Raw genomic sequence first — 144,179 nt, forward strand, 5'->3', positions numbered from 1 at the left:
TCAGAGTAAAAGGGGGAAACTACAAGGAAGAAAAAAATAACAAAACAAAGCAAACGGTTGAAAATTGTATGCTTCAATATGAATTCAATATGAATAATTCTTTCTCTGGATAAGGATAGTATTTTCCATACCAAGATACTTTGGAATTGTCTTTGATCATTGTATCATTGAGAGGAACTAAATTTATTATGGCTGATCATTACACAATATTGCTGTTCTTGTGTACAATATTCTCTTGGTTCTGCTCACTTCATTTAGCAACAGTTTATATAAATATTCCCAAGTTTTTCTGAAATCAGCCCACTCATTGTTTGTTATAGGATAATTATTTTCCACTACATTCATAGACATAATCTATTTGTCCATTCCCTAGATGATGAATGTCTACTCAATTTTCAATTCCTTGCCACCACAAATAGAGCTGCCATGAACATTTTCCCACATGTAGGTCTTTTTCTCTCTTTTATTATTTCTTTGGGATAGAGATTTAATAGTGACAATGCTGGATCAGAAGTTATGAAAAATTTTATAGCCCTTTGGGCACAGTTCCAAATTATCCTTCAAAATAGTTGGATCATTTCACAATTCCATCAACAATGAATTAGTGTCCCAGTTTTCCTACATCCTGTCCAACATTTACCATTATCTTTTCCTATCATCTTAGCCAAGCTGATAGGTGTGAGGTCATACCTCAGAGTTGTTTTAATTTGTATTCTTATGATCAATCATGATTTAGAACTTTTTTTTGTATTACTACAGATGATTCTAGTTTCTTCATCTCCAAGTTGTCTGTTCATATCCATTAATTATTTAGCAATTGGGAAATGACTTAAGTTCTTATAAATTTGACTCAGTTCTAGGAATGATTCTTTAATCAGAAACATTGGCTGTAAAAATATTTCCCAGATTCCTGCTTCCTTTCTAATCTTGGCTACATTGGTTTTGTTTGTTTAAAAAAATAATAATTCATTGTATTCAAAATTATCTACTTTTTTACATTCCATTATGTTCTTCATTTCTTGTTTGGTCTTTAATTTGTCCCTTATCCACAGATCTGATAGATAAAATATCCTTTGCTCATCTCATTTGCTTATAGTATTACCTTTTATGTCTAATTATGAACCCATTTCTACCTTATCTTGATGTAGATTATATAAGTAATATTTTTTGTTTGACCTGTGTGCAAAACATCCTCCATGTCACTGGGTGTGTGTGTGTGTGTGTGTGTGTGTGTTGAATTGTTGGAATCCTTACTAACTGCTAACTAATTAGAGTTGATCTAATCTTACAAGAAGATTTTGGCCAGAACCTGAAACAAGGTACTAAGTAGAACTAATTAATACAAGGCTTGTGTTCACACCTTTACTCATTGGAGTTCACAAGTATGCCAGCTTCACAAAGTAAACTTTCTAACTTCAAGGGAGTTCACACCTCCCTTAAAGCATTTTGGGCCAGAGAGCACTATGGGAGAAAACCCATAATCCCCTTCTCTCAGAAGATTCACATATAAGGCGAGACAGCCATTCCAGAATACATTTTTTCCTCTTGGCTGGCTGGTTGCAGAAGAGAGTTCAGCTGGACTCGAGAGGAGCGACTCTGGTGGCAGACGAAGGGTTTTCAGAGGATAAAGCTACGAGTGGAGAGTTCAGTGGACAACCAGATTCATCTGCATCTCACACCACTGTAGTTGGTGGCTGGGCTCCCCAGAAGGAGACAAGAGAGACATTCCATCTCTGTGTTGGTTGGAGGCTGAAGAAAGCAGAGGCAGAGGCTGAAGGACAGAACCTTTGGATTTGGAGATATTCGGAGGGCTCTAAGCCTCTAAACCGGCTGTGCTTTGAGAAGAACAAGAACTCCAACATCTGAACTCATAACATTTGGTGCCCAGCGGGAACAGGGACCCTACTTTCACTGAAGAAGTCTCCAGTGACCAGGAACTGAGTGAGTACAACCTTTTTTGGCTGAAATGGGACAGATCCTAGGTAAAGATTCTCCAACCCCCACCCCAACCCCCCCAACCCCAGCCCCACCCAGGAGTGGTGCTATAGAAAGCCTGCTTAAGCTGATAGAAGATCAAGGGCTACTTGTAACTTGGGGAAAGGCAGCTAGACTTCTGGCTACATTAAAACGCACCTCCCCTTGGTTCTTAGAGGAAGAGCAAATCTCTCTAAAAAACTGGGTATTGGTTGGTCAACAGATCTCCGCATTTAACAATGAAAACGGTCCTCGTTCAGTTTCCATTGAAGTATTCTATTTATACAATATGATACAGATGGCCTTAAAATACCGTACTAGTTCTAGGAGAAAAGGAAAAAACTCTAGGGATAGCCAAAGGGGGAAGCCTGAGATAAAGGAGGAAGACAAAGAACAGATTAATGGCCATATCCCCACAGGGCAGGGAGACTTAAGTGAGGCTCAAGGACGGGGTGAATCTGAGGCAGCTTCAGCCCCACCTGAGGAGCAGGTAATTGACTCTCCTCCATCAACTCCACCCTCCGGGATGGAGGGAGGAGGGGTAGTGGGGGGGGGGGCAGTGACAGCACCAGCACCTCCCCCCCAGCATCCAACACCTCCCCCCCAGCATCCAGCTGCTCCTATGAGTAGATTGCAAAAGGGACTAATTAAGGCCAGAGAAGAAGGGAAAAATGTATCAGAATTTCAACACCACATTTTTTCTGTAATTCAACAGTTTAATTCTTCGGGTCAAGAAAGTAGAAAATACTCACCTTTTGATATAGAAATCCTCAAAGACCTGAAAAAAGCTTGCACTATTTATGGGGCTACATCAGCTTATGTTAAGATGCTATTACAAAATTTGTCTTTTGAAATCTTGACCCCTAATGACTGGAAATCTATAGCAAGAATATGCCTAGAACCTGGACAGAACTACTTGTGGCTTTCTGAATATAGTGAGCTCTGTAGGATACAAGCCCAACAAAATAGTCAAAGTGGAGTTCATACTGCAATCACCTGTGACCTACTAACAGGTACAGGTCCTTATGCAGATGTCGCAGCACAAATTGGTTATTCTGTAGCAGCATATCAGCAACGTGCTGATAATTCTATCAAAGCTTCGGCTTCTCTTCACAATAAAGATGACAAGGGGTGGGGGCTTCGCAAAAATAACACAAGGGCCAAATGAACCCTTTGCTGACTTTGTGGGATGCTTGCAGACAGCTATCACAAGAACAAATGGAGAAAATGTAATAACAGACATTTTGATAAGGCAACTTGCTAAGGAAAATGCTAATGAGGTTTGCAGAAGAATTATACTAGGACTGCGCAAGGATGCTCCTTTAGAGGAGCTCATAAGATGCTGTGCCACAGTGGGCACAGGTGCCTTTTATAGCCAGGCTATGATGCAGACTTCCCAAAATCCAAACACGAGAAGACAGAGTCCCTCCTGGCAAGGGACTTCCAGAGAGACTCGTAGATGCTTTCAGTGTGGAAAAGTAGGACATCTGAAAGCTCAATAGAGATAGAATGGGAAAACAAGGTGGGAGAACAAGACCCCAAGCCCCATGTCCAAAATGCAACAGAGGCTTCCATTGGGCCTCAGAATGCAGACAGATTCAGGGAAACGGGATGAGGGGCCCAGCTCCAGGGCCCAAGGCAAAAAACACTTGGGGCATGATGGCAGCCAATGGTGCACCCAGAGAGTGTCTAGAAGTCCAGTACCCAGACATGACCAATCATCCAGAAAGCCATATATGATGGGAGAAGGGGATTACACAGTCAACCAGCCAGAAAGCAACCTGATGGCAGAAGGGAATTACAATTGGGGAGAATAGAGCTGTATGCAGCTGGGACAACTGAGATACCCCCTGGAGAGGTGAAATCTGTTCCTCTCCAGCCTATGGATCCCCTACCTCCAGGCACAGTAGATTTGACCATTTCACCTCCTTGTATGTACAAAACAGTGTCCATCCACATGCTGATGTGGGAAACTGGGGAATGTGTAGATAATATCCCAGTCACTAATACAGGTAGACAATGTGTGACTTATCACCCAGGAGAAGTAGTAGCATCAGGTTTACTCATACAGAATCCTAATAAGCAGCCTGGTGATAGTCACCCAGGTTGTGACTCCAGACCACAAAATCCAGGAATATACTGGACAGCAGCAGTAACGGCTGACCGACCTATGCTCACTATCTATATAAATGGCCTACCATTGGAAGGATTGGTAGACACAGGTGCGGATCGTACAGTTATTAGAGGTGCCAGTTGGCCCAGTCACTGGCCAAAGATTAAAGCAGATACCTATATGTCTGGAGTAGGAGGATCAATAGCAGCTGAAGTTAGTGCTGCCCCTATGAGATGGACTTTTGAAGGCAAAACAGGAGTTTTTACTCCTTTTATAGTTGAAAAAATCCCCATCAATCTGTGGGGAAGAGATGTTTTACAACAATTGGGGTTAAAAATGAGTACTTCGGTTTTTTAAGCAGGGCTGCTGTTGAAGGCCTGCCAACACTTTCACCTGTTCCTATCCAATGGAAAACTGATACACCAGTGTGGATAGAACAGTGACCCTTAGGTAGCGATAAAATTCAGGCCTTATTAGATATAGTACAGGAGCAGCTTGAATAAGGACATTTACAACCTTCTCTAAGTCCTTGGAATTCACCAGTGTTCGTTGTAAAAAAGAAATCGGGAAAATGGAGGATGCTCACTGATTTAAGAAAAGTGAACGAACAGATGGAAACTATGGGAACTCTTCAGCCTGGACTTCCATTTCCTACTCAGCTTCCTAGAGAATGGCCTCTTTGGGTTATAGACATCAAGGATTGTTTCTATTCCATTCCTCTGGATAAGGAGGATATGAAGAGATTTGCCTTTTCAGTGCCCAGCGTTAACTTAGCTGAGCCTTATAAAAGATATAAGTAGGACGGTTTTGCCACAGGGAATGAAGAACAGCCCCACTATGTGTCAAATGTATGTTGCTGCTGCTCTTGCTCCAATAAGAAAAGCATTTCCAAAAGTTATGCTATTACATTATATGGATGATATATTGGGATGTGCACCTGAGGAACAAATGCTAGAAGCATGTCTACAAAAGACCATAGAAACACTAAGATACTACAGACTTCATATTGCTACAGAAAAAATTCAAAGGCATGCTCCTTTTCAATATTTAGGATATGAAATATATTCTAAGGCACTTACACTACAAAAACTGTCTTTAAGAACAGAGAGGTTGAATACCTTAAATGATTTCCAAAAATTAATAGGAGATATCCAATGGATGTGTCCAGTATTAGGTTTAACTACCAATCAATTGCAACCCCTATATGACATGTTAAGGGGAGACACTGCTTTAAATTCACCACGCCGGCTTACAAAAGAAGCTCAAGAGACCTTGAGAGAAGTTGAACTGGCTTTATCCAATATAGTTGAAAGAGTAACTCAAAAACCCTTGGAAATATCAGTTTTTGCTATGAAAGAAGCACCCACAGCAGTCCTTCATCAAGGAGACAGTGTGATAGAGTGGGTGAATCTCCCAGCACAACCAGAACAAAGCCTTACGCGTTACCCAGTGCTTGTGGCTAGGATTCTCTTAAAGGCCATTAAGCGAGCAGTACTATTATCTGGGACAAGACCTGACAAGATATACACCTTTTATACAAATGCACAAATTAATGTATGCTGTGAAACCATCCCAGAGTGGCAAATTTTATTGGCCATGGCTCCAAATTTTGCACATGGATCTCCATTAAAGATAACCAGACTACTGCATAATTGGCAATGGATTTTTGAGGAAAAGATTTCTAAGGTTCCTCTTGAAGGACCAACTATTTTTACAGACACAGCCAAACAAAATATTTGTGCTGTATACTCTCATGATTTAACCATAAAAAGAGTAGTCAGAACTCCTTTTCAGTCCACTCAGCAGAACAAATTATATGCGATCATGCTAGCTCTCACTTATTACCCAGGCAACATAAATATAATATCTGATTCAGCCTATTCAGTAGGTGTGGTACAAAGAATTGCTACAGCCCAAATAAAATTTGCAGCTTCTAATATATATCAGCTCTTTAAGGAACTTCAAGAGCAAGTGAGAAAGCATCCAGAAAAGATTTATATCCTGCATGTCCACTCACATAGTGGACTTCCAGGTCCTATTTTTTATGGAAATTCAAAGGCAGATAGCCTTTTAACTATGTTGGCCAGTACGCCTTTATTTCAGGAGGCCCAGGAATCCCATTCTAAATACCATCAGGCTGCTCGAGCTTTGCGTTTACAGTTTGGGATTACAAAAGAAGAAGCTAGGAGCATAGTAAAAAACTATACAGCTTGCCTTCCCTTCCACGCTCCTACACTGCCTCCAGGGAAGAATCCTCGTGGTTTGAGACCCAATGAAATCTGGCAAATGGATGTGACTCATTATAAGTCTTTTGGTCGTCTGTCTTTTATCCACATTGTGGTAGACACCTTTTCAGGATTCACTTTTGCCATACCAGCAGCAAAAGAGACAGCCCAAGTGGTCACTGAATTCCTCATTCAAGCATTCGCAATTATGGGTGTGCCACAAGAAATAAAAACGGATAATGGACCGGCATATACCTCCAAACATTTTGAACACTTTTGTGCACAGTATAAAATTTTACACACTACTGGCATACCCTTCAATCCTCAAGGTCAAGCAATAGTAGAAAGAAGAAACAGGGACATTAAGACACTCCTCCAAAAACAAAAGAAAGGGGGAGCCACGGGTAACCCTAGAGAACTTCTAAATTTAGTTCTCTATACCATTAATTTTTTAATCTTTGATAAAGATGCACTGGCTCCAGCAGACAGGTTTTATAACCCACCAGAAGAGCAGTGTCCAGTGCGAGCAGCTCCACTATCTTTAAATAATCGCCAGGTGATGTGGAGAGATCCAGAAAGTGGTGAATGGAAGGGACCAGATAGGCTAACTGCTTGGAGGAGAGGATTTGCTTGCATCTCTACATGTGGAGAAGGAATCAGATGGGTGCCTATGAGCTGCATTCGCCTTGTCCATCGCAGAGAGATGGAGCAGACCCTTGAAACAAAGGAGAAGACCCAAGAATTATCGGGTGGTTCTGTTGCTGATTGTGCTCACCATTGAAAGAGCATAGCTGACAAGGAGACTGTTAGAAAGACTTTTAAAATCTTCAGGAATCTTTGGATTTCCTAACACAAGATGAAACTGTTTTAGTTCTTGAAAAACCAGCGAGAATCATTGGATTCCTTAAGATGAAAAATTGTTGATGAGACTTTTGCAGTACTTCAGGGCTTACAGGAACTATTGGATTCCTGGCACATGAACTAATGGACAATGGATTCCTTATGGACTATTTCTAGGACTTATGGACATGTGTAAATTTTCAGGTTGATTCATGTTGTTACATTACTACTAGCCTGTGTTATATTGCTATGTGCTTTTGTAAATTATGTATAATGCCTCCCATATTGATGGATTTATGTATACCATGTATATCTGTTACAAAGTTCTGGCCCATATTGATGGATTTATGTGTACCCCTTCAGAAACCCACTAATCTGATTAGATTTCCTATTTCCTTTGGTGTTTTCATCTAACAAAAGAAAGGGGGAGATGTTGGAATCCTTACTAACTGCTAACTAATTAGAGTTGATCTAATCTTACAAGAAGATTTTGGCCAGAACCTGAAACAAGGTACTAAGTAGAACTAATTAATACAAGGCTTGTGTTCACACCTTTACTCATTGGAGTTCACAAGTATGCCAGCTTCACAAAGTAAACTTTCTAACTTCAAGGGAGTTCACACCTCTCTTAAAGCTCTTTGGGCCAGAGAGCACTATGGGAGAAAACCCATAATCCCCTTCTCTCAGAAGATTCACATATAAGGCGAGACAGCCATTCCAGAATACATTTTTTCCTCTTGGCTGGCTGGTCGCAGAAGAGAGTTCAGCTGGACTCGAGAGGAGCGACTCTGATGGCAGACGAAGGGTTTTCAGAGGATAAAGCTACGAGTGGAGAGTTCAGTGGACAACCAGATTCATCTGCATCTCACACCACTGTAGTTGGTGGCTGGGCTCCCCAGAAGGAGACAACAGAGACATTCCATCTCTGTGTTGGTTGGAGGCTGAAGAAAGCAGAGGCAGAGGCTGAAGGACAGAACCTTTGGATTTGGAGATATTCGGAGGGCTCTAAGCCTCTAAACCGGCTGTGCTTTGAGAAGAACAAGAACTCCAACACTTGAACTCATAACACTGAATGTTTCACAAATTCTAGCCTATGGCTGAAATCATTCTCCTAAGGTCTTTGTATGATTTCTTATAGACCAACTGAGATATCATTCATCCATTTGTGTTGACCCAAGGCATTCTGATCATCATTATCCACTATTTTGCGTAGAAAAGTAAGGGAAAGAATAAGAGATACAAGGATAGTACAAGCATGGAAACTTTACTGAAACTTAAAGTCTTGTCAACCTTTACTCATCTTCCCCTGACACCTTTCCTCCATGCTTCAGGGAAATTTTCCCGAAATCTTTGGCTTACTTCACATCTTGATGAGAATTTCTTAGGGCACTGAATCTGTGATTTAAACATACTGCTGTCAGACTAATTTAGGACTATTCTGTTCATGAAGTATATTTTTTCCTTGAGGTATCAAGTCTTTCAAGGTCATCCATAGAGTAATTGTGACATTTTAACTTGACTTTGCACAAGTAAAAATGAATAATTTGAATAAAAATATTTATATATTTCAATGTTAACATTTCAATAAGTCATAGAGATCATCCCATTTCAGTATTGAAATTGTTTCTTTATTCTAGTATTGTTCTACTTCATTAGATTTAGAAAGTAAATAGATTCAATTCTCATTCAAGCTGATACATTTTTTTTTTATCTTTCAGTTTTATAATTTAGGCAATGTATATCTAGATTTAGTTTTTGCTTAATAATAAAATTAGGTTTCTACTAAAAACAAACCTACTCAAATGCAACAGTAATAAAATAGTAAATATTGGAAAGGAAGACATTGAATGAAAAATGAATTTTTGACCATTTTTATAAATTCTTTCCCTGATTCAGTCATATATATTCAATAGCTTCAGTCATACATATTCAATATGTAATGATTCCTATTAATAAGTGGCTTTGTCTTCCAATGTAATTAAATAATAAAACTCTTCCAGAGAATAGTGGTGATAAGTGAGTGGATAAGGCATCTTTCAATATTTTAGCTTAGTGTCCCAAAGTTGATACTTTTTTTTTTTTTGAAATCAGTATTTTTGTCATCAAGAGCAAATTAAGGGGCAGAACATTATAAAAAAAATTCCTTGATTCTCTTTTATTTTGATTTTCCCTTATATATGATAATTTCTGTTGGTCTTGGTGTTGATGGTGGTAGTGGTGATGGTTATGAGCTGTGTATGTGCTTGTATGTTTGTATAAGAAAAGTAGAAGACACTTCCATTACCAGTGATTTCCATAATAAAACACACATGTACATATATACACATAAATACATATATTATATACATGCATGTATGTGTGTTTTACACACACAGAGTCATTTTATTTTTTTTTAAATAATGCTTAAAAGCTTTGTTTTGTTTTATTACTTAAAAGATGTAGGAAGAATAGCCCTAGAAGAAAATCCTACTTTAATTGACAAGATGGCTGTTTAGGTTTTCAAGTAGTTTCAGTCTCATGAATTCTAAATTATATATAAAACAATCTAACAAACAGTCAGTCAGCATTCATTCAGTACCTTTCTTATGGCCTCAGTTTTGATTGGGGGTGCAGAGGTAACCAATGCAAAGAAAAAAATTCTCTCTGTGTCTTTTTCTCTGTATCTCTCTGTCTCTCTCTGTCTCTGTCTCTGTCTCTCTTCCCCTCCCCCTCCCTCCCTCTCTCTCTCTCTCTCTCTCTCTCTCTCTCTCTCTCTCACACACACACACACACACACACACACACACACACAAACAAACAAGCAGATGCACAAAGACATCTACCAAAATCTTTTTTTTCCATTGGGGAAGATAACAAATACACACCCAATATATATACATCACAAATATAAAATAAGTAAATATAAATATACATTGTAACACAATAGAAAGTAATTTGGAAAGGAGAAACTAGCACTTAGTGAATTAAGGAAAACCCACAAGTTAAAAATAATGGTTAAGAAGGATTTTTTTTTTTTTTACTGTATCTATTGCCTTTATTTCCAAATATAGTGGTTGCCTATCCATCCAGAATCACCTCTTGGTATAAAGGAGGGGAGGGGAATACAAAGTCTTAATTGAATTTTATTTTCTATGTTTTTTTCCCTAGAAAATGTATTTGTTGTTAGTACATATTATTTTATGAATCATTGGGAGAGAAAAATCAAAGAAAAAGTGAAAAATCATGGGAGAGATGAAAATAAAAAAAGATGTGAACCTAGCATTTATTGATTTACATTCAGTCTCTTTAGCTCTTTTTTCTGGATGCAGAAGACATTTCCTGTCAAAAGTCTATTGGGTTTGCTTTGGATCACTGAACCACTGAGTAGAACCAAGACTTTTATAGTTGATCATCACCCATTTTTGTTGTTATTGTGTACAATGTATTACTGATTCTGCTTTTTCACTCAGCATCAGTTCATGTAAATCTTTCCAAACCTTTCTAAAAGCAGCTTTTTCATCATTTTTATATAACAATAATATCCTATTACCTTCATATACCACAATTTGTTCAGCCATTCTCCAATTGATGGGCATCTATTCATTTTCCAATTCTTTGCTTCCAGAAAAAGAGCTGCCACAAATATCTTTGCACATGTGGATCATTTTCCCTCTTTAAGATTAGCTGCTCTACAAAATAGTTGAATCAATTCACAACTACACTAACAATGCATTGGTATCCCAGTTTTCCCACAGTCCCTTGCACATTTATCATTATTTTTCCTATCATCTTAGCCAGTGCAAGAGATGTGAGATGGTACCTCAAAGTTGTTTTAATTTGCATTTCTCTAATCAACAGTGATTTAGAACATTATTTCATATAACTATAGATGGCTTTAATTTTGTCACTGAAAATTGTGCATATCATTTGACTATTTATCAGTGGGGAATGACTTATATTCTTATACATTTGAAACAATTCTTTACATATTTTAGAAATGAAACCTTTATCAGAAACACTGGCTACTTTTTCCCCAAAATTTGTATTTCCCTTTTAATCTTGTTTCTGTTGGGTTTTTTGCACCAAAAATTTTAATTTAATGTGATTAACTTGTCCATTTTACTTCTCATAATGTTCTCTAATTCTTATTGGCCACAAATTTTTCCCTTCTCTAAAGATCTGATAGGTAAATTATTCCTTATTTGCTTATGGTATCATTCTTTCTGCTCAAATCATGTAGCCATTTTGACCTTATTTTGGTATGGAGTGTGAGATGTAGCTAAGTCTATGCCAAATATCTGATATATTATTTTCCAGTTTCCCAGAAATTTTTATTGAATAGTGATTTATCATTCCTTAAGTAGGAGTTTGGGAGTTTATCAAATATTTAATTACTATATGATTTAATTATTTTGTCATGTGTATCTAATCTATTCCACTAATCCACACTATTTTTTAGCCAATGGTTTTGATAACTGCTGTTTTATAATACAGTTTTAGGTTTGCTACTGCCAGCCACAATTCAAATTAAGATGCATCTTAAATGAAGAGAGGGAATCTTTCAAGCAAATATATTTCAGGCATATGGAACAGTCATTGCAAACACAGCAATTTATTGAAATGATCTTTCATTTGTGAGAAAGAAGGAGTTTAGTTTATTTGGTATGGAATGGTTCAGTTTTATTACAATTCAATTCAATAGAATTATATTACATTTGAAACTGGAAAAGCAGGTTAATGGTTTTAAAAACTAAATAGATGGCTTTATATGCTATCTCTGAGACAAAAGGAAGACATGAAATTTATTGAGTGAGATGATATTGTGATCAGATGTACACTTAAACAAAATTTACTTTATCAGACTATATATATATTGTACTACAGTAGTGAGAGACCTGAGGCAAGGAGACTAAATGGGAGTTTGTTGCAATAACATATATGAAGAGTAAAGAAGGTCTGAATTAAGGTGAGTAGTGAAAACATGGTGGATGGAAAATATGAAGGCAGAACAGGCAGGATTTGAAAGATGATTTGAAATATGGGGAAAATACAGTGTGGAATCCATGATGAGCCTGAGTTTATGAACCCGAGACAGTGGAGGGGTCCCAAACGCTTCTTTAGAATCAGGTGAATTTGGAAGAGGCAAGGTTTTTGGGGTGAAATAATACCAATTTTAGACATGTTTTGTTGAAAATAACTCTGAACCATCTAGTTTAAAATACACAATGAGAAATTAGTGATGAGATACTAAGGGTATCTATTACCTATCCATCCATCTATATGTATGTATGTGCCTCACTCTCCATCATATAAATTTCTTGATCTATCTGTGAATTATCCATATAAAGATGGTAGTTAAAAAATGGAAATGAAAAAGTTATTGAAAAGAAAAAGAAGAGAAAAGGTCCAAAGGAAGCATTTTGGATATAGATTCAATAAATTTAAACTTAGAGATATATTATGGATATTGATCTAGTAAAGAAGACGTAGAAGGCATGTAGGAGAAAACCCCAGAGTCATTTAAAAAAACACAGAAAAAAAGGATATACAAGAGGAGTGGGTGATTAACTTCATGATACTTGCTGGCTCACATTTTGCCTGCAGCAATATTTTTATTTTTACTCCTAATAAAAATGATATTCTATTATGATTTAATTAAATGGTTATAAATTACAAACCACATTTCTCTTGATTGGGGTCATAGAAATGTATAATTTAATTCAGCTACATGATCCTAATTGATTTTGTGACAGCTTATAAACTTATAAGACTTATAAACAAGTAGTCTCAAAAAGAAATCCAAAGATAATTTAGTGACATGATATATTGCACTTTCATGTCTAGTTGCCTTATTTGGATTTGTATTGGAAGAACTGATGCCTGTGTGAGTATATACACATATACACATATAAATACACACACACACACACACACACACACACATATATGTATCCACAATGCAATATACATAAATACAATACAATATTGTCTACATACATATTTATGTGTGTGTTTAAATGGTTTGTTTTAAGGACTTAGCACCATTTCCATGGTAATCTTAATGTGGCAACTTTGACAACATGGAAAGAGAATAAGCCCAAGAAATCTGGCCCCTAGGTCTGCTTCAAATTGGTTTTAATCTTACTCAAAACACATATTCTCTATAATACTAATCTGTAAAGTAAGAAGCTTTAGGCTTCCTTCTATATCTAGCTTTTATGATTGTATAGTTCTGTTGCTATAGGCTATGTTTAGGGACCACAGTTTAAAAAGAAACAGCATGGAATAGTAGAAATAATTGTAGATTTGAGACTAGAAAAAAAAAAAAGAGATTGTAAGGGGTTCTGACATCTGGTCCAAAAAGGATTACAGGTGATCCCTGTGTTTGGAATATAAACAAGATAAAATGATGTTTGATAACTCTATTGCCTTTATACACTTCAGGACATAGTTCAAGGGTAAAAGAAAAGTTCAATCAAGAGGAAGTAGGAACCCCAAGGGACAAATATTTGGCAATTTTGCCTATATTCACTTCTGGTTGATAGTTCAAGGACAGAGAGAATTAAGTTAAGACAAGAGGAAGCAGAAATTCTGAGAGGCATTATTTCTTTTGGACACAAGGATCAGAAACCCTGAAAAACAATATCACTTCTAGGCCTAAATGACCAGAATCTCTGAGGAGTAGTATTAATTACAACTTCAAGGAATCAGGGACCCTTCCTTTGTAAGGAATATAGTGCAGACCAAGTGACAGTGACCATAATCTCCAGTTGATACCACCTTAAAAGAAGAAAAACATTTCCAAATTCCTCAAAGAAGCTCTGGAACAGCAGTGCTAAAAAGCCTGAAGCCTGAGACAGTACTTTCCCCCTAGCTCTAAATATAACAGTGCAAAGGGACCAGAAATTTGAGAGAGAGCTCCTTCCCCAGCCATGAGAGCAACAGAGTCCAATTTTAATAAAAAATTCAAAGTTAAGAAATGGACTGAAAAAATGAGCAAATGGCAAAAGAAAAAAAGAACCTGATGATAAAAATCTGCTATGATGACAAGAAAGATTAAGACATACATTCAGAAGAAAACAATGGAGTAAAAAGAACTACAAGAAAAGTTTCAAGGAAGAAAAAGTGAATTGGATTGCAAGCTCAAACAGAAATTCTTCTTGAAGACATGAAACTTATTTTCAACATCAAATTATTTTCTTTTAAAAAATAACTATTTGTTGACCAGCAGGATGATTTCAGAGGGGCCTGGAGAGACTTACATGAACTGATGCTGAGTGAAGTGAGCAGAAGATCGTTGTATACTTCAACAACAGTGCTATATGATGATCAATTCTGATGATCATCTTCATCATCATCTTCATGCCATCTTCAGCAATGAGATGAACCAAATAAGTTCCAATGAAGCAGTAATGAACTGAACCAGCTACATCCAGCAAAAGAACTCTGGGAAATGACTAAGAACCATTACATTGAATTCCCAATTCCTATATTTTTGCCTGCCTGCATTTTTTATTTCCTTCACAGGCTAATAGTACAATATTTCAGAGTCCGATTCTTTTTGTACAGGAAAATAACGGTTTGGTCATGTATATTTATTTTGTATTTAATTTATACTTTAACATATTTAACATGTATTGGTCATCCTGCTATTTAGGGGATGAGGTGGGAGGAAGGAGGGGAAAAATCAGGACAAAAGGTTTGGCAATTGTTAATGCTGTAAAGTTACCCATGCATATAACTTGTAAATAAAGTTATTAAAAATTTAAAAATAATTAATAATAATAATTATTTGTTTAATACAAGTACAAAATAGAAAAAGAAAAAAATTCATGTGCACAGAACACAATAAAGGATTAAAAATACAAAATAATACATTTCCATTTCAAAGAATCTAAATAAATAAAACATCTTGTGCTCTAAGTTGTCCATCTTTCTTTTGCTTCCTTATTGATTTTCTGTGTTGCACACTTTTTACTTTAACCTATTCTCCCTTTTCCTCTTCCTACCTTCCCCATGAAGTCTATAATTAAACATAGATACATGTATATGTATATAAATATTTATATAACATATATAATACATATAGTATGCATAAATTTACTCATACATAGATATATACATATAAATATATACACATATATGTTCACAGACATCTATGTAAAGCTGTATTAGGCTTATTTGTCTTCTGTTTCTCTGAAGGTGGATAGCATGATCCTTTATAAGTCCAGATCTTTCCATAAGTATATTTTTTCTAATTCACCAATTCATCATTTCCTATACCATAGCAATATTCAAACCTTATTCAGAAATAACCTACTTATTTTAAGTAGTCTAAATCAATATTTATTAATATGACTGATGCATAGTTCAGTTTTTCTATTTTTTTTTTTGCTTTTGATTATATTTATTTTAGTTATAACTTGTCTGAGATCATGATTACCACCCTGATTTTTTCTTATAAATTGTACTCATTATTTTTATCATGTTTATATGTATCTCTTATTTTCTATTGTTATTGATTCCTCTACTTTATTTATAATGTTACCTTGCCTTGCTGTTACTTAACCTGCCCTTTCTCCTTAAATTCCTCTCTCATCCTCTCCCCCTACTATTTCTCTTCTTTATCCCATTCAGATTCATCTATATACCCTTCTATATGCCTTCATCCTATTCATCCCCCCTCTAATCCTTTATATAGAAGATTTTAATATAAATATATATACATATGTGATCATATGTAAATATATATATATATATACATATATATATATGTGTGTGTGTGTGTGTGTATGTATATGTTGTTCCCTCTTTAACCCATTCCTGATGTGAATGGGATTCCAGAATTAACAGCTCTCTTCCCCCATCTAATTCCTTTGTGTGAGTTCTTGCTGCCACATCTCATTCATACAGCATAATTATTATTTTTACCTATTCCTACAGTTTTGCTTTGTCCAAACACATCTTACTCAGTTTTACCCCAATCTTTTTTTTTAACTACCTACTTATGAAAGTCATATGTAGTTTACATTTCCACATATAAAACACAAACATTTTATCCTTATTGAGCCCCTTGTAATTAGCCTTTGATGTTAACTTTATATTTCTCTTGGACCTTGTATGTCAAATTTTCTATTAAGTTCAGCTCTTTTTGCCATGGAATCCTGAATGTCTGGCAATTAATTGAATATCCTTTTTGTTGTTGTTCAGAATTATGCAATACTTTGCTGGGTATGATATTTTTGGATAAAAATCTAGTTCTTTTGCTCTTTGATATATAATATTCCAAGACCAGTAGATACTATTTTATGGTAGTCACTGCTAGATCTTGTACAATTCTAATTATGCAATTCTGCATTGTATTTGTATTGGGGTTTTTTTCCCTTAATCCTCATAATATTTTTTCCTTAAACTGTGGGTTTTGGCTAAGATATTCCTGTATATTTTCCTTGAAGAATCTCTTTAAGTATATATATTTTTTTCTATTTCTACTTTCCTCTCCTGTTTTAAGACTCCAGGACAATTTATCTTGTGTTATTGTATAGACATTAAAAAAAAAAAACTTAGCTATCAAAGACTTTGTTCTTCTTGGTGGTTTAATGATCCAAGGCAATCCCAATAAATTTTGCATAGAAAATGCCATCTGCATCCAGAAAAAGAACTATGGAGATTGGAGATAAACATATGCTATGTTCACTTTTCTTTTTTATTGTTTTTTTTTCCTTTCTCCCATGGTTTTTTTTCCTTTTCTTCTGATTTTTATCCCCCAACATGATTCATAAAGATATATGTACTAAAAAGTTAGTATACATGTAAAATTTTTAAAAAAATAAAAAATATAATTTTCAAGTATTTCAATTTTGCTTGTTTTCTTTTCTTGATCTGTTTTCCAAATCAGTTATTTTTTTATTATGAGATCTCTTACATTTACATCCTTTATATTTTGTTTTGTTATTTCTTGGTCTCTTTTTTGTTATTTTGCTGGCTTCAATTCAACCAGCATCCAAATCCTTAAAAGAAATGTATTACTGTAGTTATGAAGGACTTCAACTTTTCCCTGTGAAACCTAGAGAAGTCTAATCATAAGACAAATTAAAATATAAATTAAAACAGATGAATAGTATCTCAGAAATATTAGACATGATACACCTCTGGAGAAAACTGAATAGTAATAGAAAAAGGAAGATTTTCTTCTTTTTTATTAAAACTTTAATTTAAAAATATACATGGATAATTTTTGAACATTAACCCTTGCAAAATCTTGTATTCCAATTCCCCCTTTTCCCCTAGATAGCAAGTAATCTAATATATGTTAAACATGGTAAATATATGTTTAATTCAATATATGCATACATATTTATACAATTATCTTGCTGCACAAGAAAAATAAATCAATAAGGAAAAACAAATGAGAAAGAAAATAAAAAGCAAACAAACAACAACAAAAAGAGTGAAAATACTCTTGTATTGTATTGTAAGAATTGTAAGGCACACCTAGTTCTCACAGTCCTCTCTCTGGGTATAGATGGCTCTCTTCATCACAAGATCATTGGAATTAGTTTGTATCATCTCATTGTTGAGAACAACCATGTCTATCAGAATTAATCGTCATATAATTTTGCTGTTGCCATGTACAATGATCTCCTGGTTTTGCATATTTCAATTAGTATCAGTTCATGTAAGTCTCTTCAGGCCTGTCTGAAATCATTCTGCTGATCATTTCTTTCTTTCTTTCTTTTTTTTTTTTAATAACTTTTTATTGACAAAACCCATGCCAGGGTAATTTTTTACAGCATTATCTCTTGCACTCACTTCTGTTCCGATTTTTCCCCTTCCTCCTTCCACCCCCCTCCCCTAGATGGCAAGCAGTCCTATATGTTAGATATGTTGCAGTATATCCTAGATACAATATATGTTTGCAGAACCGAACAGTTCTCTTGTTGCACAGGGAGAATTGGATTCAGAAGGTAAAAATAACCTGGGAAGAAAAACAAAAATGCAAATAGTTCACATTCGTTCCCCAGTGTTCTTTCTTTGAGTGTAGCTGCTTCTGTCCATCATTTATCAATTGAAACTGAGTTAGGTCTCTTTGTCAAAGAAATCCACTTCCATCAGAATACATCCTCATACAATATCGTTGTCGAAGTGTATAATGATCTCCTGGTTCTGCTCATTTCACTTAGCATCAGTTCATGTAAGTCTCTCCAAGCCTCTCTGTATTCATCCTGCTGGTCATTCCTTACTGAGCAATAATATTCCATAACATTCATATACCACAATTTACTCAACCATTCTCCAATTGATGGGCATCCATTCATTTTCCAGCTTCTAGCCACTACAAACAGGGCTGCCCCAAACATTTTGGCACATACAGGTCCCTTTCCCTTCTTTAGTATCTCTTTGGGATATAAGCCCAGTAGAAACACTGCTGGATCAAAGGGTATGCACAGTTTGATAACTTTTTGAGCATAGTTCCAAATTTCTCTCCAGAATGGTTGGATGTGTTCCCAATTCCACCAACAATGTATCAGTGTCCCTGTTTTCCCACATCCCCTCCAACATTCCGCCTTATCTTTCCCTGTCATCTTAGCCAATCTGACAGGTGTGTAATGGTATCTCAGAGTTGTCTTAATTTGCATTTATCTAATTAATAATGATTTGGAGCATATTTTCATATGGCTATAAATAGTTTTAATTTCTTTATCTGAGAATTGTCTGTTCATATCCTTTGACCATTTATGCTGATCATTTCTTATAGAACAATAATATTTTTAATATTCATATACTATAACTTATTCAACCACTCTCCAAATGATAGGCACCCACTCAGTTTTCAGTTTCTTGCTACCACAAAAAAGGGCTGTCACAAACATTTTTGCATGTGTGGATTCCTTTCCCTCCTTTAAGATCTCTTTGGGATTATAAGCCCAGTAGAAACATTGCTGGATCAAAAGGTATATATATTTTGATAGCCCTTCAAGCATAGTTCTGAATTACTCTCCAGAATGGTTGGATCACTTCACAACTCCACCAACAATGTATTAGTATCCCAGTTTTCCCACATCCCCTCCATTTGTCATCTTTTCCTTTTATCTTAGCCTATCGGAGAGGTATGTAGTCATATCTTAGAGTTGTCTTAATTTGCATTTCTCTGATCAATGCTGATTTAGACCTGAAAAAGAAATACTTTTTTTCTCAGCAATGCAATAGTAACTTCCCAAAAATTGACTACAAATCAAGGCACACAAACCTCACACTCCTTTTCCTTCTTGGCCCCTATGTTTTCTTTCCTACTTTTTATCCCCATTCTCTGTTGCTGCTGCCACTGCTTCTTTCTCTTGGTACTACCTCAGCAAAGGTTGTCCATCTCAGTGATAGGTTCTCAGACTTCAAAGTTATTATTCAACAAAGATCTCAAGTTGATGAGAAAGAGAGAGAGAGAGAGAGAGAGAGAGAGAGAGAGAGAGAGAGAGAGAGAGAAGGAAGGAGAGAGAGCAAACAGCTTTTCCCACAGTAAAATCTCATATATGTATACCCTGTTTCCTAGTCTGGACAAAGAAGAAAATGGTACTTTCATCCAGAAAGACTTCTAGAAGATTCCAGAATTTGCCATCAAACCCTTAAGAGATCAGATCATCAGTGTCTTCTTTTCTAAGGTAGAGGATCAGGTAAACATCTTTGGATTAATTAAAGCTCTAGTTCACTTCAGACCAATCAAAAATAATGAGAAAAGCAAAGATGTGAATTTACCACAACTATTGAACAGTCAGAACAATAAAATGTATTCTGCTTTTCTATTATATGACTTGGATAAAGATGACAGGATTTCCAGAGATGAATTGTTACACATACTATGCATGATGGTTGGAGTGAATATTTCAGAGGAGCAGTTGGGAAGTATCAGATAGAATGGTACTAAAAGCTGACTAGGATGAGGACAGTGCCGCATGCTTTAAGAATTTGTCAAGCTTTCAGAGAGGTGAAAAAGATGAGCACCCAGTTTCTTCATTAATAGATTGAGATTAAATTGTTCCTCATTGTCTTTTTTTTTTTAAGAGGCAGAACTTTGCTTTTGCTCCCTCTCCCTTCAAAGCCTCCTTTCTCCCCAAGGACTGCTATTGTTGCATGACAAACCCTGCCCTACTAGTGCCAACACAAACCTGCCAGCCTTGGTTTTACAAGCCAGGCACTAAGGTATGAATGGCATATCTGAATTCTCCTGCTTTATTTGATTTCTCATTCTCCCCAGAATATCACAGACTTGGCCACATCCACCTAGCATCAGAAGTTAGTCTGCATTGACAGAGCATAGCTACTGTTGCCTTTAGATGAAGTTTGGACAATCTCCCATTTGCCCTAAAAGCATACCTCAACATTTAAAAAATAATAAGCAAAAAAGCAATAAGAACTCTGACAATAGATAATTTTTTTTACGGAGAAATAGAAGAGATTTCAAAACATGAGGATACTAAAAGCAAATTGTCACCAGATGAAGCCCTAAAAGGTAACATGAATTGGTCCTCATAAGTCTCTCTCTCTCTCTCTCTCTCTGTCTCTCTCTCTTTTGCTGAGGCAATTGAGGTTAGGTCACTTGCCCAGGGTCACACAGTTAGAAAGTGTTAAGTGTCTGAGACCATATTTGAACTCAGATCCTCCTGACTTCAGGGCTGGTGCTTCATAAGACTCTTTTGGAAGAATTCAAAAAGACTCTTAAAAGTATTAGAAGAAAGATAGGGGAAAGGAAATCAGAACTTTGCAAGAAGGTTTCAAAAAGAAAACAGAAATTATCTGAAGAAAATTCATTACAAAAATGATTTAGTGAAAAGTAACTGAAGAAAATAATTCACTAAAAATTAGAACTGAAGAAATGGAAATAAATGACTCAATGAGACATCAAAAATCAATCCAACAAAACCAAAAAAAATTTTTTTTTAATAGAAGAAAATGTAAAATACCTCACTGTAAAAACAACTGAACTGGAAAATAAATCTAGGAGAGACAAGCTAAAGATTATTGGACTGGGGCAGAGCCAAGATGGTGGAGTGGATACATTCTTCTTTCTGAACTCCCTTACTACCCTCAAACTATTTATGAAATTCAGCCTCAAAATTAGTGCTGGACTGTCAGAACCCATGAATATTGGGAGTACAGCACATTACCCACAGAAGATAATCTCAAAGATAGCCAAAAAACGTCTGATTTGATTGTGCACGGGCACAGGAGGAGGCCAGACCAGGCACAGGCACAGGTAGACAGGCAGGCAGAACATGGAAGTCAGCATATGCTGAGCAGACCAGGAATCGGGTGTGGTTGCTGCAGGGTGGAGAATCTGTGGGAAAGACTCTACAGCAGTGTTGGCTACTCTGCTCTGGTTACAAGCCAATAGATCAGCAGAGTAGTTATAAAATTTCCAACATAAACACAGATGGTAAAGAGTGTACCCCAAAGTGCCAGAGTCTCACGGGGCCTGGCCATACCCATTCAGCACCAGGAGTGACTCAGCATGATCACAGCACAGCAGCTTATCCCAGTGCAGTTGCTGCCATTCTGCTGCTGCTTAGCTATCACTTCCTGTTGCCTGTTCAAGAATCTTGGAAACCTCTCATTGCCCCAAAAGCAGAACCTAGAATTTTTTTTTTTTTTTTTGTGTGTGTGTGTGTGTGTGTGTTTTGGTTTGTTTTGTTTTTAATGAGTAAAAAGGTAAAGTAGGCTCTAACTATAGATAGTTTCTATAGTGAAAGAGAGCAGATTTCAAACCCTGAGGAGACTAAAAGCAGATTGTCTCCAAATGAAGCTCCAAAGAGAAATATGACATGATCCCCACCACATAAGGCTCTCATAGAAGATATTAAAAAGAATCTTAAAAGAGAGCTAGAAGAAGAATGTGGAAAGGAAAGAAAAACCTTGCTAGAGAGTCTGGATAAGGCATTTAATTCAATAAAAGATAGAATATACAAAGAAAACAACTCCCTGAAAAACAGAATTTGTGAATTAGAAAAGGTAAATAATTCCCAGGAAAACAGAATTTGTGAACTGGAAAACGAAAATAACTCCTTAAAAAAAATTGGTGAAATGGAAAAAAAAATGCCATAGAACAAAAGAACACATTTCAAAACTCAATTGGACAAATACAAAAAGAAATAAAAATGTAAATGAAGAAAATAATTCATTAAAAATCAGAACTGAACAAATGGAAATGAATGACTCGAGGAGACATCAAGAATCAATTAAGCAAAACCAAAAAAAGAAAAGAAAAGAAAAAACAGGAAAAATGTTAAGTATCTACTTGGGAAAACAACAGACCTGGAAAATAGATCTAGGAGAGAGAGTATAAGGATTAGTGCAAGAAGAAATAGATAGCAAAACTATTCTAGTGGGGGATCTCAAACTTGCTCTCTCAGAGCTAGATAAATTAAATCATGAAATAAGAAAGAAGTTAAGAAAATAAATAGAATTTTAGAAAAGTTAGATATGATAGCTCTTTGGAGAAAATTGAATGGAGACAGAAAGGAGTATATGAATAAATGTTTAAATGCTGTTTTCCTTAAAATGATCAATAACACTTAAATAAAATCATCAGCAAGCATCATATGTAATAGGGACAAACTAGAATCATTCCCAATAAGATCAGAAGTGAAATAACATTGTCCACTATCACCATTACTATTCAATACTGTATTAGAAATGTTAGCTTTGGTGATAAGAAAAAAAAGAGATTAAGGATTTAGAGCAAGTAATGAGGAAACCAAATTATCACTCCTTGCAGATAATATGATGGTATGGTTAAGAGAATCCTAGAGAATCAACTAAAAAACTACTAGAAACAATTCTCAATTGTAGTAAAGTTGCAGGATGCAAAATAAATACAAATAAATTATCAACATTTTTATATATTACCAACAAAGTCTAGCAGCAAGAGATACAAAGAGAAATTCTATTTCAAATCACTATTGATAATATAAAATATTTGGGACTGTTCCTGCCAAGACGAAGTTAGAAACTTTATGAACACAACTACAAAACACTTTTCACACAAATAAAGTCAGATCTAATCAATTAGAAAAAAATATCAAGTGCTCAGATAGATCAAGCTAATATAATAAAAATCACAGTATTATCTAAATTAATCTACTTATTTAATGCCATAGCAATCAAACTCCAAGAAATTAATTTACAAATCGAGAAAAAAAATAATAACAAGATTCATATGGGAGAACAAAAGGTCAAGAATTTAAAGGGATTTAATGAAAAAAAACAAAAAAAAACAATGGTGGTGGCCTACCTGTGCCAGACTTAAAGCTATTTTATAAAGCAGCAGTCATCAAAATTATTTGGTACTGGCAAAGAAATAGAGTAGCAAACCAGTGGAACAGGTTAAGTTCACAGAACAAAATATTCAATGACTATAATAATCTAGTGTTTGACAAACCCAAATATCCCAGTTTGGTGGATAAAAACTCACTATTTCACAAAAACTGCTAGGAAAATTGTTAACTAATATGGCAGAAACTAGGCATTGACCCACACCTTACACCATATACCAAGATAAGGTCAAAATAGGTGCATGATTTAGACATAGAGTGATATAATCAAATTAGAAAAATACAGGAGAGCTTACCTCAGATCTGTGGAGAAGAAATGAATTTGTGATCAAAGAAGAACTGGAGCTCATTATTGAAAACAAAATAGATAATTTTGATTATATTAAGTTAAAAAGTTTTTGTACAAACAAAACTAATGCAGACAATTTTAGAAGGGAAGCAGTTAATTGGGAAAATATTTTTACATTCAAGGGTTCAGATAAAAGTCTCTTTTTTAAACTATATAGAGAATTGACTCAACTTTATAAGAATTCAAGCCATTCTCCAATTGATAAATGGTCAAAGGATATGAGCAATTTTTAAATGAAGAAATTAAAACCATTTCTAGTCATATTAAAAGTTGCTCTAAATCATCATTAATCAGAGAAATGAAAATTAAGACAACTCTGAGGTACCACTACACATCTCTCAGACTGGCTAAAATGATAGGAAAAGATAATGATGAATGTTGGAGGGGATGTGAAAAAACTGAGAGCAATTTGGAACTATGCTCAAAGAGTTATCAAACTGTGCGTATCCTTTGAACCATCAGTATTTCTACAGGGCTTATATCCAAAAGAGATCTTAAAGGAAGGAAAGGGACCCACATGTGCAAAAAGTATTTTTGGCAGCCCTTTTTGTAGTGTCAAGAAACTGGAAACTGAGTGGGTGCCCATCAGTTGCAGAATGGCTGAATTAGTCATGGTATATGAATGTTCTGGAATATTATTTTTCTATAAGAAATGATCAGCATGATGATTTCAGAGAAGCCTAGAGAAACTTTCATGAACTGATGCTAAGTGACATGAGCAGAACCAGGAGATCTTTGTACATGGCAACAGCAAGATTATACAATGATCAATTCTGATGGCCATGATTCTTCTCAACAATAAGATGATTCAGCGTATTTCCAATGATCTTGTAATGAAGAGAGACATCTTCACCCAGAGAGAGTATTATGGAAACTGAGCATTTTCACTTGTTTTGTTGTTGTTTGCTTGAATTTTTTCTTTCTCATTTTTTTCCCTTTTTGAACTGATTTCTCTTGTGCAGCAAAATAATTGTATAAATATATATCCTTACATCAGATTTACATATATTTTTGCCATGATTAACATGTATTGAATTACTTACCATCTAGGGTAGAGGTAGAGGGAAGGAAGGCAAAAATTGGAACAAAGGTTTTGCAAGGGCATTGTTGAAAAATTATCCATGCATATGTTTTGAAAATAAAATCTTCAATAAAAATAATAATAAATACAAAGACAAAAACAAACAAAAATACCTCACAACTAAATGCAGTCAAACAGAAGTGTTAAATTCATCCTTTTCAGACCATAACAAAATGAAAATTAAATTTCATAAAGGGCAAGGTAAATATCAATTAAAATTTTAATTGGAAAATAAATAATCTAATCCTAAAATGAATAAAAATAGTAAAAATAGAAAAAAAGGTCATAAGGAACATGAACAAGACGGGAAAAGTTTTTTTTTTTTTAAATTCACTACATAGAGCTTATATTGTACTTATGAAGGAAATAATACCTATAAATGCTTCCATCAATAAAACAGAGAAAGTATATATTAACTAGTTGGCTCAATAACTTAAAAAAATAAAATAAGGACAAATAAAATATCTCCAATTAAAGGCCAAAATGGAAATCCTGACAATCAAAGGAGAGAATAAAAAAAAAAAAATAAAAGTATAAAAAACTTCAACTACCAAATCATTTTAGATTTTTTTTTTAAATAAGGGACAAAACCAATTTAGCAGTATTAAAGGCAAACAGGTAAATTCACCAAAATGATGATAAAATTAAGGCAATTATTAGGGATTATTTGTCTAATTGTTTGTCAAAAAAACTAACAATTTAAGTGAATAGATGAATATTTCCAAAAATTCAAACTGCCTAGAATAACATAAGAGGAAATAGCATAGAATCTTAAAATAATCTGATTTTAGGAAAAAAAAAACAATTGAATAAACTACCAATGAGCTCCCTACAGGAAAAAAAATGGATCAGATGGATTTACCAGTTATTTAAATAGTAATTAATCTCAATATTACAAAAAGTAGTAGAAAAAATAAGTAAAGGAGTCTTACCAAATTAATTTTGTGATGCAAATTTGGTTCTTATACCTTAAATCAGAGGAATTAAAACATACAAGGAAAATTTAGCTTCATTGCCTTATTGTATATCAATGCAGAATTTTCATTCTAGCAAGTAAATTATATCAATATATCACACAAATTATCTAATATGACCAGATGGAATTTATGCTAGAAATGCAGGGCTAGTTTAATAATATTAGAAAAACTATCAGTATAATTGAACATATCAACAATGAAAAACATCAAATATATAACAATAGATTTATAAAAGAAGGCCTTTAGTAAAACAAAACATACATTTTTTTTTATTTTAAAACAGAAGCATAGAAATCAATACTTTTCATAACAAGATAAGCAGCATCTATTTAAAACTCTAAAGAGTAAACAACACACATATACATGTATATGTGTATATACACACATGTATACACACATAACAAGATTAACGTCTTCCCAATAACATGTTTAGTGAAGAAAAATGCATATCACCACTATTATAAAATATCTTACTAGTAATGTCAGTTATAGCAATGACTAGACAAAATAAATTGAAAGAATGAAAATGGTCAACAAGGAAACAAACTAGCATATTTTGCAGATAATATGATGGTATACTTAGAGCACTGTTGAGAATCAACTAAAAAACTAAGTGCAGCAATTAACAATCTCAGCAAAATTTCTGGATGTAAAATAAACCCACAGAAATACTCATCAATTCTTCATACTGTCAATGAAACACAAGAGCAAGGGATAGAAAGAGAAATTTCATTTAAAATAACTGCAAATAACAAAAAATATTTGGAAATGTACCCACCAAGTTAAATCTAGAGATTATATCAACATAAGTACATTTTTTTTGCAATATAAAACAGATTTAAACAATTAGCAAATATTAATTACTTATGTGTGAACTGAGCCAATAGGACAAAAATGGCAATTTTACTTAAGTAAATTTACTTATTTTGCCATGTTAATCAAACTACTGAATAACTATTTTGTAGAACTAGTAAAATATTGGAAAATTCATCTGGAAAAAAAAGATCAAAGAATTAATGAAAAATGTAAAAGAAGCCCTAGATATTCCAGATTTTAAACTATTTTATAATACAAACTTGTACTGGCTAAGGAAAATAATGTTTGGTGAGTGGAATACATTATGTATGAAATACACAATAGTAAATGACCATAACAATCTAGTTTTTGATAAAGCCAAAGATCCAAGTTTTGGGGATAGAAATTCTCCATTTGACAAAAAAAAATGACAAATTGAAAAGCAATTTGGCCAAGGAAGAATGAAAGAAAGAAAAGAAGGAAAATACATAGGCATAGACCATTGTCTCATACTGTATATCAATATGAGGTCAAAATGACTAAATGATTTAGACATAAAGAGTAATCATAAGTAAAATGGAGGAGTATGGGAAAATGTAGCTATCAGAGGCATGACTGAAGAAAGATTTTATGACCAAACAAGACTTAAAGAGAGAATTATGGAAAGTAAAATACATAATTTTAATTATATGAAATATGATAAAAAGTAGATTTTGCACAAACAAAATAAATCCAACCAACATTAGAAAAAAAAAAAACCTAAAAACTGGCAGAAAGCAGGAGTGTAGCAGGAAGCAAGTTTCTGTGATAAAGGCTTCATTTCATAAATATAGAGGAAACTAAGTAAAATGTATTACAAAAAATCAAAGGAGTTATTCTTTATTTACGAAATGACTAAGGGATGCAAACATGCAATTTTAAAAAGAGAAAGTCAAACCTGCCATATTCGCATGAAAAAGTGTTCAAAATCTCTACTGATTAGAGAAATTTAAATTAAAATGCTTCTTAGATACAACTTGATAATATCAAATTTTTCTAACAAGGCAAAAATGTTGACAAATGCTTGAGAGAATATGGAAAAACTGAAACATCATTGTATTATAGATGGAGTTAAAAACGAATTTAAACATTTGAATAATAATGTGGAACTACTCCCAAAGTTCTATAAAACTCTGATTACCATTTCACTGAGCAAAAGTGAATAATAAGTATTTATTAAATTAATAGTAAGAATTTCCTAGAAACAATGTGAAACCTCATGATTTAAGTAAAACATTTTGGGGCTGAAGGAGATACTAAAATTTCTCTTCTCTGGTAGTTAAAAGAAAGTTGGGAAACCTGTTTTTTTTTTTTTTTCCTTCCTTACTTCTTCAGAGATTACTTGTTTGATCTTGAGAAGACATTTAACCACTCTTAGTCTCAGTTTTATAATTTGTGAATTAAGGAAAATACATTTCTTTAGTTCTAAAATATCTTATTTTTAACAATGTGATTCTTTGTGTAAAGCTTTAACATTTTTAAAATACAACAATGTAGATTCATTCATTCGGTATATGTTGAATATAACATTTTAAAAGTTATACAATTTGACCTTCAAATTTGGCTTATCTCACCATTTTGAAAAATTAGTGCTCATTAAAAATAATAAAACTATATATATTATTATGGTAGATAACATTTTCACAGACCTGAACATCACAGACATTTCCTTTGATTTGGAAAAGTAAATAGTGTCTTTCAAAGCATCAACTTATTATTATTATTCTGCCTTACTATGAATAAATCCATATTTTTCTATCCTTACTTCTGGTGATTTGTGTGACATCTGTGAAAATAAAAGTCTTTGAAAGAAAATGGGCAAATCTGGGTTACACGTGAGTGGCTGATGAGCTAAAATCTCAGCTACAGAGGAAAAGTGGATAGTGCCCTACTTACACAACTGTTAAATAAAGAGAGTTCTGCTCCTGAATTTTACTTTCTCACTACCAATGGACATCAGATTATTTTTGAGGGTATGAAAATAATAAAAAAAAAGTCATTGTAATATTTCTCCTGGAAAGTATAAGGCCAGTGGAAGCTGTGCATGAGTGTTTATGTTGAAAGAAGGGAAGAAGTGTGTGACAGTTGACAATTTCTTGGTTTATAACTTTTTTATCTATTTTACAATCTAGTGAATGTATAGAATCTTTACCTTGTATACTTTGAGTAAGAAATATATTCTTTCCTTGCAAGAATCTGTGGACAGGTTCATAAGTATATGAATCAGGAGACCTGAGATCAATTCTCAACTTGCTATATTATCTTGGATAAATCACATATTCATTCTATACCACAGCTTATTTTTATGAGAAATAAGGAAAACATTTGATCTAGATACTTCATAGGTTTGTTCTGAGGATTAAATCATGAAGTATATGAGAAGTATATTCAGAAAACCAAGAATCATTAAACAAATGCAAAATCCTCTTATCACTATCATCTCAAATTTTTGGATTCAGTTCCACTCAAGTGTCATCCTATAAGAGAGAGATACTGATGAGTCCAAGGACATAAATATGCAGAATGCAGTTTTAACAGATTTTCTTAAACTAGAAAGCTTTCAAGTACAGGTCAAATGACAGCCTAATGTCTTAGATACCCAAGTGGCAAACCAAGTTGAGAACTTGGATAAACAGATCAGCCTCCAAAAGCTATTTTTTTTTGACCAGATAAACTGACAAAATTAGCTACCAAGACAAAATTTATTTTCTACAATTATTGATGAAAGGAATACTCACTAATGAATGTACATGTTTTTAAAATATATTTTAATATAGTTACCATTATCCTTATATTAATTACTTGTGGATTATTTCAAGATGGACTAACAGATTTTATTTTTGCCAGTTTAGGGAGGGGATTTGTTCTTATGACTTTATTTATAATAGATATCTAGTAGCTGCAATAGCTATTTTAGGCCCTTAGCCACATCTTTTTTTTTCTCTTAAAAATAATCTTCATTTCTGTTCCAAACAAAGGAGAAAAGACAATTGTTAATGCCCCAAAATGTGAAAAGATACAGTATAATTATGAAGTAACTTCCACTACTTTTGCTCATTTCCCTCATAAAAATGACAAAGAAGCTAGAAATCTCTTCTTTAATAAACTCAATACCATATTTTTAAATGTCAAGAAAAAAACTGATAAAGTAAAATAATCTGTTTTCTACTTTATAATATACTACTCTTGGTTTAGCAGGCATTTCACAAATACTAGTTTTATTGTCATATCAAAATATTGCATTAAAAATCCAACTCATTTCTTTATATTATCCTTAGTCCCTGTGAAGTACGAAGTTATTCCTTACTGTTCCTTATCACTATGTGTTCTACCTACCATACTTCTTAGAATGTATAGGATAATTCCTGTTTCTTAGATATCAAGGAAATCTTGATGCACTAATGAATTGAAGTGGATAATTCTAACATATAATGAGAAAATATTGTAGCTCATTTATACATAAAAAATTAGATAGTATAGTTGATACTCATAGACTGTGAATAAAGACTGAATGAGCCTGTCCTTGAACAAGATGAATAATATATCTATTATAAATGCTTCTGTGACTTCATACAAGAAACTTTAGCTCTTGGTGTCTCAAGACACCATAGCAGAGTAATATGTTCTCAAAATCATTTAGTCTACTTAGATAAAAGGGTAGCATTAGTACACAATCACAAGTTTATCACTAACTGTATTAAAGATGTAAGTAAATTAAATGAATTTCAGTGATAATTTTACTTAGAACTTATAATTTCATTCATGAATATTATGAAATGACACTAGATGAATAAGAAAAATAGGCAAAATGTTAAATTATAATATTTTTCTCATGTAGGTTAAAAATCTTGTAGGTTTTAAAATATAGATTTTTCAATATTCAGTTTAAGAGACAGAAAACACAAAACACATAGAAATATGCATCTATTATTATATATAATTGTGAGAAAAGGTAAACAGTTATAATGGAAACCATGAGTCTCACTTTGAAGACAGAGTAACAATATAAATTCCATGACATGTATATTGAAAACTCCTTACAGTTTCAAATTGAATAGTAAAACATTTTTGAAGTGACCTAAATTTAAATATTTCTAGGTGCTCTATAACTATAAAATGTACAGTTCTATTGCACATCATAATTATGAATTGTATCATTGTCTTGCTTTTCATAGTCCAATGTTCAAGTATAAAAATTCTGGCCAGTAATTTGCAAGAGCATAGTCTTTGAATGACCAATTTTAGTAGTGTATTTGTCATGAGACAAATGAACAAAATGAAAGACATTTCATTTAGCAGATTAAAATAATTGGAATAATTTAACCTAAAAGAATAACAAAGGATGAAGTTCTGATTGTTTTCAAATATAAGCAAAAACTGAAAAGAAATTGTTGAAATTGTTAGCCATCAACCAGCAAAGCAGGAAAATTCAAGCATTATTTTAATAATATGATTCCTTAGAGATAAATGTTTTCTATTCAATGTTACCCAGAGCAGAATGACTTTCTATAAACACTGGAAATCTTTTGTATTAAAATGAGGAACCATCTAGTTTGAATTAGAATAACATAATCATGCTGGGGGAATTGGGTAAAGATGAATTTCTACTTAATTTATAAATGTAAATTAAATTTTATTCCAAAAATCGCAAAAGATAATCAAATAACATCCTTAATGAATTTTTATATATGATGAATAATTACATATATATATATATATATATATAGAGAGAGAGAGAGAGAGAGAGAGATACACAGACACACACACACACACACACACACACACACACACACACACACACTCCTTCTCCTAACATTCTCCTATAAACATACAAGAAGTTAGTTAAAGCTTTAGTCTTTTTAATTTTTTTCCAGTGGGGTCTGTCCTAAATATACTACCCCTACTATTCAGCACCACCTAGAGCTCCGGGGTGGTGGTGCTGAAAGGACAGCTCCCAGTAATGTGGGCCGTCTCAGTCAAAGCTCCAGCAAAGCTTTTTGAAAGCATCACCCATACATCCTTTTTAACACTCAGTCATTCACAAAATCTGAGAAAAGAGCCACCATCATCTCTGTTTACATGGGAAGTACTTATACTGACTCTCGTGAACACCCACGACCTACCCTACCAATATTGAGTATGTAATCTGACAAGGAGTAAGAGGGAGGGAAGAGAAGTCGAGGTAAGGATTGTGGGCCAGGGTAGGGGAGGGGAGGAGAGAAAAAGGATAGTGAAAGGGACCTTCTCCCAAGATCTTTTTTTTTTCTTGTTTTTTTCATCTATCATTCCTCACCATCACCAAACCACCACTGTTCTCACCATCACTACCACCCCGCACGGACAAACGGAGTTTGGGACAAGAGAGGGAAACACGGAAATGGGGGCACTTGTTGTTTTCTTGAGCCTATAAATCATTAGCTCTATTTATTCAATTTAAACACGCAAAATTTTCAAAATACAGACTCAAATATGCGTGTGAGATTTCTATAGTCACACAGTTGCTTTGCACAGATTAAACCGCCCTAAAGCGCGCTCGCTTGCGTCCTTGAAAGCAGTAAAAAAACAGTTGGAAGAGAGGAGTTTTCTCAGTCCTGTCCCTGTCCCGTTCCATAAGTGTACTGGTGCGGACATTTCTATTGCTGCTGAACTCCAGGCTCATCGCTCCATGTCATATAATACACAGAGACCTGCACATATAGAGAGGTGAAAGGGAAAGATAAGGGGAGTATGTTTCATTCATTTATAACATTACATTTCCGCATTTCAAAACTCTTGATCATTCATATTTATGCAACTGTTAAATAATTCATCAAAGGTAGAATACTAATGCAGAACAGTTTTATTTTTAATAGGAAAGTCTTAAAATAATCTGTTAGTAAATTGCAAGTGTCAAATGATTTCAAATGTAATCTCTCAACTTCCCCCATCCCCTCCCCCTCAAAAAAAAAAAAAAAAAAAAAAGAAAAGAAGAGCCTGCTGCAGATTGTAGAAGGATTTGAGTCTGCAGCTAGAGCGAGGGGGATTAGGACGAGAGCAGAGCAAGTTAAATTGTGCTGCATATAAAAAAATGGGCGGATTGGTTTCTAGATGGAGAGACTGGTACCACCTTCCTTTCTAAAATAAAATCTCTCTGGCATGAAGTCACTGCCTATTTCACATCCGGTTTACCCTGGGACGTATTACTACTGTCTTGGTAAAGAGAAATCTTTTGTTGTATATCTGCAGACCGAATATTGAGAAGAAATTTGGGTGTGAAATCTTCAACATTGAAGTACGGAAGAGTCCATGATGCCTCAGACTGTATGAGTGAGAGGCAGAACCAGAGACAACACTCAGCTCCAGTTCCTCAGCCATCCCTTACTCTCACCAGCTCCGATTTCTTGGCGATTTTCTCTGGCAGACTTTCCACCCTTCCTTCCCAACCCGCCCCCCCTCCGCCCCCCGCCCGCAGCTTCAGAGAACCAGTGCCTGGAGGGGGCCGGAGGTAAGTGCTGCTTCAGGACAGCGAGCAGACCTTTGAACGTGGGTTTTTCAAGCCTGAGAGATCAGGAAGCTACAGGGGGAAGAGAGAGGGAGAGGGAGAATGCGAAGAGCCCGTTTCCACAGCAGGTAGAAAAAATTGGGGGGGGATGAAAACCTCAGTAATCGCTTGGTCACCCCCTACTTTCCCCCCACCTTCTTCACTGGCTTTGGGTGGATTTGAATTCGGAATTTATTCTTGGAAGAGGATGAGGAAAATAAGAATTTTTTGAGCTATTCTGCAAAGGTGGGGATGAGAGGGATGTCGTCCAAAGTTGAAATAATGAGAAGCAAAACATGTTTCAATGTAAGCTTTGGGTAAAGGCACTCTTTTAATCTAGCACCAAAATGCACTAAATGCTTCTTTTTCCTTCTTTCAGTGGATGCTGTCGAAATGCTTTTGCGTGTGGAAGTCTTTCTCATTTTGCATTTGATAAACTCAAGAATATATATTTTTAAAGCCCTTACATTGATGTGGTGTGGTATGGTGTTGTGTGTGTGTGTGTGTGTGTGTGTGTGTGTGTGTGTGTGTGTATGTGTGTGTGTATGTGCGTGCGTGCGCGCGTGTGTGTTTTGGAAAAGGGGAAGGCACGTAGAGAAGAAAGTAGCCTGGGGTTCTTTTGGAAATTGGCATGTTTGCATTTCTCTTTTCATGTTGCAAGAAACTTTACTTCTTCAGCAACTGTAGCACCTTATTGGAATTGTTTTTCTCTTTTAAAAATATTAAATAAAAGCAATGACTTGGAGCTCAATGCCTAGGTAATCTTTTGGAAGACTTAAACAAAAACCAAAACAAAATGTATTTTTAAAAGTTAGTTGAGCTCAGTAAGAGAAGCTATTTTATTTTATTCAGAAGCTTCTGCTTTATTGAAAGGTGCCTTATGTTTGTGCAACTTGAATGAAATTTCTTGTTACATAGATTTTAATTGTTTCTTTCATGTTATATTTAACTCATCTTTGTCAAAGCCAAAAATAAAATCAATCCGGATCTATTGATGGCTTAGCGTTTCTTATCTCTAGATCATTTTACTCAAAATACATTATATTTTGTTGCTTATATATCTGATTATAACTGTTTTTTTTTTTAATTGATTTAAATAGACCTGGGAGTATGGAATAAATCAGTGTGGATTTATTTTAAAGGCACATCATATTAAACTGTAGAGTACTTAATTTATTAAGTGCTTTAATGTATTGTAATTCATTAATCTTCTCAGCTACTGAGATTCAAATTTCCATTTATATTTCTGGATGTTTTAATTAAAGTAAATTCAAAAATATAGAAATCTATTCAATACCCAGATATTAAACTGTATTTAAAAACTAGTCATGAATATATTTTAAGTTTACATTCCTGAAACCTCCCTACCATTTCTTCTCCTTAAAATCCACAATATCAAAATGCAACAATTAGTAACAGTTGCATTTTATCTTAAGTTAAATATGCTACAGAAAATGATGGCAAAACAATTTCTGTTAGCTTCCATATGAAAATACTCCATTTAGAAGGAAACACTTCTGAGCAGGTAGCATGGCAAAAATAAAAATAAAAATGGGGATATGAAATGTCAGTATTTGTATGTATGTGTAACCAGCACATGGCTGGATTATAAAGCATGTCCTTTAGCCTCTTGGAAGTATTAGTGTGCATACTGAATGGGAAATCATAAGGAGAAGAATTCCAGCCTAATTCTTGTATACAAACAAATAAGTTTCAAAAGATAAAGAAAGAAAAGCATGATCAGGTCTGAGATAAAGGTAGATGAAGAATACAAACGTGAAATACAGCCATCAAAAATAAACAAACAAAAAATCCCTTCTATTAGCTTCTAAACTAATACACGCTCCAGGATATGAGAAATAGTTTTTAAAAGTTACTACACAATAAATTCTTGGAAACTTAAGATGACCAAGTTTTAAGATTAAAAAAATAAAACTAGGAATAGGAAGATTTTATTCATACTGAGAAAGTTGAAAAGTCTAGTCCCTAAAGACAGTTCTTAAGTTAAGAAAGTGACATCAGAAAGTATTTAAATATTTGTGCTTTTCCAAAGAGGATGAAAATACAGATTCATTTCTCAATGGAGAATTGAAAAGAGAGAGTAGAAAATGGATGAGGCCATGTTTGTATTGTTCCAATGAGGTGTCATATTACTGTGAGGTCATTTCCTGACTTGAAAGCATTCATCTAAATGGCCTCAGCCTTAGTGGCTATAACCCGACTTTTCCTGAAGGGGATGTTGATACTTACTTATTATACTTTTATGCTAGGAAAAACCAACATGAAGAGGAAACTTGGTCTTTTTGAATATCTTTGGGCCTGGACGCTCCTGAATGCACTTGCTGGAAAAAGGTGGGGAGACTTTATTTTAAAACTGCATGAATATTTCTATAACCTTTCATTTATTCAGACAGAGAGAAGTAAATTTTGTCTGAATGGAAGCACTTCTAAGGGAATTCAGGAAAGTTAATTGGAGTCAAATCCCAGCTAAGTATAAAGAAGAGTAGCCTGAAAGAATAATGCCACTTCTTAGCATGGCATGCTAATTAGATTATACTTAACAGGTTTTGACAAAGAATATGGGAATATAGCATTATATTTTAAGATTGAACCTTTCATTTCCAAATAGAATCTGCTTATAACATGCTATTTCCTAATGCATAGAAAAAAATTCCCAAATTCAGATACATATACTATGTCCTGTCAAATAATATATCTCTATATTGAAATTAGGTGGACATGTGTGCAGACTCACCTTTATCTTCTAAAGTAATAGCTCAGGCTTGAGCTCTAGATTTTATTTTTAAAATGGTGAAATAGTATATAATTAAAACTATATTTTTCCTGGTTAAATATATGTAGAATGATTTAGTTTTTAAATTCATTTTAAAATAAATCTTTAAACATGTTAAGCAAAATATGATCTTTGTATTAATGAGTAAGCAATATGGGATATAAAATTGGTTGGGAGAGAAACATTAACACATAAAATTATTATCATATCAAAAACAAAACTCCATCACTAACCTAATCTGAATAACATAGACAATATATTTTTTTCTAACACTTCATGGACCAATTATTTTCAAAATAACTTTTTATTTAAAAAACATCAATACTTGATTCACCTATTCATAAAGATAAATTAGTCATAATGCAAAATCCAAAATATTTCTCAAAAATAATGAAATAAAACATGTTTATTCAAATTATGATATGAGACAAACAAATTTAATGTTCCAAATTCATGTACTTCACAGGAGTTTATATTAATTTTTTGTTCGTTTGTTTTACCTTTCTGTCTTGCTACCATTTATGGCAAAAGATGTTTAAATGATGAGTAAAGAATATAGCTTACAATAAGATAAAACTAATTGAAAGATTTAAATGTAATTCATTGCTTTTTGAAAAATTATATGGTGTCACTATTGTAATGACCTGTAGATGGAGTTAGTGTACAGTGTTTTATTATATGGTGGTTTAGTATGAAACCAGTCACATACAGTAACTGACATTTCCTTTCAAAAATATATTCAGTTAATACCAAATAAATGGTCTTGCTCTTTATCATCATTCCATGTTCTGGATAGTTGTTTCAGTGTTGTAGTAAAATAGAAATGCTATGGATAGAAGATCAAATTAACAAATTGCATTATTAAAAAAAAAAAAAAAGCTCTCAATTTCCACTACTTTAACAGAATTGGTTCTCTTTAATAAAAAGCATTCAAGAAAGCATGATAAAAATTCATTTAATACTCATATCCTACTCTGCTGGACAAAGTGTATTAGAATGAAAATAGTATGTTTTCTTAATCCATGCAAGTTACATCAATATAGCTTATATTTGGAAACATTTGTAAAACTAATTTAATAAGTACAGTATAGGCAAATAGATGATATTAATTACATAAATTTGGCTTGCCTTACTCTATAACTTCATGGTCTTTCCCTCTTCCTTTCTACCCACTATTTTTTTTTTTTAAATGCACACTCACATATTTCTTATGGTTTAAGGTATACTGTATTTTACTTTGTGTTTTCTCCATGTGACCTTCGAATAACCTTGGAATGATACATACACAGCATTTGGTTTAGTGACATTGAATATTACAAGAAATTTCATCAGGGGACTGTTTCTGCATTCCTGCTGTCATCTGCCAAGTAGAGGTCATGGAAATGCAGGACTCCTTGAAAAACTAGGTTAGAAAGTTTAAAATAAATATTTAGGGTAGAAAAATACCAAATTTAACAAGGTGTTTCTTTTAATTGGGGGAAATTTGGATTGGAAACAATTTAGTTATAATAATTTTTAACACTTAAAATGTTAAAATTGTTTTATTTTTAACATGAACTAAGATGATATTGATAACTTGGACCTTCCTCTAATAAACAGTGAATTCCTATTTATTCATGTTTTCCTCTTAAGTGACATTCTGATAGCATCATTTTGATCCATCCAAAAAACTTTGAATATCTAGTTTTATTTATTCATTCATTTGTGTCTTTAAACCCAACAAAATCCATAGAAGCTGAGGAAAAGAAAGCCCAACACATTCTTTTAAAGATCATATCAATTATTAATTAATAACATTTTGATCAAAACTTTGCATTTATCATTATTTAAGCTTTGATAATTAAAAAAAATATGCTTCTACTATTTAGTAACATTACTTCAAATTTACTAGAAGGGGGACCTCACTCCTAAAAAAATAATTTTGAATAACATTTCTCATTATAGAAAATACAATTAAATAATGTTTTAGTTGATTATTTCAAAGACATGGATGAAATTGACTTCATAGAAAGCAAGGAAGTTGAACTTCAAAATGCTTATATTATTAACCTGAGATTCAATATGTATTTTATCAATAGATTCCAGAAATACTATACAAGTCAAATGCTGTAGGAGAATTGGATGGACTAAAGGGGAGACTTATTTCTAGTCTTCTCTGGGGTACTAATTAGATAGACTCCCTCAAGGAATTTATTTCCATGTGATTCAGTTTTCCTTATCCATTAATTCTTACTTAAATGATCTCTAAGGTACATTCTTAATCAGTCATATCAATGATCCAAAAAACCCAAAACAACAACAACAAAACAAAATAAAAACAAACAAATAAAAAAAAGTAATAACAATAATAGCAAAAAACTTCAAATTGGAAAATGGCTCAAATGCCTGGGATGTTACTGAAATGACTAAAGAATCTTTAAATGACATTCCTTCCCTTTACATAAAGATAAACAATTACTTTAGCTTTCATGGAAGTAGAATTTTTAAAAGTAGTAAATAAAGTAAAAATGAAAATTTGTTTATCTTAGGATTTTACAGGAGATTCATTAAAAAAAAAACAAACAAACAGATGGTTGATTTGAGCATTGCTTGATTTTGAAGAATGCATGAATATTTCATTGGAAGGAATTTGTATTTGCCATTATTTTTTTTCCAGCTTTGGACAAACTTCATTACAAGATGAAATTAAAGACAATACCACTGTATTTACAAGAATTTTGGATCGACTCCTGGATGGTTATGATAACCGCCTGAGACCAGGATTGGGAGGTTTGTGATATTATTTTATTATTTTCCCACAAATTATTATTAACCCTTTAATTTAGGTAATGATCACTCTGTAAACTTTAAAATTATAAAAAAGTACCATCTGGTGAAAAACTGTCAAAAACTGCTCCATGCTAATTAAATATTTTGTCAGAAACTAAGTAATGTGAAATGTGCTTGATAGAACTACAAATAAGAATATTTCATGATGATGTGAGAAAACATAAAATATTTAAGAACTTTACTATTATCATACATAGAAAACATTTTCCCCAAGATTTGTCTTTCTTTGTTCAAGGAATAATGTCAAATTTTAATATCATGCTGCATAAGGATTTAATGAAAAGCATCAGTACTTCATCAGGCATTATTATGGCAACACTGAATTCAAGCAACACTTACATAGGTACATTTATTTACAGGTATGATTTGCAATAGTATACATTGATCTGTCATTTAGTATTTCAAAGAATGTTTTCTAGGAGAGAATAGAACAGTGGGATCATTTTCTTTGAAAAATGCCCTGAATTTTATCCTTTTATTTTCTTTGAAATGTTAGAATAACATTAGATTTTAATGATAGATGTAGGGAGGGAGAAATTAATTAGTTATGTTTATTATGGTAAAGGTGCTGCATTTTGAGTCAGAGCAACTGGGTTCAAATTCTAACCCTGCCTCTTTTCACTTGTTTGACCTTGGGCAAGCTAATTATTTTCTCTTAGTATAAATTTCCTCATTTTAAAATAAACAGATTGGGCTAGGTGTTTTCTGAAATGTCTTCTAGTTCTAAATCTATGAGGCTAGTAGGAAGATAATGAACAAATCATGAAGCACTTCATATTAATATTTATAATCTTTTCATATTTAAACCAAAACAAGACACCAAAAGCATAATAGGTTGGCTTAAATAAATGTTTAATAAATGTTTAAAAACAGCAACATATAGCTCTAGTAGTGGCTGTGAAGTTAAAAAGGTCTTGAGTATACGTATGATGACAATATTTTTGTTATCTTAAGAGAAGTATCACTAAAACTGATGAAGCTAATCATTAATATATAGTCAACCAACTAAGACCTTGATCTGGCTAACTAAATTCATGCAGATAATTTAGTAAAGCATAGAAAGTTTAGCTTCTGGGTAAATGGAGTTTTTAATTAAAGATGTGGAATCAGGAATTTTTGAAATATTGATGTGTGTTCAAACAAAAAGAAATCATAATTACATCAGAATTAGAAGATATGATTCAAATTCTTAGGCCATTCTATGAAAATAACAAGTACCATTATTAAATACTTATGGAAAAATGGCAAATCTCATATGACCCAGTGCTGCTTAGTTTCAGATACTTAAGATCTGATTCTGATTTAATCCCCTGAAATTTCCTTATTCTTTGGAGAAGGTGAGTCATTTGAGAGTATTATGGGACTATTGTGATGGCTGCCAAGTGCCATTATGATTTCAGAAGGCCTGAGGGGACTACCTTGTTAAAGTCACAAGTCAAGCATATGTGAGAAATCGCATTAGTTGTCTTTTCTTGTCAAATTCAAATATTCCTTCTCTGAAAAGGACTTTCCATATTTTGATTAAATTACACTTCTTTTAGATTTCATTTAAGCATCTTTCTTCAGTTTGTAGTAGAAATAATTACCAATTGAAATGTGAATCCACATGTAAAAGAATGACAAAAAATAGAAAGAGTATATACCGTATGTCAAAGTTTTATCTGCTTTCACGTAAACATTTGGATCAGCTCTAAAATAAATATTCATTAAGTCTTTATTAGTACATCTTTCAATAAAATTTATTATGAAATGGGATATTATACTGAATGTCAAGGATTGCAGAGTCAAAGAGTAGGTACAAGAAAAAGTATGAGTATGCTACCTTAATTTACAAAGTACTTATCTTTAAACATGATTATATGGAAGCCAATGAAACTCCTTACGCTCCATCTTTAATATGTGGCTCAGGCTCAACTCAACTACAGCATTGTTTTATCAAAACCTGGAATGTGTGATGAATTGAAAACAATGGAAGCCATTTTGGCCCCTGACATAATTAAAGAAATCCTTTCCAGGATTTTTACATGTCATTCTATTTATATCATTTATGAAATTCATATGCAATTCCCACTGAATACTAAGTTTTAAAAAATACAGAGTAAATTTTAAAAATAGAGGGAAGTTTTTGTTTTCTAAAACCTTGAAAAATGATAGATTTTGGTAATCTCAACTTGTTTATAACATTATTATATAAACATTATTTTTTGGTAAAAATAGGGTATTGCCATAATGTGTTGAAAATAACAAAATATAATTTACAAATATTATGATTTTATTTAAATATAATGTCTTCTTAAATTCCTTATTGATTCGTTAAATGCATGATTCTATGCAAGAGATCTGATTTAGGTTTCGTAAAAATATACAAATTACTTAAGTAATTGATTTACAAGAACATAGGGTATGAGGAGACCCTTCCAAAAAATAACTTCATCATGTCAACCCAAGAGGGACAATATGCTTTTAGCTAAATGGTTTAAATACTATAAATAAAATTGAGACAGACTTTTATAGAACAGCAGGAATAGTTTATAAAACAGACAAAACATCTAGGCTGGTATTCTTTTTTCATGGGTAGAATGGGAAATTAAAAATGGTGAAAAGCAGGAACTTGATGAAAAAAGAATAAATTCTGCCTTCTTTATTAAGCATGACTTCAAAAGCCTCATTTTGGGGAAAGCATTACATTTGGATATTTGTGAGAAAACTAATTAGAAAAAAAGACCAGGTTCTTACCCAATTTTCCATCTAAAAAATGTCACATGAGGGATTGTTATTAAAATTGACAAATTTGAGTCAAAAAGAAAACTTTAGTAGTGACTAACCTTGTACTTTTTACATCCCTCTGATAATATATATTTCAGACAATGTTTACCATAAGTGTCATTTAGGTTTGGGACATATCAGGGCATCTAATGTATGCATAGTCAATAGTTTCTAAAAGCTGAGATTTGTGCAAATTTCCAACATCAATAATCTTACACCTTGCAACAACAAACATAAATGTTTCATTTTTTTTCTTTAAATCTGCACCATCATTTTAATATATATTAACACTTCTAATGTCCTTCACTAAGACATTTTGCTTCACTGGAAAATTACCACCTTATTGTGCCTTAATAATGGTCATAGAAAGATGGAACTAGACTTGATAAGGACTTCAATGACAATCTACTCTGAACCCTTCATTTTGTAAGAGTCAACTTAAAGTCCAAGAGTTTAAGTGAAGACCCAGGGAGTAAATGTCAGATAAAAGTTTGTAGATTAGTCTTACCAATTCCAGAGGCATTATAAAATATTATTTTCCTTCCAATAACCAAAAACCATATAAATCCTTGGCTATATTCTGGGGGTAACCTTTTTCATGAAAAGCTAATAGATTAATCTTCATATAGGAGACAATAAAAGTTATAATGTCTATAGCCAAAGCCTTCCTACTTTGATAGAACTTGCCTAGAACATATCCTATATTTCTATAGCTGTTGGGAAGCTAGTCAGCTGCATACATGGTGAAACTTCATAATAAGAGTCAATGGAAATAGATAATTATTATAGTATTTTTAATTACTAATTTTCTTCTATAGTGCATTCTATCACATGTTTATATCTATTTCTAGTGACATAGGTAGGGCAAGTCATTCAATATCATTCATCATGAAATTAATTTCAAGCTACTCCAAGACAAAGAATGCTCATAAAATGTAAAAATGACATGGAGTAAAGTTGAAGATAACATGAATAGTAATTAAGACAAATAGAAATTTAGCCTCATGATTGTGGTAGGTATTATTATAGCTAAAATCAGATAGATGGATAGATAAATACATACATACATGCATAGATATGGATACATATAGATAAATTATAGATTTCATTTTTTAAATACCATAATGCTTCTTTATTTGATCTTCATAATCTGTGAAGTGCACAGTGCTATTTTATTTTGTTTCTCTGGTGAGAAAACTAAGACCAAAAGGATAAGGGCCTCTCCCAGGGTCATATATCTAGTCAGCTTAAATCAACAACAAACATTAATAAATAACATTGTTCCAGTGAAAGTGATTGCAGAGAGAAAGTATCAAGATTAAAGGAGAGAGGGAAAAGCTTTTTGCAGAAGGTGAGGCTTCAGCTGAGATTTGAAAGAAGTCATGGAATCCAGGAGGCAGACATAAATAAAGAATTATAGACTTGGTGGACAGCCATTAAAAATGACTGGAAACTGGGAAATGAAGTTCCATGTGAAAAAAGGAGTAAGAATAACAATGTCTTTGGATCATAGAGCAAGAGGAAAAATGTGTAAGAATGAAAAAAAAATGATTCAAATTCATATTTTCTTCAGTCCACGTCTAATATTATATTCCTTAGGTTACTAGTTTCTCACCAAAATTATACCAACTCTCTCTTCTGTGCCTTATAGTGTCTTAGTTAAAGCAAGAGTCACTACCTTCTCTCACCACTAATAGTGTTCTCTTCATAGTTAGCTATTCCTAAAAAAAATTGGGTCTTGACTTTGCAACCATCATTCTGTACATTATATTGTATTTATCTATATGTATGCTATATTCTTTGCAATAGATTGTAAATTCCTTGAAGGTAGGTATTGTTTTGTTTTTTGATTTGAAAATCCAGTATCAAGCAATCATTATGAACACAGTAGTTAAAAGATTATAGTTTAATTGAATTTGATAATGTATTCAAACTACTTTTATAGACAGTAGAATCCAGGTTTTCAAAAAGACTTGCTTTTTCAAGATAACATAAGTTATATCATAGGCAGGATATGAACCCACATCTCTCCCACCTAAATCTACATATAGCAATGTCACATTCCTAATACTTGAAAACCTTAAGAGACAGATAGATATCAATTATCAGTATTTTGAGCAGGATATTCTAGTGAGACTTCAAGAAATTCTAAAAAAATGGAATTTGAGTTATTTCTGAACACATCTATCAATACCTATCTTTAGAAACTTTAGAGACTTCCCAAGTCCTGAGGGTGGACATCTTCCCTCAATTTTATACCTTAGTTCCATTAAACATTCCATTATGACATATCAACTATTTTGACAGAACTAATGAAATAAGTTTTGCAAAGGTTACAATTTGTAAAGGCTGGACTTAGAACAATATTGAGAAATATTTTTATGTGTTATTTTATTCTGACGTCATCAGTATTATTCTTAAGGTAGTCTCTGGAAAAATTGTTAATTCTCTTTTATCTCATATCAAATTTTAAACACAAGAATTGACTAGAGAGATTATAAAAAATAATCTCTTATTCAAAGAGAAAAAAATAAGAACAAAATATTGACTACTTATGACAAGTGACACCATTTGATTTGGAAATAAATTTGAAAATCCAAATTTAAGACCTATTAGTGTGTTAATTTTTCATCTATATTTACCTGTTATGCTTTACATTGAGAGCTGGGAGTTATTAATAAACTTTTAGCCTATGCATAAGATCAAACTGAATAACCATTCCTGAGACTTGTTGAATTTATAGTTTAAAGTACAGTCAGTGTAGAAGGAATATATAGAAGGAAGAAGATAATAACAGAAGGGAAAGAATTTAAGCAATAAAAAGAAAAAAGAGAAGGTGGAAAAAGGAAATGAAAGAAGAGAAAAAAAGAATGAAAAGCAAATGAGAAAAAAAATAGAGCAAAGAAGATGGGGGAGAGATAAAAATATAAAAGAAAACTAGAAGACATAAAAGAATTAGGAGAAGAGGAGAGCTCACCGAGATTTCACAAAATCACAGAAAGTGTCTATTGCAAGAGTTCTTAAAAGATATTGAATACAAATTATGTCTGATCAAGATGACACACCCAACAAACTATTATATACTCTTTGCCTGACACTTCTAGCTGGCAGGAAATCCACAACTTTCTAGAGCAACATGATCAAGTATTTGCATTTGGTAGATTTTTCTGTCTGTGAAATATCTATGCTATACATTACCTATTACTGGTTTGTAACTTAAATCAGCTATCTTTTCCCCTCTCTTTATTTATAATAGTACCATAACATTTAGTCCAACAATTTAGAAACCTGACTTTCTATTACAAGGAGGACTGAGTAGGGATGGAATAGGAAGCTTAATTGCAATTGTTTTATTCAGTTGATTTTTTTTTTTTTAAATTTGGCCAATTGTATTTTTTAAGAGTTGTTTTCTTCAGATTTTTTTTTTCCTTTCCTTTTATAAGCTGTTGACTCTTTCAGGCATACCTCTCATTTCCTTTTTCATTTTTCCTTCTACCTCTCTTATTTGGCTTTAAAGTCTTTTATGAGTACTTCCAAGAAGCCTATGTGGGCTTGAGACCAGTTCATATCACTCTTTGAGATTTCTTCTTTCACATTTTATCCTTGTATCTGTTGTGGTTTAGTCTTTCCTGTCATCATAGTAGCTTTCTATGGCTACTTTTTCCCTTTTCTTTCGGCATTTCCTTTTAAAAAATTTTTATGATTGATATCTGCTCCTGGAATAGAGGGGACAGTCTCGAGCTTCCTGTACTAGTTCTGAGCCTTGATTTTGAGCACAGGGCCCTTTATGTTTGCAAGGGGTAATATTGCCTAATTTTTTCATGAAACAGCCTCGTTTCCCATAATTTGCTTTCTGAGCTGGGATTGGAAGCTGCCCCACTGATTTGTTTCTTTGCTGGGTTGGAACAGAGTGACATAGTTGCTGATTTGCTGTGATTAAAATCTGGCTTTCCCAGTCTGTTTAAACAGGGCTGAACATGCTTTTCACCTCAGTGAGAGTGACCTTCTTTGAAGTTTTTCCAGTCTATCTTGAGCTGGAGAATGGTTTCATTCTATCAGATTGTTCAGAAGCTTGATTTCATGTGGTTTTTGAGGGAAACTGGGAGAGCTCAAGCAGCTTCCTGACTTTACTCTGCCATCTTGGCTCTACCTTCAAAAGTGGAATTGCAATTGATGAGTGTAAATCTAAAAATTAATAAATAACAAAAGGTGGAAGGCAGAATTTCATTTATGTGAGTCAAAATCAAAATCAAAATCAAGATAAACAGATGGATAAAGCTGAGACAAAATTATTGAGAAGTAAAGTATAAGTGAAATGAAGTGAAATTCTCTATAATTTTTCACACTAATGATTATTAACAATGTATCTCATTCTATCTTATTTCTCCCATTTATCCTATTTTCTGTCTCTGTCTATCTGAATCTTTCTCTCTCAAAACTCACTCAAAAGTATTTTGCTTTTCATTTTTCCCTTCCCCCAAATACCTTCCATTCGCTCCCTCTTTTCCTCATTTCTCTTATCTTCTTCACTTCCTACTTCCATGGTAAGATAGATTTCTACAATTTAAATTGTATGCATTTTATTCCCTCTTTGAGTCAATTTTGATTAAACTAAGGTTCATATGGTCCCCTCACCATATCTCCTTTTTCCTCTGCACTGTAAAAATCTCTTTCAGACCTCTTTTTTGTGAGACAATTTCTATTTTTTCCTTCTCCCAGCGTATTTTTCTCATTCATTCATTTTATTTTTTTAAGATAATTATATTATTACATTCAGCTCACACCTTTCTTTTTGATATATGCTCCTTGTAACTGCCCTAACAATGGAAAGCTTTTGGGAGTTAATATATGTCATTTTCTCACAAAGAAATGCAAACTGTTTAGTGTTATTAAATTTTTTATCATTTTTTCTTTCTTGTTCACTTTTTTTTTTGTGTGCTTCTGCATATTGTATTTGAAGGTCAAAATTTCTATTTAGGTATGGTATTTTTATCTTCTATTTTATTAAATATCTATTTCCTTCTGGAAGGATTATATCCAGTTTTGCTGAGTAAATGATTGTTTGTTGTAATTTTAAGTCATTTACTCTCTGAAATATCATATTCTAAGCCCTCAAGTATTTTAACATAGAAGCCGCTAAAATTTGTGTTATCCTCATTATGGCTCCATGGTATTGTTTCTTTTTGGCTACTTTCAGTATTTTCTCCTTGATCTAGGAGGTCTGGAATTTGACTATAATATTTCTGGGAATGTTAATTTTGGGATTAATTTCAGAAGGTGATCTTTGAATTCTTTTCATTTTTGTTTTATCCTCTGGTTCTAGTGTATCAGGATAGTTTTCTTTGATTATTCCTTGAAAGATGGTGTCTAGGTCCTTTTTAATATCATGATTTTCAGATAATGCAATAATTCTTAAATTATCTTTCTTGGATTTATTTCCCAGATCAGCTTTTTTAAGGAGATATTTCACATTTTCTTATATGTCTTCATTCTTTTAATTGTGTTTGATTGTTTCTTGCTGTTTCATAAAGTCATTAGCTTACACTTGCCCAGTTCTAACTTTCAAGGCATTATTTTCTCCAATGAATTTTTGTACCTTATTTTCTTTTTGTACTTGTTTTTATTTGGTCAATTCTTTGTTTTCTTACAATCTTCTTTCTAGTGAATTTTAGAACATGTGTGTTTTTTTTTCCATTTGGCCGAGTCTATTTTTGAGATATTATTTTCTTCAGTATTTTTTGTAACCCCTCTTACAAGTTTTTAACATCCCCCCATGATTTTATTGTATCACAATTATTTCTCCTCCCTTTACCTCTCTTAAATATTTTTTAAAAATCATTTTTGAGCTCTTCTATGACCCAAAACCAATTCATATTTTTCTTGAAGGATTTAGATACTGAAATTTTGACTTTGTTGCCTTTCTCTGAGTATGTGTTTAGATCTTTCTTGTCACCCTAGTAACTTTCTGTGGTAAGGATTTCTTTCAGTTGTTTGCTCATTTTCCCAGCTTCTTTTTTGACTTCTAGCTAAGAATAATTTGGAAGGTTCATATATGTGTGAGAGTGGAGTATAGCCCAGCACAGGCCATGCTAGCACAGCCACAGTCCCAGCAATACAGGAGCAGTCCTAGGGAGCCACTACATTAGCAAGTGCAGGTGGTTTCCAGAACTTTCAACTCAAAGATAATAAAGGAATAAAACAATTGGGAAGAAGTAGATTATAGGAGTCTCTTGGCTATCATTGAGGTAGGACTCTATTGCTTTCTTCATATTTAGATCTATAACACATCCTGATTGGCCCTTCCAAGGTGAGAAGGAGCACTAGCATATCAGAGATTTCAGTGACAGTGGAGTGTGGACCCTCCTTACAGCTTCAGGGCACAAAATAGTGCTTGTGATTGCCCACAAACCAGGGGACACATTAGAAGACTTGAAATTATTCCATTTTAGCACCAAACTATTGAAACTTGCAAGAGTGTATCCTCCAACCTGGAAGCAGAAGCCTGTATTAAAAAGAGTTAAATGTCAGGCTGGGAAAATAATCAAATAACAGAAAAAAAAAATGATTTTGAGCACAGAAAGTTATAGTGGTGAGAAGGAAGATAAAAAACACACACACACACACTCAGAAGACAATATCAAAGTCAAAGTTCCCACATTCAAAATCTTTAAGAAAAAAGTCTTATTCCATGGAAGAGCTCAAAAATCATTTTGAAAATCAAGTAAGAGGGGTAGTGGAAAAATTGGGAAGATAAATGAGTGACACAAGAAAATCATGAAAAACAAGAAAAGCAAGCAATGTGAAACCCATTATGTATAAAATATATATTCTTTGAGACATCCCTTGCCTAGAAACATGCAACCAATGTGTATATCAAAAGCAGGACTTTGAAACTAAGTTTTCCTGATTTTGATTTCTCAATCCACTAGGTTGTACTACCTAGAAACACACATGCACTCACATACAAAAACATATGCTTAGAAACTAGATCAATGGGAATATATGCAACAGTGCATCAAAATTCAATTTGACAATGGAACATTGAACAAAAATTCATGTTTCCAGTTAAATACTGATGATTACTCTTCTATCCATTCAATTAATACTTTTTCAATCATACTGTTATTTACCCCATTCACAACAACTTGCCTATGAGTAAGATTTGAATTTGAATACAGATTAAATAAACTACAATTCCAGGATTCCTTTGACCTGCTATCTAAGAACCCCATCAGTAAATGGGATGAATTTAATTTGGCATGAACTATTTCTGATAAAGTTGTCTAGGCTCTTTGTGTTTGATACTTTCATGTACCTATATTATTTGAAACAATGGCCTCTTCTTTTGAACATTAAATCATTGTGGATGCTAATAAATAATAAAACCTCTGGGATAAATTATTAATGGAACTAATTATTTCCCATATAAACCTTTGGTTACCACAAAGTCCAGATAATATATTCACTCTGATTAATGTAATTAAAGGCAAAGTACAGATCAAATACACCTATCTCAAGTTGGTTGGTATGTACAGCTGTGTAGACAGAGATCAATAAGCCAGCTATGTTCATAAAATGCATAAGTCAATCTTTCTTTTGAAGTTTTGAAGTTAATGCTGCAAAAATAAAAGCTAACATAGATCATCATCAATTCCAGGCCATATATGCTCCATCCTAACTGCTATTTCTACTGTTGATAATAGTGCTGACTTTCATAGTTAGACATAAAGCTATAATTATTAGTCAAATACTAAGGTGGAGGTTGCAGCCATTGCAAGATATAATGAATATTGGATAACTTTCTTCTTCAATGTAAATGAAATAACAGAACAAAACATTTAAATTATAATAAAAGATTAGTCTGCATATACATGGTGTTTTAATGTTTGATTATTCAAGTAGATAATGAAGATATCAATTAATCATTTCTGGTTCTTTTGAATGAAGAATTCTATTATATGACCACTTAAGAATTTTTTTAAAAGGCCAATATTTTAATGTTTGTTATGGACCATTAGAAAATGGTTCTTTCAGGACAACTATAAATGTCTAAACATTATGTGAAAAACATGATGGATGATGCTTTCCCTACACAAACCATAATTCTTATATAATAGAATAAAAAATTCTCTTCAAGGTGGCTTTCAATACTGAATCTCTTTTGAAATTATTCTAGTACAGCAGTTTTTAAAAATTAAGTCTATTGTGATTTCTATAATGTAGCTCAACTACATTCTAGTATGAGACTGAATAGTAAGACCAGGATGATATCTAAGATTGATGCTCTTAGGAGTATTGGATAAGAACACAATTCTGCCAAATCCAATCTGATTGGAAATGGTAAGTAAAAGTCTAGCATGACTAAGTAACAATCTCATTTTCTTTCAATTTAGGGGTTTTGTACATAGTATTAAATATTTCTGGAAGTTCATCATATTGAATTGAGTTACACAATTTCAGTGAAGAATTTTCTCCAGAAATTTGTGAGATATGATCTAGTAAGAAAAAAAATCCACAATTTAAAAATAGCAATTATGCATATTATATTAGGTATTAATATATTCACATTTCTGTATTAGTATCATAAATAGTACATATAAAATACAATATTATTTTAATCTTAGCATGTGGTTTTCATATTCTATATCAAATGTATAGTTATTTTACTAAACAAATTGACCTACCAAATTGTGATCACTGATAATCAATGCATGGATATTTTGTAATCTAATACATACATACATAGGCAGATCATTTTCAAGTACTTCAATAGCTTTTTTTTTCTTTCATGTAAACAACACCAATCTATTTTGTCTACTGCTACTGCATTTCTTAGGGAATGTCACTATTTATGTAAAGAACTGTCACAACACTAAAATAAAGCTCAGCTTATTGGATGATATATATGTCACCAAAGGCTAATAAAATAAAACCAAGTTGGACTTGAAATGTTTTCTATTAAGCAAACAGTTTGAATGCCATAATGTGTTTTTTAACCAATTCTGAAGACATCAGTAAAAGTTAAGGCAGATTTTTCTAAAGGAACAATATGAATTATTTGAACAAAACTGAGAACATAAAAACAGACAATAATAAACTGCAACATGGTATTAAAAAGTTTCCAGACATCTAAAATGTGCCTCTAGAGTATTTGTTAAACAGCATAAGAATGTGAATCAATGTGTTAGAAGTCTAATATTTCACTATACACATTTTCACCAAAATGAATCTGAAAAATGGAACAGAATACAGTGTAATTGTGATGATTAAGAATAGTATAGGTATGGAACCCTGAGTATGACATCAGGGTCAATTTATGGCTTAGTTCATTTTGCAGAAAATTTCCCCCTCTTTTTAAATTCTTTGTTAGAAGGGATAATTTGTCTAGTACAGTGAGGAGATATATTCAGAAATAAATATGATAAACAGATGGTAGCAATAAAAATTGACAAAATAAAAAATGCATATAGTTAGCATTTATTTTGAATATAACATAAAGAAATTTTTTTATAATTAGTAAATTATTTTGTCCATTAACAAATAATTGACTAGACAATAATGGAAATCAATGGAGTTATTATCAAGAATCCGTATGCATTTAGCAAAAGATATTACTATCTCTCAAAGTGGAATATTCTAACTTTCTTTTGTGCTGAAAATATTAACTGTGAAATTTTATGTGTAAGCAGTAAATTATTAACACTACACTGCAGAACAATTTTAGAAATAACTAATCAAAGGCAATAAATTTCCCATTTGGGTGTGAGCTTGTGGTGGGGAGATCTAATGAGAATTGTTGATAAACACTCACTATCCCAATTTCCTGCTTCATCAGAGCGTGTAACTGAAGTGAAGACTGATATCTTCGTCACCAGCTTCGGACCTGTCTCAGATCATGATATGGTGAGTGACACTAATTCTGCATTTATTGATGTAGTTTATTTTTGAAATTTTCTTTACATATGGGGGGAGAGTACTTAAAATATTTGGATGAATTTTCAGTACCTTGATGAATTCATCTATTTTAAAACTTTTTGTCTCCCCAAAATTGCCAAGCTGTATAATTAGTGATTGTTCTTCACAATGACTACATTCAAGAATATTTAAATTCAATAATATATTACAGAATATATATGTATATTGTATATGTGTATGACATACTAAAGAATGTCAGCTACTTTATTCTTGAGACTATTATAAGGCTTATTTTCAAATTATAGTGTCGTTCTTGTTGATGGATTGCCAGAAAAGAATGTTATTAACTTTAGTTCTGGTAAAGAAGATGATGTTGATTAAAGGATGATGAGTTCTGATATTCCTAGATTACAGCCTGATATCTGATAATAATCAAAAGTGAAATTCTGAAACTTCCCTGGATATAAAGAAAAATAATGTAAGTAGTGAATATTTGATAAAAGAGAGGCAGAAAGAAATACAAGCATTTATACCAAGGAGAAACCAATGCTTAATCTATGATAGAGATCATCCAGAGTAAATTCATGAATGAGAAGAAAATTAAGACATGTATGTGCATTTTCATAACTCTATGTGTGCTAGTTTTATTGTTCTTCATTCCAGTAGAAGCTGAAATTATTTATTAAGCAAAGTGCATATTATCAAAGCATGCCCAAAGGGAATTTGAGACCTCATTTGTGGGATTCTGTTGAAGAGTAAAATTGCTTTTGTATCTATGAGCATAGAACAGGTGTCTTCTCATGGGGCAAGATTTTCTTCTTCAGTCAATGATGAATCTTTGGAATCAAAGTAGATGTAGTATTGAGGGAAAGAAAGGAAAACTCATATATTGGCAAACTAGCTTAGTTAAATCAGGCCTAGTATTTAATTGGCAATACATTGCCTTCACATCTTGAATTAGAATGTAATTTCAAATTTTTGATTTGGCACCAAAATTCTTACAATAATGAAGACACAGATAAATCAGTTTCCCATAAAGTCCCTAGAAGCATACAATGAGATTAATTCTTAATCAGATAATCTATATCTGTGATCTAGTTTCTAAAATGCCTATTTATTGTTACTATTTTAACACACATTGCATACAGTTTTAGCATTGGGGGACAGATAGAAATGCAACAAAATGTTATTGTATTTATCTAATAATAACAAGAATAAATCAAATTAAAATTTTAAAACGTTACCTATTTAAAGAAGCAAAACAAGTAATGTATACAGAATGATTCCTAAATGATGCTAAACATCAGAAATAGTTAAGTGCATGTGCTAAGTCAAGGAAGTTTGCTCTGTTTTGTACTTGAAGGACCAGAACATGACCAAGATTCCTCCTATGACAACTGAATAATTAGCAAGGTCTGTGATCTCTTTGCCATATGTGGTGAATATATAGTAAAACACTGTCTGAACAGCTAAATTATTTGATTATCTTGAGGTGATATCATGAAGAATCTAGCAAAGACACTAATTTAGTGGTAATCAACAAATCTTAGAGTAATGGAACTGTTCTAGAAATACAATCAAGACAATGTCACAACCCAAATGAAACTATATTTAACTAAGAAAAAAAAAAACACCTCTCCTATATCTTTTCATGAGAAGCTGATTTTTAAAAAAATATCATAAAACCAAAGTAGCCTGCTTTCATTTGGGACCAAAAAAATTAGGACAGCTCCTTGAAATTATTTTAAAAGCCACTAAATGATAATCAGGCAGCCAATTCCCAGAGCCCTGGCCTCACACAGAATTGTTCAGAGAACTCAATCAAATGGAGTCAGGTATTCCTTGGTGTTTAAAAGATATTATATAGAAGACCCAGATGAGAATAAAAGTTGCATATTGGAATGCTAAAATAATTATAACATTTATTTTGGAACATAAAGGATTTTACTCTATGTCTATGAAGTAAGGTTCTCTTCTTCTAGGATACATTACATAGAACAGGATTTCTTGGTGAGAAATTTCATCCAGGTTACGTGGGCTGAAACTGTGAAACTTAATGTGGGTTTCTTGGCATTCCTTAATTGTCTGCAGTTCTCTTGCCTCCCCTTCCTGTTATCACTGCCTCTCCTCCTCAACACCCCTTTTACTGCCAGAAACCTTCTTTTACTCTTCTAAACACAATACTCACCATTTTTTAAAAACCTACTCTGTATTCTCAAATAAAGGTACTTTATACATATGCACATACATACATATATGAAGATATGGGGGTTAAAATGTGAAAAAATCTGTGAAGTTGTTGTCATATAAATCTGAAAAGTTGTTTACATAAAGATTGAACAGAAGCCTATAATTACTTCTTTAAGTGCTGCCAAACTACATAACTTGGAACTTCAAATTTCTGAGCCATGAATTTCCTTATCTCTAAAATGATGACATTGAAATCCATAATTCTGATATTCTTCTTGTTACTGCATCAAGAGTTCTTGGATAAACAGTGACCAATACTACATCGGTACCATATTTAAAACTTCTGATGGAGTTTCAAAAGTCAATTTAAGGAGTGTTGTTTATTCATAGATAATGTGAGAGACATTATCTAGAATGTCTAATTGCCACTACTATTACTAAATATTTATTTAAATGTATATGTGTGAAGCAGGATGATATAATGTATAGACAATTAGACTTCTAATAAATTCAGAGTTTAACTTCTACTTTTTATACATACTCTCTGTAGAAAACTGAGAAAGTTATTTAACCTCCCAGTGTCCCGAACAACATTTTATTTTTTCAATTTTTCTTAAACTTCACTCTCCTATATATACTTTATAATGAGGTGACACTAGACTCCTTACTGTTCTCACAGAGGGCTCTCTATATCTTAACTTTGATCATTTTCACTAGCGACTACACCTAGATGTTTTCCCTCACTATCATTCTTTCCCTGGCTTCCTTCAGTTCTCAGCTGAAGTTTCACCATCTTCAAGAAGCCTGCCTCAGTTCTTATTAACCTTTGTTCCTTCTCTCTAAGATTCATCTTGCATATCTAGTTCTATACCTTAAATATATATAAATACATACATATTTACATATGTACACATATCTTGTTTTTCCATAGTAAATGTTGTTCCCTAAATTGGATTATGAACTCCCTAAGGGGAAGGGCTGTTTTCCCTTTCTTTGTATATCCACTCCTTTGACCAAGAGAGTAGAACACAGAGTAGACTAAGTTACAGAGATGTTTTTAAACTATATTGGTAAATAAAGTTTCTAGAGATCCCCACACTATTAAAATTACAAACAGTTTTTAAAATATAGCAGGGGAATTCAATCTATTATATATCCTGGGAGTGTTTATTTTCTCAAGTCTTATTTGTCTGCACATACATACATACATTGGTTTACACTGAGTTATATTTACTCTTTCTCTTTGACATCTTTCAAATGTGATTGGAAACTGTTTTATTTCTAGCTTTCATAATTTAGGTGATTTGTCCACAGTAATTTATTTCAGTATCTGAAGCAGTATTCATACCTATGTCTCTTCTGACTCTGAAGTCCAAGACTCTTACCTTTACATAATTGTTTTTATGTCACAGTGATGGGATACCCATTTCTTTGCCCTCTCTGGATAATATAGGCTGAAGAATCTATAAGGAAGCACCTTAAAAATAGTCAAAGTCAGGTATTGCTTTGTTTTGTATCTAGAAAAAAAAAAGGAAAACTAATTTGTAGATTTCTTTATGTTTGACTTTCTAATGAGGAAAAAGGCAATTTACTGATAGTAGCATGGCATTTTTTTTTTTTGGGTTGTCTACATCTCACACTGGGAAATGCTAATATTTTGTTCATGAAGAACATTTAATGGCAAGAACTTTAGTTATGAATTCTGTATCACAGTAGCACATACTGTAAGGAGATATTAACCTTTTCAATTTCAAGAGCTGGTAAGTCTTCTTGATTGTTTGAAGATGAATGGATGTTTGGTTCTAGCTACTGTCAAGTAAAATGCCATGTTTGTTCAAATAAGTATATTCCAAAGTAGCCTCATATGGTTGAGAATAATAATGAGCTTCTCACATTCCTTTTATTACATATACTCTCACATATTTCACATATCTTTTGTTTACTAAAAAATAAACTAGTAGATAGAAGTTTTCCTTTCCTTTCTCAAACCCTCCATATTCCCCCCCCCCCAAATATAGGTACTGTTTAGATGGAGAATAGTATGTATTTTCTGACTGAGAATGAGAAGTAATAAAAGTAAAGCTGTAGCAAAGATATTTAGGCTTGGTATTATAGTGCAATGGCATTCCATATGTCTGCAATGATTTAACTGTTGGTCTATCAAAGGAATGGGCACAATAAAAATCTGAAGTTTCCTTCTAAATTTATAATTCCACATTTAGCCCTTATCCTTGTTTTAACATCTATTTCTTCAAAAGAATGACTGAGAGTCAATGCCACTAAATGTCTAGTGTGTTAGATTTTGATTCAGGCTTAAATTCTGCAACTTTAGTTGTGACTTTGAATAGCCTACTCAATCTCTTAAATCTCAGTTTCTTCTTCTGAAAAATGGGTAAATCAAAGAATAAAAGACATAATTCACATATATTTTCTAAAGGTCAAATGAAATTACTTATCAATTGTTTTAATATAACTTAAAATACTATATGTGAGTAATTTTTATTATTATATCTCTAATTTACATTTTCCTCTTTTTTCATTGTTTCTCTTACATATCATTCAAGCTTTCCTCTTTCTCTTATAGAGAAATGAACATCATCTCTAAATTAATATATAAAAAATAGAAATATTGCAATCCGAAGATATTAGTTACTCTATTTTTGTTTTAACTAACAATTTCTCACTTTTCCCCCAAAATAAATTACTTCTGATACCAGTATGCACAACCAAATCTGCCACTTAGAATCATAATGATGATATCAATTATGTTTAACTAGCAAAACAGCAAAATTAAAATGAATTTCTTTGAAAGACTATAATGAAAACTGTTAATTTTTCAGTTTTGATGCTATTTCTAAAAATCTTTAGTTATTTTGCAGTATGAAACATAATCCATCAAACTTAAAAATTATTTTTCAAATTTGTTTAGGAATATACAATAGATGTCTTTTTCCGTCAAAGCTGGAAGGATGAGAGACTCAAATTTAAAGGGCCTATGACTGTTCTTAGGTTAAATAACTTAATGGCAAGTAAAATTTGGACTCCTGATACCTTCTTTCACAATGGAAAGAAATCTGTAGCCCACAACATGACCATGCCAAATAAGTTGCTTCGCATTACCGAGGATGGCACCCTGTTGTATACCATGAGGTAAGAGCCAACATTGTGCATTAACCATTGATTATATTTCTCCCCATCTCTATTTACTATTGAAACCAACATGCTACAATTAAAAATGTTTTCTATTTCCTTTGGGTTTTCTCTTTGCTTCAGTATATCTTAGATTTTTGTAATTTCATAAACGTATGGATTCAGAATTGATTTATAAGTAAACCTGAATAAAAGTGTTACCTCTAAAAAAGGGGGACCAAAGCAAAAGTAAAAAGGAAATCTAAAAAATAACTTAAATAAAATAGAAAACAACAAGAAATGTAGGACAGTTCAAAGACTTATTCATTGGTTGTTAAAAATGAAGTCTACTTTAACATTTAAAATCCCTTTCAGGTATCTCTGAAGACTGTAAATGGATGGAATATATGAGCAGAAAATTAATTACCTCCCTTAATAGGAAACAAATAATTCATATAATATGTGTAGGTTTTTTAAGGGAAAATAAGCAGTTGGACATTTTAAGTCATAGAGAACTATATTACTTTTGAGAAAGCAATTGTTTCCATTTGCTGATAGTTTGAAAAATGATTTCCTATTTGTGAATTAGTCCCAAACATGGCAAGTAGAGTCGTGTAATTTCTCCCTTGATATAAAAAGGTAATGAAAGCAAATTCTGCACTCATTTGGCATGCTTTTTCATGGAGGTAGAATTATATTTTGCCTTTAGAGTACTGCCAATCCCGGATTTTCATTCACTGACATTCAAAAAATTTGAAAAGCTGCTTTTGATATTGGTCCCAGCTGGCTTGAATTGGTGTGAGTGTATGGGTTCCAATGTTAAAAAACACACAACAGAAAGAAAGAAATAAGGGAACAATTGGCCATGTGTGGGGAGATTTTGCCAAATATTCTAGGCATGATCTGTTTATGTTCAAAATGCTGGCCTTAAAGCTTTGTGATTGGATAACCAAATCCAAAGCTAATCTTTTCACTGCTCAGCTGTCACTTTGCTGGTTGGGGATTTTTATATCTTTACTTTTTTTTTTTTTTTTAAGATTAGTCACAATGAATATATGCAATGTTTCTCATTGTAAAAAATAGCCATGGTCTTTCCATTAGCTAAATTTCTGTCTTTTGCTAATGAATGGCATTTGATTGTTCCAGGACACTATGGATCCTATTGCCATTATAATGTCTTTGGGAGTTTTAAAGTAATCTTGAAAACTTAGTAACTATATTCTTTGGTAGTAAAATAACTTGCTCTTTAACTGAGGTTATGATAACCTCATGGCACTAAAGAGTCACAATTATTCCCTTCAAATATGTTAAATAATCTATGTCCTTTAAATATAAATGGATAAAACAACTTTTGCAAATAAATATAATTTCATTTAGTAGATCATAAAAAGCCTGAGCATAAATCAAAACATTGCAGGAAATCTCTTAGGTCATCTATTGTCTTTTGTTGTTCTAATGAAAACTAAGTTCTAAAAATTGCTTGAAACCATCCTTCCACACAAAGATAAAGGATTGAAAGAATAATCTAGCTTTTGTTTACCTGTTTGTTTTTTCTCTGAATTAAGCAATTAACAGATAGATGCAAAGGCTGGCTTCTCTCATTTGTTGAAGTGTCATGATCAGAGCTTCATTCCTTCATTTACTTCCAATAAACTACTGAATATATTCTTGTTTTTCTATGGATGCATATGTATGTGATTGAGATAGGGGAAATTTTTGAGTGCAGAGGTAGTGCAAAAATGTTATGCCTAATTATTAAAGGCTATTGAAAGATATCTCCAAGAAAATTAAAAGAGCTTTATTTAATTCTCTTTTCTGCTGCCAACCTACTTGTCTCCCAATACATGCAACCTGCTTCTTGTCTTTCTGAAGCAATTAGTGAGAATGGTCTCCAAATCTATGTGTAACTATAGACAATGAGGAATTTGATGCTTTTCTTATAAAGGAATGTCTGTGGGATTTTTTTTTTTTTGTTGTTGTTGTTATATGCATATATGTATGCATATGTGTGGAAAGGGGAAGTTGAGAGAGGTCAATATCTCTCTCTCTCTCTCTCTCTCTCTCTATCTATCTATATCACAGGGTATCACGTTGTGGGAAGAGGTACAAAGATGTTGGTTTAAACTACATATTGTCATATATTGGTTACATGAATTTAAGCAACCTTTCAGTTCTATAAAAATAGATAATGATCTTCATTTGTAAAAAGGAGTTTTTACATAGAAGATTCATTTACACAATAAAATTGTAAATCTAGTGTTTATATATGTGTGTGTGCATGTGTACTTATGTATATATACACATTCCAAAATATACACACATATATTTGTGTGTGTGTGTATATATATATATATATATATATATATATATATATATACATATATATATATATCTTCAAAAATATGTTTTTAAATGATATATCCTTATCTTTATATCAATCTCATCATACTTTATTGCCTCAGCACAGAATACAGAATGGTAGTATATTTAGGTTTTCAGAACATATACTAGGTGACGGGCAATCTCTAGTCATTTCTTCAAGCTTTAGTTCAAATTCCATCTTTTACAGAAGACCTTTCCTAGTTCCTCCAAATATCAGTGCTTTCCCCTTTCTTGTTATTATTCATTATCCATTTTTTCCATTGCTATTCGAAGGACACAGATTATTTAACACATTTTAAAAGAATAATTGTAAAAATTGTAAAAAAAAAAAAAAAGCATGTTTAATACCATGATATTATCACAACCTCAGTTAAAATAGTAAATTATTACACTACCAATGATGTAGTCACTAAATTTTCAAGATTATTTTCAAACTTCCAAAAATACAATGGTAATAGTATGCCTGCAGCAATCAGTTATCATCCATTAATTAAAAAAGAGGAGGAGAAAGAAAGGGAGAAAGAGAGAGAATGGAAAATAACTTCTCTGTTTGTCTTTGTCTCTCTCTGTCTCTTAATATATAGATGAGATAGTTAAAGATAGATAGATGAATATGTATATATATATATATATATATATATATATATATATATATATATATATATATATATCTCCAGCCCTTTATTTATGATCATGGTCAATTAGATGGTGAAACAGATAGAATACCAGCCCTGGATTGAGGAAGACCTAAGTTGAAATTTGATTTCAAACACTTACTCTCAGTGTGACCCTAGGCAAATTATTTAATCCTATTTACCTTAGTATTTTTCATCTGTAAAATGGGCTGATAAAAGGAAATGACCAACTACTTCAGTGTCTCTGTTAAAGAAATCCAAAATAGTGTCAAAAAGAGTTAGAAATGACTGAACAACAACATCCCCTGTTATATGGATTAAATGATTTGCTATGGCTGAAAATATTATATATAATATTATCTGCATACATATGCAAATATATGCAGTGTTATCATATAGTACATGATATCATAACATGTCATGTTACATTATATTATATAATATTATATGATATAATAGTAGAGCATAATGAAATAGGATATTATACATACTCAGTTATTCATATGCTATCATTTCTATTAGAATATAAGTTCCTTGAGGATAGAGATTGTTTTTGGCCTATCTCTGTGTCCCCAGAACTTATCATAATGCCCTGGACATAGCCAATGAGTAAGAAATATATATTGACTAGCTAACTGATCATGAAGACAGAAAGACTTAAGTACTGGCCCAGTGATGGGATGCACACTTGTCTGCCCTGGGTAGGTCTAACAAAGAAGCTAATTTTTAGAATTTTGGCCACCAAGTTATGATGTTTTGATTTTTTTCAGCTATAGCAAATCATGAATTTCATTTAACAGAGAATAGAGGGACTGAGATATTCTTTAGGAGAGGGAATGCCTGCACCAAAGAAAATATTGATACTTAAAGTATTGCAAATGAACAATACACTGTTTTTTTGTTGTTGTTGTTGTTTTTGTTTTTTTTTTTTTTTTGTTTGTTTTTTTGGTCATTTACCCACATTTGGGTTTTGTGTGTACTGAAACTATCTATTTACTGATATTGGGGGAAAGGGGGCTAGAGGTGGAGAATCTGATCTGCAGTGCTTTTTCCTTTCATTTCTCAACTGATTAGATTGACTGTACGAGCTGAATGCCCAATGCACCTTGAAGACTTTCCAATGGATGCTCATGCATGCCCATTGAAATTTGGAAGCTGTGAGTTACCTTAATTTTAACTACCTATGCTTTTTAGAACTCTAAAACTCAAATCATATATGTCTGATAGTGAATACAATAATAAAACAGTTTTAGGACCTTCAATATGTGATATCCTATCTATATCAATGATTTATCTATGTTGTTTTGAAAGAGGAAAACATCAGTTAAGCAATGGAATAGACAACAGGATGAATAAGTTGAACTTAGAAATTTCACTTTAATGGAATATGCAGATATTAAAAAGGAGATTTATGTGAGAAAAATATATATTTTTTTAATTTCAGATTTACCAAAACACATTTACTCCCGAACTCATATTGATATGATGTTTTATTATTTACTAATAACAAAAAGCTATATGTAAACATCAATTTGAATTAGTAATATGTAAAAATGTTCCCATTAAAGGATGACTTAAACCTACAGGGATGATTTTTCAAGGGAGGAAGAGAGGTTATATTAACTTTATCCATGAGAAAGTTATGAATCCACTTACATCTACAAAAGAATTTATTTCACTATAAATTTTGAATGATAATCCATGTTTTACCAGAGTGCATTATCTTTTGAAGTTTTCTTAGGAATTAACCAAAACCTTATTACATCTGCCATTTCAAAATATAAAATAAGCAAACACATTCATTGGCTCAGAGCTATTGCAAGGGTTCACTTCCCAGAGATGTGTACTCTCTCTTCCCATTTTCCCTTCTGAGTTTATGCTGTTAATATATGATAAGCATATGTGTCTATATGAAAAGTAGATCATGATATCTTTGTCCCTATCTTGTCTATTGGAGATAAAATGAATGTGGGCACAGTCAATTATTTAATAATTTTTCATGCTCTCTTACTCTATAAGATAGTTTTCCTCAGTAACTGTTATATATGATTCATGGGATGGGGAGGGAAATAAGTAGTATAGGAAGACATCACTAGAAAATATGATACAGACTCTCTCTTAGATTCTTTGAACTATCATATTGGAAAAAAAAAAAGATTCCACAAAGGCATTATCACCATTCTCTAGACAAGACTGCACTCAAATTCACTTACATCAGCCTCAATTCCTTATAGAATAGTTTAAAGTCAAACTATGAAATACTATAACCTGCCACTTAATGATCCTCAAGTCAAAATAAAATGTTATTACAGCCTAGTCCTAGCAATGCATATTTCTTGATCCAGTCCAGAAATCTTTGTCTACAGCGAAGCCTCTCAGTCATACCACAAGCTGAAGTTTGGTATTGCAATATTCAAGAAACAACCATAGATCTATTTTGTGGGGTGGGGGGATCACTCTTTGTCATTTGAAATATTTTTTCTTAAAAAATTTCTCAGTGGCAGAGAAGAGGGAAAGTTATATGTATGTCAGCTTATACCTAGAATAAAGTGTTGACTGCCACATTGTTAGCTGATGAATACCACACATTGCAAATAAGATTGTTGAATATAATCTATCCAGTAAGACACATGCATATATACAAGTGTCTTCCCCCAATCACTAAGGTCTATAACTCAAGTTGTCATATATACTTTGAGGATTTTATAGGGAAAAAAGCAGAATATGCATTAGAATTGGAAGGTGCTTTAAAGAATTTGAATGAGAACTCTTCCTTATTTTATATTGAGGAAAACTGAGATTTAGAGAGATAATACAACTTGTCCACATCAAAAACTAAAGAATGGTGATTAGAAACTGTCTTTTGTTTTTAGCACAGAAAATTTCTGATTATAGTATACTATACACACATATAAATATATATATATGCATATATAAATATTATATATATGTCTATGATGAGAAATGTGCATACTCTCAAAAAGTCAAATGCTTGAAATAACCCCCACAAAAAAACTAAAAAAGAAAATACCTAAGGAAAGGTAATGACAATTCCTTCTGGATTATATTTTATATATAGCAGAACAAATGTTTACTCTAGATAAGTGTTCATTTTACTTAGATTCCTGATTGTCCATTCTTCACTCCCAAACATATGAGCTAAGGAGATTGTAAAAAATTTAGGCTGCAAACATTATTATAAACAGTACTGCTCAAAATGATTGTCAGGAATACCATATTGTAGTGAATAATGCAATGAAATCATAGTCAAAAGCCCTGAATTTGGACAAGTACATTCACCTTATCATCATATATCTTCATTGAAAGTTTAGACTACATGATTTCTAACTTCTCTTTAAGGTCCAGTATTCTATTATTAATCTACTAGTTTTTCAGATGTCTTGGTGGCCATTTTTTCAGTAACCCAAAAAAATGCCTTGCTATTATTTCATGTTTTAGAATTTAGAATGGTCCAAGAGCAAAGAAATTTACTGGATTTTCTTATTAGGCATAGTTAGGCTATGGCTGCTCAACTGTAATGGACAATGACAGAGCAAATCAACCACCCTTGGACCCACTCAATAGCTTTCAGACTGTTCAGAGGACACTTTTGTGGCCTCTTTTTTGTATCTACTAGTTCTGATTTAAATGGAATGGAGAATGGAGAATTCTAGTTAAAATAAAAAGGAGAAGATTTCTTATTAAGACAATGCCCTAGACATAAAGTGGACTTAATTCAAATCATTCAAGCCAAAACATTCCTTAACCTACTTCCAATAGGAAGCCTCTGACCAAAATATTAGATTGAGTGGAATGTGGATACAGTTTACTTGAATACTAGGTAAAATCTGGAATAACAAAAACCACATGCTGGCATGCAAAAAAAAAAAAAAGAAAGTAGATGTTTTCTTTAGCACAATTAATGAAGATATGATTGCCACTGCTAATTTAACTTTTCTTCTTGTTAAAAGAACAAAAAGGATCAGGTGCATGTGTATCAGGCAAGGAAGAGAATAGGGTGAGGTTATAGTATATAATTGAACAGTCCTCATAAAATTGCAAGTTTATTTCTTCTTCAGTGAAAAATTGTAGTTGGATGGGATGAGTGGCGAATTTATTTTAGAATTTTCAGCTTTATTTTGCAAAATTTAGTCACATAATTGGATTTTTGAAACTTTTCCCCTCATCTGGTTTTCTGGTTGTTTGGTTTATTGAATCTCTAAAACATGAATGCTTTTCTGCAATGAATTTTTGACTTGGTTTTTCTTTTCAAACAGTTCCAGGAAGAAAAGCTTCATAATTTCTTTGTGTAATCCATACTATTTTTTATAACCTAGGGACTAATTAAGACAAAAGATTTAGTCACTTCTTATCTTTGATGTTATCTGTGTGATTTTACTCAAGTCACTTAACTTGTCTTTTTTTCATATGTACAATGAAAGAATTTGGCCAAATAGAATATGATGATATCACTTTCATTTCTAGAGCTCTGATCCTCACAACTCTATAACCTTTCCAGTTTTAATTTAAACCTTAGTTCCTCTTTTTTGGTACATTTAGTTCATTGATAACTTAGATATCTAATTATTATTTTCCTTATATATATTCTTCTACTTAATTTATTCCTTCCTTGATTTTCTTTTCCCAGATTGAATAATACCAAGTCATTTAGCTTTTTCTCTGTAGCACTAACATTTCAAGATCAGAAATGAGAATGCATTGCAAAATAATGAATACTAGATATGGAATCAGATGACCTGATTCATGTCCTAGTTCAATTCCTTGTTAACTATATGCTATTAGCCAAGTCAGTGGGCCTCAGACAATTCACCTATAGGATCAGTTTTATACTAGATTATTTTTAAATTCCTTTTGACCTCTTAATATTTGGTCACATAATTCCTTGAAATTAGTTCAAAGAAAAGAACATAGCTTGCACATGCTGTGATACCTGTAGGAATGTATATCAAGGCATTATGGATATGTTTTTTAAAAGACTATATATATAGCTAGCCACAAAAATGTGATTTTTGCTATTCTAATCTGTATTATAGGAGGCTGAGACAGAAAACAACAAGAAGAAATAACCTACCTCTAAGTTAATTGCAGGGTTTATATTAGCTCAGGTTAATTATGGCATGGAGGACTATTATAGCTAATAATACCAACAGATTACTGGGAATTAATACATTATAATTATAAAGTTGCTGTCAAATTGGATATCATTTTTTTTTCTGTTCAGTTAATCAAATAAATTAGAGACCAGTTCAAGACAAGGAATAATAGTTTCCATTGACCCTGTTCCTACTTGTGAACATGGAAAAAGAAATCATTCCCTTTTGAGCAGTCCCAAGCTAAAGTGCACTTTACAGTATCTTAATAATCTTCCCGATTTACAAATGGGTGAAAATTAATTTGTTTAGGATTTTATGTTTATTCTACATGTACCTTTAGTCTATAGCAAGTGCTTAAAAATATTCATTGATTGATTGATTTAGTGTGTATTTTCCTTTACAATATCTCTACATTACAGCAGGGAAGATATCATTATCTAAATTTTATAAAATGTTCTGAAGAATGAGGTGTTTAAAATATATACTGTAGTAGAAGACTAAAGAGGTGTGCACAATGCTGTCTTTCCGACAAATTTGCTTTGTAACCTTTGGAAAAATCAAATCCTCCTAAAGGGGAAGGAGGAAAATGGATGATTTAATGATCTATTAATGTCCAATAATAAGATTAAACACTATCAGTAATAAATAGAAAACCATTCATATTAAGAAAAGTTTTGAATAAGAATTGTTTGTCACTGGTCAGGGAAATCAATTATTGAAGTGAGGACCACAGTTTCTAGGTACTATATTTGTTTTCTACTTAGATCCCCACAATTCCATCTATGTGAATCAAAAGTTGCTTTGAGGCATTCTGACAGATGGAAGTCTTCCATTTAATGCAGCATATGCCATATGCCTCATCTAAAAATCAATGATATCAAATTCCCAAATTGTCCATTTGTCATTCTTTTTTTTTTAATAGATTTTTATTGACAAAACATTGTTCCTTGTAAAAACTTCTGTTCCAACTTTTCCCCTCCTTCCCTCCACCCCATCCCCTAGATGGCAGGTAATATCATACATGTTAAATATGTTAAAGTATATATCAAATTCAATATATGTATAGATATGTATACAGTTGTCTTGATACATAAGAAAAATCAGATTTAGAAAGAAGGTAAAAATAATCTGGGAAGAAAAACAAAAATGCAAGCAAACAATAACAGAAAGAGTGTACCATTTGTCTTTCTTACATGTCATACAGACTACTGGCCACTGTACTGATTCATAAAAAACTTTTTTTTTTTCAAAATTCTGTTGAATGCAGAAGCAAAAACAAAATAATGTGAAACAAAAATTGGTTGCTGATTGGTGACCCAGAAAGAAAAGAATTGGTATAAAAGAAAAAAAAATGCCCTAATGATGGATAATTAAACCATGTAGATAGCATTCAATAACAATATTCACCTCATTATAGTCTAGTCCCTTTAAACATTTCCCCAGAAGGAAAGGAAAATTCTACAAACCATTAAGGGAATATATACCAAGTTTTCAGCTTCTTTTTTCTGTTTGTCTCATATAATTTCATCATGATCAAGGCCAAAAAAAAAAATGTGTGACTTTCAGAGCTGGTTACTAATATCTTAGCAATGGATACGCACAACATTTTTTGAAAACAAAATCCAAAATATATGTACAGAATGGAAAAAAAAAAAACATAGTCTAGGTGTGAATGGTGAGTATTCGAAATCTGTTATTTTGGTAGAACTGATTTACTCACCTCACTGTTCATTATATGATTTTTTTTTTTACACAGATTCTACAAAGTAAATATAGGAATTTAGTATTAGACATAAAAGTGAGCCAAGGAAACAATTTCTTCTTAATCTGAGATATTAAAACTTAATCTGATATTTTTAATGTAAGTGAAAATACTTCATTATATAGATAAAACAATTATATTAATATTATTATTCCTAGAAAAGGAAAAAAAAATAACCTGAAATTTCTTGGCAAATGAATAATCTTTAAGCTTTATTTTCTATATAAACATATAGTTTACTTACATGTCAGATTAAAGACAGCTTCTAATTTCTAGTCTATCTTAATAAACATGTTGTGATAAATGATATTAAGTAGGTCCTTAAGAGATAGTGTGATTTAGTAGAAAAATCATGGCACCAAGAGCCAAAGAACTTAAGATCTTTTAGAGAAGCTCTAGGTGCTGAATTTTTAGAGTATCTATGGTACTTGTCTTTCAGTAATACAGAAATAACAAAGCTTAGAATTTAGCAAGTATAATTTAAAAAATATAATCTCTATTTATGACATCATGATTGGGTTCAAGTGTCCCCACACTTTCCATTACCATAGACTCTCAAATGAAGGCATTTTTTTTTAATGTTAAATAGAACTTGTGGTTCTTGCCTTATATGTAAAAAAAATTACTAGATCAATCTCTAAATTCTAGTTCTCCCTCACATGTTAGTTTTGTGATTACAAGCAAGTCACAGTATTACTGAACCCAAGTTTCTTCATTTATAAAATGAGAGTAATAATACCTCATCTTTCTAAAGAGTTCGGTTTGACTAGATATTGAATGAATCCCTTCCAGTTCTAACAGTCCTGTGACTTCTGTGATTTCTTATGTTTTCCTTCTTTTTCAATTAGATGCTTACACTAGAGCAGAAGTTGTATATGAATGGACCCGAGAACCAGCACGGTCTGTAGTTGTAGCAGAAGATGGCTCTCGCCTAAATCAATATGATCTCCTTGGACAGACTGTGGACTCTGGAATTGTTCAGTCCAGTACAGGTGAGTGGTTACTCTGAATTTCAGAGTTAATTGACCTAGGGGAAGAAATATTGGAAAGTTAAAATAGAAATTATGTATGCCCAGTCATTAAATTGAAAAACCAATGTTACTTTTAATAAAATGAAAGATAATGTGAAACAGACCCTATAGTCAAAGTCATAAGATCATGTTTCTTCAGTTCTGGCACCAATTTGCTGTATGATTTTCATCAAATCTCTCCTCTTCTCTGGGACTCTGATTTTTCATCTATAAAGTTAGGAGATCAAATAGGTTATTTTCATGGTTTTCCTCTACTCTATGCCCTAAAAGGGTTTTGATTACCACCTCCTTACCTGAAATGTTAAAAAAAAAATAAACTTATTAAAAGAGCTCTTTCTCTTACTAAGAAACTTTTGTAACCTAAAGTCTGAACAAAAGAACAGATTTACTATTCACTGTTTCAGAAAAGGTCTGTTTCTGATCTCTAGAGTTGTTGGGTATGTTTAGAATAGATGGATTGCCAGTCTTCTGTTGCCTTGTAGTTATATATTAATGATAGTGCTAAAGGTTTGAGATCTGAATCCAATGTTATTAAACAATTAGGATCCAATTTTTCAAATTTGGGCAATCAGATTTCATGCAGAATAATTAAATCAGAACTTAATCATTCAATTATCCATTTAATGTGTCTCAGTGAAATGGGAACACCAATTCACCATTCAAAACTCACATTTGGATTCCAGCTCTTTGGGAAGTGTACCAAATGGCTCACAGCCATGAATCTGGAATCCCACTGTATAAAAAATAGTTCAATTGCTGATAACTTTAAAAATCTTCAGTAAAGTACAATCTTTTAAATGGAGTTCCTTTAAAAATCTAATTATCCACACATATCAAGAGACTTATGTTACCAAATAAAAATTATTTAGCAATAGGATAATTAAAAATATATATAACATTTTTTTTTAGAATTTGAATATTCAAAGTGGGGCCCACATAATACTCAAAAAATTAAAACACCTTAATATTTTCTCCTAAATATCAGGTAATCCAAAATCAGTATAATATTTCTTCTATAGCACTGCATTAAATTTTAGTATCTAATACGGATATTAATTTGTTTCTCTTTGGAGGAAAAAAATAGCATTAGAAATGTCTTGTTTTATAAGGAGAAAATAATTTATTTGCATTAACAAAGAAATTTCTTAATTCTAATAAAGCCCAGTCTGGCACACATCTGTTTCTTAATAAATGTTTGTGGATGACATAAAGATATAGTTATTTGCACCCACATCACATGACAGAGTAATGAAAAGACCAATACAACAGGAGCCAAAAGAGTTGGTTTTTACTCCTCATCTTACCTATATAAAAATGGTAGAATAAACAGAAGTACCTTGGGTAAAATCTTGGCTTCAGTACTCTTTAATGGTATGACCTTAGCCAAATTTCTTCTCTTTCTGAGTCAGTTTCTTCATCTGTTAAATGAGATGGGAAAATCTGATTATCTGTAAAGTCTTCTCGAGGTCTAAATCTACGATACTGTGACTAGCTATAATATTACTTTTTCATCCTGTTCTTCAGCATCCATATTTGGGGAGGGGGAGATATATAATTGTTAAGTTCTCTTTCTGATTCAATATGCTGTGTTTTGATAGAAATAAATCTTGTCCTGGGCATTTTGGGGAAATATAAGATTATGGAAATGATAATGGACTCGATAAGTCTCTTTTATTATTTATATTTTTGAGTAGTAGCTTTGATAATTCAGGAGAATGATTTGAGGAATAGGACACTGTAGTGTTCTGGTTGGTTTTCTGGAGGGCTCTGGACCAGCCTTTGTTTCAGCAGAGTAATCACCACAATAATAGTCAGGTATTAAAGTCCAAATTGTTAATTATCTCATTCACAGTCTAGTTTCCTTGCCTGGGGCCCGGGTTAGCTTTCTTGAGGTCCTCCTGAATGTGTCTTGGTTTCTATGGGGAAGGCAGGAGAACCACTATGACATTCTCTGTCTTGAAGTCTGTCTCAGTCTGAGAGCTTGTGCTCTACATCCAGCCACTGTCTTCTCCCAGTCTGTTTCTGAGCCTTTACGAGTCTGTCTCTGGCTCAGATGGACCTTGATCTCAGTGGAGAAATGAAGGATATGCCTGCCACCTCGGTGGATGGAATAAATGAATCTGGCTGAGTTTGTCCCAGCTTATATATTTTATTATAATTACATTATCACAGATGTGAATCTTGTAAAACTATATTAAGTACTAAGTACATATACTGAACTAGAAAACTATTAATCACCATGCTAAACTAGATAATCATTGTCTAATCAATTCCACTGAGTTAGCACTTTGTAAGAATCCTTGTTTCAAGTACAGAGTTCTAGCCCATAACGGGAGAAAAGTGGCAGAATGCAATGAGTTTGGGGCTTGGAAAGCAAATCTGACTTATTTAGTAAATTATATGGAGACATTCCTAAGGAATATGAGCTTTCTTCTGCTTTTTCCATTCATTAAAATGGTCTCTGTATGTACAATGTGAAGGAACAAAATGTTTGAGTAGTCTTTAATGACACATTTCACACCTCATTGTATAGCTTTAAAAATATAAGAGACATAAAAGAACTATGATTTACCTGCTGCCAGAGGGCCAGGAAAGATGACAGATTGTGGTATATAGAGTTAGGATAATAAGGGAAGTGAGAGAGTGAGGATCTTTAGTCACTATAGTGTTTTCCATGAATAGAAAATTATTTCAATTATTTTCTTGAAAGGAGAGAGCATCATTTATTTTTGTTTAATCATTGTTCTTTGAAGATACAAATGTCCTTACTAGCTCTAATTGGTGACAAATTAGGAGAATAAACGGCTGACCAATACATTATGATTTTTGGATCTAATATATATTGATAAAAGTTGGGTTATTCTTTAGGATTTGTAGGCAATAGGACATAGTATGGAATCTAAATATTGGAGATGATCAGTGTACTTCTTAGTTTGGTTAAAAAAATCATGTATGATGAATGAATAAATGCAAGCACATAGCATGAGATAAAGCCAGAGTATCTATACCCACTCCCTTGCCATTGCCCCTCCCCCCAAAAAAAAATCACATCCCTAAATAGCCTATTATAGCACAATGAATTTTGAACATATGATCATTAGTCCATAGCAATCGGACTCATAAACATATACTTTCCCAAAATTAATTCCAAGTATAAGCCAAGTTATGTAGCAATTTACCTTTTTCAAAAGTTATTTATCAACTCTACCTACCAAGTAGCCATGAACCTGGAAAGAAAATGCATCTCTGATTTGAAACAAATATCATAAAATCTATATATTAAAATTTAAGTCATAGACTTTTAGATTAGAGTGCACCTTGAGAACACCATATTTTACTGAGATCCAGTGAAATAAAATGCTTTTCATGAGATCATGTAGCAAATTAATTGAAGACCTGGGAGCAGAACACAAGGCTACTAAAATATTTTAGTCTTCTATTTCCAAATACATCATATTTTATTTCTTCTAAATTTAAAAATTTTCATTCAGAGTTTACTAGAGAAATAGTTGATAATAGAACTGGTGAGGCACCATATATATAATCAGGGAGACCCAAATTTAAATTAAATTTCAGACACTCAATAAGTGTGTGAATCTGAGCTTGTCACTGAACTTTTGTTGACCTTGGTTTCCATAATTATACAACAGTGATACAAAATAGGGACAATGCAAGCATCATCTGGGATAAACTTATTAAAAAAAAAACCTAAACATAATATGTGACAAATAATATAATACTTTATAAAAGCTTATTTGCAAGCTTTCCTCTTCCTTCCTTCCATTCCCTCCATACACATTTTTAACAAGTTTAGTCTAGAACAGTGTAGAAGTAGGAAATATTTTAGAGTGTAATAAATACAATACATTTCTTAATTTGAGTAGGGATAAGGGAGAGAGCCTAGAACTCAAAAATCTTAAAAACAAATATAAAAAAATGTTTTGAATGTAACTAGGGAAAATATTAAATAAATGAGCAAATTATAAAAGGAAAATTTAAATGTAATTAATACAATACTTGATGATCATCAAGAAACACTTGATCTGTGTCTAAATTAATCATATTTGAAAATATTACTCAGATCCTGCACTAAGTGCTCAGGATGCAAAAAAAAAAAAAAAAAGACTCAGAAGTCAGTCTTTGATCTTGAAGAGATAATAATCTAATAGGATAGACAATAAGAAAACAAATACATATAAATCAAGTACATATAAGAAAAAATAGCATAATGTTGACAGGCACTTTAACTGAGGCATTGGAAAATGCATCTTATAGACAGTGAGATTGCAACTAGAATTTGGAGGAATTAAGGAATGTAAAAGGTGATGATGAGGAGAGAGAACATTCTAGACATGGCAAATAGCAAGAGAAATTCCAGGAACTGAAATATGATGTCCCTTCTTTGTGAATAACAAGGAGATCACTATTACTCAATCAAAGGTTGGTAGGAACTAAGATATAAGAAAGTGAGAAAAGCATTGGTGGATGGGTGAGGTGGGTATTGCTTGTGATTGAACTTGGAAGTGTTTTAAAGTTACTGGTATTGATTTATGTGATATAGGATGACATGATTATATGCATACTTTAGGAATATTATTTTGATGTCTCAATGGAGGATAGGTTGAAGAGAGAAGAATTTTGAGACAATCATATCCATCAATGGGATATTGCAGCAATCCAAGTGTTAGGTGATAAGGACCTGAATTTGGGCTATAGTAGTATGATAGTAGAAAGGGGACATATTCAAGACATATTGTAAAGGCCTTGGCAATATATTGCATATGGAGTATGGCATATAATGAGAAGTTGAGGATGATACCTATGTCAAACTTGAGGCATTAGAAGGATAATATTGTCCACTATCATAATAGGAAAGTTAGGAAGAAGGGGAAGGTTTAAGAAAAAAAAAAGTTAAGTTCATTTTTGGGAATTTTTAGTTCAAATATGTCTCCTAGACATTTAATTTGAGATGTATGAATGACAGTGGAGTTTGAGATTGGAAATCAGCAAAAAAAAAAAAAGAAGAAGAAGATTAGGGAAATACAGTCTGCTTTCAGGATCGTTAGCATAGAGATATTCATTAAATCTTTTGGAGATGAATGAGATTACCAAGTGAACTAGCAGGGGGATAAACATGTATAGGGCTGAAGACAAGATTCTGTGATATATTTCCAGTTATAAAATGTGATCTGAATAAGGATCCAGCAAGGAAACTGAGAAGTGATCAGACAGGAAAGGGGAGTAATAACAGAAAGTGGTGATCTGAAAACCTAAAAAGAAGAGAATAATAAGCAAAAGATCAGGATCAAAAGTAGAAAGGTCAAGGAAAGTGAGGATTGAAAAAAGACTACTGGATTTGGCAGTTAAGAGATAATTGGTAACTTTGAAGAGAGCAACTTTGGGGAACTGATCAGGTTGGAAACTAGATTATAAGGGCTTAAGAAATAAAGAAAATGAAAATGGAAGAACCTCTTATAGACAGCATTTCCAAAGTATTTGTCCCAAAAGAACTGGAACAATATATATTATTGAAGATGAAAGGAATGAAACCTCTCAAATAATCTGGATGGAATCACTAAAAAAAGAGGATTTTTGAGAATGGAGGGCGGTGTTTGCAGTCAATAGGGAAAGAGTAAGTGTGTAGGTGGAATTTAGGTGTGTAGGATGGAGTGGAGATGATAAAAGAGCCCTATCTTTTAGAGAGGACAAAATGGAATGTATCACTTAAGTAACTGGAGATATGAGTTTTGGTAAAGAGTAAAGCCACCAGTCAATGCCAACAACTCCACTGCAGCTATCACCAAAGAAGTTGCCTCATCTCTTCTCTTCCTTTTTTTTTTTTCTTCTTTCCTTTCCTGCTACCTTTTCCATATGTCTCCCCTGCCTTTGGGGAAGTGGTTTGAGCCTCTGTTTTGCTTCCAGGTCTTCTGAAAAAAAGCAACCATCACTATTAAAACTGGAGAATTTCTATGATCTTGAATACTCCACCTTTTAAGCTGTAATATGCAGGAGAGGCAGCTTCAGTGCATTAAAAGCAGTTCTGAATTTAAACTTAGATGATCTGAGTTCTAATCTGGGCTCTGCTACTTATCTGTGTTTCTAAAAAAGAATAGATCTTGTCAGGATATCAAGTGAATTCAATAAGATGATAGAGCTCAAGGAGAAATAGCATGTGAGGAAGATCATCTCAATCTTCTACTCAGAATAGAATGTTTTTCCCTGTATCTAAATGGAGGTTGTTGTTTAAATAGACTATTTCAGACAAAACAGCATGCAGATGTGAAAGTGATTGGAATAGAAAGGCTGGAGTTTGAGAGTTACCAAAGATCTCTCATCAAATAAATTTGTCTTGGAAAACTGTGGTTATATGTTAAAGACCATGCCTAAATGAAGCGGCAGGTCAATTCTCTGAGAGCCTCCAAAGCTGTGAATCATAACACTTAAAGGAATTGCAAGGCAGCTTCCTTTAGATCTTTGATAATTTGCAGATTAAAAGTATTGTATCTTCTGACTTGACCTGAAGAGTCAAGCTCTTTAATCACAGTGTTTGCTTCTATTCTCAAACCAGATGCATCTTGTCCTTCCTCTTTAGCTTTAACTAATGCCTCTTGTAATGGTGACATGGGGGGACAAAACTGCTGCATGGTTGGTGCTGCCCCTCCCACTCCTCCTCCTCCCTCCACGAATGAAGACAAAGTTGAAGGAGGAAGATCAGGAGATGGGCAAGACCCTAAGGGTGCATGCTTGGGTATAGCTGTGAAAGTAAGAAGCACCACAACCCTTAATCTCATCAGCACTGTCCTTAAGGTACTTAACTCTTTTCCTGCCCAACTGGCCATGCTTTCCACCTGCATTGTCAGTACCACCCGCCTCCTGCTCTTTCTCCTCCTACTTCCTTATCTGGCCATCCACATTAAAAGCTTTCCTTGTTTTAAAACTTGTGGGATTCTTTAAAGCCAATTGTATTACATTGCACATAAGGACTGTTTCCTCAGGAATTGAATCAGGACTCATAGATTTGTAGTATTTAATCAGCTGCTTTCCCACTATTTTCCATGTCTCTGGCACTAATTTTTCTTCCTTAGCCAACCAAAAGTTCACTCTACTAAATTTAAGATCCCAGTGATCTGCTTCTGAGTTATTAATACATCTTTCTTTTCTATTGACCTAACTACACATGCTTCATATATCCCTCAGGGTGGGACAGGCTCTTTTCTTGGTATTTCCACATTTCAGCTGAAAAATAAAAGTGTTTAATTTAGCCCTTAATGCATCTTCCCGCTTTTCTATTTTTGTACTTACCCTATTTCCAGGGGAACTTCTCCACTGAATTCACCAATTGCTTCACTTGAGCTGCTGAGTGTAGGGCCTCACATCTAGAGCCTCATGTCTAATGTCTTACGTTGAGTGCCAAAATGTAGTGTCCTTCTGGACATCCCTATTTTGGCACCAAAATGTCATGTGCTTTTTAGAGTCCCCAAATTGGGGTGGCAAAATATACCATGCAGACTAGCTCTCTGGAGGATCTTGGGACCAGCCTTGGTCTTGGAAGAGGAGTGAAGGAGGCAGGAGACTCATTAAGATGGTCAAAGATGGAGTCCTTCTTTCAAGTCCTCTTAGCCCTTAAATACCATAGTATGATTATATCATTAGAGCACACTTATCATGTGCCAACTAGAGAACCATTATGTCATCACATCATACTGAGCATGTGCTAATTATAGTAGCATTACATCACCATAGCACACTGTGCAAGTGCTAACTATAAGAATCTTGCTATTGATATGTAAATGCCTCTCTTTACAATAAGTATCCCTTGCTTCAAGTAGAACACAGTTGATCACATCCTCTTTAACTTCTCAGGATGGGTGAGAACACCAAAGGGAAGTGGTCATCCCTTCCCTGGCTTCTTAGGAAGGGTGAGAGCACCAATAGAAGGTGGGAGCCAAACCAGACAATGTCAGCAGGTTCCTTCTGGCTTGAAGGGTCTTATACCTTACCCAGAGTTCCCCCACTATTTGCAACCCTTTACAGTTGTGTATTAGATCATAAGGAATTTCAAGCCAGGGTAAAGGGATATGATCATAACAAGGATATCCACTATTATTTCATAGCACTGAAAAATAATGAGATAATAGATATCACTCAAAAAATAAAATGTTCTTGTTTCATGAAGCATAGCTGTGAGCCAAACTGTGAGACATAAAAATGAACTGAGAATGGACACCTAAGGACTGTTTTTTCCCACTACTAAATTGGTTCCTTCATGTTCAGAGTTAATATTTGATTATCAGTTTCAATGGTATTGGAAAAAATCTCAAAAATGTTTGACTCAGCAAACTTCCAAGGTTACCTTGGAGGAGAAAATAGAGTCAGTATTCATGCAGGTGAAAGAAAAATGAAGAAAGAGTGGCATCAAAAAGCTACTTGAAGAACTTGAAACAATTATAGAAAAATGGCAAAGGTCTTTGTGATTAAAAACAGGTGCTCACTTTATCAAGGCTGATGTTTAGAACTGATATTTGGAACCCAAACTTATCTGTGTCAAATTAGTCACAGTCCTGCTTAAAGTTCTTCCTAGAATGCCATAGGCTGTCTCTTCTGCAAATCTGGATGGCAAATCTAAGTGATGGTTGAGGAAACAATCAAAAGCTACAGGAAGAGACCATAAAAATCTTGGAATGCTTGCTTATTTATACAAAAACATGTTGTAAGAGAGCAAAGTATTTCCAATCACCCAGCACTAGATAGCTGTCCTTTACTTCAGTGAAGATGATGGTTATTCCAGTGAGAATGCAATATGTGTGTACACAGCACTCAACACTCCTTAAAATTTATAATTATACAATTACTTATAGTATATATTAAGTATAGTATATATAGTGCAATCTCTGATGTCACTAGTCACCTAGAAGGCAAAGTTGGCAAAGAAGACTTCAACCACTTAGAAAGTGCTCCTGTGGAATAAGATGAAAAATCACAATCACTATAACTGCAACTACAGAAATTTACTCCACAGAACTTGCCACCAAACAAAGGTGACATTGAAACCCCAATGGACAGCCTACTTCTGAGACAGAGGCTGAGCAAGCTAGAAGAAGATATTGCTATGAAAATGCCTTCCTAAAATGAAGAGAAGGGTATATCTGATGCAGAAAGGGAGAGGAGTCAAGAAGAGTCAGATAAAATGATGGACAAATATGATTTGGCCACTCAATTCCAAAAAGAGTCAGACTGAAAAAGAAAATAATGGTGATCAGAAAAAGGATAACATAGACCTCAGAGAAGAAATATCTACCCCAAAGCCTCCTCACCAATCCAGAAAAAGAGAACTATAAAGGCAAACACAGAAAAAAAAAAAAAAGGTTGTTTCACCACCACTTCCTGCTTATGAATGAGGAATAAAGAGACCTGATGATAGATATAATATGTTCACTTTTAAGGAAAAAAATGTGGCTCAAGGACTCCAAAAGATCTTTCCTTAGAAGAGCGAAGAAAACTCTTTGAACAGAAAGAAGCCCTAAAAGATGCTAAGAACAAGCAGGAGCAGAGGCAGAATCTTGGAATAACTCCTTCCCCTTCCCTATGAGTCTGTGGTACTCCTCACCATAGCTTTATTGGTTACACTTCTGATTTTCCTATGTAGGCTTATGTAGATTCTAGCAGTCCTAATTTTGGGAAGATGCTATTATACATTCCTAGCACAGACTCTATGTGCTCCCCTGCCACCTATGAACACCTCCAGACTTTTGGACATTCAGTAGAACCAAGCCTTGCTACTCCTCAACCAGTTCCAGTAGTACAAAATGTATCAATTCAATGGAGGTTTCAACTTCATAGTACATACCTCAGAATGAAGCCATTGTCCATTATGAATCTTATGCATCTATTTGGTCAGTATCTACCCCAGATCCTCTACAGGGACAAAGTTACATTGTTGGGATTCTAATCAATAGAACATCCCTCTGTAGCAGCCATACTTCTCTACATAGTCTCAAACAGCCACATATTAGTAGGAACAGGAATGTCAGACTGTCTACAGTGTGGTATCAATTTATTCTCAAAACATTCCACCAATTGTACAGAGTTACCCACAATCAGGGTTTCAATGTATCCAAGCACAGAGGATATTCACAGTTTATTCATAAGGCAGAGTAATGCCAGCTGTGACTACAATGACTACAATAGTAGCAATAAGGCAATCTCAGGACTTATTATAGTCAGAGTTGTGATAAATAATCTCCTGAACTTTCCACCACCTTAAGCTCCTAAACCAAAATCTATTTGCTTCCCAACTGAAAAATGGTCCAGGATCCAGAAGGAAAGAGCTACTATCACCATGTTATCACAAGGCAAATTCAGTGGGATCCTCCTACCTGGTAAATCTGGCCAGCCTTGAACATGAAGCCAAAATGGACTTGGGAACAGCAATTTGTGATGAAAACATGAAGTCTTTCAAAAAACTGAAAATTTCAGAAACAGATACCTCAAGTGAATTGGCCAAGAAAAGCAAAGGTATGTTCAGGAAGGACATTGTGCAGTGCCTTAATTCTTAACAGAAACCTAACTTCAAAGTGTGGGAGGATAACCAAAGAGGAAACTTTAAACATCTAATTCATAAACTGACTTATAATGTTATGAACAAGGAGTTGAAATACTATTAACAATCTTTTTCGACTTAGAGGGCAATGAATATGTGAGACACAAAACAAAAGACTACATCAAAAAGTACATGCAGAAGTTTGTTACTGTTTACAAACCCAAAGAAGACACAGAGTTAGAATAATAAAATGCGTCAGCAAAGGTGATGTAGAGTGGGAAGACAGAAAGGAAAAAGTTAATTCAGTGAGAGAAAGTTAATTCAGTGAGAGAAACCCATGGGCCCTTCCAATCCATTCCCTACAACTTTGTCAGGCCTATTGCCACTTATGATTCTTGGCACTCAGACTTATGAGCCATGCAAAATAAAGAAAGCATATTCAATTTAAGATAGAACAAGATCACAGGTAATATGTTGTTGGAGTAGGTGGGCCAAGACTTTCAGGGACTTGAGATGGAGGCTACTCCCCTCAATCCCCTACATTTGACCCCCCCCTTCTCTAACTTGGGTCTCCTACTTGATGGAGTTGTTGGCATATTGACCCATGAGCATCCCTTTCTCCCTATGCTATGTGCTGGAGAATCTATATTATAATCAATGTACATGTGAATATACAGAGAAATATTTTTGGGGGATTGCTTTTGTTTTGTTTGGGGATTTATTTATTTTTTTTTTAGACTATGTGTGCTAAGACATGTAAATACTTTATAAGAATGGTTTTCCATCAAACTAATGAAAAGTATTCATAATAATGCAATGGTTTGTTCTGTGTCATGTAAATATTCCAGTGTAGGCTACCTCTGAGATTCTGGTCAACCTCATGCTGATTTTAAGATTGATTTTACTGCTTAAAATCATTTTACTTTATCCAATTTTACTGAATATTTTTCTAAAATTGTTTTTAAAGAGTAAGGCTATCTCATCATGTAAGCCTTACAGAAGAGATAGTGGTAGGTCATCTGAGTGATAATAGATAAAGAAAAAAGAACATAGGAAACTCTTGGTGAATAGCATTAATTTTTTTTCCCTGTAAAATATAATTTAAAATTCTCAAGTAAGAAGATAATGCTAGGGAGAGCTATGGCAGGTTTGAGGAGTGAAAGAACCTAGCATCAGTAAGGTTCCAGTTAAGGTTATATAATATAAATTTGTGGTAGATCAATTGGAATAATTCTGTGGTTTCTCTTCTACATGCAACAACCAAAGAGAAAACTTCAAAAATGTGTTCAAAAATGAAGGTAACAGATGGTAGGAGTCATCCAAGGCTGAGTTTTTGGATGTAATAGGTGATATGATAAGAAGGCCAGGGACTTAAGAGAAAAGGATAGTACAGATTTGAAATCATTCACCAAGTAGTAGTGATGAAGAAAAGAGAAGATAGTGATTAATGTAGGAAAGATAGTCTGGATAGAGATTTGAGATTTTGATCAGAATACAGAATAGTGTTTGGTGATAGAACATAGAGGGAGAGGTAGAAAGCTGGAACATTATGGCCAAATAAGAGGATATCTAGATTCTGGAACATGGTGATGGTATTAAGTGATAACAACACATGTCTATGGTCAAAAGTTGTAGCAAGTCATATCAAATTGTAAAGACTTTGATTACCAGCACTAGTATTGGGCTTTGTATCATTGGCCAACCTGCTTAAATTCAAAAAGGGTCATTATCAACAAGCTCATAGGGCAATATTTATTTTTCATTTAAGACGAGAAAAGCAGAGAAGGAGAGAAATAAATGTTAGATAAGATAGAAGGTTCCTGAGACATCATCATATTGTGCACATCAGGAAACTGAGTTATAGAGAGGGAACAAAATTATGGATCCTTAAAGGTGAATAAAATAACTGTTGTGAGCTTTTTCTTCTCAAAACGCAGCCAGGTGATCAAAGTTCAGATCTTTTATTATCTCCAATATATCCCGGTTAGCTTAGAGGCCTATCTCTCTGCTTGGTTCCAAGAGCTCTTACCACTTTGTCCTTTGCTTCTGCCTCTGCTTTCTTCAGCCTCCAGAGCCAGCACCGCTCTTCATGTCATTCCGGTGAAATCTCGACTTGTAGCTTCTTCACTCTGAAGAACTTCTTCGACTGGCCCATTGAAGCTCTATTTATGCTCAAGAGAGGGATTGTGGGTTTTCTCCCATAGTGCTCTCTGGCCCAAAAAGCTTCAAGGGAGGTGTGAACTCATTGAACTCCAATGAGTAAAGGTGTGAACACAAGCCTTGTATTAATTAGTTCTACTTAGTACCTTGTTTCAGGTTCTGCCCAAAACATCTTCTTGTAAGATTAGATCAACTCTAATTAATTAGCAGTTAGTAAGGATTCCAACATCTCCCCCTTTCTTTTGTTTTTCTGAGGGGGTACACAGAAATCCATCAATATGGGCCAGAACTTTGTAACAGATATACATGTTATACATAAATCCATCAATATGGGAGGCATTACACATAATTTACATAAGCACATAGCAATATAACACAGGCTAGTAGTAATGTAACAACATGAATCAACCTGAAGATTTACACATGTCCATAAGTCCTAGAAATAGTCCATAAGCAATCCATTGTCCATTAGTTCATGTGCCAGGAATCTAATAATTCCTGTAAGCTCTGAAGCCAGCTCAGTCGGTAGAGCATGAGACTCTTAATCTCAGGGTCGTGGGTTCGTGCCCCACGTTGGGCGCCAAAATGTTGGGAGTTCAAATGTGGGGTTCTTGTTCTTCTATAAAATATTATAAAAGTTCTCTCTGGGTGCCTTCCCTGGAATCAGGATTTTGTCGGTCCCTGTTCGGGCGCCAAAATGTTGTGAGCTTTTTCTTCTCAAAACGCAGCCAGGTGATCAAAGTTCAGATCTTTTATTATCTCCAATATATCCCGGTTAGCTTAGAGGCCTATCTCTCTGCTTGGTTCCAAGAGCTCTTGCCACTTTGTCCTTTGCTTCTGCCTCTGCTTTCTTCAGCCTCCAGAGCCAGCACCGCTCTTCATGTCATTCCAGTGAAATCTCGACTTGTAGCTTCTTCACTCTGAAGAACTTCTTCGACTGGCCCATTGAAGCTCTATTTATGCTCAAGAGAGGGATTGTGGGTTTTCTCCCATAGTGCTCTCTGGCCCAAAAAGCTTCAAGGGAGGTGTGAACTCATTGAACTCCAATGAGTAAAGGTGTGAACACAAGCCTTGTATTAATTAGTTCTACTTAGTACCTTGTTTCAGGTTCTGCCCAAAATATCTTCTTGTAAGATTAGATCAACTCTAATTAGTTAGCAGTTAGTAAGGATTCCAACAAATAACTATCTAAAATATTTAAGCAAGGACATATTCACATGATCCAATGGGGAAATATCAAATCACAAACTTCCCCTAGTCCCAAACTCATACTGGATAGAATGCTGAACTTGGAGTCAGGAAGTTCTGAATTCAAATATTGCTTCAGATAGGTACTATCTGTGTGACTGTAAGCAATATCTCTTAACCTTAGCATTTTTTTTTCACATGTAAAACAAGGATAATATTAGTTTCTACTTATTGTATTGTGAAGATATTGTGAAGGCCAACAAAATCAAATATGTAAAGCATCTTGCAAACCTCAAAATCCTATATAAATACAAGCTTCCTTTAACTCTACTATTACTAGTGGCAATGGCAGTAGCAACTGCAGCAGTAGTAGTCATTATCACTATTGTTATTATAGTATATTGAAAGCCATATTACTCTTCTCCAACAGTAGAAGTTTTAAAGCAATGAAGTCTTTGAGAATTATAGTCATCAAAGACTATTACAAGAATTACAGTAATACTTAAGTGATTCTAATGTGAAATATTATAGAAAGGAAGACTGACCTTTCTAACACTTAACTTTGATAAGAATTATTGATGTATCTTTTCTCACTGTATCAGAGTTCATTAATTAAATAACCATTAAATGCAGTGAAAAAGATAAAAAGTGAATTTTTTTTTCTAAAATGTATCTTTTCTTCTTCCATACAACTTCCTTGAGTGCAGGGACATACTCATTTGTCTATTTTCTTAGCACTTACCACAATACCTGGACCATAGTAAATCACATAACAAAAATTTACTTTTTCACGTATTTTCTATCAAACTAGTGAAAAGTGTTCATAATAATGCAATAGAGACAAACTACCAGGTAAAGAAGAAAAGGCATCTTTCACTTTCATGTCAAAATTAGTTTTTATTTAAAACTCTTCTAGAATTTTTGAGTTAATAAAAAAAGAGTATGGCAAAAAGTTGAATTTAAAATGACTTAGAATTTTCAAAAGATCACATTTGTTACTACAATCCTATTGAAGACAAATGAATATTTGAAAGACTCAAAGCTGCATTTAGATGGAAATCATTTGCCACTTGCAAAGTAGTGTCTTGCCCCAAAAAGCAGCACTCTTTGTGCTCAATATGTATTATATTTTTCTTTCTATATGCGGAGTGCATCAGCTGAGGGAACAGATTTCTAAATAGGACTTCTTTCTGGCCAGTTATTTAGTGCAAATATTGAAGTGCAAAATACAAAAACGGAAGAAAAATGGTCCAGTTTCCATTCTTATCATGAGACAACTGTAAGATATGGCTTCTACTTTGTACAGGAAGAATATAAATTTCTTAGGAGCAACTATTGCTTCATTTTTTTTTCTTTCAATCCAAAGTATTTACAAAATGTCTTATATGTAGTAAATACATAATCAAAGCTTGATGAATAAATGAATAAGTGACTGAGACTTTCTTAAGTATCCAGTACTCTTAGCTTATAAGGCAATGGACATCAGAGCTGGATATGAGAAAACATTTAGTTATAATCTCTCATTTTACAAAGGAAATGGAAACCCAAATCTTGACTAAAGCTATAGAAATAATGGTAGAGTTAGGAAAAGTGTCTTATTTCTCAGATATGTACTATAGTCTGTTGTATCTCTTTTGTGATAAAACAATATTACGGTTCACTGAAAATTGCAAAATCATTTAACTAGAATTTTGATTTAATATTTAATCACCAAAGAAGATAATATTTAAACTTTTGACCTCATATATAAAGCACAATATAGGCAGCCTCAAACATTTCTGGTGGAACTATTTTTGCTGAATAAGTAAATACCATGAATTTAATACATGCTTACTATATAAACACAATGAACATCTCCCAGACTGATTTTCATACCTTCAGTGCTTTTGATGCTGTTAGAAGCAACAGTTTATCCAATATGATGATAAGTATGGTACCATCTTTGAGACTTTATAAAAAATAAATAAAAAATAAAGATTTAGAAAAGAAATGTGGAAAAATTATAAAATAAAAACAATTTGATCATGTTTCTAAGTGAAAAATATTCCCCCAATATTTGGTTGTATCTTTACCTACTTAAAATGATGGAATCTGCCAAGTGTACAAAAGCCTTATTATCTTTGGAGCTTGAAAAAAATGATTCATTTAAACCAGCTCTTAGGTTGAGCATATTCACACTATCCAAAGCCACAATAAAATTAAAAGCACAATACTTAAGATACTACATAGAATCCCCAAACTGAAACCCTTATACAGAACATAAATTGCAATTCCTTGGTTTTCAGATTTAGAAAGTAGGGCTCAGAGAAGCGAATTAACTTGACAGAGATGACATAGCTGGTAAGTAGAAGAAAGATATTTTTTAGGACCTATAAATTTTTAGCTTTCCAAAGTAGTATGATCTGTATTACTGTCTTAGCCTATGTTCTGATCTGTAATAAACCATAAGACCACTTTTCTGCTCTGGAACTGAGAGGAGAATCTGTTAATTAAACATAGCTTTTAGATTCTGAAGCAAATATCAAAAACTAAAGTATGGGAAAAACTCTCCTGCAATTTGTTTTTTATAGCATCATATGTTTCTGTTTCTACTGTTTTGCAGAGTTAGCTTCTTGAGTGCAATGTTCATCTTATTTTTGTCTTTGTAATCTCATGACAATTACAGACATATGATAAGTGCTTTATAAATGCTTATTTAATTAAACTTCCTTCCATAAAAAATTAAATTTTATCTTGGAATTAATTTTTGTGAACATGATATCAAAAATTATATCTAAAAATCAATTTATATTGTAATGCAAGTCAAGTGATTTGTCAATTGATAGGAGCCATAGAATCATAAATTTTAAATTTTGAATGGAACCTTGATGATCATTATTACATACCTCTCCCTACTCCAATTCATAGTTCACATGGTAGAGTGATTAGAGCCGTAGATTTGGAATTATAGAGTCTAGGTTTGAGTCTTAATTCAGATATTTTTTTTTTTTTTACCTTGTGATTTTCAGCAAATCATTCCTTTCTAGGACTCATTTTCCTCATTTATAAACAAGAGAGCTCTATTAGCCTATAAAATCTTTCTCAGCTCTAAATTCAGCTACATGATGGAATATGTTGATGAATAACTCAAAAGTTTTTGCTGTAGGGTTAAATTATGCTATTTGAGAGACTTTAATGACATTTGTTATATCAATCTAATATATTGACAGAAATTTTGTTGTGTTCCATAGAGGTTTTATTTCAAGATGAACAGAATTTTCCAGAATGTACTAGTATTATCAGGATTTGCTCTTGGTGAATCTCAGAGGGGAAAAAAAAAAACATTTTCTAGGACAAATCATAACTTATGATTTCCTTTTTATTGGTTTCTAGGAGAATATGTTGTTATGACCACCCATTTCCACTTGAAGAGAAAGATTGGTTACTTTGTTATTCAAACATATTTACCCTGTATAATGACAGTTATCCTCTCCCAAGTTTCATTTTGGCTCAACCGAGAGTCAGTTCCAGCAAGAACTGTATTTGGTAAGTGAAAAATGAGTATTTCCATTTCAATCACATGTATCTAGAGAAAGGGAGTGAGGGAGGAAAGTAATGTTGTTATCTTGATATCAAAAGTATGTTCAATCATTTAATAAAAATAGAAAAAAGCCTGTAAAAATAGGAATTTGACAACAGATAGAGATAGACAATATTTGTTCACATCACCCAAGGAGTGTTGCTTTTAAAAATAACCGCAAGGCCCTTTTGAATAACAAGAGAGCTCTATTAGCCTATAAAATTTTATAAACAAGAGAGCTCTATTAGCCTATAAAATCTTTCTCAGCTCTAATAGAATTAATATTCTATTAATATTAATTAATATTAATATTAATTAGAAGTAAATAATGATTTTAATAACAACATGATTTTAATATGTAATATATAAACATATTTAGAAAAAATATGCAAAATAACATCTTTATACTTGAACAAAGAAATTTCATGATTAATAGGGGATTTTTAAAAAACATAAAATGCCCATAATATCATATTATGATTAAAATACTTCAAGAATTAACATATAAATATTATTGCATTTTACATTATTGTCAATTTTCAAAACATTTTCATCAGGAATCCTTCCTTTTTGGAAGTTGTTACTAGAGAAATGGGGCAAAAGATATTGTGATGGGAGGAACTGGTTGCACAAAGGACAGTCCAACTGTGGATTCAATTGGACTAGGAAAGAAAATAGTCTGTCTCCCAGTTGGTTCATCCCACATTTGTATAATGTTTAGAAGAAAATGACTGGGAGAGAACAATGATGATGAGATTCTAGTTGTGTTAACCCTGGGATGGATAAAGATATAGGACAATATTATATAGAGAACAATGAGGTTCAGTTTCCATGTAGAAATAATTCTCAACACTTTTTTTTTTTTTTTTTTTTTTTTTTTTTTTTTTTTTTTTTTTTTTTTGCCGAGACAATTGGGTTAAGTGACTTGTCCAGGGTCACACAGCTGAGTGTTAATTGTCTGAGACCAGAGTTGACCTCAGGTCCTCCTGACTTCAGGGCTGGTGCTCTATCCACTGTCCCACCTAGCTGCTCCAGAAGTAATTCTCAAAGCAGAAATGCACCTTACTAGATATTGACATACTGGAGATAACTCTCTAGGTATCCTGGCATAGTTATAGTTTTGAATTTGACATCACTTTAATCTTTAGTTACTCTCAATAACCCTGTAAAGAAAACAGATCAAAGGTTATAAGATTCATTTTATAAATAAAGAAATGAAAGTAAAAGTTAGGTCAGTAATATAAGTCCAAATTCATACAAGTAGTAAGTAATAGAGCAAGTCTTAGGATCCTAAGATTAGAACTGGAAGGCCATTTTTCAGATGAAGAAAGTGACTTGTTCTGGTGTTAAATCTATGAACTCACCTTGAATGCCTTAGTGCCAATTTAATTATGATTGCCTCAGATTCCACAAAAATATATATAAAAAGCCAAAACATTACATTTTAAATGTTCTCATACTATGGGAGTTGGAAGCATATTAAAATATGTACAGATCTCTTTTCACATATCATGACTTATAGGGAAATTATTTCCTTTTAAGGATCCTATCATTTCTAATTCCAGTATCCAGTTTCTCCTCATAGTGGAGAATCAGGTCCTTGATAATAAGTATAAACTTCATGACCAAAGTAATAGAAGTGGAGTAAAAATTACCTGTTTTAACAATACTTATGAGCTGTATGATGCTCAGCAAGTACCTTAAAGTTGATATCTTTCAGTTTCCTCAAGGGCTTTGGGAAGATAAAATAACATTTGCAAAATGCTTTGCAAACCTTTAAGTACTGTAAAATGCTAGATGCCACTATTGTTTTCTTGGTCAGCTGTTCAAGCTTTTCTTTTAACACATACTCTTTGTTATCTTCTGTTATGTAACTAGCACTTTAGCTGCTTATCAGAGTTGAAGACAAAGCCATAAAAGATATATTGAATCAGGACATTTTGCTCATTAGTGATTTCAAAAGCCAGAGTACCAAGCATATTTGGGTCTGGAGGGGGGGGGGGGAGTTGTAAATTGTGTGTGTGCACATGCATGCATGCAGTGTGTGTGCGTATATTTTATAAGTGAAATTGTACAGGCAACTTTGAGAACAAAAATTGCCTGCAAAAGTAATTTCCCTCCTTGCTTTGGAGAGAATTCCCTTGTTTTGCAAAGTATCTTACAAGTAGCAAGCCTTGGTCACAATGCTTTCCAAAGGCCTTTTCTCTGACTGACTGACATGCCCTTTTGATAATTATAACGATATTGGAAACCTAGATGTGATCAAGGTTTTCCAAGCTTTAAGATGCATTTTTTTCAAATGTTTTGCTTTTAACAAAATCTCAAATACTTTTTTTTTTCCTGAGACCTTTATACCTTTAACATTTACCTAGTTAATATGTTTTTGATCTTTTTAGCTCGGACTCAGTATATTATTTTAAACTGGGCCCTGACTGAAGGATTGTGGACTATGCAATAAAAATCTCTTAAGTTTTGCAACTAAAATTATGTAAACTTATATTTTATAAATTTGTGAATAATTATTAAAATGATTTAAGAACTCTTAAATAAAATTTAAATATAAATGAAAGCAGTCTGTTATGTCTGCTATGAACTAAAATCAAACTATTATCATGTACATGTATTCTATAAATATGAAATAATCCATAACCTCAAAAAATTACATTACATTAGGAAAGACAAAATGTTTATCTGTCATTATGTATAAATGAGACACATGCCCTTTATATATAAATGTCTATACAAGCATGTATTTCTTCCATATCCTGCTTTCATTTTATATGCATATATGCATGGAAGGAAGGGGAACCACTATCTCCTAGGAGATTTAAGAAGTTGGTTCATAATCATGGTATCTAAATGAAGTATTTCTTTTTATTTTACTTTTAATAGTGTTTTATTTTCCCAAATGTATGCAAAGCTGGTTTTCAACATTCTCCTTTGCAAAATCTTGTGTTCCAATTTTTTCTCTCTCTCCTACTCCCTCCCCTCTACTCAAGACAGCAAGCAATCCAAGATAAGTTAAACTTGTGCAATTCTTCTAAACATATTTCCATATTCACCATGCTGCATAAAAATATCAGATCAAAAAGAAAAAAAATGTAAGAAATGAAAAACAAAGAAGCAACAACAGCAACAAAAGGTCAAAATGCTATACTTTGATTCACATTCAGTCTCTATATTTCTTTCTCTGGATGTGGATGGTACTTTCCATCACAAGTCTATTGTAATTGCTTTGAATCACCTCACTGTTGAAAAGATCCAGGTCTCACAGTTGATCATCATATAACCTTGCTATTATTGGGTACAATGTTCTGCTCACTTCACTCAGCATCAGTTCATGTAAGTCTTTACAGGCTTTCTTAAATCAGCCTGTCCATTACTAAATGCATTAATTTTACATTGCTTATGGTACAGTGAGACAAAGCACTCTGCATATAAACAACAAAAACTGATTATAAGATATGAATAGTTATAATGATAGCTGATAAATTTAAAAAAAAAAACATTGTAATTGAAAAAAATATTTAGTGAAATGGACTACTTTCCCTGGATTTTAAAAAGACTTCAATGCCCAAGTCATTACATTTACTTTAACTATAGTTATAAGGATCATCTCTCTAGAATTATAAGAAACCTTAAAGGTCTTCTGGTTCAAATCATTCTTCTTATAAATGAAGAACAAGAGGTCCAGAAAAGTTCAGTGACATTCCTATCACTTCTGTATGCTATAAGTTAACATCCAAGTTCCAATAGTAATAACTAATGGTTTTCCTTCTTAAATCACTGCTATTCCTTAGAAATCTTAATAGTTACCATTAAGGGGTTTTAAGTTAATGGAACATGAATAAGTTTCTATTTTTTCCACTTGTGAGATACTTTATGGAAAAAAGTCATATGAACTTAAAGTGCTACATAAATGGAAACCATTATTATTAAGTCAGTTTTTTATGTGCATTTTTGGAATATGGAATAAAGATTGGTTAAAGGGTAATTATTTCCATATATACATACATACATATGCATATATTTTAAAAAGGCCTTGGGGGAAGTGAAAAAAGAGGATGGTCAGAAAAGTGAAACCTCTTTCATGATATGAACTAAACCAGAAATACATGGATTATGCTTAAAAGGAAAATTTAAAAAGTTAGTTTGAATATTTATTAGATGCTTAGTATTGATTCAACTTAGAAAGTATTTACTGAGCTCCTCTTTGCCATCTAAAATTTTTGAAATTAAAAAATTAGAGGGTAGACATCTATCCTCAATGTAACTTGCATTGTTCCAATTTTGAGACCAATATGATGTGGGTTACAAGAAAGAAAAGCTAGAAAGTCACAGAAAATGTGTGCTGCTTTTAAATATAATGATGATTAAGTGATCATTAAATGATCATGAGATGTTCAATTGATCAAGTGAAAGACAGTTACTGCAATTAAGATGATTCAAAACAATTTCAAAGGACCAAGGAGGAAAAAAAAAGATCTATTCCCTCCAAAGACAGTATTGATCAACTCTGAGTACAGATTTAAAAACTCTTTTAGAACACTCATTTTTTTTCCTTATGAAAAAATCATGTTTGTCATGACGTTATATGTGTAATTGATGTCATTTTCCTTCTCAAGAATTGTAGGATGGGTGAAGAGAAGGAAAGAATTTGGAACTAAAATTTTAAAAATAAATGAAATTGGGAAAATCAAATAAATGAAAACATATTTTAAAAATAGTCTATATCACAAATTTCTGTGTGTACTTCAAGAGATTTCCATGTGACTTTGAAAACAGAGAACACATGTGATTTATGCAAAATTGTACAGAAAGTAAAACACACACACACAAAAAAAACCTGAATGGGTTCTAAATCTGTATCGTCTTACTCCAAACTTGAAGCAGGATTAAATCAATATTCATTCAATCTACAATCCACCTTCACTAAAACAGAAAAAAAGAGAAAATACATTTTCATTCTATAAACCCTTTATTTTTTTTTTAAATTTCCCTTCTCTAACAGATTAATATTCTTAATCCTTTTGCATTTTTTGTGTATGTTTTTTTTTTCCCCTCTAGGAGTGACAACTGTCCTTACTATGACCACCCTGAGTATCAGTGCCAGAAATTCTCTTCCCAAAGTGGCCTATGCCACAGCTATGGATTGGTTTATTGCAGTGTGTTATGCCTTTGTATTTTCAGCACTGATTGAATTTGCCACTGTCAATTATTTTACCAAGAGGGGTTATGCTTGGGATGGAAAAAGTGTTGTTCCTGAAAAGGTAAAGATCTTTATTGGTTACTACAGAGCATGACTTTTTTTTTTTTTTTGTGAGTCTCTGAAAGTTAATCAGAGCATGCTTCCCTCAATCATTTAGAATGAAAAGAATTCTTACCTTCATTGAGGGGCCATGTCAAAGGGTCAAACCAAGAAGTATTTAAATATCTTTTATGTGTTACATAATATGGTGGGCATTGACCAAGTTGATTCATCCATTTAATCAACCCTTTAAAATATATTTACTATGCACATATGCTTTGCTAAATGCTAAGGGATAAAGTAATTTAGTAAGGTAGTAAGGTAAGATAATAAAGTAATCTATTTGGCTCCTAACTTTTAGGACTTTGTAGTCTATATATCATTTAGAAATTTTCTTAATATCTATGAATCTCAGTATCTTTACTTGTAAAATATGATATTTATAATATAAGGCCTTAAGATCCCTTTAAATCTTAGATCTTGGAATTTCAAAGGTAAGATAAAATATGTAATATGGTATGTGGCATATTTAAAATGTCATAGAAAGATCAATTGAAGAAACTTAATTGGTCTTTAGCCTGATGAAGGGGAAAAAGAGAAGAACATGATGGGTGTCATCAAATATTTGAAAAGTAATTTTCCTAAAAGGAATTAGGTTTTTTTCCATTGTTTTATTCTCAGGAGCTAGAATCAGAAAGAATGGATCCAAGTTGTAAGGTCAAAATCAGGATTCGTGTCAGTAAAAAAACAAATAATAATAATAATTACAGATGTCAAAAATAAAATTGTTTCTGCAAGTGATAAGTTCTCTTACTTCAGAAGCTCCTTTAATTAAACATCATGATCACTTTTATAAGGAGATTCTAACATTATAACATGAATGCATTATATTGTAAGGCCTCTAAAGTAATTACCAAGTCCAAACTTCTGGAATTTTATGCATTATAGGATTCAGTAAAATGAATATTATATAACATGTAAGTAGAAAACTAAATAATGTTGGTATGAGTTCAAAGGAAAGAGAAAAATCATGTTTGGCTTGAGGAATGGATAACTGAAAATTAGAGATAGTATCTGGATAGAAGTGGCATTGATCTTGATTTTAAGAAAGAGTTTAATTTCAAGAGAAAGAAATGGGGGATGGAATTATTCCTGGAATTATAGGTATAGGGAAAAGAGAGGAATACTGAGGTTGGAGAAGAGAAACAAAATCCACAGAGTAAACCTTTGCATAAATGATAGTTTCAATATTGAATGTTAAAGCTTTGTGTAAATTGCCTCAAATTATTAATGAATGAACTAATTCATCACTTATTTGTATACTAAACTGATTCAGGCTAAAATTTTTGTAACATAGAGTTCTAGCCTTTAGATTGCTATTTGGCTTCCATATTAATTTAAAAAATTGATTGAATAGTTGACATTTCTAATTTACAAAGATAAGTCATTTCTATCAAAACCCAAACTTTTTTCCATAGTATTGTTATACATTTACAAATGATTTTCTCCTTTATCTTCTGAGGTAAACTGATTAGTCTAGGGTTTGTTTTTAAAACATAAAAAAATCCATCTCTGTCAAAGATTGAAATTGTAAAAACATGAATTCTATAATATTTGGGAGGGGGGGATAAAGGTTTTTTTTTTTTTTTTGAATTTTGGATTAAAATGTTAGGATTTTTAGGATTTGGGGAAAAAAAAAAAACTTTGAGATCTCCAAATGAAAGATTCCTCCTACAATATGTTTGACAGATGGTTATCCAGTTCCTGTTTGAACACTTCCATAGGCTTCTTGGCCTAATTCCATATTATCTGAGTAAGTTTTGTTAGACAAGGTCTACTTTTAGTTAATATAATCTATCATGTAATTATCTTATATTATCAATACTCCATGAGTTCTTTTTATTATTTCAAATGTTCTAAATGAAAATTTAATTTTAGAAAACAATGATAATCATTGTCTTTAAAAGTATCCCTAAAACATATATTCTTCATTTATTCAATTTTAAATATAGTTATATATTATATTGAAGAGAACATATTTTATTTGAATATTCATTTGACAATAACAAAAAAAAATTGTTGGAACTATGACACTGTATTTAACCTGACTGAATCTCCAAATCCTGATATGTGCAGTTTTAAAAAGCAAGGGAACTGGCATTTGTTAAACACTTGTTATGTGCCAGAGTTTGTGTTACGCACCTTACAAATATGTCATGTGATCTTAAAACAGCCCTGCAAGGTAGGCTTTGTTATTATGCCCATTTTAAAAAAAAATAGTTGAAGGAACCAAGATAGGATGACTTGAATTGACTTTTCAAAGCTATTAAATGACTGAGGCTATATTTGAATTCAGGTCTTCTGTTTTTAGGCCCGAAGTTCTATCTACTGTGCCAACTACTTGCCTCTAAAGAAAAGAGAGGGAACACAGAGTATCCCCACCAACACTAAGTGTGTGTGTGTGTGTGTGTGTGTGTGTGTGTGTGTGTACATATATATATATATATACACACACACACATATATACATATTATATCATATTGAGTGAATATAAGACTTTCTCATTTAAGATGTAATTCCCCCTCCTATAGTTTATTAAACAATGATACCAGTTTTTTAGTGACAAAACAATTTCAGTAAAGAAACTGAGATTTTCAGATAATTGCCAAATATTTAGCAATATTCTATCTATTTTATTCTATGGCTAGCATGACAAAACATTAGAAAGAATTTAAATTTGAATTTCATCATGAGAAAATGAAACTGGAGGTAGGTGAGATTCAAGTAATTTGTTAAAATATAGGAATAGTTTGTCTTGTAGAACATGGCAGAAATTTTGGAAACAATGCTGAATTCTACTTAAATAGACAAATTTAAACAAGCCATACAGGTGCACAAAGAAATATACAGCTACTTATTTTAGTGTGGATAAAAGAAAATCAAGTAAGATTTCAATGCTTCAAATTATTCAGATCATGATACTTCCATTCCCACTCTTCCTTTGTACATGATCATAATACATTCCTTTCCTCTACAGAATTTCACTCCAATGTACTATGGATTGAACTTTTTCTGTTATCTTTTGCCATTTCATGCATAACAGCGGAATACAAAAAATTATAGTAGTTAAACTCTTGCCATGTGATAAACACATATACTCTTTCGTGCATTTTTTTTATATCTTTGACACTGTTTCTCCTTTAGAATTATGCAGGTATAATGTGGTAAGCATTTTTTGGACCCCATGGCATAAAAATTTCAGTTCTTTAGAGATTGTAGCAATTTTGAGATAAACAAGTCACAATATACTGCTAACAAGAGTCATCATTACTTTGAAAGCTAGAATTAGTACTTAGTCTTTCTTAAGCTTGAAAACAGAGTAAAGTCTGGGCAGTTTGAACTTGCATTCCTTAAATATTAAGTCAAATCACTGCTTTGCAAGAGTGATTTATGGGTTATTAAGATTGACTTAGTCTATGTTGTTTTGTAAAAAAAAAATACTAAAAAGAATGTTTTCCTCTTTTCTCTAGCCAAAGAAAGTAAAGGATCCTCTGATTAAGAAAAACAATACTTATGCTGCCACAGCAACAAGCTATACTCCTAACATCGCTCGGGGGGATCCTGGGTTAGCCACCATTGCCAAAAGTGCAACAATAGAACCCAAAGAAGTCAAACCTGAAGCAAAACCACCAGAACCCAAGAAAACTTTTAATAGTGTAAGTAAAATTGACCGACTGTCAAGAATAGCTTTCCCATTGCTTTTTGGAATCTTTAATTTAGTCTACTGGGCTACATATTTAAACAGAGAGCCTCAGCTTAAAGCCCCCAACCCACATCAATAGTCACTTTAAATTGTATAGTCTTGTTCAATCTTTCCACACTGGGAATTGCCTTCCGTTCTCAACACAGTAATTCCCATTTACTTCATTGCCTCTGTCTTAAAGAAACTGAAGGTTTCCTTATTTTAAAAATAAATCATAACAGAACAAGAAACCCTGTATGTTAAATGCAAAGCAGTATGGTTAACACACCTGGGAAACTGGATTTTGAGTGAGGAAGTGAAAAAATCCCAACAAGATAGTGGTAAAAGAGAAAAAAGGAGAGAGAGAGAGAGCGAGCGCACAAAGAGCACAAATGGAGGGAAAATGAAAGGAGTAAAGAAAAATACTCAACAAACTCACCAAATTGTAGGTAGATATTATATTACCAAATTCCCTAACAGAAATGCTACATATGTCAAAATATTTTTATGCAAAAGGCTTAAAAAAAGTTTTTTAAAAGCAAAAAAAAAATCTTACTTCCTTATTGCATATACTATATAATGCATTTACTCTTCTGTTCATTGAAATGATGAAAGGATTTGATTTTTGTTTTCCAAGTTCTGAGTAATATTACTTATGCTAATTCTATTTTAACATCCCCCAAGCTTATTGTTATAGAGGTAAATACTATTTTAAGATATATGAAAATTTCATATTCTAAGGTGCATTGATGAATGCTTCAAACTGTAATTTCTTGTCATTGTTGTTTTTAGCAAGCAGTCTACATGAGTCATTGTCTGAATAGCAAACTCAATAGAGTGTAAAAAAAAAAAAAGTCTTCCCTTTAAAAAAAAAAAAATAATCCCAGTAGAACCCAGGTCCTAAAAGAGGTTGCTTCTTGTCTTGAAAATGTTTTAAGAGGGGGCGAAAAAATGTATTTTGCAAGCTCTAGATATGTTGAATGTATTATTTTCTATAACAGTACATTAAAAGCTTTAGATTGAAATTTATGACTAGCAGACAAAAACAAAATAGAGTATTTAATATCTGTAAATAAGTGGCATGAAATTGTACATTTTTTTTTTACTTTTTTAAAGTTATGTTCTTAAAATACTGTGCAGGGCTCACTTCTGTTAGATCTTAATATATTGTTACATTCTGTGGAAACATATTTAGAGCCTGCATATAAAAGATTAGGAATCAATAAAAGCATAAAAGATGAAGATATTGGGTGGAATTATACAGATGGAGAGAAAGCTGGCAATTTCAAAAATACCTGATGCAGAGTAGTAAGTAAATTGCTCTCTGATCCAGTTATAGAGAAATATTCAAATTAGGCTACTGTGTGGTAGAGAAAATACTTAAAAAAAAAAAAAAGTTCCAGCTAGAAAATCATCTGTATATCACTGCTATATTTGCTGATACATAACTGTTATAATAAGCAATGTAATATATGTAGCATTCAATACAAAACAAACATCATACACAAAAGAATGTACAGAAAATAGATTTTATTGAGTAAACTTACTACATTTCATTTTTACTGTAGCAATATCTTTGTAGGAATACTACGTAAGGGCTTTAAATATACAATATTCATTTTGCAGGTATACTATTTGTTATTCCCTAGAAAATAATTCTAGTCAGTTTCATTACTGTTGACAAGTTTTAGAAATAAACATTTAAGTAGCAGGTATTTTTGAAGTGCTATGTTTGACTGAAAAGAGTTTTTAACATATTTAATTTAGTAATCCAAAATTCATGAGACATGTTCTGAATACATTTAAAATACCACCACATGAAACTTTAGCAGAAATTTTCAGTGACACAGTTGAGTTTCAGTCATAAATGTGGGGCAACATTTGATTAAGTCTTTTCTCTAAAAGCTTGTCTTCAATAATAAGAAAAAAATTACTAGTATGTGTGTATGTGTATATAGATGTATATCTACACCTATATATGATATATAGGTATATATCTACACATATTACACATACATAAATACACATATATTCACACAAAGGGAATGTTCAACTTACACAAGATTTAGTGCTACCTAAATTTGAGGCACTAATGCGAAGTTGACCCAAGGATGTCTCATGTTCTACTATCATGTGTAGATATATGTACTAAAAAACAAAATAAAATATGGCTCGTTAACTTCTCTGTATTTGTTTATCTTGTTTTGTTTTGTTTGGGACTTTTTGGGTGTTCAACTACTGTGTTAATTTAGAGAGTTTTATGCTCCAAGTTACAGCTAACTACTTTTGGTCTGCATTTTGCACAATAGATATGGATATTAATTAAGTTGTCTGCTTTTTGCTATGCAACGATGGCATTATATGACATCTTTGTTTGTTAGTATATGTGGGTAGTATTTTATTGTATGAATTGATTGCACAGTTTATTGAAGACCAGATATTTTATGTAGCTTTTCTACAGTGCTTTGCTAAACCATGTAATTCTAGTAAGTCTTCCTTGATTATAATGGTACACTCTTATAGAGGACAGTTCTTGTTTACTCCTGGGATAATTTTAATGATGACATTGAATGTTTATTGCACCTCAGTGCAGTGATGTGGCAATAAAACCTAAAACTAATAGAGGTTGTTTATGGCAGACGCATGCATTGCTTTACAGAGTTTAGCAAAAGCTCTTTATGTCAGGCTGTAATTCTATTAAAACAATAAAGCTAAAATTATTCAATAACAAAATGCAATTGTTTACTTTGATTTCTTTTGCTCTTACTTGCTCCTCTAATGTTAACAAGACACTCTCATTTTTTTGTGTGTTTGGGGGATCCAAAGACAAAAATACTTATCCTCAGGAAGCATACATTCTATTGATTGCTTCCACCTCTTAACAATTACTAAAATTATTTAAGTACATAAGTTCATAGGATAATAAGCTTAGATGTAGAAAAGATTTTTGAAGTTATGTAATCCAAATCCCTTATCCTAGAGATAAGGAATTAAGCAGAATCTAAGAAATTTTCTTAATTAGCCAAAGCCCTCTACTATAAATCCAGGTTGCTTTCTACTGTATTAATCAAAGAAAAAGAGTGTAATGACTTAAAATATTATTTTCTTTTTATAACATAGGTTAAAGTTTTTTTTTTATTAAATTATAAAAAGATTTGATGGTCTTAGAAATTTTGACTGCCTCCAGTCCAAATATTACCTGATCCTTTTTAAAAAATACTATTCAATTGATGAGTTTAACCATCATAAACATTGCTCATCTAAAAATTATTTTTATGTATAAGAAATTTCAAACCTAATCATTCTAAATATATATTACTTCTCTGCTCTTCTGTCTATTCCTCTCCTTTCTTCTCTCCTCTCCTCTCTCAGTCTCCCACCCCACCTTCTCATTTGGTACTCATAGCTACCTTGTGAAATAAGGTATTACCCAATATCATCATACTCATTATAAATATGAGAAAATTTAAACTCTGAGAATTGAATGGCCTTTCCATGTTGACCACACACTTTAAAAATAGGATTTGAACCCAAGTCATTCTAACTCTAGATCTAATTCTACTCTACCTCTAAGTAAACAAGTATAATTTTAAAAAGGTGATTTTTTTTTTGTTTGTCAAAGTAACTTTTGCATGGATTCAAGCATTAATCATTAAGAATAAAATAGAAGAAAGTAAAATAGAATATAAATTAATATAATAGTATAAAATATAATGAAAAATAACAATATAATTTAGCATAGTAAATCTCATTAATATAGTATTATAGTATAAAACATTAAACTATAATATGCCATAATTTAACATAACATAGTGTAACTTAATGTAGTATAGTTTAAAATAATCAAATATACAAGATATAACATAGCATGGAATAGTATAATATGACATATAATATCAGATGAGATGACATGGAATGGCATTGTTTAGTGTATTGCAAGTTAATATAATACGAGGCAGAACAACTCTCTTTCAACGAAATGTAATACAGTATCATGTAATATTTTAGAATAGATAGGATAAGCAGAGTAGGGTAAAATTGAGTAGAGTACAGTAGGATATTGGAGTGTATTATAATATTATTCATCATAATATAAATAAACATGACAATACCTTGGAATGACATGATATGATACATAATTAGACATGAAATGGTGGTATTACATGATGTGATTGATGTGATATGATATGCTATTGTGTAATATGACATGGTAATACAATCAAAAATACTTTCTTTAACATATCAGACCTAACCTAAGTAGATCACACTTTTAAGCTTTTTTTCTTCCTTTTTATTGCCAATGACTTTACATACAAGCTTCCTTGAGTACATTTTACAAATGTAAAATTTGTAAATTTACAAAAATTGTAAATTATTGAAAATTGTCACCATGGAAACATCTAATCATAAAATGGGTTTTTTGTTTTATTTTGTTTTGTCTTAATGTGTAAAACTAAAAAAAAAAAATCTATTCAAGCACTAAGAAATTCATCAATTCCTTCTTGCTTTTAAGGTAATATATAATTTCTCTGAATGATTTTAAGTCTTTTATAATCTCATCTTCTGTCTTTACTTTTCTAAGCTTTGCAAAAAAAGAAACACATGTGCACACACACACACACACACACACACTACTCTTGCATAATTAACTCAAAGATATGTCATTCAGTTTGAAGAAATTCTGGACATTTTATTTAACAGTAATAAAAACAAAAGACAAAAAGGCAGTAAATTAGTAATGGAAGGACCTTTTTTTCGAATACATTTTTCTTTACATGCATTTTAGACTTTGATACTATTTTTAATTTAAATTGTTGCTCCTAACCTAGGTTCCCAGGTAATAATAAACTGAGCAAAAATCTGAGTGGTAAAATTATAAAACTTTTTTAAAAATGTGAATGAACATTTTAACATTTATTATTTATTTATATAACATATTATTTTCTTTTTAAAATTTTGACTTGTAAAGTCTTTCCTTTTCATTTCTTCCCTACTCATTAAGAAAGTGAACAATATAATGAAATATACATGTGAAATCTCGCAAAACATCATTCTATATCATCCAAAAGCAAAAAAAAAAAAGTGAAAAATTATATTTTAATTTGTTCTTAGAGTTCATCAGTTCAATCTCTGGAGATAGGTATCATATTTTCATCATGAGTCCTTTGGAACTGACTTAAATTATTGTACTGATCAAAGTATCCATGTCTTTCATAATCGATCATCACTAAAACATTTTTCTTATTATGCACAATGATTTCCCAATTTTTCTCACATCACTTTGCATCATTTATATGGTTATGTTTTTTTTTCTGAAATTACTCCATCATTATTGTTTCTAATAATATAAAAATACTTCATCAAAATCATATGCCACAACTTTTTAAGTCATTCTTCAATGAATGAGCATCTCCTCAAGTTCCAATTCTTCATCACTACGAAAAGAGCTGATATAAATATTTTGTACATTAAAATATTTTTCCTTTTTCTTTGATATTTTTGGAGTACAGATCTAGTAATGGTATTTTTGCATTAAAGGGGATCCAGTTTCTCTAAAATGACAAAATTCTCAGGAATTACTCATATTATAATTGACAATTTCAATTGACAAATGTCAATTTTGTATTCAATTCTAATCTTTTCATTAGGAATGCTTGAAAGTTCTCCATTTTGTTTTGTTTGATTCATTTAATATGAATTTTTCTTCTGTGGGATGTGTGCATTTTTCTGGGTAGGTTGTGTTTGTTTGTTTGTTTTTAATAACATTACCCTCTCTGCCCTCTGTAAACCACATTACAGGCCCCTGATTGTTTGACATAAAAGCTGCTAAATCTGTAATCATCATAACTATGCCTTCACAATATCTGAATTGTTTCTTTCTAGATGCTTGCAATATTTTCTTATTGATTTGGAGTTAATCCTGACAGTTTTCATATTAGGATCTTTTTCAAAATGTGATCTGTAAAATCTTTTAATTTTATATGTTGTCTTGTGGATGTAAGATATTTCAAAAGTTTTCCTTGAAAATTTCTTAAAACATGATATTTACGCTTTTTCTTTGAGCTTGACTTTTAAATAGTCTGATAATTCTTAAAATATCTTCCCTCAATGCATTTTCCAGGTAAGTTGTTTTCCTAAAATGAGATTTTACATTTTTATCCTTTTGACTTTGTTTTATATTTCTTGAGATATAATGGAATCATTAGCTTCCACTTGCCCAGTTGTAATTTTAAGGAATTATTTTTGAGCTTTCTTACTTTTTTATCCATTTGACCAATTCTGCTCTTTAAGAAAATATTTTCTTTAATAAATGTATGTACTTTCTTTTTCATTTAATCTGTTTTGCTTTTCAATGAGTTCTTTTTTTAAAAAAATTAGTTTCATCAAATTACATGCAAAAACAATTTAATTTTTTTTAAGTTTTCAAGATACAAATACTCTCCTTCTCTCCTTGTCTTCCCCTCTCATTAAGAAAACAAGGAATCTAATATAGATTATATATGTGTGGTCATGCAAAACATATTTCCATGTTAGTCATGCTATGGAAAGTCACAAGAAAAAGAAAAATAAAGAAAATAAAGGGGAAAAAAACATGATCTGCATTTAGATTTCAACAGTTCATTTTTTGAAGGCAGGTAGCATTTTTCAACATAAGTCCTTCAGAATTGTCTTGGAACAATTGACTATTATACAATTTTGCTTTTACTGTGTTTGCAGTGTTATCCTGATTTTGTATCATTTCATTTTGCATTGATTCATGTAAGTCTTTCCAGCTTTTTCTGAGAGCAACTTGATCATCATTTTTTATAGCACAAAATATTCCTACATAATCAAATACAACAGCTTGTTCAGCCAATTGATGGGTTTCTCCTCAATTTCTAATACTTTGTCACCACTAAAAGAATTGCTATAAATATTTTTGTATATATATTTCCTTTTTTTTTTTATGTTTTTCAGATACAGAACTATTACTGGTATTGCTTGGTCAATGAATATACATTGTTTTGTAACTCTTTGGTCATAGTATAGAGTTCTTCTCTTCACCAAGATGCCTCTGCATCTTTTACCAAGCCACTAATTGTTTTCATAATTTTCTTTTTTTTTCCTTTAAATAACTTTTTATTGACAGCATAATTTTCTTACATCACTATCATTTCTTTAATTAATGTTTTCTCTTTCTCATTTCTTTTTTTAACTTTCCCAGGAATTCTTGCTGACTTTGGTTGTATTTAGCATTTTTTGAGGCTTTGTTTGTACCTGCTTTCACATTATTATCTTTTTCTAAATTTATATCTTAACTTTCCCTGACACAATGGTAGTTTTATATGGTAAAGTTTTTGTTGTTGTTTAGACTGTTGTTTACTCATGTTTCTAGTCTGTTTCTTCACTTTGAGCTTTATGTTAAATTTGGGCTTTGTTCACCTATCATGGGGAGGCACTATCTCAAGTTTCAGGCTTTGTCATGCTGCTATTTTCAGAGCTAATGCTGATGCTTTCAAGCTGACTTCATCATGGAAGAGCTATAGTCCCACTTTTGTGATCTTTGCTACAGTCTTTGCCCAATCAAGGTGATTGATCCCTTGCAGCTATAATTGTGCTACTCTTGGCCTTAAAATTGTAATCAAGCATTTATTGAGTATTTATTATGCACCAATCTTAGTATATAGTCTATAACTTTAAGAAATTCCATGAAAATATATGGAATGCTCAAGTAAAATACATAAATGACACTTAACAAATATGTTATAATAAAGACCCAATAGAAATCAGATCTGTTTTTATTCTAAATTTTATGCTCTTAAAGCAATATAAAGAAATCAATAAGTGTAATTAGAGTAAATTTCCAAATGCAATGTAGTGCTTTATTTGACTAAGCACAACTGTTTTTACATGTATTACTAGTATACATACAGTTAAGTCATGTGCTTTAATTACCAATGTAAAAATACATATGCAATCACACATTCATCCACTCATACACATATATACACAGGCCTTCAGACTCTGAAAGGTAGAAATGTATTAACATATAAACAGCCGTGTTAATAAGGTTTCTTGTTTGGCCTATAAGCCTAGTCTCTCTTAGATATTAGATGTATGCAGATGGTAAAGTATGGAGTTAAAAAAACAACAACAACAACAAAAAAAAAGTATTGACTTTCAATAACCCATTCATAATGGATATCCATCAATTGGAGAATGGCTGGGTAAATTGTGGTATATGAATGTTATGGAATATTATTGTTCTGTAAGAAATGACCAGCAGGATGAATACAGAGAGGCTTGAAGAGACTTACATGAACTGATGCTAAGTGAAATGAGCAGAACCAGGAGATCATTATATACTTCTACAATGATATTGTATGACGATGTATTCTGATGGAAGTGGATTTCTTTGACAAAGAGACCTAACTGAGTTTCAATGGATAAATGATGGACAGAAGCAGCTACACCCAAAGAAAGAACACTGGGAAACGAACATGAACTATTTGCATTTTTGTTTTTCTTTCCGGGTTATTTTTACCTTCTGAATCCAATTCTCCCCGTGCAACAAGAGAACTGTTCGGTTCTGCAAACATATATTGTATCTAGGATATACTGCAACATATCTAACATATATAGGACTGCTTGCCATCTGGGGGAGGGGGTGGAGGGAGGGAGGGGAAAAATCGGAACAGAAGCGAGTGCAGGGGATAATGTTGTAAAAAAAAAAAAAAAATTACCCTGGCATGGATTTTGTCAATATAAAGTTATTATTAAATAAAATTAAAAAAAAAACTAACCCATTCATAAGTACCTGTATATTTTTCATCTCCTTTAATGCCCTGTGAAATTATAAAGAGGAAGAAAGTAACATTAGGGTTATCATAAAATTCAAACTTAGTCTAGTATTATTTAAAGAAAAGATATTTTGGTTCATATGCATTTTCTGGCATGTATATGTAAATGAGATTTTTTACAGGATCCATGTAATACTGACATAATCACAGGCTCAAATATTAAATATTTGTCCCACAAAAAGAAAGAAATAGAAACCTTAATTATATTTAATCATTCTCATCTGGATAAAGGAAAGTAAATATTTACATTGTTATTAATAACATTATTATTAAAGCTTTTTATTTTGAAAACATGTGCATAGTTAATTTTCAATATCTCCCCTTGTAAAACCTCATTTTTCCCCTCCCTTCCCTCTACCCCTCCCCTAGTAATTCAATATGTTAAACATGTGTAATTCTTCTAAACATATTTCCACAATTAACACACAGCACAAGAAAAATCAGATCAAAAAGGGAAAAAAGTGAGAAAAAAATGTAAGTAAACAACAACAAAAAGAGAAAATACTATGTTGTGATCCACATTCAGTCCCCACAGTCCTTTCTCTGGATTCAGACAGCTCACTTCATCACAGGATCATTTGAACTTGCCTGAATATTCTCCTTGTTGGAAAGAGCCACATTCATTGAAATTAATTATCTTATGCTGTTGCTATTACTATCTACAATGATCTTCTGGTTCTACTCACTTCACTTAGCATCATTTCATGTTAGTCTCTCCAGGCCTCTCTGAAATTATCCTGCTGATCATTTCTTATATAACAATAATATTCCATAAGATTCAAATATTATATATATATATATTATATATATATATATATATATATATATATATATATATAATGACTACTTTCTATTGCATCATGATCTGAATTAAATGAATTTACTGTGTCTGCCTTTCTACATTTGATTTTAAGGTTTTTATGCTCTAATACATGGCCAGTTTTTGTAGCTGTTCCATGTATTTCCAAGAAAAAAGCATATTCCTTTCTGTCTCCATTCAATTTTCTCCAAAGATTTATCATACCTAACTTTTCTAGAATTCCATTTATCTCCTTAACTTCTTTCTTATTTATTTTGTGGTTTAATTTATCTAGTTATCAGAGAACAAGGTTGAGATCCCCCACTACTATAGTTTTGCTGTCTAATTCTTCTTGTAGCTCTCTTAACTTCTCCTCTAGGAATCTGGATTTAACTTCAAAGGAAGCATAATAGATTCTGTTCCAGCTCTTTAGATTACTCTGAATGTATTATTCTGCTTTAGATTTATTTCTTGTTAATAACATTTTGTAGAATTCTGCCTTTTAATCCTGTCAGCTATCCACTTCTGTTTTATGAGAGAGTTCATCCTATTACAATTCACAGTTAAAATGACTGTGTATTTCCTGCCATCTTATTTCCCCCAAGTTATACTTTTCTCTTTCCTTTCCCCCTTTCCCTCCTTCCAAGTGTTTTGCTTCTGACCACTACATCCCTCAAACAGCCCTCCCCTTTTGTAGCCCTTTTTATATCTTTGCTTTACTATTTCTATTCTTCCTTCTATTAGCCTCTCCCTTTTCTTTCCTCTTTCCTCTCCTACTTCCCTATATAGTGAGACAAGTTTCTCTTTGAAGCTAAATATGTTTGATATTGTCTTTTTGAGCCAAATCTGATGAGAGTAAGGTTTACACAATGCTTATACCCCTCAATTATAATTGCTCTTTTTTGTCTCTTTATGAGATGTGATTTACCTCATTTTGCCTCCATTTTCCTTTTCTTCCAGAATAATCCCTTTTACACCTTTGTGGAGGCCGGAGGTAAGAGTCCATTTCAGGTTTTGAAACTTAAAGTAACTTGGCTCACCAAATCCCATTCCAATAAACAATACCAGAGACAGACTTATTTAAGAAATTAATAAAGATCTTTGTGATGGAAGCAAAATGCAAACTTGACTGTATAATAGATCAAAGATACTTTTAAAATTAGGACAGGAAAACCAGTCCACAATGGAGACTTAAGGCATTTGATAGAAATGTATCTGAGGATATTGGTATGAAAATTTTGCTCTGATGTGTATCACAAGTATTTACATTTCTGTTGAAGTGGCCAAAATCTGGGCCTAACCATTTGCATTTCAGTGGATTGGACATATACAGGAATATGAAAGAGTGTACTATTGGCTCTATAAGCAATGGGATATATATATGGAATATATACATACATAAAAGAAAGTGTGCTCCTTTCTGTTTCCATTTAGTTTTCTCCAAAGATCTATCATATCTAACTTTTCTAGTGTTCTATTTACCTCTTTAACTTCTTTCTTATTTATTTTGTGATTTAATTTATCTAGTTGTGAGAGTACAAGATTGAGATCTTCCTCTATTATAGTTTTGCTGTCTATTTCTTCTTGCAGCTCTCTTAACTTCTTTAGGAATTTAGATGCTATATCACTTGGTGCATATATGTTTACTATTGATATTGCTTCATTATTTATGCTACCCTTTAGCAAGATACAATGCCCTTCCTTATCTTTTTTTAATTAGATATATTTTTGCTTTTGTTTGATCTGAAATCAAGATGGCTAGCACTGCTTTTTTGACTTCATCTGAAGCATAATAGATTCTATTCCAGCCTTTTACTTTGTATTGTACTTTGTATATATCACCCTAATTCAAGTGCATTTCCTGTAAACAACATATTGTAGGATTCTGCCTTTTAATCCAGTCTGCTATCTGCCTCCATTTTAGGGGGTGTTTACCCCACTAACATTTATGTTTAAAATTACTACTTCTGTATTTCCTGCCATCTTGTTGAACCACAGATCATGCTTTTTTTTCTTTCCTTTCCATCTTACCTCCTCTCCCCAGTATTAAACTTATGAGTACCACTTGCCTCACACAGCCCTTCCTTTTTAGGATCCCTTTCGCCCTTAGAGTCCCTCCACTTTTCTTAAAACTTTCTCTTACAATTTCTGTATTCCCTTCTATTAAGCCTACTCTGTTCCTTTTCACTTTTCCCCTCCCACTTTTCAATGAGGTGGGAGAAGTTTATCTGTAAACCAAATATGTCTCATGTTTTCTCTTTGAGCCAATTCTGATGAGATTAAGATTCACACTATGCTCATTCCCCTCCCTTCTTTCCGTCAGATATAATAGGTTTCCTTTGCCTTTTCATGAGATGTAGTACCTCCACTTTTCCCTTTTTTGGTACAATTCCCTTTCTACCTCCAAATCATTTTTTGTATTATATCTGTAAAACCAAATTATACATGTACTATTTTATGTATGCTCATAACAGAAATAAAATTCTCAAGAGTTCTTTTTGACTTTTTATGCTTCTCTTGAGTCTTATATTTGAAAGTCAAACTTTTTGTTTCACTCTGGTTTTTTATCAGAAATAAATGGAATGCACCTATTTCATTGAATGTCCATCTTCTTCCTGGAAGAAAATGTCACTTTGGCTGGGTAAATTACTCTTGGCTGAATACCAAACCCTTTGCCTTTCAGAATATCAGATTCCAGGCCCTTTGATCCTTTCTTGTAGATGCTGCTAGATCCTGAGTAATCCTTATTGTGGCTCCCCTGTATCTGAATTGTTTTGTTTTGTTTTGTTTTGTTTTGTTTTGTTTTGTTTTCTGCTGCTTTTAGTATTTTTTCCTTGGTCTGATAGTTCTAGAAGTTAGGCACAATATTTCTTGGAGTTTTGATTTTGGGATCTCTTTCAGTAACTGATCAATGAATTATTTCAATGTCTATTTTACCTTTTGTTTCTATAACATCTGTGCAGTTCTCTTTGATGATTTCAGGAAAAATAGTGTCTAGGCTCTTTTTTTATCATGATTTTCAGGGAGTCCAATAATCTTTAGATTATCTCTCCTAGATCTGTTTTCCAGGTCTGCTGTTTTCCCAAGTAGGAATTTAACATTTTTTTTCTATTTTTTCTATTATTATTATTATTTTTTTGCTTTTGCTTGACTTATTCTTGTTGTCTCCTTGAGCCATTCATTTCCATTTGTTCAATTCTGATTTTTAATGAATTATTTTCTCCATTTACTTTTTTATTTCTCTTTGTAATTGTAAAAATTGTAAAAAAAAAAAAAAAAAAGTAAAAACTCCAATTGAGTTTTTAAATGAGTTGTTTTGTTCTATGGAATTTTTTTTTCCATTTTGCCAATTTTATTTTTAGGAAGTTATTTTCTTTGTCTAATTCACTAATTCTGTTTTTCAGAGAGTTTTCTTTTTCCACTCCATCTTTTAATTAATTACATGTCTTAGGCAGCTCCTCTTGCAAAACTTCCCTTTCCTTTCCCCATTTTTCTTTTAGCTCTCTTTTAAGAGTTTTTTATGTTTCTTCTATGAAAGCCTTATATGGTGGGGACCAGATCATATCTACCTTTGAATCTAGAGACAAAACTATGTTTAGTCTCTTCAGAGTTTGAAATATGTTCTCTTTTAGTATAGTAGCTATCTATAGTTAGAGCCTGCTTTGCCTTTTTACTCATTTTAACAACAACAACAAGAAAAGCTGCAATCTGTTTGGGGGGTAATGCAGGGTTACAGACTTCTTCAACAGACAAAAGGATGTAGCAGTGAAGCAACAGTTGGATAGTAATGGCTGTACTGGGATCAGCATCTGCCCTGGGATCAGTGTCTACACTGTGGTCACCATCTACACTGTGCTCAGTGATTGCATGCTGAGACCATGCTGAATCCCTCTGCGTGCTGGGTGGGTGTGGCCAGGTCCCTGGAAACTCTAGTGTTTTGGAATTATAGTCTTTATCCCCTGTGTTTATAGCTTCTCTGCTGATCTACTGTTTGCTGCCAGGGCAGAGTAGACACTATGGTAGAGTTCTTCCTGTAAATTTTCAGCCAGGGAAGACTACACCTACTCCCCTTCAGTCTGCTCAGTGTGAGCTATTTCCATGCTCTCACTGCCTATCTGCTTAAGTCTGCACCTGGCTTAGGCCCATTCTGTCCCCATACATGCAAAAAAACAGACCTTTTCTGGCAAATTTTGAGATTATCTTCTGTTGGTAATGTATTATACTTCCAATATTCCAGGGTTTTGACAGTCAAGCCCTAATTCTGAGGCTGAGTTTCATAAAAGTAGTTTGAGGGTTAAAGAGAGCTCAGAAAGACGTGTGTGTCATCTCCACCATCCTGGTTCCCCCTCCCCCCCCCCAACAAAATAATCCCCTCAAACATTTTTGCATTGAGGGGTAAGGAAGGAATTGTACTGGAAGAAGAGAAAGGGGGAGATAAAATGGGATAAATGAATTCACATGAAGAGATACAAGAGGCAATTACAGTAGAGGGAATCTAATCAGTTTTAGCTTAAAGAGAGAACAACATCAATTAGTTGGACATAGACATTTATCTCACATTATGGAGAAGTAGGGGGAGAAAAGGGAAAGAAAAGGGAGAGATTGGATAAATGGAAAGGCAGAAACATTTTGAGAAAGTGGTAAGAAAAAACAAGAGGACTGATAGAAGAGAAGACAGTTTGAGTGGGAGTGATGAGAAACAAAATACTGCCACGGAGAGATAGGGCAGAAAGAGAAAAAGGAGAGAAAGGAAAAAAAAAAGAATGGAGGGAAATACACAGGTGATAATCATAACTTTGAGTGTGAATGAGATTAACTTTCCTATAAAAGAGAGGCAACTAGTAGAGTGGATTAAAAATCATAATTCTAAAATATGTTGTTTATAAGAAACATATTTGAAACTGAGAAATACATATAAAATAAGGATAAAAGGATGGAACAGAATTTATTATGCTTCAGCTGAAGTAAAAAAAAAAAAAGGATGTATGTGGCAATTCTGACCTCAGACAATATTAAAGCAAAAATAGATATAAATAAAAGAGATAAGGAAGGAAATGCCATCTTGTTAAGGAATGGCACAGACAATGAAGTATTATTGATACTAAACATATATGCACTAAGGGGTGCAGCATACAAATTTTTAGAGAAGTTAAATAAGTACACAAAAAAATAGACAACAAAACTATTCTAGTGAGAGACCTCAACCCTCACTTACCTTGGAATTAGATAAATATTGTTGTGAGCTTTTTCTTCTCAAAACGCAGCCAGGTGATAAAAGTTCAGATCTTTTATTGTTTCCAATATAACCCGGTTAGCTTAGAGGCCTATCTCTCTGCTTGGTTCCAAGAGCTCTCTCCAAATGTCTTTAAATCCAAAGGTCTGGTCCTTCAGCCTCTGCCTCTGCTTTTCTTCAGCCTCCAGCCAGCTCCAGTCTTCATGTTTCCACTGGATCAGGATCAGAGGCTTTTCCACTTGAATCAGGATCGTAGCTTTTCCACTGAAATCCACTGAGGGGTCTGTTTGTCCCACGTTCAGGGCGCCAAAATGTTGTGAGCTTTTTCTTCTCAAAAAGCAGCCAGGTGATAAAAGTTCAGATCTTTTAATATCTCCAATATAGCCCGGTTAGCTTAGAGGCCTATCTCTCTGCTTGGTTCCAAGAGCTCTCTCCAAATGTCTTTAAATCCAAAGGTCTGGTCCTTCAGCCTCTGCCTCTGCTTTCTTCAGCCTCCCCAGCTCCAGTCTTCATGTCATTTCGGTGAAATCTCGACTTGTAGCGTCTTCCTCTCTAGAACCTCTTCGACTGGCCCATTGGCCTATTTATGCTCCTTCCAGAGAGAGGGATTATGGGTAGTTCTACTTAGTACCTTGTTTCAGGTTCTGCCCAAAACATCTTCTTGTAAGATTAGATCAACTCTAATTACTTAGCAGTTAGTAAGGATTCCAACAAAATATAACCACAAAATAAACAAGAAGAGAATTATAAAGGTAAATAGAATTTTAGAAAACAAATATAATAGATCTATGGAAAAAGTTAAATAGGGATAGAAAGGAATATACCTTTTTCTCAGCAGTACATGGCACTTGCACAAAAAATGGCCATGTATATTAGGGTATAAAAACATCACAATCAAATGCAAAAAGGAAGAAATAGCAAATATATCATTTTCAGATCATGATGTTATAAAACTTACATTCAATAAAAAGTTACAAAAAGGAAAACTAAAAAAAAATTGGAAATTAAATAATCTAATTTTAAAAATGAGGAGTTAAACAATAAATCATAGAAACAATCAACAATTTCATTCAAGAGAATGACAATAATGAGACAATATACCAAAACTTATGGTATGCAGCCAAAATGATTAATTCTTAAGGGAAATTTTATATTTTTAAATAGCTATATTAATAAAACAGAGAAAAAGAAGATCAGTGAATTGGGCATGCAACTAAAAAAGATGGAAAAACAAATTAAAAACTCCAAAAAAATGCCTAATTCTAAAAATCAAAGGAGAGATGAATAAAATTAAAAGTAAGAAAAATAGCAAATTAATCAATAAAACAAATTAAGAAGTTAACAAACATATAGTAAATGTTTATTGCAACCTAAAAGTTATAATACAGAAAATGATACAGAAAGATACAGAAAAATAACTCTTGCTTTGCCAAAAGTAAATAAATAAATAAAATAAAAAGAGGGGAAGGACTAAAGGGCTAATTTTTCATTTTTTTTTAAATTATGGCTTTGTGAAATCTCTGGATTAAAGCCCTTCCCTTTGGAATTTCACTCTGTTTAAGCACACTGATAATTTCAGAAGAATGTTACTAAGTTGTCAATCAACTTTACTGCTTTTTTTAATGGATGACTTAAGTGATAGATAGCTAAGTACATAGTTTTCAAGATGTCAGAGAAGGTATTCCTATGACCTTCCTTGTAAGCAATATGATATTTTGTCTTTTCAGAAATTGTGGATCTCTGACAGTTATGTAAAACTTCTTGATTTCAGGTAATCTGCTTTCCTATTGAAGTAATAAAAAATTAGTTTTATGAAAAAATCAAAATAGATAAAACTTTAATAATTAGGTGAGAAAAAGGAAAAAATATATACATCACATTGCTGAGATCAAAAATGAAAAGAGTGAAGTTGCAAACTCTTTGGAAAAATAGAGAAAGAAAGGGTCCTACCAAATTCTTTTTATGACACAGATATGTTGCTGATAAATAAATCAGGTAGGGTCAAAATAGACAAAGAAAATTATAAAACAATTTTCCTAATGAATATTGATGCACAAATCTTCAAAAGAAAAAAAAAAAACAAAGATATTACAGCAAATTATCACTAGGATAATACACCATGACAAAGTAGGATTTATACCAGAAATGCAGGGATGGGTCAATATTAGGAAAACTATTAACATAATTGAATATATCGATAACCAAACTAACAAAAATCATATGATTATCTAAATAAATGAAGAAAAAGCATTTGACAGAATCCAATAATCATTCCTATTTAAAAAGACTGGAGGACATAGAAATAAATGGAGTTTTTCTTAAAATTATCAGTACCATCTATTTAAAACCATCAGCAAGCATCCTATGTAATGGAGATAAACTAGAACCATTCCCAATAAGACCAGAATTGAAACAAGGTTGCCCTCTATCACTATTCCTATCCAATATTGTATTAGACATTTTTTAGCTTTAGTGATAAGGGAAGAAAAAAATGAAAGGAATGAGACTAAATAATGAAGAAAAAATATCATCATTCCTTGCAGATGATATGATATTATACTTAAAGAATCCTAGAGAATCAACTAATAAATTCTAGAATCAATTCACAAATTTATCAGAGTTGCAGGACACAAAATAAATCCATATCAATCATCAGCATTTCTATATGTTACCAATAAAGTGCAGCAACAATAGACACAAAGAGAAATTCCATTTAAAATAACTGTAGATAATTTGAAATATTTGGGAGTCTACTTGCCAAGACAAAGTCAGGAACTATATGAACACAAATATAAAACATTTTCCACACAAATAAATTCAATTCTAATCAATTGGAAGAATATCAAGTGTTCATGGATAGGTTGAGCTAATATAATAAAAATGGCAATTCTATCTAAATTAATCTACTTATTCAATACCATACCAATTAAACTCTCAAGTAATTATTTTACAGAACTAGAAAAAAATTATAACAAAGTTCATCTGGAAGAAAAAGTCAAGAATTTCAAGGGACTTAATAAAAAATGCAAATGGAGGTGGCCTAGCTGTACCAAATCTAAAACATAGCAGCAGCCATCAAAATCATTTGGTACTGGGTGAAAATACAGCATTTGATCAGTGAAGTGGGTTGGATTGACAAGAAACAATAGTCAATGACTATAATAATCTCTATCTATCTATATCTATTTATTGATCTATATCTATATATCTATATCTATACTAGAGAGAAAGGGAATCCAAAGAATCCAGCTTCTGGGATAAGAACTGACTATTGCTGGGAATTTCAGCAATTGCTGGGAAAATCAGAAAATAGTATGACAGAAACTAAGCTCTGACCAACACTTACCATTTTATACCAAATAAAGTCAAAATGGTTTTATGATTTAGGCAGTAAAAGCAATACTATTAGCAAATTAAAAAAATAAAGGATAGTCTATCTCACATTTATGAAGAGAGAAGGAATTTGTGGCAAAAGAAAATTAGAGTACATTATGGGAATCAAAATGGATGATTTTGATTATATTAAGTTAAAAAAAGTTTTGAGCAAACAAAATCAATGGAGACTAGATTAGAAAGGAAGCAAAAAACCTGGGGAAACTTTACATCCAAGGATTCTGATGAAGACCTCATTCCTAAAATATATAGAGAATTGACTCAAATTTATAGGAATTCAATTCATTCTCCAAGTGATAATTGGTCAAAGGATATGAACAGTTTTCAGATGATGAAATTAAAACCATTTCTAGTCATATGAAAAAATGTTCTAAATCACTATTGATCAGAGAAATGCATATTAAGACAACTCTGAGATACCTATACATATCTCTCAGCTTGGCTAAGATGACAGGAAAAAAAAATAATGATGAATGTTACAGGGAATATGGGAAAACTGATACACTAATACATTGTTGGTGGAATTGTGAACTATTCCAACCATTCTGGAGAGCAATATGGAACTATGCCCAAAGGGCTATCAAATTATGGCTACCCTATGATTCTGCAGTGATTCTACTTGGCCAGTAACCCAAAGAGATCATAAAAAGGGAATAGGACCTATATTTGCAAAAATATTTGTAGCAGCCTTTTTTTGTAGTGGCAAGAATCTAGAAATTGAGTAGATGCCAATCAGTTGGAGAATGTATGAATAAGTCATGGACTATGAATGCTATGGAATATTATTGTTCTATAACAAATAAACAGTATATTGATGGCAGGAAGAGACTTACATGAACTGATGCTAAATGAAGTAAATAGAACCAAGAGAACATTGTACACAGCAATAACAAGATTATATGATGATCAGTTCTGATGGAGGTGCTTCCTATCAATAGTGAAGTGACTCAGGCCAATTGGAAAGAACTTGTGGTGAGAGAAATATCTGCATTCAGAAAGATGACTGTGGGGACTGAGGATGGAGCCAACATATTATTTTCACTTTTTTATTGTTGTTGGCTTGCTTTTTGTTTTTTTGTTTTTTCATTTTTTTCCCTTTTTGATCTGATTTTTCTAGTGCAGCATGATAATTCTGGAAATATGTATAGAAGAATTGCATGTGTTTAACACACACACAAAGAAATCTGTTTTATTCAAAATAAAACCTTCAATTATGAAGGTATTTTAAAGAAAGGATATTCATTGATGCTTTATCCATCTCCTTCTTTGCAAATCTCTTTACTATAATATAATATAATATAATATAATATTCTGGGGAAACACACACACATACACACATGTACACACTACCAAGTGTGTTGACATGAGTCTGTGTTTCTGACTGTGAAATCTTTAATAATTCATTATTCAGCCTCTGTTAGTGCAAAAGGAAGATGGAGCTGCTACTCCTCTCTTAATAATGATCCAATATAGTCAAATCTAATCTAATATAATAATCTGATCTAATATAGTTAAATTCTTTAAATTTTTGTTAATGGTAAATACATCATAAATATATCTAGACCTCCCATCTAACTTCTTGTTCTATCAATTACTGATAAAAAAGTTAAAATTATTGGATTAATTATATTTGTATGTATATACATGTATAATATATGCAAACATAATGTGCATGTGATTCTCTTAGAGGAGAAGAAAAATAAAAAATGGAGATAAATAGACATAATTTTTTAAAATGAATCCTAGAAAGAAGGTATTTGTTTTCTAATTGACAGAATTGAAACTAGCATTCATCAGCAAGTACTTTTTTTAAATATTAAATTTTTTTTCTAATAAAAACAGAAACAATTTTAACATTAAAAAAATTGGACTTTCAACTTTTCTTTCTTCCTCTCCTCATTCTCTTCTCTTTGGAAAACAAGCAATTTTAAATAAATTAGATGTGTGTAGTCATGGAAAACTATTTCCATATTAGTTATATTGTAATTTTTTTTAAGTGCTTCAATCTGAATTAGATTAAATCAGTTCTTTCTCTGGAGATAGATAGCATTTTTCAAGACAAGTGCTTTAAAATTATCTTGGATCATTGTACTGCTAAGAATAACTAAATCATTCACAAACATTTCAAACATTCAAAATATTTGTAGCACCTTTTTTTTTTTTTTTTTTTTTTTTTGGTCATAGCATAGAATTTAAAAAGGAATGGATGCCCATCAATTGGGGAATAGCTGAACAAGTCGTGGTACTTGAAGATAATGGAATTTGATTGTGCTGTAAAAAATAATGAGCAAGCTGATTAGAGAAAGACCTAGAAAGATTTATATGAGCTGATGTTGAGTGAAATAATCAGAACCAGCAATGACATTGTACACAATAACAGCAAGAATGTGTGATAATCAACTATGAAAAGCTTGTTTTTTTTTTTTTTTCTCAGTGGTTCATTGATCCAAAGAAATCTCAATAGACTTTGGACAAAAAGTGCCTTTTGCATCCAGAAAAAAAAATACTATGAAAACTGAATGTAAATCAATACATGCTATATTCATTTCTTTTTTCTGTTTTTTTTTTTTTTAATATCTCCCATGGTTTTTCTTTTTGCTCTGATTTTTCTCTTCCAAAATATAAATCAATGTGTATTAAAAATAAATATACTTAATATGAAAAAAAAGAATAAAACATATATGGTATGAAAAAATAAACAACTTGAGATATGTCCTAAGAAAAACAACAGATCTGGAGAACAAATGAAAAGAAAATCTAATAATTGGCATACCTGAAACTTATAAACAAAAAAGTACCTTGATGTAATAATACAAGAAATTATAGAAAAAAATATTCTGAAGTAATAGAACAAAAGATCAAAGTAGAAATAGAAAAAAAGAGTCCACCAATCAATCTCAGAGAAATCCTATAAGGAAAACATATAGGAACAATTTTGCTATGTTTCTAAACTCCCTTATCAAAGAGAAAATTTTATAGACAACAATAAATGCAGACAACAATCAATTGAAATATGTAAGAGCTATAATTAGTATTGCACAAGAATTATCAGGTCCTGGATTACTCTATATGAACAATCAAAAGAACTAAGTTTGTGGATGAAAATACTGTATCCAGAAAAATCAAGCATAATATTGAACAGGAAAAAAAATTACATTCAATGAACTGTCAGATTTTTAAGATTTTGTTGTAAACAAATCTAAATTCAATAGAGAATTTAACATCAAGGAGCTAAGAACAAAATCTAACTGAAGGAGATTCAATAAGAATGATTTTTTTTTTTTATGTTTTATACACAGAAATGTAAACCACATGTCTAAGACTGATATCCATAAGTGGCTGGGCAAAAAGAAATATTATGAGTATGATGTGACTCCAAAAAACAAAACCATGTAGGAAAAGGTAAAAATAGTAATCATGTTATAAGAATGAGGACCCAGAACAAGAACTGACACAGAGCAATTAGATGAGGTGTGAAGACAGGTCAAGATCTGAAATCCTAGTTACGTTAGGAATGGATTAAAAAGGAAACAATCCATGTACAACCAGAAAGGTATAACACTATTCAAAACCTGTACAGAAATAAGAAGAGGCAATAAGAAAAAATGGGGTAGAAAGGTGTGTAGATTAAGATGAGTTGGAAAAGGTACATAGATTAATTGGAATGGGATGATGAAGCACAGAAGGAGAAATGACAAGGGAGGGATCCTTGGGCAGGATATTGGTTTTTAAATAATAGCAAAGCAAGTTAATGATCAGAATTAAAGTAAAATATTTGCAGATTAGGAAAATATCAGAATGATTTCTTTATTCTTATTCTTTTTTTATTATTTTATAGTTTGCAGTTACATATAAAACATTTTCAACATTTGTTTCTAAAAATTTGACTTCCAGATTTCTCCCTTTTTCCCTTCTTACCCCATCCCTTGATCAAGAAAACACATATGAAATTATGCAAAACATTTTATATGTCTTATATTTAAAGGGTTTTGTTTTTCTTTTTTCCCCCAATGGGCAGAATGAGAGATACAGAAAATAGATTTTTTATTCATTGAAAATACTAAGTTAAAAAATATAAAATTAAGTTATTGAATTCAGGCAAATTTGGGAGGTGCTATAACAACTGATGTGGAATAATATAAGTAAAATCAGGAAAACAATTTCCACAATGATAAAAATAATGTTAAATAAAATTATTTTTAAAATTGTCTTGGATGATTGTATTGCTGAGAATAACTAAGTTAATCATAGTTGTTAAGGGAATTGTTAAGGGGCAAGTCAATTCTCTGAGAACCTCCACAACTGTGGATCATAGCATCTTAAGGAGTTGCAGGGCAGTGTTTGCTAACACAGGTGTTGCAGACTGGGGATGTAATAAATTGGAGGCAGAGGGAAGAGGAGAGAGGTCAGACAATGCAATGGCCTCTCAATCAGAGAGGCCAGAGAACAGCAACTGCCTCTCAGTCTCCTTGTATCCTCCCCTCACAAGAAGAGATCCATTCTGCAAGTCTGGTTTGGATCTCCAGCAGCACAACAGGGCATCATACAATATTGTTACTGTGTATTATATTCCCCTCATTCTACTCATTTCACTTTGCATCAGTCCAAATGAGTCTTATCAGTTTTTTTTTTTTTTAGAGCATCTTGCTTATCATTTTTTATAACACAACAATATTCCATCAAATTAAACACAATAACTTGTTTAGGCATTCTCCAATTGATTGACCTCCCTTCAATTTTCAGTTCTTTGACACTACTAAAAGAACTATTGTAAATATTTTATACATATAGGTCCTTTGATAAATAGATAGATACCTAGATAGATAAATAGATTGATCGATCTTTGGAATACAGACCTAGTACTGATATTGCTTAGTCAAGGCATATGCATGGTTTTATAGCCTTTTAAACAAAGTTCCAAATTTCTCTCCAGAATGGTTGAATTAGTACATAACTCCACCAAAGGTAGATTAGTGTTTTCTTTCCCCACATTCCTTCCAAAATTGTTCATTTTTCTTTTTTGTAACATTAGCCAATCTCAGAGATGTAAGGGTTGTTTTCATTTGTATATCTTGCCTCAATAGTGATTTAGAGCATTTGTATGAATAAATAAAGTTTTGATTGATTTGTCTGAAAACTGCCTGTTTCTATCTTTATAAAATTTGTTTATTTATTTTTAATGTGCATTGCTTTATGAAGTATGTTGGGAAAGAGAAATCAGAACAAAAGGGAAAATTCATGGGAGAGAAAAAAAAAACAGAAAATAAAAAAGAAGTGACCATAGCATGTGTTGATTATCTCCATAATTCCTTTAATCTGGAGGCAGATGGCATTTTCTATCCAAAGTCTATTGGGATTGTCTTGGATCATTAAACCTTTGAAAAGAACCAAATATTTCAAAGTTGATCATTGCACATTCTTGCTGTTATTGTGTACAATATAATCCTGGTTCTACTTATTTTGCTCAGCATCTATTCACATAAGTCTTTCCAGATCTGGCTATTTATATCTTTTATTAATTATCACTCTTATTTTTCTATATGTTTGAGAAATTAAGGCTATCACTGTTTTTTCCACAACACTGATTATCAATCTATTTCCATCCATTCTATTTGCCCATTTATCCTAGAAACTCTCTCCTCTTACCCCACCCATTCTCAAAATTGTTTTGGTACTTTTACCACCCCCAAATTGCTCTTCTTTCTATCAGCACCCTGGTTTTCCATATATTTCCCTTTCTGCTTTCATGTACAGAAGATGGATATCTACACCCAACTGAGTGTATATATGTTTGCTTTTCTGAGCCAATTCTGATGAGAATAAGATTCAAGTACTCCCTTGTCCTACTCCCCCAATTTCCTCCTCCACTGTAAAATCTCTTTCAGGTCTCTTTTATGTCAGATAATTTATCTCATTCTACTTCTTCCTTCTCCCAGTGCATTTTTCTTTTTCCTCCCTTAATTATATTTTTTAATGGTGATATCATCACATTCAACTCATCTCTGCTTTCTGACTATTAATACTCTTAACTGCCTTAATGACAGCTATTTTAGAAGTTATAAATATACTTTTCCCATGTAGGATGGTAAATAGTTTAATGTTATCAAATCCCTTATGGTTTTTCTTTCTTATTTATCTTTTTGTGCTTTTTTTTTTTTTTTTTTTTGCATTTTGTATTTTAAAATCAAATTTACTATTCAGCTCTGGTCTTTCCATCAAGAATGCTTGAAAGTCCTTTATTTCACTGAATATCTATTGTCATTTTGAAAAATGATACCCAGTTTTTCTGAGTAAATTATTCTTTATGGTAATCCTACCTATTTTTCCTTCTGAAATATCATTTTGACCCCTCACATATTTTCACATAGAAACTATTAAATCTTGGGCTATCCTGAATGTGGCTCCATGGTAATTTTTTTTCTTTTTTTGCTTATTTGCTTTATTTTTTCCTTGAGCTGGGAAGTCTGGAATTTGACCACACCATTCCCTGGACTTTTTATTTTGTGATTTCTTTCAGGAGCTTATCAGTAGATTCTTTAATTGTTCCCTATATTTCTAGGATAACAGAACACTTTTGCTTGATAAGTTCTTGAAAGATGATGTCTAGGACTTCTGGCCAAGATGGCAGAGAGGAAATACACTGCTGTGTAACCTCCGTGTTTTTCTCTCACTATCCATTTCATTTCATGCCTCTGAATTAATGCTCGACTGAAAAAAAACATACAATTACTTACCAAGAGAAACCATCCTTGAGACTCGTCAAGAAAGGTCTGTTTTTGCGCGAGGGCGGGGATGGTATTTAAATCGGAAGCAGTCTGCGGGCTGCAGCTGCAGCGAGAGCACAGATAGCAGCTCAGAGCCGAGTAGAGCGGAGAGGGGGTGGGGCGTGATCGCAGCTGTCTCTGCGGGGAGAGCTTTGCTACAGGATTAGGTACTTTGCTCCGGCAGCAAGTCAGCAGCCCAGCAGAGAAGCTAAAAACACCGAGGGTGAAGAATACAACCCCAAATAGCTGGAGTCTTTCGGGACCTGGCCACCCCTCCCCCACAGTGTCTCAGCGCGCTCGGATCTCAGAGCGCAAGCGCCATAGCACAGTAGGACCCGTGCCTCACGACTACCCTGCCCCTCCCCCAAAGAAAGCAGCCTCCATTCAAGGGTTTTTTTTTCTTCTGTTTCTTTGATAGTTTGTCTTTGATTATTAGACAGAATGAGCAAGAAACTGAAAAAGAATTTAACCCTTGACAGCTTCTATACAGATAAAGAGCAGACTCCAAATCCTGAGGAGACTAAAAACAAACAGTCCCCAGGTGAATCCCCAAAGGAGGAGATCATATGTTCCTCAGCACAGATGAATCTCATGGAGGAAATTAAAAAGGCTCTCACAAGGGAGCTAGAAGAAAAATGGGAAAAGGAGAGGGAGGCTTGGCAAAAGGAGAAGGAGGCTTTGCAAAAGGAGAGGGAGACTTGGCAAAAGCAGAGTGAGGCTCTGCAAAAGGAGAGGGAGGCTTGGCAAAAGAGCCTAGAGAAGTCAGTTAAAGAGAGAGTGGATAAAGAAACCAAATCCTTGAAAAATAGGATTGGTGAACTGGAAAACAAAATTGGCGAAATGGAAAAAAATTCCACAGAACAAAAGAACTCAATTGGACAATTAGAAAAAGATCTTTAAAAAGTGAGTGAAGAAAATACCTCACTGAAAATCAGGGTCGAACAATTGGAATTGAATGACTCGAGGAGACAAGAAGAATCAGTCAAGCAAATCCAAAAAAATCAAACAATGGAAAAGAATGTGAAATACCTTCTGGGAAAGACAACAGACCTGGAAAACAGATCCAGGAGAGACAACCTGAGAATCATCGGACTTCCAGCAAAGTATGATGAAAAAAAGAGCCTGGACACTATTTTCCAGGAAATTATCAAAGAGAACTGCCCAGAAGTCATAGAAACAGAAGGTAAAATAGACATTGAAAGAATTCATCGATCCCCTACTGAAAGGGATCCTAAAATCAAAGCACCAAGGAATATAGTGGCCAAATGCCAGAACCCTCAGGCGAAGGAAAAAATACTGCAAGCGGCTAGAAAAACCCAATTCAAGTATCAAGGAGCCACAATAAGGATCACCCAGGATCTGGCAGCATCCACATTAAAGGATCGAAGGGCCTGGAATATGATATTCCGAAAGGCTAAGGAACTTGGTATGCAACCAAAAATAACTTACCCAGCGAGAATGAGCATCTTTTTCCAGAGAAGAAGATGGACATTCAACGAAGTAAGCGAATTTCATCTATTTCTGATGAAAAAGCCAGAACGTAACAAAAAATTTGATCTACAAGCACAGAACTCAAGAGAAATCTAAAAAGGTAAAGATTAATCTTGGGAACTATATTTCGGCTATAAAGATGTATAAAGAATACATGTATACCTTGTTCTAGAAACTAGATGTGGAAAGGACATTGTACCAGAAAAAAGGGAAAGTGGGGGTACTACATTTCATGAAGAGGCAAAGAAAACCTAGTATATCTGAGAGAAAGAATGGAGAGGGATGAATATAGTGAGTATTTTACTGCTTTCAGAATTGGCATTAAGAGAAGAATTTTAGACATATTCAATCTATGGTGAAACTTCTCCCACCTCATTGAAAAGTGAGAAGGGAAAAGTGAAAAGGGAAGGAATAAGCTAAGTGGAAGGGAATATGGTAACTGGGAGGGAAAGGGGTAAGTTAGGGGGGGAACTTTAAGGGGGGGGAAGGATACTAAAAGAGGGAGGGCTGTGAGAAGCAAGAGGTGCTCACAAGCTTAATACTGGGAAGGGGGGTAAGGGGGTAAGAAGGGAGAAAAGCATAAACCGGGGTTAACAAGATGGCAAGTAATACAGAATTGGTCATTTTAACCATAAATGTGAACGGGGTAAACTCCTCTATAAAGAGGAAGCGGTTAGCAGAATGGATTAAAAGCCAGAATCCTACAATATGTTGTTTACAGGAAACACACCTGAAGCAGGGTGATACATGCAGGTTAAAGGTAAAAGGTTGGAGCAAAACCTACTATGCTTCAGGTGAAGCCAAAAAAACAGGGGTAGCCATTCTGATCTCAGATCAAGCTAAAACAAAAATTGATCTAATCAAAAGAGATAAGGAAGGGCACTATATCTTGCTAAAGGATAGAATGAATAATGAAGAAGTATCTATATTAAACATATATGCACCAAATAGTGTAGCATCTAAATTCTTAAAAGAGAAATTAAGAGAGCTGCAAGAAGAAATAGACAGTAAAACTATAATAGTGGGAGATCTCAACCTTGCACTCTCAGAATTAGATAAATCAAACCACAAAATAAATAAGAAAGAAGTCAAAGAGATAAATAGAATACTAGAAAAATTAGATATAATAGATCTCTGGAGAAAATGTAATGGGGACAGAAAGGAGTACACCTTCTTTTCAGCAGTTCATGGAACCTATACAAAAATTGACCATATATTAGGACATAAAAACCTCAAACTCAAATGCAGTAAGGCAGAAATAGTGAATGCATCCTTTTCAGACCACGATGCAATGAAAATTACATTCAACAAAAAACCAGGGGGAAGTAGACCAAAAAATAATTGGAAACTAAATAATCTCATACTAAAGAATGATTGGGTGAAACAGCAAATTATAGACATAATTAATAACTTCATCCAAGAAAACGATAATAATGAGACATTATACCAAAATGTATGGGATGCAGCCAAAGCAGTAATAAGGGGAAATCTCATATCTCTAGAGGCCTATTTGTATAAAATAGAGAAAGAGAAGGTCAATGAATTGGGCTTGCAACTAAAAATGCTAGAAAAGGAACAAATTAAAAACCCCCAGTCAAACACTAAACTTGAAATTCAAAAAATAAAAGGAGAGATCAATAAAATTGAAAGTAAAAAAAACTATTGAATTAATTAATAAAACTAAGAGTTGGTTCTATGAAAAAACCAACAAAATAGACAAACCCTTAGTAAATCTGATTAAAAAAAGGAAAGAGGAAAATCAAATTGATAGTCTTAAAAATGAAAAGGGAGAACTCACCACTAATGAAGAGGAAATTAGAGCAATAATTAGGAGTTACTTTGCCCAACTTTATGCCAATAAATTCGACAACTTAAATGAAATAGAAGAATACCTCCAAAAATATAACTTGCCTAAACTAACAGAGGAAGAAGTAAATATCCTAAACACTCCTATCTCAGAAAAAGAAATAGAACAAACTATCAATCAACTCCCTAAGAAAAAAACCCCAGGACCAGATGGTTTTACATCTGAATTCTATCAAACATTTAAAGAACAATTAACTCCATAAATAAACTATTTGAAGAAGTAGGGATTGAAGGAGTCCTACCAAACTCCTTTTATGACACAGATATGGTACTGATACCTAAACCAGGTAGGCTGAAAACAGAGAAAGAAAATTATAGACCAATCTCCCTAATGAATATTGATGCTAAAATCTTAAATAAAATATTAGCAACAAGATTACAGAAAATCATCCCCAGGATAATACACTATGACCAAGTAGGATTTATACCAGGAATGCAGGGCTGGTTCAATATTAGGAAAACTATTAACATAATTGACTATATCAACAACCAACCAAACAAAAACCATATGATCATCTCAATAGATGCAGAAAAAGCATTTGATAAAATCCAACAGCCATTCCTAATAAAAACACTGGAGAGCATAGGAATAAAAGGACTTTTCCTTAAAATAGTTAGGAGCATATATTTTAAACCTTCAGTAAGCATCATATGCAATGGGGAAAAACTGGAACCTTTCCCAGTAAGATCTGGAGTGAAGCAAGGTTGCCCACTATCACCATTATTATTCAATATTGTATTAGAAACACTAGCCTCTTCAATAAGAGTCGAGAAAGAGATTAAAGGAATTAGAGTAGGCAATGAGGAAACCAAACTATCACTCTTTGCAGATGATATGATGGTATACCTAGAAAACCCCAGAGATTCTACTAAAAAGCTATTAGAAATAATTCATAATTTTAGCAAAGTAGCAGGATACAAAATAAATCCCCATAAATCCTCAGCATTCTTATACACCACCAACAAAATCCAAGAGCAAGAGATACAAAGAGAAATTCCATTCAAAATAACTGTTGATAGCATAAAATATTTGGGAATCTACCTACCAAAGGAAAGTCAGGAATTATATGAGCAAAATTACAAAAAAGTTTTCACACAAATAAAGTCAGACTTAAATAATTGGAAAAATATTAAGTGCTCTTGGATAGGCTGAGCGAATATAATAAAGATGACAATACTCCCTAAACTAATCTATTTATTTAGTGCTATAACAATCAGACTTCCAAGAAAATATTTTAAGGATTTAGAAAAAATAACAACAAAATTCATATGGAACAATAAAAAGTCGAGAATCTCAAGGGAATTAATGAAAAAAAAAATCAAATGAAGGTGGTCTAGCTGTACCAGATCTAAAATTATATTATAAAGCAGCAGTCACCAAAACCATTTGGTATTGGCTTAGAAATAGATTAGTTGATCAGTGGAAAGGGTTAGGTTCACAAGACAGAATAGTCAACTATAGCAATCTAGTGTTTGACAAACTCAAAGATTCTAAATTTTGGGATAAGATTTCATTATTTGATAAAAACTGCTGGGATAACTGGAAATTAATATGGCAGAAATTAGGCAAGGACCCACACTTAACACCACATACCAAGATAAGATCAAAATGGGTCCATGACCTAGGCATAAAGAACGAGATTATAAATAAATTAGAGGAACATAGGATAGTTTATCTCTCAGACTTGTGGAGGAGAAAGAAATTTGTGACCAAAAATGAACTAGAGACCATTACCAATCACAAAATAGAAAATTTTGATTATATCAAATTAAAAAGCCTTTGTACAAACAGAACGAATGCAAACAAGTTTAGTAGGGAAGCAACAAACTGGGAAAACATCTTTACAATTAAAGGTTCTGATAAAGGCCTCATTTCCAAAATATATAGAGAACTGACTCAAATTTATAAAAAATCAAGCCATTCTCCAATTGATAAATGGTCAAAGGATATGAACAGACAATTTTCAGATGAAGAAATTGAAACTATTACCACTCACATGAAAGAGTGTTCCAAATCACTATTGATCAGAGAAATGCAAATTAAGACAACTCTGAGATATCACTACACACCTGTCAGATTGGCTAAGATGACAGGAAAAAATAATGATGAATGTTGGAGGGGATGCGGGAAAACGGGGACACTGATGCATTGTTGGTGGAGTTGTGAACGAATCCAGCCATTCTGGAGAGCAATCTGGAATTATGCCCAAAAAGTTATCAAACTGTGCATACCCTTTGATCCAGCAGTGTTTCTATTGGGCTTATACCCCAAAGAGATACTAAAAAAGGGAAAGGGACCTGTATGTGCCAAAATGTTTGTAGCAGCCCTGTTTGTAGTGGCTAGAAACTGGAAAATGAATGGATGCCCATCAATTGGAGAATGGCTGGGTAAATTGTGGTATATGAATGTTATGGAATATTATTGCTCTGTAAGGAATGACCAGCAGGATGAATACAGAGAGGCTTGGAGAGACCTACATGGACTGATGCTAAGTGAGATGAGCAGAACCAGGAGATCATTATACACTTCGACAACGATATTATATGAGCATGTATTCTGATGGAAGTGGATTTCTCTGACAAAGAGACTTAACTGAGTTACATTGGATAAATGATGGACAGAAACAGCTACACCCAAAGAAGGAATACTGGGAAATTAATGTGAACTATTTGATTTTTGATTTTCTTCCCAAGTTATTTTTACCTTCTGAATCCAATTCTCCCTGTGCAGTGGGAGAACTGTTCGGTTCTGCAAATATGTATTGTATCTAGGATATACTGCAACATATTTAACATATATAGGACTGCTTGCCATCTTGGGGGGGGAGGAGGGAGGGAGGGGAAAAAATGAAACATAAGTGATAGCAAGGGATAATGATGTGTAAAAATTATCCTGGCATGGATTCTGTCAATACAAAGTTATTATTAAATAAAATTAAATTAAATTAAAAAAAAAAGAAAGATGATGTCTAGGTGTTTTGTTTTTTTTTTCCTTTTTTGATTATGGCTTTCAGGTAGTATAATAATTTATGGTTATTACTCCTGGATCTATTTTATAGGTTAATTGTTTTTCAACAGGATATTTCACATCGTCTTCTATTTTTTTTTTTCTTTTGACTTAGTTCGGTTGTTTCTAGATTCCTCATAAAGCCATTGCTCAGTTATATTTTTAAAGATATTTTGTAGTTCCTTTTTCATTTGGCCAATTTTACTTTTTAACTGCTCATTTTCTTGTGTGAATTTTTGTACCTTTTTACATTTGACAATTCTTGTTTTCAAGGCATTTTCATCAGCTTTTTGTTTAACTTTTGCTATTTGATCTAGTTTGTTTTATAAGGTGTTGTCATTTTCTTCAGTATTTCTTGTGCATCCTTTATCAAATTATTGTTTTTTTTCATAGTTTTCCTTGTACATTCTCATCTCTTCCCAAGTTTTTGCACTACTTCTCTTAGTTGATTTTCAAAATTCTTTTCCAGTTTCTTATACAACCTATGATTAATATATATTTTTGCAACTTTGATTATAGGAATTTTTACTTTGTTGTTTTCTCTGAGCATGTAGTTTGATTCTCCTTATCTGCATACTAATTTTCTATAGTCAGAATATTCACTCTGTGAAATAGATGTTATTTATATCCCATGGATGAATGGAATAAATAACTAAGACTGAAAAACCTTCATTGACTTGCTTCAGGTCTTACAACAAAAATTCCCTTTTTCTCCTCCAAAAAAAGGAAATTCCACGCTAATAATTATATATAAATCAAAGGCCAAAAATAGAAGTCACAAGAAATCTAAGCAATTATAAACTGCAAGCATATAATAAATGAGGAGAGGGCTAAAAAGAGGAAGAAACATGTCTATCCCTAGATTCAGTAAGCCAGTTAGAAAATGACTATGTATGAAAGAGAGACATGAAAGCTGCTCAAATTATATATGTACTAATTTTATAAAGGTCAAATAAATAGTAACAGGATTCACCAATACTCCCATAATGGGGCTCAAAATAATAAATCCAAATAAGTTACACGGAGTTCAAGAGAGAGGAAATGAATTTGATAAATGGGGATTTAAGGAAGAAATATGCTCTAGGTGACTCAGTTAACACTATGTTTAGTCACCCTATTATAATTCAAGAAAAAAAAATACTTCCTTTCCATATAAGTCAGTTATGTGCCCTTAAAGGCAAGTGAAATAGGTTTCCTTGGGGGCTCTACTGTACTCTTATCAAGTAGGAAAAATAAACAGAAAACAAAACTAAATCTTCATCTACAACCTAAAGTAGGGAAATATAGGAATATCTATCTTTGAAAGGGAAGAGTACCAAGGACTTTGAGAAGTTGCTGTATTTCATTTTTTTTTTTGCCTTATTTTTTATTTGAAAAAACAGAATAAGAAAAAAAGGAAAACAGAAAAGAAAATAAAGAAAAACAAAAGAGAACATTGTCATGTGCTCAGTAGAACATCAGGTAGGATTCAAAATATACAACACATTACCAGATCATGAAAGTGTGTGTGTGTGTGTGTGTGTGTGTGTGTGTGTGTATACACATAAAATAAGTAGTAGTAAAAACTATATTCATGAATGACCATTTTTTCTTTACTTCTTTGTAAATACTTCTTTGGTTTTCTGCTCCTGCAACTTATTTACTTTGTTCTGTTTTCTCTCTTTAATCCCCCCCCCCCCCACTCCCAAGCAAGCTACATTAAGCTACATAAAAAATGTAGCTCGTACATACTCACACACACCCCACATACTTACACATGTCTTTCCTATCCTTGCTGCCTCTTTAATTAACTTCTGCTCCATAATTTGCCTTGCTATTATTTAATCTTCCCCCGCCCAAGGATCTCTCTCTTGTCTTCTTCCCTCACTCTTTGCTTCCCCATCCACTCATCTCTCCCTTCTTATTTCTTTACAAATTTTGAAGGGTGCTATATTCTTCATGGTATATATGTAATGTTGCCTATTGAACCCATTGCAAATGTGAGTAGATTTTCAGAACTATGAGCCCTCTTCCCTGCCTAATTCCTCTCTATCTATGCTTCCTCTGTACCTCATTTGAATAACATAATTATTATTTTTACCTTAATTCTACTAGTCTTTCTTTGAGTTACCCTATTGTTGATGTGAATCTTATATACACACATGTCTTCCCTGTTCCCTTACAGGGGTCCTCAAACTATGGTCTGTGGGCCAGATGCAGCAGCTGAGGATGTTTATCCCTCTCATCCAGGGCTATGAAGTTTCTTTATTTAAAGGCCCTCCCATAGTCCAGCATTCCAACAGTCTGAGGGACAGTGAACTGGCCCCCTATTTTAAAAGTTTAAGAACCCCTGCCGGGCTTAATATGTTTCAATGGTGAGCTTTTTTTTTTTTTCCCTCATTGCCAATTCATTTTTTTTTTTAATAAGAGGTGTTTCTATAAGCACTTCGAATCATGGGGGTGGGGGTGGGGGGGGGGGGGGACGCTCAAACTTCCCTTCAACTCTCCACTCTGACCAGAAACCCAAATCAAGAGTTCAGTTCCACCCTTCTGCAAGTGCCCATATCCACCAGTGTCCCTGCCTGCTCCTTCTGTACTCACCACATGCTGGTTCCTTCTCACCAAGGTCATGTCTCAGCAGCACAGTGGACCCAGCATTCTCAATCAGCCGAGGTTCACTAAGTATCAAGGCCTCAAACCACAACTCCACAGATAGGGTGTTGAAAGTCTCTATGATTCCTGCTGAGGTTCCAGCTATACCCTGCTAGCCCAACTGGTCCCCACTAGATGTTTCTGCAGAGCTAGTCCAGAGGTGTTTACACTTCAGACAGGTTAATCCCCAGACTGGAGCTTTTCTTCAAATCTTCCCAGGTTGTCAGGAGGACACCAGTTCTGCCTCAAGTCTTCTTGATTTTTCACCCTTCTCAATTAAACCTGAGGCTCAAATCTGTTCTATTTGTGGGAGAAATTGGGAGAGCTTGAAATTTACCAACCTACTCCACAATCTTTCCAGAATCTTTTCCTTGCTATATTTTAAAAATGTGGAAATACAAAGTCAAAAATAAAAACCTCAACTATCCATAAAACCACAACAAATTACTGCATTGTATTTGTTCATTCATTCCATTCACTTAGTCAATCAATCAAAAATCAATTATTAAGCATCCCTTAAATACCAGATATTGTGCTAGGTACTTGAAATACTCAGAAATCATTTACATGGATCAGTTCCACATATTGAGGACTGTCTTTAGATCTCTTAAAAGTGTGTGAGCACCCTGTGGCAAAACTTGTCTATCAATTATCTCTTCCTTTTGCCACTTAATCAATCTACCACTTTTAAATTTTTGTAAATCTCTTTGATAATATTACATTTCCCTTTTGGAGACTTTTTTTTCTTATCAGAATTTTGGGCAATTTGTTATTGATAACAATTGGTCTTTATTCATGGCCTCTATGCAATTCTCAGTTATCTTTTTGGTAATCTGCAGCTTGAGTTCTTCAGAAATAATGGAACACTATAATTCAAAGAAGATGAAATAACAAGAAAAAAACAGAAAATACTGGGCTGGTTTTGTTTGGGGGGGTGGTTGTGGGGAGGAAAGAAGCACTAAGTGAAAAACACTGAGTAATATTGTAAGTGTAATCCATTCCTACTATCTTCTCATCCTTAGTCCAGTTCTCTATACATTTTCTAAATCTATTTATTTATCTTTCCATCTCTACATTCACACATATATGCAAATACAATAATTATGTGTGTTTATAAACTGAATATGTACATATATGTAGCAACATATTATATATATATAGATATGCACATTGAATAATTGGTTCTATAGACTATCTTTCTAACTGCATATCATAGTTTGGACAAAGGATTTCTTAGGATTAACTATCTAATTAAACTTCTTATAAATGATTATCTAATGAGTAAAATAAGTCTTAGTTCTATGAAATTATAGAACCAAAAATCATGACATTGGAAGAGACCTTAGAAGTTATCTAATATGAAGTCATTATTGTTGCATTAAGGTGCAAAGAATAGTAAGAAATCTGTCAGTTGGAGTTGTTAGGTATTGCAGTCATAGAAACAGAATAGTCTGGGTATTGAAAATGGAGTATTTTTGCTTTTTTATAATCAAAACAAAATTGTGGCCATCCAAGCATTTGAAAAAAAATATATATAATCATACTAATGTTTTTTTAAACAAATAAAGTATTCACAAAGATTTCAAGAGAAGAATCGAACACAAATGGAATGCTATATTCACATAATATATACTTAATGGACAAGTAATTGATCTTCCTGAGTGATATTTAGATTATCACATGATATGCTAGCAGGGCACTGACTCTTAAAGAATAGTAAATGGAGGTTTATTTGCTGATGCAAGTTATAAAATATAGAACTGTACCAATAATTGGAAAAAAATTTTTAAAAATAGCATATAGAAGAGATATTGATGTATAATAAAAAAGTATTAATATGAGGAATTCATAAAAGCATGGAGACATATGTATATATATGTACACATACATATATCAATTAATTCAGAGTGAAATTAGCTGAAATAAAAAGACAGTCTGTACACTGTACACAGTATGTATGACTACATAGTGTAAATAAAGAAATCACTAAACAGAAGATACACTTTGAGTAAATGAAAAACTAACAATTGTTCTGGGAAAAGTCGATTTTTTTGAATCTCCCTCATAACAGCTAAGGCAGAATATTACAAGCCTTGTCAGATATGACCATTATGAATATTTTGGGAAAATTGTTATCTTGGGATTGTTTTCCTTTATTATATAGAAGCATTTCTATAAATGACTGTGATCTACAGACAGCACTATGGGACATGTTTGTGTGTGTACACATATAAATATGTGTATGTGTTTATGTATTTATATTAAGTGTTTAGTCAGCAATTAGTATGTGCTGAATAAATATTAATTTACTGATTAAATCTCTTTGTTTCTTTCTTTCTAGAGGCTTTATACATACTTGTGTGTTTTATATACCAATATATGATTTTCATTAAGAATAATTAGTTTGGAGGCAGCTAGGTGGGACATTGGATAGAGTACCAGCCCTTCATCAGGAGGACCTGATGTGTGGTCTCAGACACTTGACATTTCCTAGCTGTGTACCCTGGGCAAATCACTTAATGCCAATTGTCTAAGAAAGAAAGAAAGAAAGAAAAAGGAAGAAAGGAAGGAAGGAAGGAAGGAAGGAAGGAAGGAATAAAAAGAAAAAAAAAAGAAGAATCAGCAAGAACTACAGAATTGGAAGCATTAGACAGGTTTCTTAGGAAATTAGGATCATTTTATATGACCAGTCTTTTGGGGGACTTCCAAAGGTGAAAAAAGAATCAATAGCAAAAATAAATCCGGACATACATAGTTCTCATTCAAAGTACAATAATGTTGGGGAAAATTAGAAGACTAGATAGGTGAACATCAGCACATAACTAGTACATATTGTAGGCATTAAATTCATGGGTTGTTGTTGTTTTTTTTTTTTTTTTTTTTTGACAATTTCTGTATTATACAGCCAGATTTTGAGATACTCCTGTCCTCATCTCCCTATCATAAATGAAAGATCACAACAAAGTTTTTAATATACTTTATAGAACCAAAAAAAAAATAATCTTCACTTTCTCAATATATCTAATTTAATGAAAGTTAATTGAGATTCACAGTCTGACACAATCTGATTTAAATGAATTAAATAATTTTGCTTGCTAAGTCACTCAAAAGGCTGCTCAAAATCCAGGTAAAATACATCTGAAAAGGGGAAATAAATTAGGAAAAATCAGTAATAACACATAAATTTAAATCAAACAAGAACTGAAACTGGACAAGTGTTACAGCATACTGATCAGAGAAGATATTGGATAGTTACTAATAAAAATCTAACATCTTCTGCACTGCTGCATAGAAAGAAAATGAAAAACTAGAGCTAGAGTTCAAGAGAGTTAGAACTGGAAAATAAACAAAATGTAATCAGTCCATGCATTACTACTTCACAGTCACAGCTCAGCTCTAAAACTCATTTCATTCTAAATAAAGTAAAAACCACTCTGATACAGCTATAATAATTTGACCACAAATGAGAGAGAGAATGGTATATCTTCACAACAGAAACTGACTCAAGAAAGGAAATTTGATTGTAGTGACATAGTTGACATTGAGTTACAATTTAAATTCACTCTTTATACTTGAGAAAACATCAAACACTAGTGACCCAACAAAATTTCATTAGAAAAGTTAAAATGTAAAAATGACACATGGTCATGAACAAAGAGTAGCCTTTGACAGATTGATTCTGAGAGGCCACACTCTTTTATGCAGACTGCCTTTACTATTTCTTTGTTATGAGGAAATTAGAGAACAGAAATTAGAAAGTTATGAGGAAAAAGAAAACCTCTTTCCCTCTTCTCTCTCTCCAACCATAGGCAAACTGAAAATTCTAAGAAATGTAAGAAATGACTACTGGTCATCAAATAAGAAACAGGAAAAAACTGGTAGAAAATTCTTTTATTTGGAAGAAGCAAATACATATCCTTGAATTCAGTTTAGGCACAGTATAAAATTTAAAATAGGGTCTCCATGAGTGAATTAAGATAATTCTGTGTTTTGACAAATTTTAATTATTGTCTGAAACATAAAATAGATCAAAAAGTTTTGCTAGATCATAGTAATTTCCCCCATAATTAAGATATTTCTTTAAATGGAAAGAAGCATTCTTCTCTACCGAGTTCCTTTAGATACTACTTATCATTTCTAAGAATCAAAAGCAAACATACTTTAGGTAGATTTTGTCTATCTAGAAGTGGAATTTATTACTTTATTACAAGTCTGTTCCCTAAAGGAAAAAATTGCAAGGTATATTCTTCAGTATAATGATTTATAGTAGGTATGTGGCTTTTGAAGGCCAAACTATCAGCTGATTTCCATATGCAATGAGTGTATTTTATTTAAATTATTACAGGTTAGTGGTAAGTTCATCACCAGTCAGGATTCTATTCCCAGAGAATTCTACTATTGTAAAAAAAAAAAAAAAAAAAAAAAAAGAGTTATAGGAATTCCCTTGTTTTATTTTTTCAAATTAATTTAGTATTTTATTTTCCCCAGTTATATGTAAAAGCAATTTTAGCATTCATTTTTGAAACTTTAAATTCCAAATTTTCTCTCTTCCTCCCTCTCCACATTCCCTCACCAAGAAGGCCAGAAATTTGATATAAGTTATAGATGTGTAATCATGCAATTTTTTTCCATAATAGTCATGTTGTGAAAGGAAACAGAACAAAATTAAATGAAAAAATAAAACAAAAAAAATTAATAAAAACAAACAAATCTCATGAAAAATGAAGAAAGTGATAAAGTATGTTTTATTTTGCACTCAGATCAGTTCTTTCTCTGGGGATGGATAACATTTTTTTTCAATATAAGTTCTTCAAAGTTATCTTAGACTATTGTATTGCTGAGAATAGCTAAGTTATTCACAGCTAATCATCTTACAATATCTCTATTCTTAATGCTGAGTGAAGTATGCAGAACCAAAAGAACATTGTACATAGTAACAGCAAAATTGTATGGCGATTGATTGTGATGGATTTGTCTCTTCTTAGCAATGCAATGATTCAAGGCACTTCCAATAAACTTGGGATAAAAAATGTAAATAAGATCCTTAGAGAAATTATGAAGCCTGAATGTGTAGTGAACTATAGTTACTTTCAGCACTTTTTTTGTAGTTTTTCTAGCACAACATGGCAAATATGGAACTATATTTGAAAGGATTGCACATATTTAACCTGTATTGGGTTGATTACTGTCTTGGGGAGGGGGAAGTGAGAGAGGAAATGAAAATAATTTTAAACAAAAAGTTTTACAAAAAATGAATGTTGAAAACGATCTTACATGTATTTGGAAAGATAAAATTATATTGAAAACAAAATAAACCAAACCATATCATTTCTGTTTTATTTTATTTTACATGGAATGTTTTACATTTCATATTGCATCAGATCATGGAAGCCTTTCCAGATTTTCTGAGAACATCCTGCTCATCATTTCTTAGAACAAAGTGGTATTCCATTATTATCACATACCACAGTTTGTTCAAAAATTCCTTAATTGATGCACATCAACTCAATTTCTAATTCCTTGCCTTTAGAAAAGAGCTGATATAAATATCTCTGTACATATATGGAATTTTCCTGTTTGTTTTTTTCCTTTGACTTGTTTTAGGATACAGACTATATTAGAGTTTCACCTGCTACACTAAGTCAGGCAGGAGCCTAGCCTACATGATAGCCAAAATGCTCTTAAAAATCATATTAGGTCAAAAGATATACATGGTTTTATACTTATTGAGGCATTTTCCCAAATTGTTCTACAGTATGGTTGAATCAGTTCACAGTTTCATTGACAATGCATTAATGTCTCATTTTTCCTATACCCACTCCACCATTTATCATTTTCCTTTTATATACTTTTAGCCAATCTAATAAGTATGAAGTAGTACCTCAGTATTGTTTTGGATGTTAGATCATTGTTTTCATATTACTATAAATAGTTTTGATTACTTTGTCTGAAAACTAGTCATATCATTTGATCATTAATTACCTGAGAAATGGCTATTATTTTCATAAATTTGAATTGCTTCTCATGTTTTAGAAATGAGACCTTTATTAGAGAAACTTCAAAACTTTTTTCATGGCAACTTTTACTACCTGTATTTCCCTATTTCCCCCACACCATTTATTTTATTCTTTTTCCTTTCACCCTTTTGCTCATCAAAAAGGTTTTTCTTGAGATTACCTCCTCCCATAATCTATCCCTCCTTCTTTTATTCCGTTTCTGAAAGGTACATTACATTTTATAGTCAATTGAGTGTTTTTGTTATTCCCTCTTTGTGCCAATTCTGATAAGTGTGGTTCTCTTACTTATTCTTACATATTTCCTGTTCCCCTTCACTGTAAAAGATATGTCAGATAATTTACCCCTTCTGCCTTTCCCTTTTCCTTTCTACCAGTGTATTTCCTTTCTTACTTCTCAATTTTATTTTTCTAGATATCAGCTCTTCATATTTAATTCATACCTGTACCTTTTGCCTATATATATTCTTTCTATGCCTAATAATGAGAGTTCATACTAGTAACAAGTATCATTTTCCCATGTAGGAATGTAAACAGTTAAACCTTATTAAGCTCTGCATGATTTCTTTTTACTGTTTACTTTTCTTGAATCTTATATTTGGAGATCAAATTTTCTGCTCAGCTCTAGTATTTTCTTCAAGAATGTTTGAAAATCCTCTATTTAATTGCATATCTATTTTTTTTTTTTTTTTGCCATGAAGGATTTTATTCACTTTTCATGTGTAGGTGATTCTTGGTTATAATTCTATTTGTTCTGGTCTCTAAAATATAAAATCCCAAGTCTTCTGATTCTTTAATGAAGAAGCTAATAAATCTTCTTTTCTCCTGGCCGTAGTTCCACAATGCTTTAATTTTTTTTTTTTGATTGCTTGTGATATTTTCTCCTTGATTTGGAGTGCTGGAATTTGATTATAATAATATTGGCAGTTTTCATTTTGGAATTTTTTTTTGAGGAAGTGATCTGCTGATTCTTTTATTTTTTTATTATACTCTCTGACTTGAGAATAATAGGACAGTTTTGTTTGATATTTCTTTCAAAAATAATGTATAGGCTCTTTTTTATAATTTATTATAGCTTTTTATTTACAAGTTATATGCATGAGTAATTTTTCAGCATTGACAATTGCAATGCCTTTTTGTTCCAATTTTTCCCCTCCTTCCCCACTCTCTCCCCCAGATGGCAGGTTGACCAATACATATTAAATATATTAAAGTATAAATTAATAAATATTAGTGTACATGTCCAAACAGTTATTTTGCTGTACAAAAAGAACTGGACTTTGAAATAGTATACTATTAGCCTGTGAAGGAAATCAAAAATTCAGGTGGACAAAGGTAGAGGCATTGGGAATTCTATATAGTTCATAGTCATCTCCCAGAGTTCTTTTGCTGGGTGTATCTGGTTCAATTCATTACTGCTCTATTGGAGCTGATTTGGTTCATCTCATTGTTGAAGAGGGCCAGGTCCATCAGAATTGATCATCATATAGTATTATTGTTGTTCTACTTAGTACCTTGTTTCAGGTTCTGCCCAAAAGCGGAAATGACCAATTGTAAAGAGAGGTACAAACATTGAAGAAGAAAAAAAAAAAAAAACTCCTTGAAAAGTACAATTGTCCAAATGTAAAAGGAGGTACAAAAACATTCTGAAGAAAATAATTGCTTAAAAATTAGAATCGAGCAAATGGAATCGAATCACTTTTTGAGTCAGAAAAAAAAAAAAAGTCAAACAAAACCAAAGAATGAAAAAAAAGAAGACAATGTGAACTGTTGGAATCCTTACTAACTGCTAACTAATTAGAGTTGATCTAATCTTACAAGAAGATGTTTTGGGCAGAACCTGAAACAAGGTACTAAGTAGAACTAATTAATACAAGGCTTGTGTTCACACCTTTACTCATTGGAGTTGAATGAGTTCATACCTCCCTTGAAGCTCTTTGGACCAGAGAGCACTATGGGAGAAAACCCATAATCCCTCTCTCTGGAAGGAGCATAAATAGGCCAATGGGCCAGTCGAAGAAGTTCTTCAGAGGAAGAAGCTACAAGTCGAGATTTCACTGGAATGACATGAAGAGCAGTGCTGGCTCTGGAGGCTGAAGAAAGCAGAGGCAGAAGCAAAGGACAAAGTGGCAAGAGCTCTTGGAACCAAGCAGAGAGATAGGTCTCAGCCCCACGTTGGGCGCCAAAATGTTGTGATCTAGTTCAGATGGATCTGAATCGGTCCCTGTTCGGGCGCCAAAATGTGGTGAGCTTTTTCTTCTCAAAACGCAGCCAGGTGATAAAAGTTCAGATCTTTTATTATCTCCAATATAGCCCGGTTAGCTTAGAGGCCTATCTCTCTGCTTGGTTCCAAGAGCTCTCTCCAAATGTCTTTAAATCCAAAGATCTGGTCCTTCAGCCTCTGCTTTCTTCAGCCTCCAGAGCCAGATTAAATATTTAATATTTTCTAAATGCTATTCTAGGAAATTAGAATAAAAATAGAAGGGAAAAAAGACAGTCTCTGCCTTCAAGTAGCTTACATTCTAATGCAGTTCCCAATTTAGCGAAAGCATGATGCACTCTGAAAAAAAATGGAGAAGAGATAGTTATAAATTAACATTTACATAGCTTCTTCTTTAAAGTTTGCAATGCATTTTATATATGTGTGTGTGTGTGTGTGTGTGTGTATAAACACACACACACATATATACATATACACATACATGTGTGTGTATACACACACACACACACACACATACACACACATATCTAAACTGACCCATTTGATTCTCAAAACAACACTGTCATGTGTTTTGTATAGATAAGCAAAATGACATTGGGAATGTTATAATGACTAACTAGGATCATTAGATAGTTAGTCTCAGGCTGGATTTGATTTAGAATTTTTTAATTCCAATTGCAGATTTTTCTACTTAAGTGCCAAGGTGAGAGAACAATAGGGCAGCCAAAATAATGAAGTTTTAAGAGCATTTATTGCTATCTAGTGACTGAACCCCAACCAAGACTGGAGGAGTCAGTAATGAGTGGCCTTAGGACCATATATTTATAGAAAGAAGAGAGAGACATCAAAATGTTTCTTGATACATTTGTCATAATAAAGGAATTTCTATTCTAAACAGGAGGCAAAAAAAGTTATCACTCTTTAAAGGGCCATTCTCAGGCAGCAGCAAACAGCATTTCTTTAAGCTTATCAGGTTATCAAGGTCTCAGGACTCTCAGGACAGTACATCTGAGTTGTTAAAAATATCATCTGCATTAGAGAGTAAAGAACTAGTAATAAACTTCTAACTACAAAGAATATGTTTCTCACGGTCCCATTTGGGGTGCTTTTCCACATCACTACTACCCCATCTAGTTCTCACCAGCATCCAGAGATCTCTAGGAAGAAACTTCCAAAGCTGCAATGATTATATATTTACATACAAAGACATCTGGTAATGACGTAAAGTCTATAGTTCAATAAAAATACTCAGTTACTCAGCAGAATCATCTCCACCTAAATCACTTTTTTTTTTAGATTTTTATTTTTAAAAGAAAGGCATAGTTTTCATCATTCAGCCTTGTAAAGCCTTGTGTTACAATTTTTTCCTCCCTCCCTTACCCTATCATCTTCTTAGAAAGCAAGTGATACAATATAGATTAAACATATGCAATTCTTTTATACATATTTCAACAATTATCATGCTGCACAACAACAACCAACAACAAAATCAGATCACAAAAGGAAAAAAAAAGAGAAAGAAAACAAAAAAGCAAGCAAACCAAAAAAAAAAGTGAAAACATTATACTGTGATCCACACTCAGTTCCCACATTCCTCTCTTTAGTTACAGATGACTCTCTTCATCACAAGACCAGTCAGACTTCTACCTTTCTCTATAAATAAACTGAAATTAAATCCTCACAAAACCAATTTCTGGAAACCAGACCAAAAGACTTCAATTATTAGTGTCCAGTTCTTAAGTGCTTCTATTAAATAAAATACTTTTTGACATAAAATGATTTACAAATACCAGATTTATTTTAACTTCATTCTCCAAAAAATTAGTCTTTTATATGGCAAAATACAAAATCATTAACAGTGAAAAAAATTTTCAATGTACAAAAAATAAAAATTGCATAAGAAATTAGGTACTTATGTTTACATGGAACTTCATATATATGCATAATATAATATATTTTCATATTTATATTGATGGATGGATATATGAATGATGCATATGAAAAACTAAAATAATATTTTTTCCTGAGAAAATTGGAATTAAGTGACTTACCCAGGGTCACATAAATAAGAAATGTTAAGTATCTGAGGTCAGATTTGAATTCAGGTCCTCCTGACTGCAGGTCTATCCACTGCACCACCTAGCTGCCCCAATAATAATAATAATAAATGCACAAAAGGAAACAAAAGAATAAACCAGATGCAGAGAATATACTTACATAAAAAAAGTTGCATAGCTAATAGAGCAGTGGGATTGGGAATCAGAAATTATCCCACAAATCCCAGGATAAAAGTCCAAAATGAAATCTAGAGAGAGCTAATAATCCAGTTTGATTAAAACATAAATTTTGTAAAATGGGACACTATGAAATAAGTTTGGAAACCCAGGTCACAATTAAAGCATAGAGAATCTGAAATATAAAGTTTAGATTGGGGGTAGAGGGGGATTATATTCAGTAAACAATAAGAAGCCAAAGAAAGATTTAAGATAGGGAAATAATGTGTTCTGATCTATTCATTATGATGATGATTCTGATAGATATGTGAAAGATTTGTAAAAGGAGAACCATGAAAAAGGAAACTATTTTACTGTAGCCCAAGTGAAAGCTGAGAGTCTACATTAGTCAAAGTAGAAATGGACAATTCATTATAATTAGATGTGGAGGGGTAGTATATAGAAGAGAAGGGAGGTAACTTGTTTACCCATTTCAGATCCTTTAGCCACTTTTGACATGTCATAGTTTTACAGACTTTTTAAAATGTTTCCCATAGAAGACTGATTCAAGTTGTGATGCACCCTTCTTTAAATAGGATGCAGAATTAAATAGCATGGAGCAGATTTGAACTTTATAGCACATGGTACAAAGAAATTTATCTGATTTCCTCATATTAGTAAAAGAAAAGATAATAGTCTTTCAAATTTCTTTCCATAGCAGATGATTAGGAGATACTAATTTTAGTCATTTGCTAGCTCTATAACTTTGAGGCCATCAGTTAATATTGCCCATGTTTGTTTCTTTAATGATCATATAATATGAAAACCTTTGCCTTCTTTACAAGTTGTCTCAAGACTCAAATAATATATATGTGGAATTTATTTGAAAAAAAAACAAAAAGAAAAAGCAAAGTTTATTATTTACAATATTTTAATTCACACCTAGGCATGTTATTCTTTCTCCCTAATTTCTTTCAAGTATGGTGGCATCCTAAATAGAAATAGAGTGCTTTGGTAAAAAATAGCTTTTGCGAATAGATGTTGCTCATGATATTCCACAAAAAATGTTGCAAATGCTGATAGTAAGAGTTATGGTGGAAGAAGTCAAAGAATTATAGAAATCTATTTATAGATCTTTATAAGGATTATCTATTCCAATCCAGGAAAACACAGAGTTTTAAAAACTCAGAAGATATGCAGCTAAAATTATTACTTTTTACAAACATAAAGTTAATAAAATTATATATAAAGGGAAATTATTTATGTAAGGTTAATTATATAATCTTATGACTGAGAAATCAATTTTTTCTTATGAAAAACCCATATGTTTAATATTGTCTGATTTCAAGTTGTAGAAGCCTCTAGGTCAAAGTTCCTTGTAGAGAGAATAATAGATAGCAACTCACAAAAATCAGACTCAAGGAGTTCATTTTCTCCTTCCTTTATCAATTTTCCCCAAACATAATAAGATTCTCAATTTGCCATTTTATAAAGAAATACATATAATGCAAAAATGCCTTCCTGAGTACTTGACAAAAACAGTGATAAGTAAATCCAATTGTAAAGCTCTGCAGTTTTCCACTTTAATTCTGTGGTAAAGGCTTGAGAAAACAGATGGAATGATATTCTAAAGGTCAGGTGAAGTAGGTAAATCTATAAATACACAACTTTTCTATTCAAGCTGGGATTACAAAGGTTATAGGAGAAGGAAAAAAAAAAAACTATTCCCCTTATGAAAACATATCTAATAAGAATTGTAAATCTTTAGTATTACACTCAGAATACTTCATACTATTGATAATGTAGCATTATAGTGCTTTATTAATGAACATGAAGCTATTGACAAATGCATAATTTTGGCACAGCAACTGCATAAATTAGTAGACTCATTAGAGTGATATTAATATATAATAATCTCGGTCAGAGCAATATATTGCCTAAAACAGGGAAAGCCAATATTTTCTACTAGTGCTAAGTACATAAAGATTTCAATCTAGATCATACCATTGTATTTGAGGATCTCATGCTGAAAAATTGTGGATAATAGAACTGTTTTAATCTCCGTTTGAATTAGAGTTAATTATATATCTAATTCTCTTTGATCTAGTGACTCATTCAAAGCATAGTTGATGTATTCAAATTATCATATAGGCATTTCAATGTACATAATATTGTCACTCTAAGATGTTTCAGAAGCTGACATGCTAAACATTAAATCAAGCAAAAAACTCAATATCAACAACTACACAATCATCCAACTAACAAATTATACCTTTGGGAACATTATAAACAAGAGCTTGCAAGAACACCCAATTTATATCACCAGAAATTCAAATAACGATTAAAAAAAAAAAAAACAATATACACAGTAGGGAAAAAAAAAGAATATATACAAAAAGAGACTCAATATGCATCTAATTCAATCACATCATTTTATAGAGGAGAAAAATAAGTTTTTGAGGAGAGCTTAGCTGGCTAGTAAAAAAATATATATCTATATCTATATAGATATAGATATATATGTGATAAAATATATTCAAGATGGGGAATGTGAAAGTGCTTTGATAAAGTTCTAAGTGTACAAATGTCAAGTAGTAATATGAAGACATTAATTCATCATTCTGATTTTCTTGTATAAAAATATGACATTTAAACTGATATTTATATTTCTGCCCTACTTTTCCAATCCAAAAAAAAAATTGGGAAAAAATTTCCTTTTCATTTTATCTCTATACCACTGTAACAAAGATTGTTTTTTTCCTTAAATCTCTAGTACATATTAATACTTCCGTGAATCTCATTCACAGTTAAAATAACTAATGCTGTATTTTCTGCCATCTTATTTACCTTAAGTTATGTTTTCCTCTTTCCTTTCCCCTTTCCTTCTCTCTGGTATTTTGCTTCTGAGCACCACCTCCAGCAAACAGCTCTTTCCCTTTAAAGCCCCTCCCCCATTCTTACATCTTTCTCCTATTATTTCTGTTTTCCCTTCTATTAGCTTTCCCCTTTCTTTCCCCCCCTTTTCCCTCCTACTTTCCTATAAGGTGAGACAACTTTCTCTGTGAAAACAAATATATTGGGGGCAGAGCCAAGATGGCGGAGAAGGCACACACGACTTTCTAAGCTTATCTCATATCCTCATTACTAATTATTAAAATCAGCCTCAAAAATAGCACTTAATAAAGTTCACAAATTTTGGAAGTACAATTTACCAGCTGAAGATAATCTGGAAGATCACCAGAAAAGGTTTGTCCTGAGCAGTAGAAGTAGACCAGCACAAGCTGGGATAGAACAAGAGGCTAACACCTGGAATGTACTGGAGTAGGGGGGATTTCTGTGGTTAGAAAATTTATAGAAAGGACTCTACCATAAATTGGGCTGTTCTGCTTTGGTTGCAAAGCAGTAGACCAACAGAGAAATTAAAGCCAAAAGTAGAGGATACTCTAAAAAATGCCAGAACCTAACAGGATCTGTCTATACCCACCCAAAACCAGAAGTGAATAAACTAGCCCCAGCCACAACAGAGTTGTGCAGCAGCACTATGCAGCAGGGGTTTCAAGGGGGCAGTCAAAAATCCACATGGCAGTGGGCAAAGCCCAGGGCAGCCTCTAATCTGCACAGTGTGGGGTTTGGCTTGGAGCAATAGAATTTCTGCAATGTGACTGTGCTCCCCAGAAAGAAACACTCCTGGTGCCGTGAGGGATAGGTCAACTGCTAATAGCCAAAGTGGGCTTCTGGGGTGGTGGGAGGGCAGTGCACTTTCCTGCTCAGCCTCTATCCCCAAGGCAGTTGCTAATCCTCACAGCAGGGCTCTTCACAGGGCATTTCCACAGCTTGGCCCATAGGACCCAAGCCTGAGTCATTTCTGGTTTGGAGCTTTTCCCAGAACACTTCTGCAGCCTGGCCGCTCATTGCAGCCCATTGGCAGGGTAGCTACTGTCCATATACTTATCCCTGCTCTGCAGAGGAAGCTGGCAACCTTCTTGCCTTGAAGGCAGACACTACAGAATTAAAAAAAAATGAGTAAAAAAATCAAAAGGATGATCAATAGCTTTTACACAGAAAGAGACAGGTTTTCAACCTTGAGGAGATTAACAGCAGACAGTCTCCAGACAATACCCCAAAGGAGATGTAACACGATCCCCATCAGAAAGGCTTTCCTGGAAGAAACTATAAAAAAAAAAATCTTAAAAGAGATCTAGAAGAAAAATGGGAAAAGAAAAGAGAAGTTATGCAAGAGAGTAACAATTTCCTGAAACGTGAATTGGAAAAGATAAATAACTCTTAGGAACTACAGGGAAACAGAATTTGTGAATCAGAAAAGCTAAAGAACTCACAGGAAAAAAGGATTTGTGAATTGGAAAAGATAAAGAACTCCCAAGAAAGTAGGATTTGTGAACTGGAAAAATAAAATAACACAGTAAAAAACAAAAACAAACAAACAAACAAAAAAATTAGTGAAATGGAAAAAAAAATTCCATAAAGCAAAATAACTCACTTAAAAACAATTGGACATATACAAAAAGAAGTAAAAAAAAAGTTAATGAAGAAAATAACTCATTAAAAATCATAATTGAACAAATAGAGATAATTGATTCACCAAGAATCAAACAAAACCAAAAAATGAAAAATTAGAAAAAAATGTTAGATATCTACTTGGAAAAACAACAGACCTGGAAAATAGATCTAGGAGAGATAATCTGAGGATTATTGGACTTCCTGAAAATTATAGTGAAAAAAAGAACCTAGATATTATTTTACAGGAAGTCTTTAAAGAGAACTGCCCAGATAAAATAAAATCAGAAGGTAAAATGGGCATTGAAAGCATTCATCGAACACCTTCTGAAAAAGACCCTAAAACTCCAAGGAATACTGTGGCTAAATTTCAGAACTATCAGATTAAGGAAAAAATATTACAAGCAGCTAGAAAAAAAAATTGAAATAATGAGGTGCCACAACAAGGATCATTCAAGATCTAGCTTCTTCCACATTAAAAGATCAAAGGCCTTGGAATCTGATATTTCAAAAGGCAAAACACTTGGAATGCAGCCAAGAATAAACTATCCAGCTAAGCTGAGCATTTTCTTCCATGGAAGAAGATAGACATTTAATGAAACAGATGAATTTCATTTGTTTCTAAAAAAAAAAAACAGACTTAAACCAAAAAAAAAAAAAAAAAAATTTGATTGCCCACCATAGGACTCAAGAAAAGCAGAAAAGGGTAAAAAGAACTGTTGAGATTTCTATTATAGATATAAAAATAGAGAACATGTATAATTTGATTTTATAGATATAACATAAAAAAGGGGAAATAGAAATGGAAAGGGGATGATGTCAGAAAAAGGGAAAGGGGGAGATAAAAAGAGGGTAACTACATCCCACGAAGAGCCAAAGAAAACTTATCAAATCTGAGGGAATTTAGAGAGGGGGAGGAACATTGTGTGAATCTTACTCTCATCAGAGTTGGCTCAAAGAGAAAATAATTGACATATTTAGTTTACAGAGAATC

General features: G+C 32.8%; 1 protein-coding gene across 2 annotated transcripts; it reads left to right on the forward strand.

The window, feature by feature from the left end:
* Positions 1-32,751: 32,751 nt before the first annotated feature.
* GABRA1 (gamma-aminobutyric acid type A receptor subunit alpha1) lies at positions 32,752-96,931 on the forward strand. Of its 2 annotated transcripts, none has more exons than XM_051978845.1 (10): positions 32,752-33,178; positions 35,485-35,566; positions 38,665-38,777; positions 51,439-51,506; positions 56,638-56,858; positions 60,929-61,011; positions 67,579-67,722; positions 85,022-85,174; positions 90,276-90,478; positions 93,987-96,931. In XM_051978845.1, the coding sequence occupies exons 2-10, from the start codon at positions 35,496-35,498 to the stop codon at positions 94,296-94,298; spliced, it is 1,368 nt and encodes a 455-aa protein (XP_051834805.1). In that variant the 5' UTR covers positions 32,752-33,178; positions 35,485-35,495; the 3' UTR covers positions 94,299-96,931. The 2 variants fall into 2 exon arrangements, with proteins under 2 accessions (XP_051834805.1, XP_051834806.1); XM_051978846.1 differs by lacking the exon at positions 32,752-33,178 and adding an exon at positions 33,220-33,303.
* Positions 96,932-144,179: the final 47,248 nt, after the last annotated feature.

The sequence above is a fragment of the Antechinus flavipes genome, chromosome 2 (assembly GCF_016432865.1).
Source record: "Antechinus flavipes isolate AdamAnt ecotype Samford, QLD, Australia chromosome 2, AdamAnt_v2, whole genome shotgun sequence".
Lineage (NCBI taxonomy): Eukaryota > Metazoa > Chordata > Mammalia > Dasyuromorphia > Dasyuridae > Antechinus > Antechinus flavipes.

What these genes read in the sequence shown, in the direction of transcription:
- GABRA1 (XM_051978845.1), top strand. Translation starts at nt 35,496, where the DNA reads ATGAAGAGGAAACTTGGTCTTTTTGAATATCTTTGGGCCTGGACGCTC. An exon ending in AATGCACTTGCTGGAAAAAG is followed by an intron (nt 35,567 to 38,664) that starts GTGGGGAGACTT and finishes TTTTTTTTCCAG; the next exon opens with CTTTGGACAAACTTCATTAC. An exon ending in TCCAGCAAGAACTGTATTTG is followed by an intron (nt 85,175 to 90,275) that starts GTAAGTGAAAAA and finishes TTTCCCCTCTAG; the next exon opens with GAGTGACAACTGTCCTTACT.